Genomic DNA, 144,179 nt, shown 5'->3' with positions numbered 1-144,179 from the left:
GTGGTGTTTCAGGGTTTAGGGCAGTGCAGTGGTTTTCGGGCAGCGTAGGGTGTCTTCCTGGGGTGGTGTTTAAGGGTTTAGGGCAGTGGTGTTCAGGCAGTGTAGGGGGTCTTGCTGGGGGTGGTGTTTCAGCTTTCAGGGCAGTGCAGAGGTGTTCAGGCAGTGTAGGGGTGCTTGCTGGGGTGGTATTTCAGGGTTTAGGGCAGTGCAGTGGTGTTTGGGCAGTGTAGGGGGGTCGTGCAGGGGGGTGGTGTTTCAGGGTTTAGGGCAGTGCAGTGGTTTTCGGGCAGTGTAGGTGGTTTTCGGGCAGTGTAGGTGGTCGTGCTGGGGCTGATGTTTTAGGGTTTAGGGCAGTGAAGTGGTGTTTGAGCAGTGTAGGGGTCGTGCAGGGGGTGGTGTTTCAGGGATTAGGGCAGTGCAGTGTTTTTCAGGCAGTGTAGGTGGTCCTGCTGGGGCTGATGTTTTAGGGTTTAGGGCAGTGAAGTGGTGTTTGGGCAGTGTAGGGGTCGTGCAGTGGGTGGTTTTTCAGGGTTTAGGGCAGTGCAGTGGTGTTTGGGCAGTGTAGGGGTCGTTCTGGGGCTGATGTTTTAGGGTTTAGGGCAGTGAAGTGGTGTTTGGGCAGTGTAGGGGTCGTGCAGGGGGTGGTGTTTCAGGGTTTAGGGCAGTGCAGAGGTGTTTGGGCAGTGTAGGGGGTCTTGCTGGGGGTGGTGTTTCAGCTTTCAGGGCAGTGCAGAGGTGTTCGGGCAGTGTAGGGGGGCTTCCTGGGGTGGTGTTTCAGGGTTTAGGGCAGTGCAGTGGTGTTCGGGCAGTGAAGGGGGGTCGTGCAGGGGGGTGCTGTTTCAGGGTTTAGGGCAGTGCAGTGGTTTTCGGGCAGTGTCGGTGACCGTGCTGGGGGTGGTGTTTCAGGGTTTAGGGCAGTGCAGTGGTGTTCAGGTAGTGTAGGGGGTCGTGCTGCGGCTGGTGTTTCAGGGTTTAGGGCCATGCAGTGGTGTTCGAGCAGTGTGAGGGGTCATGCTGGGGCTGATGTTTTAGGGTTTAGGGTAGTGCAGTGCTGTTCAGGCAGTGTAGGGTGTCGTGCTGGGGGTAGTGTTTTAGGGTTTAGGGCAGTGAAGTGGTGTTTGGGCGGCATAGGGGGTCATGCTGGGGTGGTGTTTCAGGGTTTAAGGCAGTGGTGTTCAGGCAGTGTAGAGGGTCTTGCTGGGGGTGGTGTTTCAGTGTTTAGGGCAGTGCAGTGGTGTTCGGGCAGTGTAGGGGTCGTGCTGGGGCTGATGTTTTAGGGTTTAGGGCAGTGAAGTGGTGTTTGGGCAGTGTAGGGGTCGTGCAGGGGGTGGTGTTTCAGGGTTTAGGGCAGTGCAGAGGTGTTCGGGCTGTGTGGGGGGTCTTGCTGGGGGTGGTGTTTCAGCTTTCAGGGCAGTGCAGAGGTGTTCGGGCAGTGTAGGGGGGCTTGCTGGGGTGGTGTTTCAGGGTTTAGGGCAGTGCAGTGGTGTTCGGGCAGTGAAGGGGGGTCGTGCAGGGGGGTGGTGTTTCAGGGTTTAGGGCAGTGCAGTGGTTTTCGGGCAGTGTAGGTGGCCGTGCTGGGGGTTGTGTTTCAGGGTTTAGGGCAGTGTAGTGGTGTTCAGGCAGTGTAAGGGGTCGTGCTGCGGATGGTATTTCAGGGTTTAGGGCCATGCAGTGGTGTTCAAGCAGTGTGAGGGGTCATGCTGGGGTTGATGTTTTAGGGTTTAGGGTAGTGCAGTGCTGTTCAGGCAGTGTAGAGTGTCATGCTGGGGGTAGTGTTTTAGGGTTTAGGGCAGTGAAGTGGTGTTCGGGCGGTGTAGGGGGTCATGCTGGGGTGGTGTTTCAGGGTTTAGGGCAGTGGTGTTAAGGCAGTGTAGAGGGTCTTGCTGGGGGTGGTGTTTCAGGGTTCAGGGCAGTGCAGAGGTGTTTGGTCAATGTAGGGGGTCTTGCTGGGGGTGGTGTTTCAGGGTTTAGTGCAGTGCAGTGGTGTTCGGGCAGTGTAGGGGGTCGTACAGGGGGGTGGTGTTTCAGGGTTTAGGGCAGTTCAGTGGTGTTCGGGCAGTGTAGGGGGTCATGCTGTGGCTGGTGTTTGAGGGTTTAGGACAGTGCAGTGGTGTTCGAGCAGTGTGAGGGGTCGTGCTGGGGCTGGTGTTTGAGGGTTAGGGCAGTGGAGTGGTGTTCGGCAGTGTAGGGGGTCGTGCTGGGGCTGGTGTTTTATGGTTTAGGGTAGTGCAGTGGTGTTCGGGCAGTGTAGGGTGTCGTGATGGGGTGGTATTTTAGGGTTTAGGGCAGTGCAGTGGTGTTCGGGTAGTGTGGGGGGGTCGTGATGGGGGTGGTGTTTTAGGATTTAGGGCAGTGCAGTAGTGTTCGGGCAGTGTAGGGGGTCATGCTGGGGGTGGTATTTCAGTGTTTAGGGCAGTGCAGTGGTGTTCGGGCAGTGTAGGGGGTCGTGCTGGGGGTGATGTTTCAGGGTTAGGGCAGTGCAGTGGTGTTCGGGCAGTGTAGGGGTTCGTGCTGGGGCTGGTGTTTTAGGGTAGTGCAGTGGAGTTAAAGGTAGTATAGGGTGTTGTGCAGGGGGTGGTGTTTTAGGGTTTAGGGCGTGTTGGACCTGGCCGTTTTTTCAGGGTCATCCCTAAACTTGTTGCCTTCCTCCTATATTTTTTCTGACCTGTTGTTGGCTGTTTTATGACTCTGGGCACCTTACCACTGCTGATCAGTGCTAAGGTGCATATGCTCTCCCTATGGTAAAATGTATACATTGATTGGTGTCCATGTTTGGCTTATTTGGTTTACTATCAGCCCCTAGTAAAGTGCACCAGGAGTGCTAGGGCTTTTAAATACAAATGCTGCTGGTGGGCTTGCAGCACTGGTTGTGCCACCCACAGAAGCGGCCTAGTAAAATGTGTCTAAGGTCTGCCACTGCAGAAACTGCGTGCAGTCTGGTACTGTCGCGCTGACTGCGCAAGTGCACCCACTTGCCAGTCCCCAAACCTTCCTTTAACTACATATTAGTCACCCCTCTGGTAGGCCCAAGGGCAGAGTGCATTGTAAGCATAAGGTAGGACATGCCCTGATGTGTGTGGCATGTCCTAATAGTGAATTACAGCCATTTTCGTTTTTCACTATTGCAGGCTACCTGCTCTCCATAGGCCAGAATGGGCTGCTGGAATTATTACACGCTATAATCCCAGCGGACTCAGAGAGCATGGTAGAAAGTCAAGTTTAGTATGCCTGAACTCAGAATAATAAAATACTTCTTTTAGTAAAGTTTATTTTAATATCCTGTGTTTGTAAATACTACTTTTAGAAAGTTAGTATTTACTTGCTTAGCCATTTCAGTCCGCCTCTGCTGTGTGTGTGTGTGCTGCCTAGTTTCAGTGAGGAGCAGGGCTGGGGAATTCCAGGAGACAGGCTGGCTGCCAGGTGGTGGGTAGAGAGATTACACCAGGATGGGTGGGAGGAGTACACCTTTGACTCTGAATGGACCTGTGCTCTGCCACCACAATGCCGGCTCCGCCCCCTGTGGAGCGGCTGATGTCTCTGCCCTGCTGCTGAAAGGAAAGAGCAGAGTCACCATAACAAAGTGCTCCAAAACTGGACTGAGCCAGGCCCTGGCCCCCTGGCGACAAAGAACAAAAAAATGGTGCTATAAAAGAAGGAGCCCTGCTCCTAAGAAATCAGATCCTGTTTGCGCCAAGAAGAAACTCTGCCCGAAGAGAAGGACCTGGGAAAGCTGCATGGAGGAATACTGTCTCTGACCTGTGAGACTGGCCTGTGGTGGGTGCCTTGCTGCAAGAAGGAGAGGAAGAAAAGACTTGAGAAGAAAAGACTTTGTGCTTACAAACAATCTCCAAGGGCTTGCTTGTGAACTTGCCCCCTGAACTGCGCCCCAGGAACAGTGGGCGCTACCTTTCCCCAAGAAGAGGAGAAGCTGCTGGAGGCGATCCTGTAACGCTGACCCCAGAAGACCTGTGCGCCCCTCATCTGAGCACCGGGACATCTGCCACCGGGGCTACTGCGAGCACCGCAAAGACCTGTCCACCTGGTCCAAGCACCGCAAGCAACTGCCCCCCGAGCCGTAGCTCGCACCGCAAAGAAGAGACTGACTAGGCTCAGAGCGCCGAGCCTCTGCGACCCCCCTGGCCGTGGAAGCCCTGTAAGGACCTTCGAATCACTGTGCGTCCTCTGAGTGAAACCGGCAGCGCGATGCGCTGAAGAAATTGCCCCCGAGCTTCCCCTCCTGCTTCTGACCTCTGGTGCGAGTCCGGAAGCCTAGACGTGCCCCATGAAGCATCGCCATCCCCTAACCTCAAGGGACAGCAGCGCGATGTGGGACACCCCTCACAGACTTCTGGTGCCGCCAGGAACTTTGCCCTTCAAGAATTTAAGGTACTGTGTGCAGCGCGCTGAAGTACGACCCGTCCGTTGCTTGGTCCAGGCCGTACTGGCGCTTTAGACCCGCTACGCTGTTCACGCGTGAAGCGTGAAGTTTTGCAACCTTCGTAGCAGCTGTGCGAGGCGACCCGGAAAGGTACGAACCGTACTCCATTTAAAGTATAGGACGTTGCTCACGCAAGAAGCGTGAGGTTTTGAAAGAGGCGTACCGAACGTGTACGACACGTACCTACGAGGGTATGGTCCGTACGGTTCACGTCCCGAGTACGCGTGCTCACGCGAGAAGCGTGGGAAACGGCAAGGCACGTCCAAAACTTGGTACGGAGCGTACTAGAGGCGCTACGAAGTGCACAGACACCCCAAGAGAGCTATTTGAAGTAGAACATTGCCATTTTTACATCTGTGGACTGCCTAAAAGCATTGAAAGTAACAGGAACCTTATTTAAAGAGAAAAGACTGTATTTGAAGCCTGCATAAGAGATTTATATAAATAACTATATTTCCATAAATACAGCCTTGTATCTCTGTGTGGTGGGGTGGTGATTATTGTGTGGGATATCTTGATCGCTTAACCTAATGCCCTCTGGAAATCTAGCCTGACTGCTCGCGCCACGTTACCTAGAGGGTGAGCAGGGGTTATTTTTAAAGAGGTAATCCTACGCCCTGACTTAGATGAAAAGGGTCCCTGCTTGTCGCAAGTGTATACCTGCGCCAACCAGAGACCCCGGATTCTAACATTGGTGGCAGCGGTGTGGATTTACGGATTTGCGTTCTTGGTGTCTACGCAGTAGTTACTAGCCATTGCACTGTGAGGACAGTCCAGTAGCTTGAGCCACAGAACTTTTAAAAATTAAATTTTGCTTGCCAAGAAAAAAGATCCCTTGTGTTTGGAGTCATGCCTGGCCCAAACAGCATTGAGAAAACGACCTCTGAAACCTCTGAAGGAGGAGAGATGGAATGGGATGAGTCAAAACTGGATAGCTACAAGAAAACTGAACTCAAGCACTTCTGCAGGAAGCTCAAGGTTCCACATGCAGGATGCAAGAACAAATCAGATCTTTACAAGGCGCTCAAAGCCTGGATTGAATCAAGGGGTGCAACTAAGGAAGTTACACCATTGAAACCAGCGGAAAGCGGTCGCAGTTTTGGCAGAGGCCTGTCGCCAGAGGAGCTGGCAGACAGACAGGCCACCAGGGATCATGAATTGAAGTTGGCAGAGCTGGAAGTAAAAAGCCAATTGGAGCTAGAAAGCAAGAAGCTGGCTCTGGAAGAAAAGAAAATGCAAATGGAGCATGACTTTATAATGAGGAAATATGATATGGAGCTCCAGAGGCTTGAGGCCATGAGTGTCTCAGCCCAGCAACAAGAAATGAGCGTAGCTCAGAGATTGAGCTTTTCTGAGTGGGAAGAGGAATCCAGCTCAGATGGTGGCAGCAATATTGAATTTTCTAGTGCTGAGAGAGTAGTACGCACACCCAGAGATATGGCGCCTGACTTGAAGGAGGGGGTTAACATACACCAGGAGGTTCAAGGGCATGAGGTAGCTCCAGTAGTGCGCAGTATGCCTGAAGGGAATAGGATAACTGGCGCAGGGGTTCATGGTCCTAGTGGAGGGAGGGACACTCTACTGACTCTAGCTGAGAGGTGCAGGGAGAGGGGTTCCCCCAAAATTGAAGTCCTGGTGGGTGAGTGTGAAGACCGCCCAGAAGAGTGTGGGTTGTGTGACAGAGACAGTCAGATACTGTCTTGCCAGTCTCAGGAGAGTGGTGTGGAGTACGTGTGTGAGGCACTGGATGGTAAGGTGAAGGATAGTTTGGTTAACCCTGCTAGGGGGCTGTGTGATCCAATTGTGGAAGAGCATATTGTAAGTCCCTGTTTTCCAGAGCTATGACAACACCTGTGTGAGGGTGAGTTCTCTGACCACAGAGAGCTCACATTGGAGCTCCATGGGAGTGCCAAGATCTACCAAGTAGGTGACCTCTCCCTTCTTTTCAACAATTGTATGGGGGCCACTCCATTTGTCCTGGAGAGCTGCTGGGGTCACAGGCTCCAACACCCACACTTTCTGGCCTGGCTGGTAAACAGTCAAGACAGCCTTTTGGTCATGCCAAGCTTTTTGGAGTTCTTGGCTTGCCTCAAGGTTTTTACTGGCCTTCTTCATGTACTCAGCCATCCTGGAGCGGAGACCAAGTACATAGTCCACTACATCTTGCTTGGGAGGTTTGAGAGGTAACTCCCATCCCTCCTTCACCAGACATAATGGTCCTCTAACAGGGTGCCCAAACAGAAGTTCAAAAGGGCTGTAGCCAACCCCCTTCTGAGGAACCTCCCTGTATGCAAACAGAAGGCAGGGAAGTAAAAGGTCCCATTTTCACCTAAGCTTCTCTCGGAGTCCTTTAATCATTCCCTTTAGGGTTTTGTTGAATCTCTCAACTAACCCATTGCATTGTGGGTGATAGGGAGTAGTGAATTTGTAGTTTACACCACACTCCTTCCACATTGCAGTTAGATATCCTGATATAAAGTTAGAACCTCTGTCAGAGATGACCTCCTTTGGAAAACCCACCCTGGAGAAGACTCCAATGAGGGCTCTTGCTACCACAGGAGCTGTGGTAGTCCTTAGGGGTATAGCTTCTGGATACCTGGTGGCATGGTCCACTACCACCAGTATACATCTGTGCCCAGATGCTGTTGGTGGGTCAAGGGGACCAACAATGTCAATCCCTACCCTTTCAAAGGGAACCCCCACCACAGGTAGTGGTATCAGGGGGCCTTTGTGGTGCCACCTGTCTTGCCACTGGCTTGACAAGTGACACAGGAGCGACACAACTCCTTTGTGTCTTCAGACATGTGTGGCCAATGAAAATGTGGTACAAGCCTGTCCCAGGTCTTGTTTTGGCCCAAGTGACCTGCCAATGGGATATCATGTGCTAGGGTCAAGAGGAACCCCCTAAACTTCTGAGGAATTACCAGCCTCCTGGTGGCTCCAGGGGTAGGATCTCTAGCCTCAGAATATAGGAGCCCCTCATCCCAATAAACCTTATGGGACCCACTAGCACTCCCAGCAGCCTCAGCAGCAGCCAGCAGTCTGAGGGGTTCAAGAGTGGAGCAGCACTGTTGCTCTTTGCTCAGATCTTCCCTGGAAGGGCCCCCTGCCCCCAAGAACTCAACCTGACCAGGCTCAAGTTCCTCTGGGGCAGTTCCTTCTACAGGCTCTGCTGCTCCTCCCTCAGGGGGGGAATCTGAGATCTGAGACAGAGGGGAAGGCCCAGCCTTAACCCTACTGCTCTTCCTCTTGGGTAGCACCTGGTCCATAGTTTCAGGATCCAGAGCTGGTTCAGCTTTATGCATTTTGGCTTGTGACCTGGTCACAGCAAATACCTCTGCAGTTATGCCCAACATCTCAGCATGAGTCCATAATTCTACTTCAGACCAGGCTGAAGTCTCTAGATCATTGCCCAACAAACATTCGACAGGGAGGTCTGCACTGACTACTACCTTTTTGAGGCCAGTTACCCCTCCCCAGGAGAAATTCACAACAGCCAGGCTATGGTTGGCCCTGGTGTTGCTTGCGTTGGTTACCTGGTACATTTCACCCAGGATGATCTGTGTAGGGTCCACTAGGTCCTCTGCCACCATGGTGACACTAGCACCTGTGTCCCTAAATGCCAAAGCCTGTTTGCCATTTATGATAGGCTGCTGTTTGTATTGGCCCAGATTACTGGGGCTCACTAGGAAGGACATATCAAGGTCTCCCTCACAAACTAGCATTGCCTGTGTTGGTACTCTGACTAGGCCAGAGTCCACATCAGAACCCAGGGTCAACCCTACTACACCCTTATTCTGAGTATTACCTCCACCACTTGCTGTACTAGGGGGAACAGTTGCCTTAGGGGCTGGAGTGGTGGTGGTTTGGTCTTTGGACTTTGTACAGTCAGAAGTCCAGTGCCCTTTCTGTTTACAGAATTTGCACCAGGGCTTCTTTTGGCCTTTCCCTTTGCAGATTGTGACTCCCCACCAGATGCAGATTTTTGGGGCCCTTGTGAAGACTTCTGATCTTTAGATTTATCCCCACCCTTATCTGAGCCTTTAGGATCTTGCTTCTTAGTGTCCTCACCCTGGTTCTGACCCATTTGTCTGCCTTCTTTCCCAATTCTTGGGGAGAGGTCAGATCAGAGTCGTCCACCAGGTACTGATGCAACAACTGGTTCTGGCAATTATTAAGGATCTGTTCTCTCATTATAAGATTATACAATCCCTTAAAATCAGTTACTCTACTACCCACCAGCCAACCTTTTAGAGCCTTGGTTGCACAATCAACAAAGTCAGTCCAATCCTGAGTCTGTGCTTTCTGAGTGTCTCTGAACTTCAACCTGTACTGTTCAGTGGTTAAGCCAAACCCATCTATCAAAGCACTCTTCAGGGCTTCATAATCATTAGCATCCTCTTCTCTAACAGTGAGGAGCTTGTCTCTCCCTTTGTCTGAAAAGGAGAGCCACAAGATTGCTGCCCACTGTTTCTGAGGGACCTGTTGAACTTTACAGGCCCTCTCCATAGCAGTTATCCATTTGTGGATATCATCCCCACTCTGGTAGGGAGGAACAACCTTGGACAGGTTCCTATGATCTGGCATGTAATCTCTGCCTCTAGGGACACTGTTGCTGCCACCAAGGGCATCTAACCCCTCCTTCTTTGAAGCTCTTTGGAGCTCGAAGGCTTCCCTATCTAAGGCCAATTGCTTGGTTCTGAGGGCAAGCCTAGCTTCCTCATACTGGAGCATCTTGAACCTTCTTTCAGAGGAGGTCTCCCTGGGAAAGTTGGAGTTCCTCTGTGGAATAGATTCTCTTCCAGAGTGATATGACCTGTCAGAGTCCCTTGAGAGGGACCTAGGCCTGTCTCCAACTCTTTCAGCTCTCTTAGGGAGATTTCCTCTATTCTCTTCAGACCCTTCTGGGTCTGGCCCTTCACCCACAGAGTCCAGGTCATCTTGATTGTCATCATCAGACCCAGAGACTATGTGTGACCCACCCCCTGATGCAGACCCACTAGCTCCTAGAGCTTGTCTCAGGTCATCTGCTACTAACAGATCTATCAGGTGTTGTGATGAGGGACTCCTGCCCACCCTCAGATTTCTTTCAAAGCATAAAGCCATCAGTTCAGTGTAGGCTATATCTTTGTACTGAGATGGGGTGGACCCACTGGCTCCACCCTGGTGAGACATACTAGTGTTGTGCAGTGTTGTACTACCTACACTAGTTGAGGCCTACTGGACCTAGCTTGAGCTGTAGCAAGGGTGTGCTTGTCCCTTCACAAACAGCTCTAAGTTCAGTAGAACTTATTGATACTAGCTTGACTTTATATGTACCTTGAGTACCTTAAGTGGTTTTCAGTTTGTAATTCAAATAGAGATTTTCTGGTAAAGCAATGGCAAGCTGGAATCCCACACGCTGCCCACCAATGTGAGAAGTTGGCCTGGCATATGCTGGTCACTAGTTATAGTGGCCACCTTGCACCAGTCCAATTCGACTCTTGGTAGATAGGTTTAACCCCTTCAGCGCGGCGCGGATTTCCGCGCCACGCTGAAGGTTCCGTGTGCGGGCGTGGCCATGACGGAGCGGTTCCGTCATGCGCACAGCGCGACAGTCGCGCATGACGGAACCGCTCTGTCACAAGCACGGAAAGGGTTAAAGACAACCTTTTAAAGAAAGCTATCCTAGTGGTAGCTGTGGAGAGCAGTCTTCAGGCTAAGTCTCTGAGGAATGTAAAGCAGCTTGTTTTACCTTATAATCTCTTGAATTACCAAATGAAAAGACACCACACAGGTATATATATCAAATATATATGTATTTATTTCTAAATATACTCTACTAATCTCTTTATGAGATTAGAGTCAGGTAAACATTCAAAAGACCAACAGTTCTCAATAAATTGAGCACAAATATGGCTGTAGCCCTAGGGGCGTACCAGACCATATACTAAAATAGTGGGTTAACAAACTCGACTTGCAAAAGTAAGAGGCCTAGGGCCTTGGGAATCACTGGGGCTTCACTTCTGCAGTGTTAGCAGGTAAGTAATCAGCCCACAAGAGAAGCGTGCAGTGTCTAAACACACACGCGGGATTCTCATACGTTTCAATGGCAAATGTCGCGGTTTGTATTTTATAGTTCTAGGGCACTTCGGAGTGGACAACAAGCAAACAACTTACAGGGTAAGTATTTCGATAGCCAATGCACACTTGGACACCTTCATGCAAGAGTTACCTCACCCAGGGAAGCCGGGTGCATAGGTGTCCTTAGGTGTCGGGTCGCGATGCTGTTTTCAATGGGAATCACTGAAGACTTGCTGCTTGTGTCGTCGAGAGAAGTGTCCGCTGGAATCCAAAGATGGATTGGAGTTGTAGAAGACCTAGAAATTGAGGGGACAGAGTTCAAAGTCACTTGCCAGTGACCGGTGGCCAGCGAGATGGATGACCACAGCTGTCGTGTCGCTTCAGGTTGCTGATGTTGTTTTGTATCTTCACTCACGAGGTCCAGGAGGGATTGAGGATGACCAGCAGCTGGATTCGGAGGGTCCTACATCGTCTGCAGCTGTTGACGGTGTCGGCACTCAGTTTGGAGCCAACAAGCCTTGGCAACTGCAATTCTTGTGTGGATAGAAGATTGTCAATGGATCAGACCAGCAAGGTCCGATGGACTTACCCAGTGAGGGTAAGTGAGGGCAGGCCCAGAGCAACTAGGCGAGCCCTTGAAGTTGAAGCAGAAGTCTTCTGGAGAGTTACTAGCCAACAGGCAAGCAACCGCAAAGATGCCTTTGCAGGAAAAGTTGACCAGTAGCCCACGGTCACTCGGGACGAGGTAGGCAGCTGATTTTCGGGACTAGACCTGCTAGGGACTTGGACATCAAGTGGCCAAAAGCACAAAGTTGTAGCACATAGATTAGGGCTTGCACTCGAATTCAGTGCATGGTTCCCTGGTATTGCTGTTCCTCGTCACTCGTGGGGTCCAGATGCCACAGCTTCACTGGGGACTCAAAATGGCCATCGAGAGGTCAGGAAATCTGCTTCAGGGGACGCAGGGACTTCGGGCTCCGGCGGGAGCGGTAAAGTTTGCAACCGTAGTTCAGTAGTTTTGGTGCCTGCCAAGCAGGGGAGTCACTCCTTGACTCCAAGGGAGATCCTTCGGTTTTCTAGAGATAGTAGAAAGTTGAAGGGCCAGGATTCTTCTTCGTAGAGCGTCGTCCAGGTGTAATCTAAATTGCATTGGCAATGTGTGGTATCTTATAGTGAAAAGATGGGAGGGACTAGCTCTATGACCACTCCTCTAGGAGGGTCAGGGTAGTGGGTGGTTACACCCACTTCCCTTTGTTCAGTTTCGTGCCAGAGCAGGGGCAGGTAGACCCTGAACCGGTTTGAGCTGGCATATGCACAGAGGAGCCTACTGCTCCCCCAGTGCAGGACTTCAAAGCACTCTAAGAGTGCACCCACCCAGCTCCAATACACTAAATCCTGTCTGGGAGGTGGTGACACCTCCCTGTGACAGGAAACCCTTTGTTGAGCTCCCTCCACTGCGAGTTTCGGTCAGCAGCAGGAGGGCAGCCCGGTGTCTGTGCTGGTGGCATCCATTTTGTGATGCCAGGGCTCTAGATGATTTCTACCGTGTAGTACAGTGTACACATGTCGCCCCTCTAGAAGGGTGGGATCCTACTCCCACACCAGTTACTGGTGTGGGGGTAGGATTCCAAGTTGTTTGACACCAAACACGACATGTTTTGATGCAGTCATTCCAAAGTTAGCATTTACCGCGAGGTTATAATGCACTTAAGAGTATATGGTTTAACCGCATCCACAAACAGCAGCAGAGAATAGACTCTGCCAGCTGCAGAGGGGTCCTGCTCAGGCAGAAGCACCCCCTCACATAGTAAACCATGCACCCTGCCCTTGGGATTGATAGGGCCTACCATAGGGGTGACTGATAGGTTTATATGTGTGTGTATGGTGAGATATAGGAACCTATACCTCAGTGAGGAGTGCTAACACTACCTCACACAGGCTGCAGTAGCAGGCCTGTGGTGTCAGATTGTGAGTGCTTCCCAGGGGTGGCATAATACATGCTGCAGCCCCTGGTAGGCCTGTGAAGTACCAATGCCCTAGGTACCTAAGGTACCATATACTAGGGGCTCATAAGGTACCACAGTATCCAATCACTAGTGCATCTAATATGCACACCAAGTTGTTTAGAGAGATCAGTTAGACTGGGGCCCTGATTAGCAGGGACCCAGCCAGACTACAGCCAGAAACCAGTGTATACATCAGAAAAAAAGTGGGGGCAACACAAGTGCAGATCCTACACTCCTAAAATCAGCCCCAGCATGACACCAAACACTGCTCAAACACCACTGCACGGCCCTAAACCCTGAAACACCAGCTGCAGCATGACCCCCTACACTGCCTGAACACCACTGCACTGCCCTAAACCCTGAAACACCACCCCCAGCACGACCACCTACACTGCCCGAAAACCACTGCACTGCCCTAAACACTGAAACACCACCCCCCTGCATGACCCACCTACACTGCCCGAACACCACTGCACTACCCTAAACCCTGAAACGCCACCCCCTGCAAGACCTTCTACACTGCCCGAACACCACTGCACCACTGTCCTAAACCTTGAAATGCCACCCCCTAAAAGACCCCCTACATTGCCCGAACATGACTGCACTGCCTTAAACCCTGAAGCACCACCCACAGCATGACCCACTACACTACCCGCAAACCACTGCACTGCCCTAAACCCTGAAACACCACCCCAGCACGACCCCTTACACTGCCTGAACACCACTGCACTGCCTTAAACCCTGAAACACCACCCCCAGCACGACACCCTACACTGCCCGAACACCACTGCACTGCCATAAACTCTGAAACACCACCCCCAGTAAGACCCCCTACACTGCCCGAACACCTCTGCACTGCCCTGAACCCTGAAACACCACTTCCAGCAGGACCACCTACACTGCCTGAACACCACTGCACTGCCCTAAACCCTAAAACACCACCCCCTGCACGATCCCCTACACTGCCCGAACACCACTGCACTGCCCTAAAACCTGAAACACCACTCCCAGGACGAACCCCTACACTGCCCAAACACCACTGCTCTGCCCTAAACCCTAAAACACCACCCCCAGCACAATCCCTACACTGCCCGAACACCACTGCACTGCCCTAAACCCTGAAACACCACTCCCAGGACGAACCCCTACACTTCCCAAACACCACTGCTCTGCCCTAAACCCTAAAACACCACCCCCAGCAGGTCCCCCTACACTGCCAGAACACCACTGCTCTGCCCTAAACCCTGAAACACCATCCCCAGCATGACCCCCTACACTGCCCGCACCCCACTGCGCTGCCCTATACCCTGAAACACCACCCCCACCAAGACCCCCTACACTGCCCGAAAACCACTGCACCACTGCCCTGAACCCTAAAACGCCACCCCCTGCAAGACCCCCTACACTGCCCGAACACCACTGCACTGCCCTACACCCTGAAACACCATCCCCAGTAAGACCCCCTACACTGCCCGAACACCTCTGCACTGCCCTGAACCCTGAAACACCACCCCCAGCAGGACCACCTACACTGCCTGAACACCACTGCACTGCCCTAAACCCTGAAACACCACCCACAGCACGACCACCTACACTGCCCGAAAACCACTGCACTGCCCTAAACACTGAAACACCACCCCCCTGCATGACCCACCTACACTGCCCGAACACCACTGCACTACCCTAAACCCTGAAACGCCACCCCCTGCAAGACCTTCTACACTGCCCGAACACCACTGCACCACTGTCCTAAACCTTGAAATGCCACCCCCTAAAAGACCCCCTACATTGCCCGAACATGACTGCACTGCCTTAAACCCTGAAGCACCACCCACAGCATGACCCACTACACTACCCGCACACCACTGCACTGCCCTAAACCCTGAAACACCACCCCAGCACGACCCCCTACACTGCCTGAACACCACTGCACTGCCTTAAACCCTGAAACACCACCCCCAGCACGACACCCTACACTGCCCGAACACCACTGCACTTCCATAAACTCTGAAACACCACCCCCAGTAAGACCCCCTACACTGCCCGAACACCTCTGCACTGCCCTGAACCCTGAAACACCACTTCCAGCAGGACCACCTACACTGCCTGAACACCACTGCACTGCCCTAAACCCTAAAACACCACCCCCTGCACGATCCCCTACACTGCCCGAACACCACTGCACTGCCCTAAAACCTGAAACACCACTCCCAGGACGAACCCCTACACTGCCCAAACACCACTGCTCTGCCCTAAACCCTAAAACACCACCCCCAGCACAATCCCTACACTGCCCGAACACCACTGCACTGCCCTAAACCCTGAAACACCACTCCCAGGACGAACCCCTACACTGCCCAAACACCACTGCTCTGCCCTAAACCCTAAAACACCACCCCCAGCAGGTCCCCCTACACTGCCAGAACACCACTGCTCTGCCCTAAACCCTGAAACACCTTCCCCAGCATGACCCCCTACACTGCCCGCACCCCACTGCGCTGCCCTATACCCTGAAACACCACCCCCACCAAGACCCCCTACACTGCCCGAAAACCACTGCACCAATGCCCTGAACCCTAAAACGCCACCCCCTGCAAGACCCCCTACACTGCCCGAACACCACTGCACTGCCCTACACCCTGAAACACCATCCCCAGTAAGACCCCCTACACTGCCCGAACACCTCTGCACTGCCCTGAACCCTGAAACACCACCCCCAGCAGGACCACCTACACTGCCTGAACACCACTGCACTGCCCTAAACCCTAAAACACCACCCCCTGCATGATCCCCTACACTGCCCGAACACCACTGCACTGCCCTAAAACCTGAAACACCACTCCCAGGACGAACCCCTACACTGCCCAAACACCACTGCTCTGCCCTAAACCCTAAAACACCACCCCCAGCACAATCCCTACACTGCCCGAACACCACTGCACTGCCCTAAACCCTGAAACACCACTCCCAGGACGAACCCCTACACTTCCCAAACACCACTGCTCTGCCCTAAACCCTAAAACACCACCCCCAGCAGGTCCCCCTACACTGCCAGAACACCACTGCTCTGCCCTAAACCCTGAAACACCATCCCCAGCATGACCCCCTACACTGCCCGCACCCCACTGCGCTGCCCTATACCCTGAAACACCACCCCCACCAAGACCCCCTACACTGCCCGAAAACCACTGCACCACTGCCCTGAACCCTAAAACGCCACCCCCTGCAAGACCCCCTACACTGCCCGAACACCACTGCACTGCCCTACACCCTGAAACACCATCCCCAGTAAGACCCCCTACACTGCCCGAACACCTCTGCACTGCCCTGAACCCTGAAACACCACCCCCAGCAGGACCACCTACACTGCCTGAACACCACTGCACTGCCCTAAACCCTGAAACACCACCCACAGCACGACCACCTACACTGCCCGAAAACCACTGCACTGCCCTAAACACTGAAACACCACCCCCCTGCATGACCCACCTACACTGCCCGAACACCACTGCACTACCCTAAACCCTGAAACGCCACCCCCTGCAAGACCTTCTACACTGCCCGAACACCACTGCACCACTGTCCTAAACCTTGAAATGCCACCCCCTAAAAGACCCCCTACATTGCCCGAACATGACTGCACTGCCTTAAACCCTGAAGCACCACCCACAGCATGACCCACTACACTACCCGCACACCACTGCACTGCCCTAAACCCTGAAACACCACCCCAGCACGACCCCCTACACTGCCTGAACACCACTGCACTGCCTTAAACCCTGAAACACCACCCCCAGCACGACACCCTACACTGCCCGAACACCACTGCACTTCCATAAACTCTGAAACACCACCCCCAGTAAGACCCCCTACACTGCCCGAACACCTCTGCACTGCCCTGAACCCTGAAACACCACTTCCAGCAGGACCACCTACACTGCCTGAACACCACTGCACTGCCCTAAACCCTAAAACACCACCCCCTGCACGATCCCCTACACTGCCCGAACACCACTGCACTGCCCTAAAACCTGAAACACCACTCCCAGGACGAACCCCTACACTGCCCAAACACCACTGCTCTGCCCTAAACCCTAAAACACCACCCCCAGCACAATCCCTACACTGCCCGAACACCACTGCACTGCCCTAAACCCTGAAACACCACTCCCAGGACGAACCCCTACACTGCCCAAACACCACTGCTCTGCCCTAAACCCTAAAACACCACCCCCAGCAGGTCCCCCTACACTGCCAGAACACCACTGCTCTGCCCTAAACCCTGAAACACCTTCCCCAGCATGACCCCCTACACTGCCCGCACCCCACTGCGCTGCCCTATACCCTGAAACACCACCCCCACCAAGACCCCCTACACTGCCCGAAAACCACTGCACCAATGCCCTGAACCCTAAAACGCCACCCCCTGCAAGACCCCCTACACTGCCCGAACACCACTGCACTGCCCTACACCCTGAAACACCATCCCCAGTAAGACCCCCTACACTGCCCGAACACCTCTGCACTGCCCTGAACCCTGAAACACCACCCCCAGCAGGACCACCTACACTGCCTGAACACCACTGCACTGCCCTAAACCCTAAAACACCACCCCCTGCATGATCCCCTACACTGCCCGAACACCACTGCACTGCCCTAAAACCTGAAACACCACTCCCAGGACGAACCCCTACACTGCCCAAACACCACTGCTCTGCCCTAAACCCTAAAACACCACCCCCAGCACAATCCCCTACACTGCCCGAACACCACTGCACTGTCCTAAACCCTGAAACACCACTCCCAGGACGAACCCCTCCACTGCCCAAACACCACTGCTCTGCCCTAAACCCTAAAACACCACCCCCAGCAGGTCCCCCTACACTGCCAGAACACCACTGCTCTGCCCTAAACCCTGAAACACCATCCCCAGCATGACCCCCTACACTGCCCGCACCCCGCTGCGCTGCCCTATACCCTGAAACACCACCCCCACCAAGACCCCCTACACTGCCCGAACACCACTGCACCACTGCCCTGAACCCTAAAACGCCACCCCGTGCAAGACCCCCTACACTGCCCGAACACCACTGCACTGCCCTAAACCCTGAAATACCACCCCCAGCATGACCCCCTACACTGACCGAACACTACTGCACTGCCCTAAACCCTAAAACACCACCCCCAGCACGACCCCCCACACTGCCCTAACACCACTGCACTGCCCTAAACCCTAAAACACCACCCCATCACGACACCCTACACTGCTCGAACACCACTGCACTGCCCTAAACCCTGAAACACTACCCCCAGCATGACCCCCCACACTGCCCGAACACCACTTCACTGCCCTAAACCCTAAAACACCACCCCCTGCACAACACCCTACACTACCGGAACACCACTGCACTACCCTAAAACACCACCCCAGCATGACCCTCAACACTGCCCGAACACCACTGCCCTAAACCCTGAAATACCACCCCAGCAAAACCCCCTACACCGCCCGAAAACCAATGCACTGCCCTAAACCCTGAAACACCACCCCTTGCACGACCACCTACACTGCCCAAACACAACTTCACTGCCCTAAACCCTAAAACACTACCCCCAGCACAACACCCTACACTACCTGAACACCACTGCACTACCCTAAAACACCACCCCCAGCATGACCCCCAACACTGCCCGAACACCACTGCACTACCCTAAACCATAAAACACCAGCCCCAGCACAACCCCCTACACTGCCCGAACACCACTGCACAGCCGTTAGCCCTGAAACACCAGCCGCAGCATGACCCCCTACACTGCCTGAACACCACTGCACTGCCCTAAACCCTAAAAAACTACCCCCAGCACGACACCCTACACTCCCTGAACACCACTGCACTACCCTAAAACACCACCCCCAGCATGACCCCCAATACTGCCCGAACACCACTGCACTACCCTAAACCATAAAACACCAGCCCCAGCACAACCCCCTACACTGCCCAAACACCACTGCCCTGCCTTAAACCCTAAAACACTACCCCCAGCACGATCCCCCACACTGCCCGAACACCACTTCACTGCCCTAACCCTAAAACACCACCCCCTGCACGACACCCTACACTACCGGAACACCACTGCACTACCCTAAAACACCACCCCCAATATTACCCTCAACACTGCCCAAACACCCAAGCACTACCCTAAACCATAAAACACCAGCCCCAGCACGAGCCCCTACACTGCCCGAACACCACTGCACTGCCCTAACCCTAAAACACCAGCCCCAGCACGACCCCCTACACTGCCCGAACACCACTGCACTGCCCTAAACCCTGAAACGCCACCCCTAGCAAGACCCCCTACACTGCCTGAACACCACTGCCCTAAACCCTGAAACGCCACCTCTAGCAAGACCCCCTACACTGCCCGAACACCACTGCCCTAAACTCTAAAACACCACTCCCTGCACGACACCCTACTCTACCGGAACACCACTGCACTACCCTAAAACACCACCCCCAGCATGACCCTCAACACTGCCCGAACACCACTGCACTACCCTAAACCATAAAACACCAGCCCCAGCACGACCCCCTACACTACCCGAACACCACTGCACTGCCCTAACCCTAAAACACCAGCCCCAGCATGACCCCTCACACTGCCCGAACACCACTGCATGGCCCTAAACCCTGAAACACCAGCCCCAGCACGACCCCCTACACTGCCCGAACACCCCTGCACTGCCCTAAACCCTGAAACACCACCCCCCTGTACGACCCCCTACACTGCCCGAACACCACTGCACTGCCCTAAACCCTGAAACACCAGCCCCGGCATGAACCCCTACACTGCCCGAACACCACTGCACTGCCCTAAACCCTGAAACGCCACCCCCAGCAAGACCTCCTACACTTCCTGAACACCACTGCCCTAAACCCTGAAACGCCACCTCTAGCAAGACCCCCTACACTGCCCGAACACCACTGCCCTAAACCCTGAAACGCCACCCCCTGCAAGACCCTCTACACTGCCCGAACACCACTGCACCACTGCCCTAAACCCTGAAACGCCACTCCTTAAAGACCCCCTATATTGCCTGAACACCACTGCACTGCCCTAAACCCTGAAACACCACACCCAGCATGACCCCCTACACTGCCCGAACACCACTGCACTGCCCTAAACCCTAAAACACCACCCCCAGCACGACCCCCCACACTGCCCGAACACCACTGCACTGCCCTAAACCCTAAAAACACCACCCCATCACGACACCCTACACTGCTCGAACACCACTGCACTGCCCTAAACCCTGGAATACCTCCCCAGCATGACCCCTTACACTGCCCGAACACCACTTCACTGCCCTAAACCCTAAAACACCACCCCCTGCACGACACCCTACACTACCGGAACACCACTGCACTACCCTAAAACACCACCCCCAATATGACCCTCAACACTGCCCGAACACCACTGCACTACCCTAAACCATAAAACACCAGCCCCAGCACGACCCCCTACACTGCCCGAACACCACTGCACTGCCCTAACCCTAAAACACCAGCCCCAGCATGACCCCGCTCACTGCCCGAACACCACTGCACTGCCCTAAAGCCTGAAACACCAGCCCCAGCACGACACCCTACACTGCCCGAACACCACTGCACTGCCATAAACTCTGAAACACCACCCCCAGTAAGACCCCCTACACTGCCCGAACACCTCTGCACTGCCCTGAACCCTGAAACACCACCCCCAGCAGGACCACCTACACTGCCTGAACACCACTGCACTGCCCTAAACCCTAAAACACCACCCCCTGCACGATCCCCTACACTGCCCGAACACCACTGCACTGCCCTAAAACCTGAAACACCACTCCCAGGACGAACCCCTACACTGCCCAAACACCACTGCTCTGCCCTAAACCCTAAAACACCACCCCCAGCACAATCCCCTACACTGCCCGAACACCACTGCACTGCCCTAAACCCTGAAACACCACTCCCAGGACGAACCCCTACACTGCCCAAACACCACTGCTCTGCCCTAAACCCTAAAACACCACCCCCAGCAGGTCCCCCTACACTGCCAGAACACCACTGCTCTGCCCTAAACCCTGAAACACCATCCCCAGCATGACCCCCTACACTGCCCGCACCCCACTGCGCTGCCCTATACCCTGAAACACCACCCCCACCAAGACCCCCTACACTGCCCGAACACCACTGCACCACTGCCCTGAACCCTAAAACGCCACCCCCTGCAAGACCCCCTACACTGCCCGAACACCACTGCACTGCCCTACACCCTGAAACACCATCCCCAGTAAGACCCCCTACACTGCCCGAACACCTCTGCACTGCCCTGAACCCTGAAACACCACCCCCAGCAGGACCACCTACACTGCCTGAACACCACTGCACTGCCCTAAACCCTAAAACACCACCCCCTGCACGATCCCCTACACTGCCCGAACACCACTGCACTGCCCTAAAACCTGAAACACCACTCCCAGGACGAACCCCTACACTGCCCAAACACCACTGCTCTGCCCTAAACCCTAAAACACCACCCCCAGCACGACCCCCCACACTGCCCGAACACCACTGCACTGCCCTAAACCCTAAAACACCACCCCATCACGACACCCTACACTGCTCGAACACCACTGCACTGCCCTAAACCCTGGAATACCTCCCCAGCATGACCCCTTACACTGCCCGAACACCACTTCACTGCCCTAAACCCTAAAACACCACCCCCTGCACGACACCCTACACTACCGGAACACCACTGCACTACCCTAAAACACCACCCCCAATATGACCCTCAACACTGCCCGAACACCACTGCACTACCCTAAACCATAAAACACCAGCCCCAGCACGACCCCCTACACTGCCCGAACACCACTGCACTGCCCTAACCCTAAAACACCAGCCCCAGCATGACCCCGCTCACTGCCCGAACACCACTGCACTGCCCTAAAGCCTGAAACACCAGCCCCAGCACGACACCCTACACTGCCCGAACACCACTGCACTGCCATAAACTCTGAAACACCACCCCCAGTAAGACCCCCTACACTGCCCGAACACCTCTGCACTGCCCTGAACCCTGAAACACCACCCCCAGCAGGACCACCTACACTGCCTGAACACCACTGCACTGCCCTAAACCCTAAAACACCACCCCCTGCACGATCCCCTACACTGCCCGAACACCACTGCACTGCCCTAAAACCTGAAACACCACTCCCAGGACGAACCCCTACACTGCCCAAACACCACTGCTCTGCCCTAAACCCTAAAACACCACCCCCAGCACAATCCCCTACACTGCCCGAACACCACTGCACTGCCCTAAACCCTGAAACACCACTCCCAGGACGAACCCCTACACTGCCCAAACACCACTGCTCTGCCCTAAACCCTAAAACACCACCCCCAGCAGGTCCCCCTACACTGCCAGAACACCACTGCTCTGCCCTAAACCCTGAAACACCATCCCCAGCATGACCCCCTACACTGCCCGCACCCCACTGCGCTGCCCTATACCCTGAAACACCACCCCCACCAAGACCCCCTACACTGCCCGAACACCACTGCACCACTGCCCTGAACCCTAAAACGCCACCCCCTGCAAGACCCCCTACACTGCCCGAACACCACTGCACTGCCCTACACCCTGAAACACCATCCCCAGTAAGACCCCCTACACTGCCCGAACACCTCTGCACTGCCCTGAACCCTGAAACACCACCCCCAGCAGGACCACCTACACTGCCTGAACACCACTGCACTGCCCTAAACCCTAAAACACCACCCCCTGCACGATCCCCTACACTGCCCGAACACCACTGCACTGCCCTAAAACCTGAAACACCACTCCCAGGACGAACCCCTACACTGCCCAAACACCACTGCTCTGCCCTAAACCCTAAAACACCACCCCCAGCACAATCCCCTACACTGCCCGAACACCACTGCACTGCCCTAAACCCTGAAACACCACTCCCAGGACGAACCCCTACACTGCCCAAACACCACTGCTCTGCCCTAAACCCTAAAACACCACCCCCAGCAGGTCCCCCTACACTGCCAGAACACCACTGCTCTGCCCTAAACCCTGAAACACCATCCCCAGCATGACCCCCTACACTGCCCGCACCCCGCTGCGCTGCCCTATACCCTGAAACACCACCCCACCAAGACCCCCTACACTGCCCGAACACCACTGCACCACTGCCCTGAACCCTAAAACGCCACCCCGTGCAAGACCCCCTACACTGCCCGAAAACCACTGCACTGCCCTAAACCCTGAAATACCACCCCCAGCATGACCCCCTACACTGACCGAACACTACTGCACTGAGATTGGGCTCATTGACGAGAAAGAGTGTAGATATCTGACGGTCATGGAACCCACCTTTCCATGTATATACATCCTACCCAAGGTCCACAAGGGTGGCCCCTTCCCCCCGGGGCGCCCAATAATCTCAGGTATCAATTCCCCCACGGAAAGATTATCTGAGTACGTGGATGGCTTTCTCCAACCACTGGTACAACAACTGCCTGCATATATAAAGGACAGTAAGGATATCCTTTCGAAATTTGAGGGCCTGGAGTGGTTGGATTCAATGATTTTTGTGACCTTTGATGTCACTAGCCTCTACACCAGCATCAAAAAGGAGTTTGGCGTTAGGGCCATGGAGTTCTTTCTGGGACAAAGAACGGCCGACCACCTGGGCCACAATGAGATGTTGATGGAGATGACGGACATAATTCTCTCTAAAAACTATTTCATGCATGACAATGGGTGGTACCAACAGATACAGGGCACTGCAATGGGCTCTAGGTTTGCACCCGCTTATGCCGGCCTTTTTATGGGCTGGTATGAGCGGGTGCATGCCTGGGGCAGACACTCTTCTGCATGGACGGATTATGTATTATTCTGGGGCAGGTACATCGACGATATTATCATCATCTGGAATGGACCTGTCCCAGAACTCATGGAATACTATAACTATCTAAATGATAATCCGTACAATATCCGACTGACCATAAACTGGAACAAAGAGAGGATTGATTTCCTAGACATCCAATTTTTTATTAACAACAATACAATACAAAGTACTATCCATCGCAAATCTACAGCCTGCAACAGTGTTTTACACTATGACAGTGCTCACCCCCGACATGTGGTTAACAACATCCCATTCGGTGAAATGGTGAGAATGAGAAGGGTCTGTAGTACCCATGAGTCATTTGTTCAAAATCTAACAGAAACGAAAAAAAGGTTCTTGGAAAGAGGTTATCCTGCCAGCCTGATGGATAAAACTGAAAAAAGGGCATTGAATATCAAGCGGGAAAGCACACTTGCAGTGAGAACACCAAGTATGACAGGGAGAAGCTCACCTACTGCCCTAGTAACGGGTTACAACAGGGACAGTAGCAGAATTTATAACATCCTACGTAAACATTGGAGATTACTTGAGGAGGTCCCAGGCCTCAGGAATGAGATCACCAAACACCCAAAGGTTACCTACAGACGGGGAAAAAACTTAAGAAATATGCTTTGCCCCAGCTTGGTTCTGTCACCCAAAGCCCCTAATTGGATGAGGGATGGCCAGGGTGGGTTTTTCACATGTACCCAGTGTTCCGTCTGCAAAGTAGGTAAAAACAGAACTCGCACCTTTGAATTTAACACCGGCAGAGTGCATACGATTAAACACATCATTACGTGTAGAACTAAATTCGTGACATATATACTGGGATGCCCATGCAATAAGATATATGTAGGTAGCACGAAGAGAGAATTAAAAGTCAGGATACAGGAACATCTGAGGGCAGTCAAGAATGGGGATCTGAGATACCCTCTAACATTGCACTGCCAGGAACAGCAACATAATTTGGATGAGCTGTGGTTTTTTGGCATTGATCACATACGGATCTCCCCTAGGGGTGGGAATAGGGAACAGGACCTGAGGAGAAATGAAGCAAGTTGGATTTGTAGACTTCGATGCGTAGAGATGGGTCACAACACTGAATCCGAAATGCATTATTTTCTCTGAAATCTACAAGACCACCCAACCGTTTCCCTCTCCAGATGACCTCTGTGTTTCTAATCTGTATTCGAATCAGATATGTTTTCTAATGACGTCACTAATGTCCTTGCTGGACACAATGCTTAACATATTTATGTGATGACATTCCATTCTTTAACCATGCTCTGTTCCCTTAATTGTATTCCCGTCCCGTCCCATTTTGTTCCTCTGGGCACCCCTTGCCATATGACATATGACTCATGGGTACTATAACTTTGGGACTGTTGCCCTGCAATGTACATGACCGGTTTTGGGGATATTTCTTGATTGTCCCCTTACCGTTTCCCCGGTGGGCTTTCTGGTTTCATTCGCCCCCCTGATATTTTGCACCTGGTCTACCTGTGACTGACCGTGTTTCTCAACTTGGTTTCCTTTTTTGTCATGCCTGCTTACTAAGATATATCCAGCTTATTCTCTTCCCTTACGTTGGCAAACTTATGGGCGTCCGCCACCTCTCTAGGGTAGCGCACTCGACGCACTTGAGGCATCAATTATTGGGTTATTGTTAATCATGGATTTACCCCTTCAGGGTAGCGCACTCGACGCTTTTGAGGCATCAATTATACGGAAGCGATCTGTATTCTGGCCACTTAAGATGGCGGCGGACTTAGGACATATGTTGGTGGAGACCGTTGTTTCTCCATACAACCACGCACGCTTCACACATACTCTAGGATGATTAGTAGTTCCAGATATTAACCCGGTTCACACATGGGTATGGACAGCTTATAATGGTCGTGTCTAGAAAAGCAGTTCGTTTTTGTAATAATATATATACTATCTGTATTCTGGCCACTTAAAGATGGCGGCGGACTTAGGACACACGTTTGTGGCGACCGTTTTTTCTCCATACAACCACGTACGCTTCACACATACTTTATGATGATTAGTAGTTTCAGATATTAACCCGGTTCAGACTTGGGTATGGACGGCTTATAATGGTCGTGTCTAGAAAAGCAGTTCGTTTTTGTTATAATATATATACTAATTGAATCAAAGTTTCTTTTATTACTGCACTGCTTACAGGTGACCCTACACTATTCTGGGAACTTACATTAGGTGTAATGGAGAGTGTTTCTGCATACTTATGATTATGATTTTTCCGTTAACGTGACGATACGGGTAACTAGTTTACAGGCTTTGGTCATCGTTCCATCATGGCGACCGGCTGTTCGATACTTTGCCCCTTCGGCTGACGCCAGACCCATGGTTTGGACTCCCGACACATGGGAATTGCTCACAGGTGTTATCTATCTCAGCCTGATACCTTACACTATTTAAACAAGTTTTCCTGACTATATGAACACAAGTGGTTCAGCACTATACACTATACACTTCTCATATAATCAGAGCATGTGACACAAATTGTAGAGTTTTTCTTCTTTATTTATCTTGATCGCAGATATCTTGTAATTCATATATTCTCATAACCGTAGCCAACGCGTTTCGTCTCACACGAGACTTCTTCAGGGCTCATGTATATATTGAATAAGCTCCTTATGTGATGGCGAATTCCTATGATATGGAGTTCTGCGATGAATACTTCTCATGGTCACATGTTATTGCACGGCTGGCTTTGACATGCATGCAGAAGGTATGAGCGTCCGGGCCAGTTGGGTCTCTTCTGCCATTGAACAGGCCTTCTCCAGCCTCCCAGGTGCTCTGTGGACGATACGGGTAACTAGTTTACAGGCTTTGGTCATCGTTCCATCATGGCGACCGGCTGTTCGATACTTTGCCCCTTCGGCTGACGCCAGACCCATGGTTTGGACTCCCGACACATGGGAATTGCTCACAGGTGTTATCTATCTCAGCCTGATACCTTACACTATTTAAACAAGTTTTCCTGACTAGTTGATGTCGCTATTACCGGACGGGGCGGACGCTTCCCTTTGACTTCGTTCTTGGATACTGAATCGGGTAAGAAGCTTTCTATCATGCCTTCATGGAGGGTCATGGTGCATGATGATAATAGCGCGTTACGGATAGTTTTTGAGGTTATGTTTTATTTATTTAAATAACCGTCACCTCTTAGACACTCCCTGTTTGCTAAACGTAGGTTTTACAGAATTCTTGGCACTTTTTATCTTGCTTTGCGCAGGATAGGCTTAATTCATGGCTATCACTGACATTGATGTTATTGTTACACACCTTTTTACCCTTGTTCACGTTCTTGACCTTCAAGGACTCTGGCTAGACTCTCTCTGCCTCGTTTCATTTTAACTGTAAAACGTCCATCCCTCGTGAGAAACATGCCTCAAACATGTCCCCCTTTTTTCATAGGTATCCCACGATAAGACAAATTCGTTCTTATCATTGGAGGAATTTACGTTTATACCGACCATTCGACTATGGCTTGTCACTGATGGTTTAGGAACATCGTTTCTGAACATCCAAATTCTAATTAGTATTATTCATTTCCTTTTTTACACAGTAAGTAGGTTTATACTCTGACCCTTTTACGACAATCGTTCTGGTGAATTTTCTTGTTTCCCCATAGAACCTCTGATGTGACCCTCTTTCCCTTTCAGGGACTGTGATCTTATACCAAGGATATACCATATCCGACTGGATTGTGTTAGACTCTCTATTTGAGCCAATCAGAACCATATGTGCTTATATTTCAAACTACGATCTTAGGTGGGTACAGATTGAGTGTTTATCTGGCTATAGACGCTGTCTTCGTCTCTTTCTTATTTGTTAGTTTTATCACCACTAGCTGGTTTCCCTTCACTTGACTGCTTTCTCCTTATCTCACTTGGGTGATGTCTTTCCTTTTTTCTCGTTCTTTCACCCATATTTTTTCCCCAGTCCTTCGTTCCCCGTAATATGTTTCAAGGGTCATCCTAAACATGTGACATATGCTGAGGAGTGCCCCTATGCCTCACTATAACATTGATTTGATATTTCAATGTATACAGTATTTTACTGTAATGTTGTTGGTTATCGTTGTAGCCTTTTTAGCCGCATTATGATGTGCTCATACGAGCCTGTCACTATTTGATAACAATATGCTCTTGTTTAACATGTTTTTTTAATATTTATAAATGTACTGCATGTGCTATTTGTGCTTCTGTCTTTATGTATGTCACTTACTTTTCGTGTTTTGTGAATAAAAATTTGTTGCAGCCCTGAAGAAGTCCAAAGTTGGACAAAACGCGTCGGCTGCTTTTGCTGTTGTCAAAAAATTCACATTTTAAATTGAACAATAAAGAAGAACCTTTTTGGAATACGTACTACTTTGAAGACTTGGACTTATTTGTATTATATGAATTGAGTGGTGCATTTGGTGCTGTGTTTTTTCATATGTATATTCCAAGTATTGGAACGGCATTGTGCTGGCGGGTGCTAACCAATAGTGCACACCCCTGGTGAATAAGTAAAAAAAATGTTTCACCTTATTACTAGATTGAGTCATTCTTAAATCCGGTGCTGTCTCAGTGGGATTCCGCTAGCCCTGTGATTTTACTTCACTACTGCACTGCCCTAAACCCTAAAACACCACCCCCAGCACGACCCCCCACACTGCCCTAACACCACTGCACTGCCCTAAACCCTAAAACACCACCCCATCACGACACCCTACACTGCTCGAACACCACTGCACTGCCCTAAACCCTGAAACACCACCCCAGCACGACCCCTTACACTGCCCGAACACCACTGCACTGCCCTAAACCCTAAAACACTACCCCCAGCATGACCCCCCACACTGCCCGAACACCACTTCACTGCCCTAAACCCTAAAACACCACCCCCTGCACAACACCCTACACTACCGGAACACCACTGCACTACCCTAAAACACCACCCCAGCATGACCCTCAACACTGCCCGAACACCACTGCCCTAAACCCTGAAACACCACCCCAGCAAGACCCCCTACACCGCCCGAAAACCAATGCACTGCCCTAAACCCTGAAACACCACCCCTTGCACGACCACCTACACTGCCCAAACACAACTTCACTGCCCTAAACCCTAAAACACTACCCCCAGCACAACACCCTACACTACCTGAACACCACTGCACTACCCTAAAACACCACCCCCAGCCTGACCCCCAACACTGCCCGAACACCACTGCACTACCCTAAACCATAAAACACCAGCCCCAGCACAACCCCCTACACTGCCCGAACACCACTGCACTGCCCTAACCCTTAAACACCAGCCCCAGCACGACCCCCTACACTGCCCGAACACCACTGCACTGCCCTAAACCCTAAAACATCAGCCCAAGCATTACCCCTCACACTGCTTGAACATCACTGCACAGCCGTAAGCCCTGAAACACCAGCCGCAGCATGACCCCCTACACTGCCCTAAACCCTGAAACACCACCCCTTGCACGACCACCTACACTGCCCAAACACAACTTCACTGCCCTAAACCCTAAAACACTACCCCCAGCACAACACCCTACACTACCTGAACACCACTGCACTACCCTAAAACACCACCCCCAGCATGACCCCCAACACTGCCCGAACACCACTGCACTACCCTAAACCATAAAACACCAGCCCCAGCACAACCCCCTACACTGCCCAAACACCACTGCACTGCCTTAAACCCTAAAACACTACCCCCAGCACGACCCCCCACACTGCCCGAACACCACTTCACTGCCCTAACCCTAAAACACCACCCCCTGCACGACACCCTACACTACCGGAACACCACTGCACTACCCTAAAACACCACCCCCAATATTACCCTCAACACTGCCCAAACACCCAAGCACTACCCTAAACCATAAAACACCAGCCCCAGCACGAGCCCCTACACTGCCCAAACACCACTGCACTGCCCTAACCCTAAAACACCAGCCCCAGCACGACCCCCTACACTGCCCGAACACCACTGCACTGCCCTAAACCCTGAAACGCCACCCCCAGCAAGACCCCCTACACTGCCTGAACACCACTGCCCTAAACCCTGAAACGCCACCTCTAGCAAGACCCCCTACACTGCCTGAACACCACTGCCCTAAACTCTAAAACACCACTCCCTGCACGACACCCTACTCTACCGGAACACCACTGCACTACCCTAAAACACCACCCCCAGCATGACCCTCAACACTGCCCGAACACCACTGCACTACCCTAAACCATAAAACACTAGCCCCAGCACGACCCCCTACACTACCCGAACACCACTGCACTGCCCTAACCCTAAAACACCAGCCCCAGCATGACCCCTCACACTGCCCGAACACCACTGCATGGCCCTAAACCCTGAAACACCAGCCCCAGCATGACCCCCTACACTGCCCGAACACCCCTGCACTGCCCTAAACCCTGAAACACCACCCCCCTGTACGACCCCCTACACTGCCCGAACACCACTGCACTGCCCTAAACCCTGAAACACCAGCCCCGGCACGACCCCCTACACTGCCCGAACACCACTGCACTGCCCTAAACCCTGAAACGCCACCCCCAGCAAGACCCCCTACACTGCCTGAACACCACTGCCCTAAACCCTGAAACGCCACCTCTAGCAAGACCCCCTACACTGCCCGAACACCACTGCCCTAAACCCTGAAACGCCACCCCCTGCAAGACCCTCTACACTGCCCGAACACCACTGCACCACTGCCCTAAACCCTGAAACGCCACTCCTTAAAGACCCCCTATATTGCCTGAACACCACTGCACTGCCCTAAACCCTGAAACACCACACCCAGCATGACCCCCTACACTGCCCGAACACCACTGCACTGCCCTAAACCCTAAAACACCACCCCCAGCACGACCCCCCACACTGCCCGAACACCACTGCACTGCCCTAAACCCTAAAACACCACCCCATCAAGACACCCTACACTGCTCGAACACCACTGCACTGCCCTTAACCCTGGAATACCTCCCCAGCATGACCCCTTACACTGCCCGAACACCACTTCACTGCCCTAAACCCTAAAACACCACCCCCTGCACGACACCCTACACTACCGGAACACCACTGCACTACCCTAAAACACCACCCCCAATATGACCCTCAATACTGCCCGAACACCACTGCACTACCCTAAACCATAAAACACCAGCCCCAGCACGACCCCCTACACTGCCCGAACACCACTGCACTGCCCTAACCCTAAAACACCAGCCCCAGCATGACCCCGCTCACTGCCCGAACACCACTGCACTGCCCTAAAGCCTGAAACACCAGCCCCAGCATGACCCCCTACACTGCCCGAACACCACTGCACTGCCCTAAACCCTGAAAGGCCACCCCCAGCAAGACCCCCTACACTGCCCGAACACCACTGCCCTAAACCCTGAAACGCCACCCCCTGCAAGACCCTCTACACTGCCTGAACACCACTGCACCACTGCCCTAAACCCTAAAATGCCACCCCCTGCAAGACCCCCTACATTGCCCGAACACCACTGCACTGCCCTAATCCCTGAAACACCACACCCAGCATGACCCCCTACACTGCCCGAACACCACTGCACTGCCTTAAACCCTGAAACACCACCCACAGCACGACCCCTTACACTACCCGCACACCACCGCACTGCCCTAAACCCTGAAACACCACCCCAGCATGACCCCCTACACTGCCCGAACACCACTGCACGGCCCTAAACCCTGAAACAGCACCCCCAGCACGACCCCCTACACTGCCCGAACACCACTGCACTGCCATAAACCCTGAAACACCACCCCCAGCAAGACCCCCTACACTGCCCGAATACCACTTCACTGCCCTAAACCCTAAAACACCACCCCTGCACGACACCCTATACTACCCGAACACCACTGCACTACCCTAAAATACCACCCCCAATATTACCCTCAACACTGCCTGAAAACCCAAGCACTACCCTAAACCATAAAACATCAGCCCCAGCACGAGCCCCTACACTGCCCGAACACCACTCCACTGCCCTAACCCTAAAACACCAGCCCCAGCACGACCCCCTACACTGCCCGAACACCACTGCACTGCCCTAAACCCTGAAACGCCACCCCCAGCAAGACCCCCTACACTGCCTGAACACCACTGCCCTAAACCCTGAAACGCCACCTCTAGCAAGACCCCCTACACTGCCCGAACACCACTGCCCTAAACTCTAAAACACCACTCCCTGCACGACACCTTACACTACCGGAACACCACTGCACTACCCTAAAACACCACCCCCAGCATGACCCTCAACACTGCCCGAACACCACTGCACTACCCTAAACCATAAAACATCAGCCCCAGCACGACCCCCTACACTACCCGAACAACACTGCACTGCCCTAACCCTAAAACACCAGCCACAGCATGACCCCTCACACTGCCCGAACACAACTGCACGGCCCTAAACCCTGAAACACCAGCCCCAGCACGACCCCCTACACTGCCCGAACACCCCTGCACTGCCCTAAACCCTGAAACACCACCCCATCAAGACACCCTACACTGCTCGAACACCACTGCACTGCCCTTAACCCTGGAATACCTCCCCAGCATGACCCCTTACACTGCCCGAACACCACTTCACTGCCCTAAACCCTAAAACACCACCCCCTGCACGACACCCTACACTACCGGAACACCACTGCACTACCCTAAAACACCACCCCCAATATGACCCTCAATACTGCCCGAACACCACTGCACTACCCTAAACCATAAAACACCAGCCCCAGCACTACCCCCTACACTGCCCGAACACCACTGCACTGCCCTAACCCTAAAACACCAGCCCCAGCATGACCCCGCTCACTGCCCGAACACCACTGCACTGCCCTAAAGCCTGAAACACCAGCCCCAGCATGACCCCCTACACTGCCCGAACACCACTGCACTGCCCTAAACCCTGAAAGGCCACCCCCAGCAAGACCCCCTACACTGCCCGAACACCACTGCCCTAAACCCTGAAACGCCACCCCCTGCAAGACCCTCTACACTGCCTGAACACCACTGCACCACTGCCCTAAACCCTAAAATGCCACCCCCTGCAAGACCCCCTACATTGCCCGAACACCACTGCACTGCCCTAAACCCTGAAACACCACACCCAGCATGACCCCCTACACTGCCCGAACACCACTGCACTGCCTTAAACCCTGAAACACCACCCACAGCACGACCCCTTACACTACCCGCACACCACCGCACTGCCCTAAACCCTGAAACACCACCCCAGCATGACCCCCTACACTGCCCGAACACCACTGCACGGCCCTAAACCCTGAAACAGCACCCCCAGCACGACCCCCTACACTGCCCGAACACCACTGCACTGCCATAAACCCTGAAACACCACCCCCAGCAAGACCCCCTACACTGCCCGAATACCACTTCACTGCCCTAAACCCTAAAACACCACCCCTGCACGACACCCTACACTACCCGAACACCACTGCACTACCCTAAAATACCACCCCCAATATTACCCTCAACACTGCCTGAAAACCCAAGCACTACCCTAAACCATAAAACATCAGCCCCAGCACGAGACCCTACACTGCCCGAACACCACTCCACTGCCCTAACCCTAAAACACCAGCCCCAGCACGACCCCCTACACTGCCCGAACACCACTGCACTGCCCTAAACCCTGAAACGCCACCCCCAGCAAGACCCCCTACACTGCCTGAACACCACTGCCCTAAACCCTGAAACGCCACCTCTAGCAAGACCCCCTACACTGCCCGAACACCACTGCCCTAAACTCTAAAACACCACTCCCTGCACGACACCTTACACTACCGGAACACCACTGCACTACCCTAAAACACCACCCCCAGCATGACCCTCAACACTGCCCAAACACCACTGCACTACCCTAAACCATAAAACATCAGCCCCAGCACGACCCCCTACACTACCCGAACAACACTGCACTGCCCTAACCCTAAAACACCAGCCACAGCATGACCCCTCACACTGCCCGAACACAACTGCACGGCCCTAAACCCTGAAACACCAGCCCCAGCACGACCCCCTACACTGCCCGAACACCCCTGCACTGCCCTAAACCCTGAAACACCACCCCCCTGTACGACCCCCTACACTGCCCGAACACCACTGCACTGCCCTAAACCATGAACACCAGCCCCGGCATGACCCCCTACACTGCCCGAACACCACTGCACTGCCCTAAACCCTGAAACTCCACCCCCAGCAAGACCCCCTACACTGCCTGAACACCACTGCCCTAAACCCTGAAACGCCACCTCTAGCAAGACCCCTTACACTGCCCGAACACCACTGCCCTAAACCCTGAAACGCCACCCCCTGCAAGACCCTCTACACTGCCCGAACACCACTGCACCACTGCCCTAAACCCTGAAACGCCACCCCTCAAAGACCCCCTACATTGCCCGAACACCACTACACTGCCCTAAACCCTGAAACACCACACCCAGCATGACCCCCTACACTGCCCGAACACCACTGCACTGCCCTAATCCCTAAAACACCACCCCCAGCACGACCCCCTACACTGCCCGAACACCACTGCACTGCTCTAAACCCTAAAACACCACCCCATCACGACAACCTACACTGATCGAACACCACTGCACTGCCCTAAACCCTGGAATACCTCCCCAGCACGACCCTTTACACTGCCCGAACACCACTGCACTGCCCTAAACCCTAAAACACTACCCCATCCACGACACCCTACACTATCGGAACACCACTGCACTACCCTAAAACACCACCCCCAATATGACCCTCAACACTGCCCGAACACCACTGCACTACCCTAAACCATAAAACACCAGCCCCAGCACGACCCCCTACACTGCCCGAACACCACTGCACTGCCCTAACCCTAAAACACCAGCCCCAGCATGACCCCTCTCACTGCCCAAACACCACTGCACTGCCCTAAACCCTGAAACATCAGCCCCAGCACGACCCCCAACACTGCCCGAACACCACTGCACTGCCCTAAACCCTGAAACACCACCCCCAGTAAGACCCCCTACACTGCCCGAACACCACTGCCCTAAACCCTGAAACACCACCCCCTGCAAGACCCTCTACACTGCCCGAACACCACTGCACCACGGCCCTAAACCCTAAAACACCACCCCCACCACGTCCCCCTACACATCCAGAACACCACTGCACTGCCCTAATTCCTGAAATACCACCCCCAGCACAACCCTCTACACTGCCTGAACACCACTGTTCTGCCCTAAACCCTGAAACACCACCCCCAGCAAGTCCCCATACACTGCCTGAACACCACTGCTCTGCCCTGAACCCTGAAACACCAGAACGACCCCTACACTGCCCGAAAACCACTGCACTGCCCTAAACCCTAAAACACCATCCCCAGCACGACCCCCTACACTGCCCGCACGCCACTGCGCTGCTCTATTCCCTGAAACACCACACCCAGCAAGACCCCCTACACTGCTCGAACACCACTGCTCTAAACCCTGAAACGCCACCCCTTGCAAGACGCTCTACACTGCCCGAACACCACTGCACCACTGCCCTGAACCCTAAAACGCCACCCCCTGCAAGACCCCCTACACTGCCCGAACACCACTGCACTGCCCTAAACCCTGAAAGACCAGCCCCAGCACGACCCCCTCCACTGCCCGAACACCACTGCCCTAAAACCTGAAACGCCTTCTCCTGCAAGACCCTCTACACTGCCCGAACACCACTGCACCACTGCCCTAAACCCTGAAATGCCACCCCCTGCAAGACCCCCTATATTCTCCGAACACCACTGCACTGCCCTAAACCCTGAAACACCACCCCCAGCATGACCCCCTAAACTGCCCGAACACCACTGCACCATCCTTAACCCTGAAATATCACCCCAGCATGACCCCCTACACTGCCCGAACACTACTGCACTGCCCTAAACCCTAAAACACCACCCCCAGCATGACCCCCCACACTGCCCGAACACCACTGCACTGCCCTAAACCCTAAAACACCACCCCATCACGACACCCTACACTGCTTGAACACCACTGCACTGCCCTAAACCCTGAAACACCACCCCAGCACAACCCCTTACACTGCCTGAACACCACTGCACTGCCCTAAACCCTAAAAAACTACCCCCAGCACGACCCCCACACTGCCCGAACACCACTTCACTGCCCTAAACCCTAAAACACCACCCCCTGCATGACACCCTACACTACCGGAACACCACTGCACTACCCTAAAACACCACCCCCAGCATGACCCTCAACACTGCCCGAACACCACTGCACTACCCTAAACCATAAAACACCAGCCCCAGCACGACCCCCTACACTACCCGAATACCACTGCACTGCCCTAACCCTAAAACACCAGCCCCAGCACGACAACTCACACTGCCCGAAAACCACTACACGGCCATAAACCCTGAAACACCAGCCCCAGCACGACCCCCTACACTGCCCGAACACCACTGCACTGCCCTAAACCCTGAAACACCACCCCCCTGTATGACCCCCTACACTGCCCGAACACCACTGCACTGCCCTAAACCCTGAAACACCAGCCCCAGCACGACCCCCTACATTCCCTGAACACAACTTCACTGCCCTAAACCCTGAAGCACCACACCCAGCATGACCCCCTACACTGCCCGAACACCACTGCACTGCCCTAAACCCTGAAACACCACACCCAGCATGACCCCCTACACTGCCCGAACACCACTGCACTGCCCTAAACCCTAAAACCCCACCCCATCACGACACCCTACACTGCTCGAACACCACTGCACTGACCTAAACCCTGAAACACCACCCCAGCACGACCCCTTACACTGCCCGAACACCACTGCACTGCCCTAAACCCTAAAACACTACCCCCAGCACGACCCCCCACACTGCCTGAACACCACTTTACTGCCCTAAACCCTAAAACAACCCCCTGCGCGACACCCTACACTACCGGAACACCACTGCACTACCCTAAAACACCACCCCCAGCATGACCCTCAACACTGCCCGAATAACACTGCACTACCCTAAACCATAAAACACCAGCCCCAGCATGACCCCTCACACTGCCCAAACACCACTGCACGGCCCTAAACCCTGAAACACCAGCCCCTGCACGACCCCCCACACTGCCCGAACACCACTTCACTGCCCTAAACCCTAAAACACCACCCCCTGCACGACACCCTACACTATTGGAACACCACTGCACTACCCTAAAACACGACCCCCAATATGACCCTCAACACTGCCTGAACACCTCTGCACTACCCTAAACCATAAAACACCAGCCCCAGCACGACCCCCTACACTGCCCGAACACCATTGCACTGCCCTAACCCTAAAACAGCAGCCCCAGCACGACCCCTCACACTGCCCGAACACCACTGCACTGCCCTAAACCCTGAAACACCAGCCCCCGCACGAACCCCTACACTGCCCGAACACCACTTTACTGCCCTAAACCCTTAAAACCCTCCCCCTGCACGACACCCTACACTACCGGAACACCACTGCACTACCCTAAAACACCACCCCCAGCATGACCCTCAACACTGCCTGAATACCACTGCACTACCCTAAACCATAAAACACCAGCCCCAGCCAACCCCTCACACTGCCCGAACACCACTGCACGGCCCTAAACCCTGAAACACCAGCCCCTGCACGACCCCCCACACTGCCCGAACACCACTTCACTGCCCTAAACCCTAAAACACCACCCCCTGCACGACACCCTACACTACTGGAACACCACTGCACTACCCTAAAACACGACCCCCAATATGACCCTCAACACTGCCTGAACACCTCTGCACTACCCTAAACCATAAAACACCAGCCCCAGCACGACCCCCTACACTGCCCGAACACCATTGCACTGCCCTAACCCTAAAACAGCAGCCCCAGCACGACCCCTCACACTGCCCGAACACCACTGCACTGCCCTAAACCCTGAAACACCAGCCCCAGCACGAACCCCTACACTGCCCGAACACCACTTTACTGCCCTAAACCCTTAAAACCCTCCCCCTGCACGACACCCTACACTACCGGAACACCACTGCACTACCCTAAAACACCACCCCCAGCATGACCCTCAACACTGCCTGAATACCACTGCACTACCCTAAACCATAAAACACCAGCCCCAGCCAACCCCTCACACTGCCCGAACACCACTGCACGGCCCTAAACCCTGAAACACCAGCCCCAGCATGACCCCCTACACTGCCCAAACACCTCTGCACTGCCCTAAACACTGAAACACCACCCCCAGCAAGACCCCCTACACTGCCCGAACACCACTGCCCTAAACCCTGTAATGCCACCCCCTGCAAAGCCCTCTACACTGCCCGAACACCACTGCACCACTGCCCTAAACCCTGAAATCCCACCCCCTGCAAGACCCCCTACATTGCCCGAACACCACTGCACTGCCCTAAACCCTGAAACACCACACCCAGCAGGACACCCTATACTACTCGAACACCACTGCACTGCCTTAAACCCTGAAACACCACCCACAGCTTGACCCCCTACACTACCTGCACACCACCGCACTGCCCTAAACCCTGAAACACCACCCCAGCACGACCCCCTACACTGCCTGAACACCACTGCACTGCCATAAACCCTGAAACACCACCCTCAGCAAGACCCCCTACACTGCCCGAACACCACTGTACTGCCCTAAACCCTAAAACACCACCCCCACCACATCCACCAACACTGCCAGAACACCACTGCACTGCCCTAATTACTGAAATACCACCCCCAGCACAAACTCCTACACTGCCTGAACACCACTGCTCTGCCCTGAACCCTGAAACACCAGCACGACCCCTACACTGCCCGAACACCACTGCACTGCCCTAAACCCTGAAACACCATCCCCAGCACGACCCCCTACACTGCCCGCACGCCACTGCGCTGCTCTATACCCTGAAACACCACCCCCAGCAAGGCCCCCTACACTGCTCGAACACCACTGCTCTAAACCTTGAAACGCCACCCCCTGCAAGATGCTCTACACTGCCCAAACACCACTGCACCACTGCCCTGAACCCTAAAACGCCACCCCCTGCAAGACCCCCTTCACTGCCCGAACACCACTGCACTGCCCTAAATCCTGAAACATCACCCCCAGCACGACTCCTACACTGCTCGAACACCACTGCACTGCCCTAAACCCTGAAATACCACCCCCAGCATGACCCCCTACACGGCCCGAACACTACTGCACTGCCGTAAACCCTAAAACACCACCCCCAGCATGACCCCCCACACTGCCCGAACACCACTGCACTGCCCTAAACCCTAAAACACCACCCCATAACGACACCCTACACTGCTTGAACACCACTGCACTGCCCTAAACCCTGAAACACCACCCCAGCACGACCCCTTACACTGCCCGAACTCCACTGCACTTCCCTAATCCCTAAAACACTACCCCCAGCACGACCCCCACACTGCCCGAACACCACTTCACTGCCCTAAACCCTAAAACACCACCCCCTGCATGACACCCCACACTACCGGAACACCACTGCACTATCCTAAAACACCACCCCCAGCATGACCCTCAACACTGCCCGAACACAACTGCACTACCCTAAACCATAAAACACCAGCCCCAGCACGACCCCCTACACTACCCGAATACCACAGCACTGCCCTAACCCTAAAACACCAGCCCCAGCACGACCCCTCACACTGCCCGAACACCACTGCACAGCCCTAAACACTGAAACACGAGCCCCAGCACGACCCCCTACACTGCTCGAACACCACTGCACTGCCCTAAACCCTGAAACACCACCCCCCTGTTCGACCCCCTACACTGCCCGAACACCACTGCACTGCCCTAAACCCTGAAACACCAGCCCCAGCACTACCCCCTACACTGCCCGAACACCACTGCACTGCCCTAAACCCTGAAACGTCACCCCCAGCAAGACCCCCTACACTGACTGAACACCACTGCCCTAAACCCTGAAACGCCACCTCTAGCAAGACCCCCTACACTGCCTGAACACCACTGCCCTAAACCCTGAAACACCACCCCCTGCAAGACCCTCTACACTGCCCGAACATCACTGCACCACTGCCCTAAACCCTGAAATGCCACCCCTGAAAGACCCCCTACATTCACCGAACACCACTGCACTGCCCTAAACCCTGAAACACCACACCCAGCATGACCCCCTACACTGCCCGAACACCACTGCACTGCCCTAAACCCTGAAACACCACACCCAGCATGACCCCCTACACTGCCCGAACGCCACTGCACAGCCCTAAACCGTAAAACACCACCCCATCGCGACACCCTACACTGCTCGAACACCACTGCACTGCCCTAAACCCTGAAACGCCACCCCAGCACGACCCCTTACACTGCCCGAACACCACTGCACTGCCCAAAACACTAAAACACTACCCCCAGCACGACCCCCCACACTGCCTGAACACCACTTTACTGCCCTAAACCCTAAAACACCCCTCCTGCACGACACCCTACACTACCGGAACACCACTGCACTACCCTAAAACACCACCCCCAGCATGACCCTCAACACTGCCCGAATACCACTGCACTACCCTAAACCATAAATCACCAGCCCCAGCACGACCCCTCACACTGCCCAAACACCACTGCACGGCCCTAAACCCTGAAACACCAGCCCCAGCACGACCCCCTACACTGCCCAAACACCACTGCACTGCCCTAAACCCTAAAACATTACCCCCAGCACGACCCCCTACACTGCCAGAACACCACTGCACTGCCCTAATTCCTGAAATACCACCCCTAGCACAACCCCCTACACTGCCTGAACACCACTGCTCTGCTCTAAACCCTGAAACACCACCCCAGCACGTCCCCCTACACTGCCTGAACACCACTGCTCTGCCCTGAACCCTGAAACACCAGCACGACCCCTACACTGCCCGAACACCACTGCACTGCCGTAAACCCTGAAACACCATCCCCAGCACGACCCCCTACACTGCCCGCACGCCACTGCGCTGCTCTATACCCTGAAACACCACCCCCAGCAATACCCCCTACACTGCTCGAACACCACTGCTCTAAACCCTTAAACGCCACCCCCTGCAAGACCCTCTACACTGCCCAAACACCACTGCACCACTGCCCTGAACCCTAAAACGCCACCCCTTGCAAGACCCCCTTCACTGCCCGAACACCACTGCACTGCTCTAAACCCTGACACATCACCCCCAGCACGACTCCTACACTGCCCGAACACCACTGCACTGCCCTAAACCCTGAAATACCACCCCCAGCATGATCCCCTACACTGCCCAAACACTACTGCACAACCCTATACCCTAAAACACCACCCCCAGCATGACCCCCACACTGCCCAAACACCACTGCACTGCCCTAAACCCTAAAACACCACCCCATCACGATTCACGACACCCTACACTGCTCGAACACCACTGCACTGCCCTAAACCCTGAAACACCACCCCAGCACGACCCCATACACTGCCTTAACAACACTGCACTGCCCTAAACCCTAAAACACTACCCCCAGCACGACCCCCCACACTGCCCGAACACCGCTTCACTGCCCTAAACCCTAAAACACGACCCCCTGCACGACACCCTACACTACCGGAACACCACTGCACTAACCTAAAACACCACCCCCAGCATGACCCTCAACACTGCCCGAACACCACTGCACTACCCTAAACCATAAAACACCAGCCCCAGCGCGACCCCCTACACTACCCGAATACCACTGCACTGCCCTAACCCTAAAACACCAGCCCCAGCACGACCCCTCACACTGCCCGAACACCACTGCACTGCTCTAAACACTGAAACACCAGCCCCAGCATGACCCCCTACACTGCCCGAACACCACTGCACTGCCCTAAACCCTGAAACACCACCCCCCTGTACGACCCCCTACACTGCCCGAACACCACTGCACTGCCCTAAACCCTGAAACACCAGCCCCAGCATGACCCCCTACACTGTCCGAACACCACTGCACTGCCCTAAACCCTGAAATGCCACCCCCAGCAAGACCCCCTACACTGCCCGAACACCACTGCCCTAAACCCTGAAACGCCACCCCCTGCAAGACCCTCTTCACTGCCCGAACACCACTGCACCACTGCCCTAAACCCTGAAATGCCACTCCCTGAAAGACCCCCTACATTGCCCGAACACCACTGCACTGCCCTAAACCCTGAAACACCACACCCAGCATGACCCCCTACACTGCCCGAACACCACTGCACTGCCTTAAACCCTGAAACACCACCCCAGCATGACCCCCTACACTGCCCAAACACCACTGCACTGCCCCAAACCCTCAAACACCACCCCCAGCACGACCCCCTACACTGCCCGAACATCACTGCACTGCCATAAACCCTGAAACGTCACCCCCAGCATGACCCCCTATACTGCCCGAACACCTCTGCAATGCCCTGAACCCTGAAACACCACCCCCAGCAGGACCCGCTACACTGCCCAAACACCACTGCACTGCCCTAACCCTAAAACACCAGCCCCAGCACGACCCCTCACACTGCCCGAACACCACTGCACTGCCCTAAACCCTGAAACACCAGCCCCAGCACGAACCCCTACACTGCCCGAACACCACTGCACTGCCCTAAACCCTGAAAGGCCACCCCCAGCAAGACCCCCTACACTGCCCGAACACCACTGCCCTAAACCCTGAAACGCCACCCCCTGCAAGACCCCCTACATTGCCCGAACACCACTGCACTGCCCTAAACCCTGAAACACCACACCCAACATGACCCCCTACACTGCCCGAACACCACTGCACTGCCTTAAACCCTGAAACACCACCCACAATACAACCCCCTACACTACCCGCACACCACCGCACTGCCCTAAACCCTGAAACACCACCCCAGCACGACCCCCTACACTGTCTAAACACCACTGCACTGCCCTAAACCCTGAAACACCACCCACAGCATGACCCCCTACACTGCCCGAACACCACTGCACTGCCATAAACCCTGAAACACCAACCCCAGCAAGACGCCCTACACTGCCCGAACACCACTGCACTGCCCTAAACCCTAAAACACCACCCCCACCACGTCCCCCTACACTGCCAGAACACCACTGCACTGCCCTAATTCCTGAAATACCACCCCCAGCGCAACCCCCTACACTGCCTGAACACCACTGCTCTGCTCTAAACCCTGTAACACCACCCCCAGCACGTCCCCCTACACTCCCTGAACACCACTGCTCTGCCCTGAACCCTGAAACACCAGCACGACCCCTACACTGCCCGAACACCACTGCACTGCCCTATACCCTGAAACACCATCCCCAGCACGACCCCCTACACTGCCCGCATGCCACTGCGCTGCTCTATACCCTGAAACACCACCCCCAGCAATACCCCCTACACTGCTCGAACACCACTGCTCTAAACCCTGAAACGCCACCCCCTGCAAGACCCTCTACACTGCCCGAACACCACTGCACCACTGCCCTGAACCCTAAAACGCCACCTCCTGCAAGACCCCCTACACTGCCCGAACACCACTGCACTGCCCTAAACCCTGAAACATCAACCCCAGCACGACTCCTACACTGCCCGAACACCACTGCACTGCCCTAAACCCTGAAATACCACCCCCAGCATGATCCCCTACACTGCCCGAACACTACTGCACTGCCCTATACCCTAAAACACCACCCCCAGCACGACCCCCACACTGCCCAAACACCACTGCACTGCCCTAAACCCTAAAACCCCACCCCATCACGACACCTTACACTGCTCGAACACCACTGCACTGCCCTAAACCCTGAAACACCACCCCAGCACGACCCCGTACACTGCCCGAACACCACTGCACTGCCCAAAACCCTAAAACACAACCCCCAGCACGACCCTCCCACACTGCCCGAACACCACTTCACTGCCCTACACCCTAAAACACCACCCCCTGCACGACACCCTACACTACCGGAACACCACTGCACTAACCTAAAACACCACCCCCAGCATGACCCTCAACACTGCCCGAACACCACTGCACTACCCTAAACCATAAAACACCACCCCCAGCACGACTCCTACACTGCCCGAACACCACTGCACTGCCCTAAACCCTGAAATACCACCCCCAGCATGATCCCCTACACTGCCCGAACACTACTGCAAAACCCTATACCCTAAAACACCACCCACAGCACGACCCCCACACTGCCCAAACACCACTGCACTGCCCTAAACCCTAAAACACCACCCCATCACGATTCACGACACCCTACACTGCTCAAACACCACTGCACTGCCCTAAACCATAAAACACCAGCCCCAGCACGACCCCCTACACTACCCGAATACCACTGTACTGCCATAACCCTAAAACACCAGCTCCAGCACGACCACTCACACTGCCCGAACACCACTGCACGGCTCTAAACCCTGAAACACCAGCCCCACCATGACCCCCTACACTGCCCGAACACCACTGCACTGCCCAAAACCCTGAAACACCACCCCCCTTTACGACCCCCTACACTGCCCGAACACCACTGCACTGCCCTAAACCCTGAAACACCAGCCCCAGCATGACCCCCTACACTGCCCGAACACCACTGTACTGCCCTAAACCCTGAAACACCACCCCCAGCACGACCTCCTACAATGCCCGAACACCACTGCACTGCCCTAAACCCTGAAACACCAGCCCCAGCACGACCCCCTACACTGCCCGAACACCACTGCACTGCCCTAAACCCTAAAACACCACCCCCAGCACGACCCCCTACACTGCCCGAACACCACTGTACTGCCCTAGACCCTGAAACACCACCCCCAGCACGACCTCCTACACTGCCCGAACACCACTGCACTGTCCTAAACCCTGAAACACCACTCCCAGGACGAACCCCTACACTGCCCAAACACCACTGCTCTGCCCTAAACCCTAAAACACCACCCCCACCACGTCCCCCTACACTGCCATAACACCACGGCACTGCCCTAATTCCTGAAACACCACCCCATCACGACCCCCTACACTGCCTGAACACCACTGCTCTGCCCTAAACCCCGAAACACCACCCCCAGCACGTCCCCCTACACTGCCTGAACACCACTGCTCTGCCCTAAACCCTGAAACACCAGCACGACCCCCTACACTGCCCGGACACCACTGCACTGCCCTAAACCCTGAAACACAGTGCCCAGCACGAAGCCCTACACTGCCCGCACGCCACTACGCTGCTCTATACCCTGAAGACCACCCCCAGCAAGACCTCCTACACTGCTCGAACACCACTGCTCTAAACCCTGAAACGCCACCCCCTGCAAGACACTCTACACTGCCCGAACACCACTGCACCATTGCCCTGAACCCTAAATCGCCACCCCCTGCAAGACCCCCTACACTGCCCGAACACCACAGCACTGCCCTAAACCCTAAAACACCTCCCCATCACGACACCCTACACTGCCCGAACACCACTGCACTACCCTAAACCATAAAACACCAGCCCCAGCACGACCCCCTACACTGCCCGAACACCACTGCACTGCCCTAACCCTAAAACACCAGCCCCAGTACTACCCCTCACACTGCCCGAACACCACTGCACGGCCCTAAACCCTGAAACACCAGCCCCAGCACGACCCCCTACACTTCCCGAACACCACTGCACAGCCCTAAACCCTAAAACACCAGCCCCAGCATGGCCCCCTACACTGCCCGAACACCACTGCACTGTGCTAAACCCTGAAACACCATCCCCAGCACGACCCCCTACACTGCCCGAACACCACTGCACTGCCCTAAACCCTGAAACACCACCCCCCTGTACGACCCCCTACACTGCCCGAACACCACTGCTCTGCCCTAAACCCTGAAACACCAGCACAACCCCCCACACTGCCCGGACACCACTGCACTGCCCTAAACCCTGAAACACCATGCCCAGCAAGACCCCCTAAACTGCCCGCACGCCACTACGCTGCTCTATACTCTGAAACACCACCCCCAACAAGACCCCCTAAACTGCTCGAACACCACTGCTCTAAACCCTGAAACGCCACCCCCTGCAAGACCCTCTACACTGCCCAAACACCACTGCACTGCCCTAAACCCTGAAACATCACCCCCAGCAGGACTCCTACACTGCCCGAACACCACTGCACTGCCCTAAACCCTGAAATTCCACACCCAGCACGACCCCTCACACTGCCCGAACACCACTGCACTGCCCTAAACTCTAAAACACCAGCCCCAGCACGGCCCCCTACACTGCCCGAACACCACTGCACTGTCCTAAACCCTGAAACACCACCGCCAGCACGACCCCCTACACTGCCCGAACACCACTGCACTGCCCTAAACCCTGAAACACCACCCCCTGTACGACCCTCTACACTGCCCGAACACTACTGCACTGCCCTAAACCCTGAAACACCACCCCCAGCAAGACACCCTACATTGCCCGAACACCTCTGCACTGCCCTGAACCCTGAAACACCACCCCCAGCAAGACCCTCTACACTGCCTGAACACCACTGCCCTAAACCCTGAAACACCACCTCAGCAAGACCCCCTACACCGCCCAAAAACCAATGCACTGCCCTAAACCCTGAAATACCACCCCCTGCACGACCCTCTACACTGCCGGAACACCACTTCACTGCCCTAAACCCTAAAACACTACCCCAAGCACGACCCCCTACACTACCTGAACACCACTGCACTACCCTAAAACACCACCCCAGCATGAACCCCAACACTGCCCGAACACCACTGCACTACCCTAAACCATAAAACACCAGCCCCAGCACAACCCCCTACACTGCCCGAACACTACTGCACTGCCCTAACCCTTAAACACCAGCCCCAGCATGAGCCCCTACACTGCCCGAACACCACTGCACTGCCCTAAACCCTAAAACATCAGCCCCAGCATGACCCCTACACTGCTCGAAAACCACTGCACGGCCCTAAACCCTGAAACACCAGCCGCAGCATGACCCCCTATACTGCCTGAACACCACTGCACTGCCCTAAACCCTGAAACACCACCCCCAGCACGACCACCTACACTGCCCGAAAACCACTGCACTGCCCGAAACACTGAAACACCACCCCCCTGCACGACCCCCCTAAACTGCCCGAACGCCACTGCACTGCCCTAAACCGTGAAACACCACCCCAGCAAGACCTCCTACACTGCCCGAACACCTCTGCACTGCCCTGAAATTTAAAACACCACCCCCAGCAAGACCCCCTACACTGCCTGAACAACACTGCCCTAAACCCTTAAACACCACCCCAGCAAGACACCCTACGCTCCCCGAAAATCACTGCACTACCCTAAACCCTGAAACACCACCCCCTGCATGACCCCCTACACTGCCAGAACACCACTGCACTGCCCTAAACCCTGAAACACCACTCCCTGCACGACCCCCTACACTGCCCGAACACCACTGCACTGCTCTAAACCCTGAAACACCACCGCCAGCACGACCACTACACTGCCTGAACACCACTGCTCTGCCCTAAACCCTGAAACACCACCCCCAGCACGACCCCCTACACTGCCAGAACACCACTGCACTGCCCTAAACCCTGAAACACCAGCCCCAGCACGACCCCCTCCACTGCCCGAACACCAATGCCCTAAACCCTGAAACGCTTTCCCCTGCAAGACTCTCTACACTGCCCGAACACCACTGCACCACTGCCCTAAACCCTGAAATGCAACCCCTGCAAGACCCCTATATTGCCCGAACACCACTGCACTGCCCTAAACCCTGAAACACCACCCCCAGCACGACCCCCTACACTGCCCGAACACCACTGCACTGCCCTAAAACACCACCCCCAATATGACCCTCAACACTGCCTGAACACCCCTTCACTACCCTAAAACCTGAAACACCAGCCCCAGCACTACAACCGACACTGCCCGAACACCACTGTACTGCCCTAAACCCTGAAACACCACCCACAGCATGACCCCCTACACTGCCCGAACACCACTGCACTGCCCTAAACCCTGAATCACCACCCCCCTACACGACCCCCCACACTGCCCGAACACCACTGCACTGCCCTAAACCCTGAAACACCACCCCCAGCAAGACCCCCTACATTGCCCAAACACCTCTGCACAGCCCTGAACCCTGAAACACCACCCCCAACAAGACCCTCTACATTGCCTGAACACCACTGCCCTAAACCCTGAAACACCACCCCAGCAAGACCCCCTACACTGCCCGAAAACCAGTGAACTGCCATAAACCCTGAAACACCACCCCCTGCACGACCCCCTACACTGTCCGAACACCACTGCACTGCCCTAAACCCTGAAACACCACCACAAGCAAGACCCCCTACATTTCCCGAACACCTCTGCACAGCCCTGAACCCTGAAACACCACCCCCAGCAAGACCCTCTACATTGCCTGAACACCACTGCCCTAAACCCTGAAACACCAACCCAGCAAGATCCCCTACACCGCCCAAAAACCAATGCACTGCCATAAACCCTGAAACACCACCCCCTGCACGACCCCCTACACTGCCTGAACACCACTGCACTGCCCTAAACCCTGAAACACCATTCCCAGGATGACCCCCTACACTGCTCAAACACCACTGCTCTGCCCTAAACCCTAAAACACCACCCCCAGCATGTCCCCCTACTCTGCCAGAACACCACTGCACTGCCCTAATTCCTGAAATACCTCCCCCAGCATGACCCCCTACACTGCCCGAAAACAACTGCACTGCCCTAAACCCTAAAACACCACCCCCTGCACGGCCCCCTGCACTGCCCGAACACCACTGCACTGCCCTAAATCCTGAAACACCACCCCCTGCACGATCCCAATACACTGCCAGAACACCACTGCACTGCCCTAAACCCTGAAACACCACTACCAGGACGAACCCCTACACTGCCCAAACACCACTGCTCTGCCCTAAACCCTAAAACACCACCCCCACCACGTCTCCCTACACTGCCATAACACCACTGCACTGCCCTAATTCCTGAAACACCACCCCCAGCACGACCCCCTACACTGCCTGAACACCACTGCTCTGCCCTAAACCCTGAAACACCACCCCCAGCACGTCCCACTACACTGCCTGAACACCACTGCTCTGCCCTAAACCCTGAAACACCAGCACAACCCCCTACACTGCCCGGACACCACTGCACTGCCCTAAACCCTGAAACACCATGCCCAGCACGACCCCCTAAACTGCCCGCACGCCACTACGCTGCTCTATACTCTGAAACACCACCCCCAACAAGACCCCCTCCACTGCTCGAACACCACTGCTCTAAACCCTGAAACGCCACCCCCTGCAAGACCCTCTACACTGCCCTAACACCACTGCACCACTGCCCTGAACCCTAAAACGCCACCCCCTGCAAGACCCCCTACACTGCCCAAACACCACTGCACTGCCCTAAAACCTGAAACATCACCACCAGCAGGACTCCTACACTGCCCGAACACCACTGCACTGCCCTAAACCCTGAAATACCACCCCCAGCATGACCCCCTACATGCCCCGAACACTACTGCACTGCCTTAACCCTAAAACACTACCCCAGCACAACCCCCCACACTGCCCGAACACCACTGCACTGCCCTAAACCCTAAAACACCACCCCATCACGACACCCTACACTGCCCGAACACCACTGCACTACCCTAAACCATAAAACACCAGCCCCAGCACGACCCCCTACACTGCCCGAACACCACTGAACAGCCCTAACCCTAAAACACCAGCCCCAGCACGACCCCTCACACTGCCCGAACACCACTGCACGGCCCTAAACCCTGAAAAATCAGACCCAGCACGACCCCATACACTGCCAGAACACCACTGCACTTTGCTAAACCCTGAAACGCCACCCCCAGCACAACCCCCTACACTGCCCGAACACCACTGCACTGCCCTAAACCCTGAAACACCACCCCCCTAAACGACCCCCTACATTGCCCGAACACTACTGCACTGCCCTAAACCCTGAAACACCACCCCCAGCAAGACCCCCTACATTGCCCGAACACCTCTGCACTGCCCTGAACACTGAAACACCACTCCCAGTAAGACCCTCTACACTGCCTGAACACCAATGCACTGCCCGAAACCCTAAAACATAAGCCCCAGCATGACCCCTCACTCTGCTCGAACACCACTGCACGGCCCTAAACCCTGAAACACCAGCCGCAGCATGACCCCCTACACTGGCTGAACACCACTGCACTGCCCTAAACACTGAAACATAACCCCCAGCAGGACTCCTTCACTGCCCGAACACCACTGCACTGCCCTAAACCCTGAAATACCTCCCCCAGCATGACCCCCTACACTGCCCGAACACTACTGCACTGCCCTAAACCCTAAAACACCACCCCATCACGACACCCTACACTGCCCGAACATGACTGCACTACCCCAAACCATAAAACACCAGCCCCAGCATGACCCCCTACACTGCCCGAACAACACTGCACTGCCCTAACCCTAAAACACCAGCCCCAGTACGACCCCTCACACTGCCCGAACACCACTGCACGGCCCTAAACCCTGAAACACCAGCCCCAGCACGACCCCCTACACTTCCCGAACACCACTGCACAGCCCTAAACCCTAAAACACCAGCCCCAGCACGGCCCCCTACACTGCCCGAACACCACTGCACTGTGCTAAACCCTGAAACACCATCCCCAGCACGACCCCCTACACTGCCCGAACACTACTGCACTGCCCTAAACCCTGAAACACCATCCCCAGCACGACCCCCTACACTGCCCGAACCCTACTGCACTGCCCTAAACGCTGAAACACCACACCCAGCATGACCCCCTACACTGCCCGAACATGACTGCACTACCCTAAACCATAAAACACCAGCCCCAGCACGACCCCCTACACTGCCCGAACACCACTGCACTGACCTAACCCTAAAACACCAGCCCCAGCACCACCCCTCACACTGCCCGAACACCACTGCACGGCCCTAAACCCTGAAACACCAGCCCCAGCACGACCCCCTACACTGCCCGAACACCACTGCACTGCCCTAAACCCTAAAACACCACCCCCAGCACGACCCCCTACACTGCCCCAACACCACTGCACTGCCCTAAACCCTGAAACACCACCCCCAGCACGACCCTCTACACTGCCCGAACACCACTGCACTGCCATAAACCCTGAAACACCACCCCCAGCAAGACCCCCTACACTGCCCGAACACCTCTGCAATGCCCTGAACCCTGAAACTCCACCCCCAGCAGTACCCCCTACACTGCCTGAATACCACTGCCCTAATCCCTGAAACACCACCCCAGCAAGAACCCCTAGAATGCCCGAAAACCACTGCACTGCCCTAAACCCTGAAACACCACCCCCTGCACGGCCCCCTGCACTGCCCGAACACCACTGCACTGCCCTAAACCCTGAAACACCACCCCCTGCACGATCCCCTACACTGCCCGAACACCACTGCACTGACCTAAACCCTGAAACACCACTCCCAGGACGAACCCCTACACTGCCCAAACACCACTGCTCTGCCCTAAACCCTGAAACACCAGCACGACCCCCTACACTGCCCGGACACCACTGCACTGCCCTAAACCCTGAAACACCATCCCCAGCACGACCCCCTACACTGCCCGCACGCCACTGCGCTGCTCTATACCCTGAAACACCACCCCCAGCAAGACCCCCTACACTGCTCGAACACCACTGTTCTAAAACCCTGAAACGCCACCCCCTGCAAGACCCTCTACACTGCCCAAATACAACTGCACTGCCCTAAACCCTGAAACATCACCCCCAGCAGGACTCCTACACTGCCCGAACACCACTGCACTGCCCTAAACCCTGAAATTCCACACCCAGCACGACCCCTCACACTGCCCGAACACCACTACACTGCCCTAAACCCTAAAACACCAGCCCCAGCACGGCCCCCTACACTGCCCGAACACCACTGCACTGTCCTGAACCCTGAAACACCACCACCAGCACGACCCCCTACACTGCCCGAACACCACTGCACTGCCCTAAACCCTGAAACACCACCCCCCTGTACGACCCTCTACACTGCCCGAACGCTACTGCACTGCCCTAAACCCTGAAACACCACCCCCAGCAAGACCCCCTACATTGCCCGAACACCTCTGCACTGCCCTGAACCGTGAAACACCACCCCCAGCAAGACCCTCTACACTGCCTGAACACCACTGCCCTAAACCCTGAAACACCACCCCATCAAGACCCCCTACACCGCCCAAAAACCAATGCACTGCCCTAAACCCTGAAACACCACCCCCTGCACGACCCCCTACACTGCCGGAACACCACTTCACTGCCCTAAACCCTAAAACACTACCCCAAGCACGACCCCCTACACTACCTGAACACCACTGCACTACCCTAAAACACCACCCCAGCATGAACCCCAACAATGCCCGAACACCACTGCACTACCCTAAACCATAAAACACCAGCCCCAGCACAACCCCTACACTGCCCGAACACCACTGCACTGCCCTAACCCTTAAACACCAGCCCCAGCATGAGCCCCTACACTGCCTGAACACCACTGCACTGCCCTAAACCCTAAAACATCAGCCCCAGCATGACCCCTCACACTGCTCGAAAGCCACTGCACGGCCCTAAACCCTGAAACACCAGCCGCAGCATGACCCCCTACACTGCCTGAACACCACTGCACTGCCCTAAACCCTGAAACACCACCCCCAGCAAGACCACCTACACTGCCCGAAAACCACTGCACTGCCCTAAACACTGAAACACCATCCCCTGCACGACCCCCCTAAACTGCCCGAACGCCACTGCACTGCCCTAAACCCTGAAACACCACCCCAGCAAGACCCCCTGCACTGCCCGAACACCTCTGCACTGCCCTGAAAGATAAAACACCACCCCCAGCAAGACCCCCTACACTGCCTGAACAACACTGCCCTAAACCCTTAAACACCACCCCAGCAAGACACCCTACGCTCCCCGAAAATCACTGCACTACCCTAAACCCTGAAACACCACCCCCTGCATGACCCCCTACACTGCCAGAACACCACTGCACTGCCCTAAACCCTGAAACACCACTCCCTGCATGACCCCCTACACTGCCCGAACACCACTGCACTGCTCTAAACCCTGAAACACCACCGCCAGCACGACCACTACACTGCCTGAACACCACTGCTCTGCCCTAAGACCTGAAACACCACCCCCATCACGACCCCCTACACTGCCCGAACACCACTGCACTGCTCTAAATCCTGAAACACCAGCCTCAGAACGACCCCCTCCACTGCCCGAAAACCACTGCCCTAAACCCTGAAACGCTTTCTCCTGCAAGACCCTCTACACTGCCCGAACACCACTGCACCACTGCCCTAAACCCTGAAATGCAACCCCTGCAAGACCCCTATATTGCCCGAACACCACTGCACTGCCCTAAACCCTGAAACACCACCCCCAGCACGACACCCTACACTGCCCGAACACCACTGCACTGCCCTAAAACACCACCCCCAATATGGCCCTCAACACTGCCCGAACACCCCTTCACTCCCCTAAAACCTGAAACACCAGCCCCAGCACTACCACCGACACTGCCCGAACACCACTGTACTGCCCTAAACCCTGAAACACCACCCCCAGCATGACCCCCTACACTGCCCGAACAACACTGCACTGCCCTAAACCCTGAATCACCACCCCCTACACGACCCCCCACACTGCCCGAATACCACTGCATTGCCCTAAACCCTGAAACACCACCCCCAGCAAGACCCCCTACATTGCCCAAACACCTCTGCACTGCCCTAAACCCTGAAACACCACCCCAGCAAGACCCCCTACACTGCCCGAAAACCAGTGCACTGCCATAAACCCTGAAACACCACCCCCTGCACGACCCCTACACTGTCCGAACACCACTGCACTGCCCTAAACCCTGAAACACCACCCCAAGCAAGACCCCCTACATTTTCTGAACACCTCTGCACAGCCCTGAACCCTGAAACACCACCCCCAGCAAGACCATCTACATTGCCTGAACACCACTGCCCTAAACCCTGAAACACCACCCCAGCAAGACCCCCTACACCGCCCAAAAACCAATGCACTGCCCTAAACCCTGAAACACCACCCCCTGCACGACCCCCTACACTGCCGGAACACAACTTCACTGCCCTAAACCCTAAAACACTACCCCAAGCACGACCCCCTACACTACCTGAACACCACTGCACTACCCTAAAACACCACCCCAGCATGAACCCCAACAATGCCCGAACACCACTGCCCTACCCTAAACCATAAAACACCAGCCCCAGCACAACCCCTACACTGCCCGAACACCACTGCACTGCCCTAACCCTTAAACACCAGCCCCAGCATGAGCCCCTACACTGCCCGAACACCACTGCACTGCCCTAAACCCTAAAACATCAGCCCCAGCATGACCCCTCACACTGCTCGAAAACCACTGCACGGCCCTAAACCCTGAAACACCAGCCGCAGCATGACCCCCTACACTGCCTGAACACCACTGCACTGCCCTAAACCCTGAAACACCACCCCCAGCAAGACCACCTACACTGCCCGAAAACCAGTGCACTGCCCTAAACACTGAAACACCACCACCTGCACGACCCCCCTAAACTGCCCGAACGCCACTGCACTGCCCTAAACCCTGAAACACCACCCCAGCAAGACCCCCTACACTGCCCGAACACCTCTGCACTGCCCTGAAAGATAAAACACCACCCCCAGCAAGACCCCCTACACTGCCTGAACAACACTGCCCTAAACCCTTAAACACCACCCCAGCAAGACACCCTACGCTCCCCGAAAATCACTGCACTACCCTAAACCCTGAAACACCACCCCCTGCATGACCCCCTACACTGCCAGAACACCACTGCACTGCCCTAAACCCTGAAACACCACTCCCTGCATGACCCCCTACACTGCCCGAACACCACTGCACTGCTCTAAACCCTGAAACACCACCGCCAGCACGACCACTACACTGCCTGAACACCACTGCTCTGCCCTAAGACCTGAAACACCACCCCCATCACGACCCCCTACACTGCCCGAACACCACTGCACTGCCCTAAATCCTGAAACACCAGCCCCAGAACGACCCCCTCCACTGCCCGAAAACCACTGCCCTAAACCCTGAAACGCGTTCCCCTGCAAGACCCTCTACACTGCCCGAACACCACTGCACCACTGCCCTAAACCCTGAAATGCAACCCCTGCAAGACCCCTATATTGCCCGAACACCACTGCACTGCCCTAAACCCTGAAACACCACCCCCAGCACGACCCCCTACACTGCCCGAACACCACTGCACTGCCCTAAAACACCACCCCCAATATGACCTTCAACACTGCCCGAACACCCCTTCACTCCCCTAAAACCTGAAACACCAGCCCCAGCACTACCACCGACACTGCCCGAACACCACTGTACTGCCCTAAACCCTGAAACACCACCCCCAGCATGACCCCCTACACTGCCCGAACAACACTGCACTGCCCTAAACCCTGAATCACCACCCCCCTAGACGACCCCCCACACTGCCCGAACACCACTGCACTGCCCTAAACCCTGAAACACCAGCCCCAGCACGACCCCCTCCACTGCCCGAACACCACTGCCCTAAACCCTAAAACGCTTTCCCCTGCAAGACCCTCTACACTGCCCGAACACCACTGCACCACTGCCCTAAACCCTGAAATGCAACCCCTGCAAGACCCCTATATTGCCCGAACACCACTGCACTGCCCTAAACCCTGAAACACCACCCCCAGCACGACCCCCTACACTGCCCGAACACCACTGCACTGCCCTAAAACACCACCCCCAATATGACCCTCAACACTGCCTGAACACCCCTTCACTACCCTAAAACCTGAAACACCAGCCCCAGCACTACAACCGACACTGCCCGAACACCACTGTACTGCCCTAAACCCTGAAACACCACCCACAGCATGACCCCCTACACTGCCCGAACACCACTGCACTGCCCTAAACCCTGAATCACCACCCCCCTACACGACCCCCCACACTGCCCGAACACCACTGCACTGCCCTAAACCCTGAAACACCACCCCCAGCAAGACCCCCTACATTGCCCAAACACCTCTGCACAGCCCTGAACCCTGAAACACCACCCCCAACAAGACCCTCTACATTGCCTGAACACCACTGCCCTAAACCCTGAAACACCACCCCCGCAAGACCCCCTACACTGCCCGAAAACCAGTGAACTGCCATAAACCCTGAAACACCACCCCCTGCACGACCCCCTACACTGTCCGAACACCACTGCACTGCCCTAAACCCTGAAACACCACCACAAGCAAGACCCCCTACATTTCCCGAACACCTCTGCACAGCCCTAAACCCTGAAACACCACCCCCAGCAAGACCCTCTACATTGCCTGAACACCACTGCCCTAAACCCTGAAACACCAACCCAGCAAGATCCCCTACACCGCCCAAAAACCAATGCACTGCCATAAACCCTGAAACACCACCCCCTGCACGACCCCCTACACTGCCTGAACACCACTGCACTGCCCTAAACCCTGAAACACCATTCCCAGGATGACCCCCTACACTGCTCAAACACCACTGCTCTGCCCTAAACCCTAAAACACCACCCCCAGCATGTCCCCCTACACTGCCAGAACACCACTGCACTGCCCTAATTCCTGAAATACCTCCCCCAGCATGACCCCCTACACTGCCCGAAAACAACTGCACTGCCCTAAACCCTAAAACACCACCCCCTGCACGGCCCCCTGCACTGCCCGAACACCACTGCACTGCCCTAAATCCTGAAACACCACCCCCTGCACGATCCCCCTACACTGCCAGAACACCACTGCACTGCCCTAAACCCTGAAACACCACTCCCAGGACGAACCCCTACACTGCCCAAACACCACTGCTCTGCCCTAAACCCTAAAACACCACCCCCACCACGTCTCCCTACACTGCCATAACACCACTGCACTGCCCTAATTCCTGAAACACCACCCCCAGCACGACCTCCTACACTGCCTGAACACCACTGCTCTGCCCTAAACCCTGAAACACCACCCCCAGCACGTCCCACTACACTGCCTGAACACCACTGCTCTGCCCTAAACCCTGAAACACCAGCACAACCCCCTACACTGCCCGGACACCACTGCACTGCCCTAAACCCTGAAACACCATGCCCAGCATGACCCCCTAAACTGCCTGCACGCCACTACGCTGCTCTATACTCTGAAACACAACCCCCAACAAGACCCCCTCCACTGCTCAAACACCACTGCTCTAAACCCTGAAACGCCACCCCCTGCAAGACCCTCTACACTGCCCTAACACCACTGCACCACTGCCCTGAACCCTAAAACGCCACCCCCTGCAAGACCCCCTACACTGCCCAAACACCACTGCACTGCCCTAAAACTTGAAACATCACCCCCAGCAGGACTCCTACACTGCCCGAACACCACTGCACTGCCCTAAACCCTGAAATACCACCCCCAGCATGACCCCCTACATGCCCCGAACACTACTGCACTGCCTTAACCCTAAAACACTACCCCCAGCACGACCCCCCACACTGCCCGAACACCACTGCACTGCCCTAAACCCTAAAACACCACCCCATCACGACACCCTACACTGCCCGAACACCACTGCACTACCCTAAACCATAAAACACCAGCCCCAGCACGACCCCCTACACTGCCCGAACACCACTGAACTGCCCTAACCCTAAAACACCAGCCCCAGCACGACCCCTCACACTGCCCGAACACCACTGCACGGCCCTAAACCCTGAAAAATCAGCCCCAGCACGACCCCCTACACTGCCAGAACACCACTGCACTGCCCTAAACCCTAAAACACCAGCCCCAGCGCAGCCCCCTACACTGCCCGAACACCACTGCACTGTGCTAAACCCTGAAACGCCACCCCCAGCACAACCCCCTACACTGCCCGAACACCACTGCACTGCCCTAAACCCTGAAACACCACCCCCAGCAAGACCCCCTACATTGCCCGAACACCTCTGCACTGCCCTGAACCCTGAAACACCACTCCCAGTAAGACCCTCTACACTGCCTGAACACCAATGCACTGCCCTAAACCCTAAAACATCAGCCCCAGCATGACCCCTCACTCTGCTCGAACACCACTGCACGGCCCTAAACCCTGAAACACCAGCCGCAGCATGACCCCCTACACTGGCTGAACACCACTGCACTGCCCTAAACCCTGAAACATAACCCCCAGCAGGACTCCTTCACTGCCCGAACACCACTGCACTGCCCTAAACCCTGAAATACCTTCCCCAGCATGACCCCCTACACTGCCCGAACACTACTGCACTGCCCTAAACCCTAAAACACCACCCCATCACGACACCCTACACTGCCCGAACATGACTGCACTACCCCAAACCATAAAACACCAGCCCCAGCATGACCCCCTACACTGCCCGAACACCACTGCACTGCCCTAAACCCTAAAACACCAGCCCCAGCACGGCCCCCTACACTGCCCGAACACCACTGCACTGTCCTAAACCCTGAAACACCACCCCCAGCACGACCCCCTACACTGCCCGAACACCACTGCACTGCCCTAAACCCTGAAACACCACCCCCCTGTACGACCCTCTACACTGCCCGAACGCTACTGCACTGCCCTAAACCCTGAAACACCACCCCCAGCAAGACCCCCTACATTGCCCGAACACCTCTGCACTGCCCTGAACCCTGAAACACCACCCCCAGCAAGACCCTCTACACTGCCTGAACACCACTGCCCTAAACCCTGAAACACCACCCCAGCAAGACCCCCTACACCGCCCAAAAACCAATGCACTGCCCTAAACCCTGAAACACCACCCCCTGCACGACCCCCTACACTGCCGGAACACCACTTCACTGCCCTAAACCCTAAAACACTACCCCAAGCACGACCCCCTACACTACCTGAACACCACTGCACTACCCTAAACCCTAAAACATCAGCCCCAGCATGACCCCTCACACTGCTCGAAAACCACTGCACGGCCCTAAACCCTGAAACACCAGCCGCAGCATGACCCCCTACACTGCCTGAACACTACTGCACTGCCCTAAACCCTGAAACACCACCCCCAGCAAGACCACCTACACTGCCCGAAAACCACTGCACTGCCCTAAACACTGAAACACCACCCCCTGCACGACCCCCCTAAACTGCCTGAACGCCACTGCACTGCCCTAAACCCTGAAACACCACCCCAGCAAGACCCCCTACACTGCCCGAACACCTCTGCACTGCCCTGAAAGATAAAACACCACCCCCAGCAAGACCTCCTACACTGCCTGAACAACACTGCCCTAAACCCTTAAACACCACCCCAGCAAGACACCCTACGCTCCCCGAAAATCACTGCACTACCCTAAACCCTGAAACACCACCCCCTGCATGACCCCCTACACTGCCAGAACACCACTGCACTGCCCTAAACCCTGAAACACCACTCCCTGCATGACCCCCTACACTGCCCAAACACCACTGCACTGCTCTAAACCCTGAAACACCACCGCCAGCACGACCACTACACTGCCTGAACACCACTGCTCTGCCCTAAGACCTGAAACACCACCCCCATCACGACCCCCTACACTGCCCGAACACCACTGCACTGAACTAAATCCTGAAACACCAGCCCCAGAACGACCCCCTCCACTGCCCGAAAACCACTGCCCTAAACCCTGAAACGCTTTCCCCTGCAAGACCCTCTACACAGCCCGAACACCACTGCACCACTGCCCTAAACCCTGAAATGCAACCCCTGCAAGACCCCTATATTGCCCGAACACCACTGCACTGCCCTAAACCCTGAAACACCACCCCCACCACGACCCCCTACACTGCCCGAACACCACTGCACTGCCCTAAAACACCACCCACAATATGACCCTCAACACTGCCCGAACACCCCTTCACTCCCCTAAAACCTGAAACACCAGCCCCAGCACTACCACCGACACTGCCCGAACACCACTGTACTGCCCTAAACCCTGAAACACCACCCCCAGCATGACCCCCTACACTGCCCGAACAACACTGCACTGCCCTAAACCCTGAATCACCACCCCCCTACACGACCCCCCACACTGCCCGAACACTACTGCACTGCCCTAAACCCTGAAACACCACCCCCAGCAAGACCCCCTACATTGCCAAAACACCTCTGCACAGCCCTGAACCCTGAAACACCACCCCCAACAAGACCCTCTACCTTGCCTGAACACCACTGCCCTAAACCCTGAAACACCACCCCAGCAAGACCCCATACACTGCCCGAAAACCAGTGCACTGCCATAAACCCTGAAACACCACCCCCTGCACGACCCCCTACACTGTCCAAACACCACTGCTCTGCCCTAAACCCTGAAACACCACCCCAAGCAAGACCGCCTACATTTTCCGAACACCTCTGCACAGCCCTGAACCCTGAAACACCACCCCCAGCAAGACCCTCTACATTGCCTGAACACCACTGCCCTAAACCCTGAAACACCACCCCAGCAAGACCCCCTACACTGCCCAAAAACCAATGCACTGCCCTAAACCCTGAAACACCACCCCCTGCACGACCCCCTACACTGCCGGAACACCACTTCACTGCCCTAAACCCTAAAACACTACCCCAAGCACGACCCCCTACACTACCTGAACACCACTGCACTACCCTAAAACACCACCCCAGCATGAACCCCAACAATGCCCGAACACCACTGCACTACCCTAAACCATAAAACACCAGCCCCAGCACAACCCCTACACTGCCCGAACACCACTGCACTGCCCTAACCCTTAAACACCAGCCCCAGCATGAGCCCCTACACTGCCCGAACACCACTGCACTGCCCTAAACCCTAAAACATCAGCCCCAGCATGACCCCTCACACTGCTCGAAAACCACTGCACGGCCCTAAACCCTGAAACACCAGCCGCAGCATGACCCCCTACACTGCCTGAACACCACTGCACTGCCCTAAACCCTGAAACACCACCCCCAGCAAGACCACCTACACTGCCCGAAAACCAGTGCACTGCCCTAAACACTGAAACACCACCCCCTGCACGACCCCCCTAAACTGCCCGAACGCCACTGCACTGCCCTAAACCCTGAAACACCACCCCAGCAAGACCCCCTACACTGCCCGAACACCTCTGCACTGCCCTGAAAGATAAAACACCACCCCCAGCAAGACCCCCTACACTGCCTGAACAACACTGCCCTAAACCCTTAAACACCACCCCAGCAAGACACCCTACGCTCCCCGAAAATCACTGCACTACCCTAAACCCTGAAACACCACCCCCTGCATGACCCCCTACACTGCCAGAACACCACTGCACTGCCCTAAACCCTGAAACACCACTCCCTGCATGACCCCCTACACTGCCCGAACACCACTGCACTGCTCTAAACCCTGAAACACCACCGCCAGCACGACCACTACACTGCCTGAACACCACTGCTCTGCCCTAAGACCTGAAACACCACCCCCATCACGACCCCCTACACTGCCCGAACACCACTGCACTGCTCTAAATCCTGAAACACCAGCCTCAGAACGACCCCCTCCACTGCCCGAAAACCACTGCCCTAAACCCTGAAACGCTTTCCCCTGCAAGACCCTCTACACTGCCTGAACACCACTGCACCACTGCCCTAAACCCTGAAATGCAACCCCTGCAAGACCCCTATATTGCCCGAACACCACTGCACTGCCCTAAACCCTGAAACACCACCCCCAGCACGACCCCCTACACTGCCCGAACACCACTGCACTGCCCTAAAACACCACCCCCAATATGACCCTCAACACTGCCCGAACACCCCTTCACTCCCCTAAAACCTGAAACACCAGCCCCAGCACTACCACCGACACTGCCCGAACACCACTGTACTGCCCTAAACCCTGAAACACCACCCCCAGCATGACCCCCTACACTGCCCGAACAACACTGCACTGCCCTAAACCCTGAATCACCACCCCCCTACACGACCCCCCACACTGCCCGAACACCACTGCACTGCCCTAAACCCTGAAACACCACCCCCAGCAAGACCCCCTACATTGCCCAAACACCTCTGCACAGCCCTGAACCCTGAAACACCACCCCCAACAAGACCCTCTACCTTGCCTGAACACCACTGCCATAAACCCTGAAACACCACCCCAGCAAGACCCCCTACACTGCCCGAAAACCAGTGCACTGCCATAAACCCTGAAACACCACCCCCTGCACGACCCCCTACACTGTCCGAACACCACTGCACTGCCCTAAACCCTGAGACACCACCCCAAGCAAGACCCCCTACATTTTCCGAACACCTCTGCACAGCCCTGAACCCTGAAACACCACCCCCAGCAAGACCCTCTACATTGCCTGAACACCACTGCCCTAAACCCTGAAACACCACCCCAGCAAGATCCCCTACACCGCCCAAAAACCAATGCACTGCCATAAACCCTGAAACACCACCCCCTGCACGACCCCCTACACTGCCTGAACACCACTGCACTGCCCTAAACCCTGAAACACCATTCCCAGGATGACCCCCTACACTGCTCAAACACCACTGCTCTGCCCTAAACCCTAAAACACCACCCCCAGCACGTCCCCCTACACTGCCAGAACACCACTGCACTGCCCTAATTCCTGAAACACCACTGCCAGCACAATCCCCTACACTGCCTGAACACCACTGCACTGCCCTAAACCCTGAAACACCATTCCCAGGATGACCCCCTACACTGCTCAAATACCACTGCTCTGCCCTAATCCCTAAAACACCACCCCCAGCATGTCCCCCTACAATGCCAGAACAGCACTGCACTGCCCTAAACCTTGCAACACCACCCACAGCACGACCCCCTACACTACCCGCACACCACTGCACTGCCCTAAACCCTGAAACACCACCCCAGCATGACCCCCTACACTGCCCGAACACCACTGCACTGTCTAAACCTTGAAACACCAAACCAAGCACCACCCCCTAAACTGCCCGAACACCACTGCACTGCCCTAAACACTGAAACACCACCCCCTGCAAGACCCCCTACACTGCCTGAACACCACTGCCCTAAACTAACTCGTATGACTCTGATCTAGAGGGACACAGTACAGGAGAAGACCCTCATTATAATGATAGGAACCAAAGAGGCCATATCACAGAACAATACCACAGAGGCCAACAATCCTCGCCTTTTTTATCGAGAGGCAGAGGCAGAATGAGGGTAAGATTCTTGAGACCAGAGAGAAATTACTACCAACCAACAGACCCTCCACATCAGCAGCCACATATGAGGACAAGGAACCAGCAGTATTGGAAATGATAAAATCCTCCACAAATGAGCAAATACCAATCTTCAATCTATCCAAACATGAGCTTTCTTCAGAAGAAATCAAACTTCTTAGTAAAGGCCTGTCAATTGTACCCAGTACACCACTTAAATCGTTTTTTCGAAAAATAAGGTAAAAAAAATACTTTTCTATTGCAGACTTAGAAGAACAAGATACAAACTACTCAGGCTTTAAACCTCCATCGAATTTTACACCGACCCTTGACATGGTAGGCCCCGAAGTCAGCATTTTTGAAAAGACAGTCATTAAAGAAATACAGAGAATTACGAGATTCATTCCCAAACCTTTGAAGGAAGAGGCAGAGATAGACTCCTCACAGTTAGGGAGGAGGATGTCAGAAATTACAGAGTCCTGAAGAGTGTCCTAGTTGATGGGTTAGGCTTAACCACTGAACAGTACAGGTTAATGTTCAGAGACACCCAGAAGACACAGACTCAGGACTGGTCTGAATACATTGAATGTGCCACTAAGGCTTTGGAGGGTTGGTTGCTGGGAAGTAAGGTATCTGATTATACAGGATTGTACAATTTGATGATGAGAGAACAGATTTTAATTAACTGTCAGAACCAGCAACTGCATCAACACTTGGTTGACTCAGATCTGACCTCTCCCCAAGAATTGGGAAAGAAGGCAGACAAATGGGTCAGAACCAGGGTTAAGCAAAAGAACCAGAACCAGGGCCAAGGGGGTGATCAGAAGAAAACAGACCAGAAGGGTGGAGATCAGAAATCTAAAGACCAGAAGTCTTCAACAGGGCCCCAAACTAGTACTAACGAGGGTGGGTCCCAGCCTAAAGGGAAGAAGAAAGAAGGTCCAAAGAAACCCTGGTGCAAACATTGCAAGAATACAACTCACTGGACTAGTGATTGTAGGAAGGGTGGAGCCCCCGAACACTGTTGCCCCTAAGGCACCTGCTCCCAGTACTACTGTTAGCAGTGTTGGTCCCCAAACAAAGGGTGTAGTGGGAATCACTATGGGAACTGAAGGAGATTCTGACTTAGACAGAACCCTGACACAGGCAGTCTTGATCTGTGATGGAGACATGGATTTGTCCCTGACTGTGAGCCCCAGTAACCTGGGCAAGTACAGACAGACTCCTTTAATTAATGAAAAAGTGGCTCAAGCCTACAGGGACACATGTGCCAGTGTCACTATGGTGACACCAGGCTTTGTGGATCCTGGACAGTACATACCAGGTGAGAATTACCTGGTGACCAATGCCAGCAATGCCACTACTTCACATAGTGTGGCAGTTGTTAACTTCTCATGGGGAGGGGTAACTGGCCTCAAAAGGGTTGTGGTTAGTGCAGACCTCCCAGTAGAATGTTTGTTGGGCAATGACCTAGAGAGTTCTCTATGGTCAGAAGTGGAGTACAGGACACATGCAGAGATGTTAGGTATATCACCACATGTCCTTGCTGTGACCAGGTCACAGGCCAAAAAGTGCCTTACTGAACCACAGGTCTTGGATCCTGGAACAATGGACCAAGCACCTACCAAGAAGAAGAACAGGAGGGTTAAGGCTGTGCCTTCCCCCCTGCCTCAAGGTGATGATCAGCCTTCCCAGGAAGATGATCTAGAGGATCCTGAAGGAACTGTCCCTGAAGAGCTTGAACCTGATCAGGTTGAGTTTCTGGGGACAGGGGGACCTTCCAGGGCTGACTTGGGGCAGGCTCAGTTAACCTGTCCATCTCTTGAACCCCTCAGACAGCTGGCTGCTGCTGAGGCTGCTGGGAATGCTCAAGGTACCCATAAAGTGTATTGGGATGAAGGGCTCCTTTATTCAGAGGCTAGAGACCCAAAACCTGGTGCAACCAGGAGGTTGGTTATACCTCTGCAATTTAGGGGCTTCCTTCTTACCTTGGCCCATGATATTCCTCTAGCAGGACACTTAGGCCAGAACAAGACTTGGGACAGGCTTGTCCCTCACTTTCACTGGCCTCACATGAATGAAGATACCAAGGAGTTTTGTCGCTCCTGTGTGACCTGCCAAGCCAGTGGCAAATCAGGTGGCACAACAAAGGCCCCCCTAATACCACTACCTGTGGTGGGGGTCCCCTTTGAAAGAGTGGGAATAGATATAGTGGGTCCCATGGATCCTCCCACTGCATCTGGGCACAGGTTTATACTGGTGGTAGTGGATCATGCCACCAGGTATCCAGAGGCAATTCCCCTTAGGACCACTACAGCTCCTGTTGTGGCCAGGGCCCTGCTGGGAGTATTCTCCAGAGTGGGGTTTCCTAAGGAGGTGGTTTCTGACAGAGGTACCAACTTCAAGTCAGGATACTTGACAGCTATGTGGAAGGAATGTGGTGTCAACTACAAGTTCACCACTCCTTATCACCCACAATGCAATGGGCTTGTTGAGAGATTCAACAAGACCCTAAAGGGTATGATCAAAGGATTACCTGAAAAGCTCAGGCGAAGATGGGACATCCTTCTACCCTGCCTTCTGTTTGCTTACAGAGAGGTCCCACAAAAAGGAGTTGGCTACAGCCCCTTTGAATTGTTGTTTGGGCACCCTGTAAGAGGCCTACTGTGTTTAGTGAAGGAAGGATGGGAGTTACCTCTCAAAAAGCCTAAACAAGACATAGTGGACTATGTACTTGGTCTCCGCTCCAGGATGGCTGAGCATATGGAGAAGGCATCCAAAAACCTTGAGGCAAGCCAGGCCTTACAGAAAGCTTGGCATGACCAAAAGGCTGTCTTGGTTGAGTTTCAGCCAGGACAGAAGGTATGGGTGTTGGAGCCAGTGGCCCCAGCAGCACTCCAAGACAAATGGTCTGGACCCCATACAATCCTGGAAAAGAAGGGAGAGGTCACCTACTTGGTGGACCTAGGAACTCCCAGGAGTCCCCACAGGGTGCTCCATGTTAAAAGGTTAAAAGCATATGTTGACAGGGCAGACATGGGCTTGCTCATGGCTACAGATGAGGGACAGGAGGAAGAGAGCGACTCTCTCCCAGACTTGTTGTCTCAGAACCCTGAAGATGGCTCAGTTGAAGGAGTGACCCTTGGAGGCAACCTCACTGATCATCAGCAGATGGAATGTAGACAGGTTCTACAATCATTTCAACACATGTTTTCCTTGATACCTAGTCAAACTGACTGGTGTACCCATGTGGTGGACACTGATGACAGTCTGCCTGTAAAGAACAAACTTTACAGACAACCTGACCACGTCAGGGACTGTATAAAGGCTGAGGTACACAAAATGCTGGAACTGGGTGTCATTGAACCCTCAGAGAGCCCCTGGGCTAGCCCAGTGGTTCTGGTCCCCAAACCTCACACCAAAGATGGCAAGAGAGAGATGAGGTTCTGTGTGGATTACAGAGGACTCAATGCTGTCACTAGGACAGATGCACATCCTATTCCAAGGGCAGATGAGCTCATGGACAAACTAGCTTCTGCTAAGTTTTTGAGCACATTTGACTTGACAGCTGGCTATTGGCAAATCAGATTAGCTGAGGAGTCTAAGGCCAAAACAGCATTCTCAACCCCAGGTGGGCATTATCAATTTTTGGTGATGCCCTTTGGTCTGAAGAATGCACCTGCCACCTTCCAAAGGTTGGTGAATCAAGTCCTTACTGGGTTGGATGACTTTTGTGCAGCATATCTTGATGACATTGCTGTCTTTAGCTCCACCTGGGAGGATCACCTGATCCACCTGAAGAAGGTACTTGAGGCTCTGCAAAAGGCAGGCCTCACTATCAAGGCTACTAAGTGCCAGATAGGGCAGAGTAAGGTTGTGTACTTGGGCCACCTTGTAGGTGGAGGCCAAGTTCAACCACTGGAGAGTAAGATACAATCCATCAAGGACTGGTCCCCTCCAACCACCCAGACTCAAGTTCGAGCTTTCTTGGGCTTGACTGGGTACTACAGGAAGTTTGTTAAGAACTATGGGTCCATTGTGACTCCTCTTAATGATCTGACATCCAAGAAGATGCCCAAAAAGGTTCAGTGGACAGTAAGCTGTCAAAAGGCATTTGATGACCTGAAGAAGGCCATGTGCTCTGCACCTATCCTGAAATGTCCTGACTACTCCAAAGAGTTTATTGTCCAAACACATGCTTCTGAGTTGGGTGTGGGAGCTGTGCTGTCACAACTTAATGTAGATGGTCAAGACCAACCCATTGCTTTTATTAGCAGAAGGTTGACCCCCAGAGAGAAGAATTGGTCAGCTATTGAGAGGGAGGCCTTTGCTGTGGTGTGGGCCCTGAAGAAGCTGAGGCCATACTTGTTTGGCACTCACTTCAAGATTCAGACCGACCATAAGCCCCTCTTGTGGCTAAATCAGATGAAGGGTGAAAACCCCAAACTGCTTAGGTGGTCCATTTCCCTACAGGGTATGGACTTTACAGTGGAGCACCGGCCAGGTACAGACCATGGGAATGCAGATGGTCTCTCCAGGTACTTCCACTTAGGACATGAAGACGAGACTGGTCAAGGCTAGTTTAATGTCCCTGCGTTTGGGGGGGGGGTTGTGTAGGAGAGTAGGGTCTGCTATCCTATGGTCACCCCAAATTTTTGCTTTTTGCTTCACTGGTTTTTGACATATTGAGGCTGTGGGCCTGCTAATCAGACCCCCAGCCTGCTGTTCTCTCTAACTAAATTGACACTATGCACCCTAGGTGCATAACCAATTGGAAGTGGATCACCCTGTGAGCCCCTGTACCAGTGTACACTAGGTACATAGGGCATTGGTGTATCTAAGGCCTACCAGGGGCTGAAGCATGTATTATGCCACCCCTGGCCTGGCCTAACAAATTTGACACAACTGGCTGATCACTCAGCTGGGGTAAGTTGGTGTAACCACCTCTTACTTAGGTGTAGTATACCTATACCTAACCTTAAATGGGACACCTGGTAACCTATAAGTCACTCCTATGGCAGGCCTTGACAATCCTGAAGGCAGAGTGCTTGGTTCCATGTGAGATAGTGCTCTGGCATGAGCTGAGCCTGTCTGCAGTGGTCGGAACCACTTCCTACTACTGTTTTCAGATATCGTCATACCATATACTCTTAAGTGCATTATGAATCTCGCGGTTAAATGCTATCTTTGGTTTGGCTTTATCAAAACATGTCGAGTAAGGTGTCATACGAATTGGAATACTAACCCCTCGCCAATTCTGGCGACGGGGTTAGCATTCCACCCTTCTAGAGGGACACGACATGTACAGTACCTGAAACCCGGGTAACATCAGACATGGCCTCAGCTCCACAAAATGGATGCTGCCACCACAGACACAAGTCTGCCCTCCTGCTGCTGGGAGTCCTTCCAGCTTGGGAGACGTGGACAAAGGGTTTCCTGCCAGGGGAGGTGCGAGCACCACCCCAGACAGGATTTTGTGTATTGGTCAGGTAGGGCTTGAAAGAAACCAGACATGCCTGAGGCTCACAAGGAGCCTCGGTGCATATGCCAGTTCAATCCGGTCCTGGGGCACACCAGCCCTGGACCTGGGGCGAGCTGGACAAAGGATTGGGGGTGTAACCACCCCCCTTCCTGGTCCCACCCTTAGGGAGGGACCTAGCAGGTAGTCCGGCCCCTAGAATCCGCTTAAATGTAGGAGCTGTGTCCTAAGACTTCAGACATCCTGGAATCAACTTAACCACAAGAAGAAGACGGGAACTTTGACGCTCTGCTGCACAGAGGACTGAAGGAAATCTCCCCTATGGTCAGGGAGTGACCATCTTGCTAACGCAAGCACCAACCAGCTATTGAACGTCTGCTTTGCCGCCGCCTCCTGCCGGAGCCCGAGCCCAGGGCCCGACAAGACCTGGACCTCCAGACCTCTCACCGCCCGATCCACAGTCCCTGCAAAGAAGGAACCCGTGGAGGCACCGAGACACGTGGAGCCAGCCATCTTGGAAGACCGACGACAAGCTGCAAGCGCAACAACAGATGCTCCCTCCAAGTTGTGCTTTGGGTCCTGAGAAGCCCAACCATCGAGCAGCATCTGCACCAAAGGTGAGCCCTCCAGCATCTCCACGATCTGCGTGGGGCCCCTCTGCACTTTGCACCTCGACGCGCCTGCCCGGTCCCTGGCCCGTTGGCTAGTGGCCATTTTGGCGACGAAACTTGAAACTAACAATGCTGGTCTGGTTGCTCCAGACTGGCCCTAGCTGCTCTCCAAAAGAGCAGCCCCTCTGACCTTGCTGGTCAGAACAATCAGCTTTCCTCTCTTTCCACGACTCCTGCCGTTGCCAAGGCTTGTTTGCTTCTTTCGAGTCGCCGACACCGCCGACAGCGAGAGCCTGCGTGGGACAGCTCGTGACTCGACTCCTGGACGTCGTCGACCTTCAGGGACCACGTGGCTGCGGAGACAAGCTACACCTAACCACCTGTTTGCACCCAACATCGCCTGGTACCTACCTGGTGCCACGCCGGTCACTGGCTAGTGACTGTGAACACTGTCCCCTCTGCTTTCAGGTCTTCTACAACTCCGATCCACCCTTGGATCCAACGCATCTCTTCTGGACCGACCGCCTGCAGCATCTTTGTCATCAGGCTCCATTGAATCGATAGAAGAAACCCGACGCACTTCGAGACCTATGCACCCGCTTCCTGTGGGTGAGGTAAAGCTGGCACTCCGGTGCCCAAGTGTAGAGAATCATCTCTAGTGTCTGTGTTTCGAATCTTGAGATCGTAGTCCAACCAGAAGACCCTTTCTGCAGTAACTTTATAACTTTTACGCACCCATTGAAAACCTATGGGAGCACGCGTGTGACTTTCCTCACTGCACACGCAACCCGTGGACCTCCTGGTCACTAACTAAAGTTAGCTCCTTGTAGGCCCAGCGATTCTAGAGGCCCTAGGCCTTTTCCCTTTCCTGTTCATGGTACTTATACCACTATTTTAGTATATGGTTTGAGTGGCCACCAGGGCCCATCCATATAAAGTGCAACTTCTGTGTATTATAATATTGTCTTGTTTAACGATTTGTGCTCCTGTGCTCATAAAGAGTCTAGGGGTTACTTTGAGAAATAAATACATATATATTTTGAATATATCTGTGTGGTGTCCTTTCATTGGTATAAAAGGGGGTTACATTTGGTAAAACAGCCTGCTTAACACGCTTTAACGAGTTTAGCCTCAAAGACTGCTTAGCCTACGCTGCCACTAGGGCAGCTAGTCCGAAAAGGTTGACTTACAACCACACCATAAGGGTTGCTTGGCATGGTACAAGGTGGTCACTTTAACTAGTGAACATCATATACCAGGCCAACTTATCACATTGGTGAGCAGCGGTTGGATTTGAGCTTGCTGTGTTTTACCATTGTAATCTCTTGGTTACCAATTGAAAGATCACATAGGTACCTGTAGGTACATATAAAACAAGATAGATATACTTAAGTTCTACTGAACTTAGTTGTTGTAGAGCAAAGGGAGTAGCACACCCTGACTACAACTACTAGATAGGTTTAGTAGGTAAACCCAAGTGTAGGTAGATTGCAACACATCCACCTACACTTAAGAGCAATGGAGGGGGCAGAGGGGTCCAAGGTACCCATCTCTGTCGAGAGTGACCCCCAGAGGGCACCAACTCTCTTTGCTACCCTAAATCAAAATGAGCTCAGGCAGTTGGCAAATATCAGGGGCCTTAAACAGCCCAAGAATCCTACTTCTGCTGAACTCAGGGAGCTTTTACAAGCTGATGAAGATCAAAAAGCTCTCAAGAAAGCCTCCCAGTTAGGCCCCTTAGGGACTAGAACAGGAGGCCCCCCTTCTGAAGATGCTACTGAGGTACCCCTTTCCAATAGTCACCCCTTAGATGAGATTCATACTACAGAGGATGAAAGTGAGAAGGGTACTGATACAGAAGGTGGTGAGGATGAAGGGAGAACTAGCCCAGTGCCAAGTGTTATACGTGGCCCAGCTAACCTAAGGCTATTGGGGGCTGACAATGGGATCATCCCATTGGATCTCCCCAGTGGACTTAACCAGGGGCTGGGGAGGCAAAGGAATCACTCAGGTGAATCTAATGCTTCTCATACCTCTAGAGGCTCTCAAGGTCACTCCAGGAGAAGGATGACCACCCCTCAGAGGAGGGAGCATGAGGCCAGAATGCAGGAAGCTCAGCTGAGAATCAGGAAACAGGAGCTAGAAGTAGCTCTCATGGAGGAGAAACTGAGTAAGGCTAGGCAACCTAAAGAGAGTGGGTCTATACCCACTGGTGGCAGCATTGTCCCTAAGGACAAGGATAGGGTCTTTGACAATAGGAACCTGTCCAAGGTTGTGCCCCCCTACAAAAGTGGGGATGACATCCACAAATAGATGACTGCTCTTGAGAGAGCCTGCAAAGTGCAGCAGGTTCCTGAAGACCAGTGGGCAGCAATCCTCTGGCTCTCCTTTGAAGGAAGAGGCAGAGATAGACTCCTAACTGTTAGGGAGGAGGATGTCAGAAACTACAGAGTCCTGAAGAGTGTCCTAGTTGATGGGTTAGGCTTAACCACTGAAAAGTACATGTTAATGTTCAGAGACACCCAGAAGACACAGACTCAGGACTGGTCTGAATACATTGAATGTGCCACTAAGGCTTTGGAAGGTTGGTTGCTGGGAAGTAAGGTATCTGATTATACAGGATTGTACAATTTGATGATGAGAGAACAGATTTTAATTAACTGTCAGAACCAGCAACTGCATCAACACTTGGTTGACTCAGATCTGACCTCTCCCCAAGAATTGGGAAAGAAGGCAGACAAATGGGTCAGAACCAGGGTTAAGCAAAAGAACCAGAACCAGGGCCAAGGGGGTGATCAGAAGAAAACAGACCAGAAGGGTGGAGATCAGAAATCTAAAGACCAGAAGTCTTCAACAGGGCCCCAAACTAGTACTAACGAGGGTGGGTCCCAGCCTAAAGGGAAGAAGAAAGAAGGTCCAAAGAAACCCTGGTGCAAACATTGCAAGAATACAACTCACTGGACTAGTGATTGTAGGAAGGGTGGAGCCCCCGAACACTGTTGCCCCTAAGGCACCTGCTCCCAGTACTACTGTTAGCAGTGTTGGTCCCCAAACAAAGGGTGTAGTGGGAATCACTATGGGAACTGAAGGAGATTCTGACTTAGACAGAACCCTGACACAGGCAGTCTTGATCTGTGATGGAGACATGGATTTGTCCCTGACTGTGAGCCCCAGTAACCTGGGCAAGTACAGACAGACTCCTTTAATTAATGAAAAAGTGGCTCAAGCCTACAGGGACACATGTGCCAGTGTCACTATGGTGACACCAGGCTTTGTGGATCCTGGACAGTACATACCAGGTGAGAATTACCTGGTGACCAATGCCAGCAATGCCACTACTTCACATAGTGTGGCAGTTGTTAACTTCTCATGGGGAGGGGTAACTGGCCTCAAAAGGGTTGTGGTTAGTGCAGACCTCCCAGTAGAATGTTTGTTGGGCAATGACCTAGAGAGTTCTCTATGGTCAGAAGTGGAGTACAGGACACATGCAGAGATGTTAGGTATATCACCACATGTCCTTGCTGTGACCAGGTCACAGGCCAAAAAGTGCCTTACTGAACCACAGGTCTTGGATCCTGGAACAATGGACCAAGCACCTACCAAGAAGAAGAACAGGAGGGTTAAGGCTGTGCCTTCCCCCCTGCCTCAAGGTGATGATCAGCCTTCCCAGGAAGATGATCTAGAGGATCCTGAAGGAACTGTCCCTGAAGAGCTTGAACCTGATCAGGTTGAGTTTCTGGGGACAGGGGGACCTTCCAGGGCTGACTTGGGGCAGGCTCAGTTAACCTGTCCATCTCTTGAACCCCTCAGACAGCTGGCTGCTGCTGAGGCTGCTGGGAATGCTCAAGGTACCCATAAAGTGTATTGGGATGAAGGGCTCCTTTATTCAGAGGCTAGAGACCCAAAACCTGGTGCAACCAGGAGGTTGGTTATACCTCTGCAATTTAGGGGCTTCCTTCTTACCTTGGCCCATGATATTCCTCTAGCAGGACACTTAGGCCAGAACAAGACTTGGGACAGGCTTGTCCCTCACTTTCACTGGCCTCACATGAATGAAGATACCAAGGAGTTTTGTCGCTCCTGTGTGACCTGCCAAGCCAGTGGCAAATCAGGTGGCACAACAAAGGCCCCCCTAATACCACTACCTGTGGTGGGGGTCCCCTTTGAAAGAGTGGGAATAGATATAGTGGGTCCCATGGATCCTCCCACTGCATCTGGGCACAGGTTTATACTGGTGGTAGTGGATCATGCCACCAGGTATCCAGAGGCAATTCCCCTTAGGACCACTACAGCTCCTGTTGTGGCCAGGGCCCTGCTGGGAGTATTCTCCAGAGTGGGGTTTCCTAAGGAGGTGGTTTCTGACAGAGGTACCAACTTCAAGTCAGGATACTTGACAGCTATGTGGAAGGAATGTGGTGTCAACTACAAGTTCACCACTCCTTATCACCCACAATGCAATGGGCTTGTTGAGAGATTCAACAAGACCCTAAAGGGTATGATCAAAGGATTACCTGAAAAGCTCAGGCGAAGATGGGACATCCTTCTACCCTGCCTTCTGTTTGCTTACAGAGAGGTCCCACAAAAAGGAGTTGGCTACAGCCCCTTTGAATTGTTGTTTGGGCACCCTGTAAGAGGCCTACTGTGTTTAGTGAAGGAAGGATGGGAGTTACCTCTCAAAAAGCCTAAACAAGACATAGTGGACTATGTACTTGGTCTCCGCTCCAGGATGGCTGAGCATATGGAGAAGGCATCCAAAAACCTTGAGGCAAGCCAGGCCTTACAGAAAGCTTGGCATGACCAAAAGGCTGTCTTGGTTGAGTTTCAGCCAGGACAGAAGGTATGGGTGTTGGAGCCAGTGGCCCCAGCAGCACTCCAAGACAAATGGTCTGGACCCCATACAATCCTGGAAAAGAAGGGAGAGGTCACCTACTTGGTGGACCTAGGAACTCCCAGGAGTCCCCACAGGGTGCTCCATGTTAAAAGGTTAAAAGCATATGTTGACAGGGCAGACATGGGCTTGCTCATGGCTACAGATGAGGGACAGGAGGAAGAGAGCGACTCTCTCCCAGACTTGTTGTCTCAGAACCCTGAAGATGGCTCAGTTGAAGGAGTGACCCTTGGAGGCAACCTCACTGATCATCAGCAGATGGAATGTAGACAGGTTCTACAATCATTTCAACACATGTTTTCCTTGATACCTAGTCAAACTGACTGGTGTACCCATGTGGTGGACACTGATGACAGTCTGCCTGTAAAGAACAAACTTTACAGACAACCTGACCACGTCAGGGACTGTATAAAGGCTGAGGTACACAAAATGCTGGAACTGGGTGTCATTGAACCCTCAGAGAGCCCCTGGGCTAGCCCAGTGGTTCTGGTCCCCAAACCTCACACCAAAGATGGCAAGAGAGAGATGAGGTTCTGTGTGGATTACAGAGGACTCAATGCTGTCACTAGGACAGATGCACATCCTATTCCAAGGGCAGATGAGCTCATGGACAAACTAGCTTCTGCTAAGTTTTTGAGCACATTTGACTTGACAGCTGGCTATTGGCAAATCAGATTAGCTGAGGAGTCTAAGGCCAAAACAGCATTCTCAACCCCAGGTGGGCATTATCAATTTTTGGTGATGCCCTTTGGTCTGAAGAATGCACCTGCCACCTTCCAAAGGTTGGTGAATCAAGTCCTTACTGGGTTGGATGACTTTTGTGCAGCATATCTTGATGACATTGCTGTCTTTAGCTCCACCTGGGAGGATCACCTGATCCACCTGAAGAAGGTACTTGAGGCTCTGCAAAAGGCAGGCCTCACTATCAAGGCTACTAAGTGCCAGATAGGGCAGAGTAAGGTTGTGTACTTGGGCCACCTTGTAGGTGGAGGCCAAGTTCAACCACTGGAGAGTAAGATACAATCCATCAAGGACTGGTCCCCTCCAACCACCCAGACTCAAGTTCGAGCTTTCTTGGGCTTGACTGGGTACTACAGGAAGTTTGTTAAGAACTATGGGTCCATTGTGACTCCTCTTAATGATCTGACATCCAAGAAGATGCCCAAAAAGGTTCAGTGGACAGTAAGCTGTCAAAAGGCATTTGATGACCTGAAGAAGGCCATGTGCTCTGCACCTATCCTGAAATGTCCTGACTACTCCAAAGAGTTTATTGTCCAAACACATGCTTCTGAGTTGGGTGTGGGAGCTGTGCTGTCACAACTTAATGTAGATGGTCAAGACCAACCCATTGCTTTTATTAGCAGAAGGTTGACCCCCAGAGAGAAGAATTGGTCAGCTATTGAGAGGGAGGCCTTTGCTGTGGTGTGGGCCCTGAAGAAGCTGAGGCCATACTTGTTTGGCACTCACTTCAAGATTCAGACCGACCATAAGCCCCTCTTGTGGCTAAATCAGATGAAGGGTGAAAACCCCAAACTGCTTAGGTGGTCCATTTCCCTACAGGGTATGGACTTTACAGTGGAGCACCGGCCAGGTACAGACCATGGGAATGCAGATGGTCTCTCCAGGTACTTCCACTTAGGACATGAAGACGAGACTGGTCAAGGCTAGTTTAATGTCCCTGCGTTTGGGGGGGGGGTTGTGTAGGAGAGTAGGGTCTGCTATCCTATGGTCACCCCAAATTTTTGCTTTTTGCTTCACTGGTTTTTGACATATTGAGGCTGTGGGCCTGCTAATCAGACCCCCAGCCTGCTGTTCTCTCTAACTAAATTGACACTATGCACCCTAGGTGCATAACCAATTGGAAGTGGATCACCCTGTGAGCCCCTGTACCAGTGTACACTAGGTACATAGGGCATTGGTGTATCTAAGGCCTACCAGGGGCTGAAGCATGTATTATGCCACCCCTGGCCTGGCCTAACAAATTTGACACAACTGGCTGATCACTCAGCTGGGGTAAGTTGGTGTAACCACCTCTTACTTAGGTGTAGTATACCTATACCTAACCTTAAATGGGACACCTGGTAACCTATAAGTCACTCCTATGGCAGGCCTTGACAATCCTGAAGGCAGAGTGCTTGGTTCCATGTGAGATAGTGCTCTGGCATGAGCTGAGCCTGTCTGCAGTGGTCGGAACCACTTCCTACTACTGTTTTCAGATATCGTCATACCATATACTCTTAAGTGCATTATGAATCTCGCGGTTAAATGCTATCTTTGGTTTGGCTTTATCAAAACATGTCGAGTAAGGTGTCATACGAATTGGAATACTAACCCCTCGCCAATTCTGGCGACGGGGTTAGCATTCCACCCTTCTAGAGGGACACGACATGTACAGTACCTGAAACCCGGGTAACATCAGACATGGCCTCAGCTCCACAAAATGGATGCTGCCACCACAGACACAAGTCTGCCCTCCTGCTGCTGGGAGTCCTTCCAGCTTGGGAGACGTGGACAAAGGGTTTCCTGCCAGGGGAGGTGCGAGCACCACCCCAGACAGGATTTTGTGTATTGGTCAGGTAGGGCTTGAAAGAAACCAGACATGCCTGAGGCTCACAAGGAGCCTCGGTGCATATGCCAGTTCAATCCGGTCCTGGGGCACACCAGCCCTGGACCTGGGGCGAGCTGGACAAAGGATTGGGGGTGTAACCACCCCCCTTCCTGGTCCCACCCTTAGGGAGGGACCTAGCAGGTAGTCCGGCCCCTAGAATCCGCTTAAATGTAGGAGCTGTGTCCTAAGACTTCAGACATCCTGGAATCAACTTAACCACAAGAAGAAGACGGGAACTTTGACGCTCTGCTGCACAGAGGACTGAAGGAAATCTCCCCTATGGTCAGGGAGTGACCATCTTGCTAACGCAAGCACCAACCAGCTATTGAACGTCTGCTTTGCCGCCGCCTCCTGCCGGAGCCCGAGCCCAGGGCCCGACAAGACCTGGACCTCCAGACCTCTCACCGCCCGATCCACAGTCCCTGCAAAGAAGGAACCCGTGGAGGCACCGAGACACGTGGAGCCAGCCATCTTGGAAGACCGACGACAAGCTGCAAGCGCAACAACAGATGCTCCCTCCAAGTTGTGCTTTGGGTCCTGAGAAGCCCAACCATCGAGCAGCATCTGCACCAAAGGTGAGCCCTCCAGCATCTCCACGATCTGCGTGGGGCCCCTCTGCACTTTGCACCTCGACGCGCCTGCCCGGTCCCTGGCCCGTTGGCTAGTGGCCATTTTGGCGACGAAACTTGAAACTAACAATGCTGGTCTGGTTGCTCCAGACTGGCCCTAGCTGCTCTCCAAAAGAGCAGCCCCTCTGACCTTGCTGGTCAGAACAATCAGCTTTCCTCTCTTTCCACGACTCCTGCCGTTGCCAAGGCTTGTTTGCTTCTTTCGAGTCGCCGACACCGCCGACAGCGAGAGCCTGCGTGGGACAGCTCGTGACTCGACTCCTGGACGTCGTCGACCTTCAGGGACCACGTGGCTGCGGAGACAAGCTACACCTAACCACCTGTTTGCACCCAACATCGCCTGGTACCTACCTGGTGCCACGCCGGTCACTGGCTAGTGACTGTGAACACTGTCCCCTCTGCTTTCAGGTCTTCTACAACTCCGATCCACCCTTGGATCCAACGCATCTCTTCTGGACCGACCGCCTGCAGCATCTTTGTCATCAGGCTCCATTGAATCGATAGAAGAAACCCGACGCACTTCGAGACCTATGCACCCGCTTCCTGTGGGTGAGGTAAAGCTGGCACTCCGGTGCCCAAGTGTAGAGAATCATCTCTAGTGTCTGTGTTTCGAATCTTGAGATCGTAGTCCAACCAGAAGACCCTTTCTGCAGTAACTTTATAACTTTTACGCACCCATTGAAAACCTATGGGAGCACGCGTGTGACTTTCCTCACTGCACACGCAACCCGTGGACCTCCTGGTCACTAACTAAAGTTAGCTCCTTGTAGGCCCAGCGATTCTAGAGGCCCTAGGCCTTTTCCCTTTCCTGTTCATGGTACTTATACCACTATTTTAGTATATGGTTTGAGTGGCCACCAGGGCCCATCCATATAAAGTGCAACTTCTGTGTATTATAATATTGTCTTGTTTAACGATTTGTGCTCCTGTGCTCATAAAGAGTCTAGGGGTTACTTTGAGAAATAAATACATATATATTTTGAATATATCTGTGTGGTGTCCTTTCATTGGTATAAAAGGGGGTTACATTTGGTAAAACAGCCTGCTTAACACGCTTTAACGAGTTTAGCCTCAAAGACTGCTTAGCCTACGCTGCCACTAGGGCAGCTAGTCCGAAAAGGTTGACTTACAACCACACCATAAGGGTTGCTTGGCATGGTACAAGGTGGTCACTTTAACTAGTGAACATCATATACCAGGCCAACTTATCACATTGGTGAGCAGCGGTTGGATTTGAGCTTGCTGTGTTTTACCATTGTAATCTCTTGGTTACCAATTGAAAGATCACATAGGTACCTGTAGGTACATATAAAACAAGATAGATATACTTAAGTTCTACTGAACTTAGTTGTTGTAGAGCAAAGGGAGTAGCACACCCTGACTACAACTACTAGATAGGTTTAGTAGGTAAACCCAAGTGTAGGTAGATTGCAACACATCCACCTACACTTAAGAGCAATGGAGGGGGCAGAGGGGTCCAAGGTACCCATCTCTGTCGAGAGTGACCCCCAGAGGGCACCAACTCTCTTTGCTACCCTAAATCAAAATGAGCTCAGGCAGTTGGCAAATATCAGGGGCCTTAAACAGCCCAAGAATCCTACTTCTGCTGAACTCAGGGAGCTTTTACAAGCTGATGAAGATCAAAAAGCTCTCAAGAAAGCCTCCCAGTTAGGCCCCTTAGGGACTAGAACAGGAGGCCCCCCTTCTGAAGATGCTACTGAGGTACCCCTTTCCAATAGTCACCCCTTAGATGAGATTCATACTACAGAGGATGAAAGTGAGAAGGGTACTGATACAGAAGGTGGTGAGGATGAAGGGAGAACTAGCCCAGTGCCAAGTGTTATACGTGGCCCAGCTAACCTAAGGCTATTGGGGGCTGACAATGGGATCATCCCATTGGATCTCCCCAGTGGACTTAACCAGGGGCTGGGGAGGCAAAGGAATCACTCAGGTGAATCTAATGCTTCTCATACCTCTAGAGGCTCTCAAGGTCACTCCAGGAGAAGGATGACCACCCCTCAGAGGAGGGAGCATGAGGCCAGAATGCAGGAAGCTCAGCTGAGAATCAGGAAACAGGAGCTAGAAGTAGCTCTCATGGAGGAGAAACTGAGTAAGGCTAGGCAACCTAAAGAGAGTGGGTCTATACCCACTGGTGGCAGCATTGTCCCTAAGGACAAGGATAGGGTCTTTGACAATAGGAACCTGTCCAAGGTTGTGCCCCCCTACAAAAGTGGGGATGACATCCACAAATAGATGACTGCTCTTGAGAGAGCCTGCAAAGTGCAGCAGGTTCCTGAAGACCAGTGGGCAGCAATCCTCTGGCTCTCCTTTGAAGGAAGAGGCAGAGATAGACTCCTAACTGTTAGGGAGGAGGATGTCAGAAACTACAGAGTCCTGAAGAGTGTCCTAGTTGATGGGTTAGGCTTAACCACTGAAAAGTACATGTTAATGTTCAGAGACACCCAGAAGACACAGACTCAGGACTGGTCTGAATACATTGAATGTGCCACTAAGGCTTTGGAAGGTTGGTTGCTGGGAAGTAAGGTATCTGATTATACAGGATTGTACAATTTGATGATGAGAGAACAGATTTTAAATAACTGTCAGAACCAGCAACTGCATCAACACTTGGTTGACTCAGATCTGACCTCTCCCCAAGAATTGGGAAAGAAGGCAGACAAATGGGTCAGAACCAGGGTTAAGCAAAAGAACCAGAACCAGGGCCAAGGGGGTGATCAGAAGAAAACAGACCAGAAGGGTGGAGATCAGAAATCTAAAGACCAGAAGTCTTCAACAGGGCCCCAAACTAGTACTAACGAGGGTGGGTCCCAGCCTAAAGGGAAGAAGAAAGAAGGTCCAAAGAAACCCTGGTGCAAACATTGCAAGAATACAACTCACTGGACTAGTGATTGTAGGAAGGGTGGAGCCCCCGAACACTGTTGCCCCTAAGGCACCTGCTCCCAGTACTACTGTTAGCAGTGTTGGTCCCCAAACAAAGGGTGTAGTGGGAATCACTATGGGAACTGAAGGAGATTCTGACTTAGACAGAACCCTGACACAGGCAGTCTTGATCTGTGATGGAGACATGGATTTGTCCCTGACTGTGAGCCCCAGTAACCTGGGCAAGTACAGACAGACTCCTTTAATTAATGAAAAAGTGGCTCAAGCCTACAGGGACACATGTGCCAGTGTCACTATGGTGACACCAGGCTTTGTGGATCCTGGACAGTACATACCAGGTGAAAATTACCTGGTGACCAATGCCAGCAATGCCACTACTTCACATAGTGTGGCAGTTGTTAACTTCTCATGGGGAGGGGTAACTGGCCTCAAAAGGGTTGTGGTTAGTGCAGACCTCCCAGTAGAATGTTTGTTGGGCAATGACCTAGAGAGTTCTCTATGGTCAGAAGTGGAGTACAGGACACATGCAGAGATGTTAGGTATATCACCACTGTCCTTGCTGTGACCAGGTCACAGGCCAAAAAGTGCCTTACTGAACCACAGGTCTTGGATCCTGGAACAATGGACCAAGCACCTACCAAGAAGAAGAACAGGAGGGTTAAGGCTGTGCCGTCCCCCCTGCCTCAAGGTGATGATCAGCCTTCCCAGGAAGATGATCTAGAGGACCCTGAAGGAACTGTCCCTGAAGAGCTTGAACCTGATTAGGTTGAGTTTCTGGGGACAGGGGGACCTTCCAGGGATGACTTGGGGCAGGCTCAGTTAACCTGTCCATCTCTTGAACCCCTCAGACAGCTGGCTGCTGCTGAGGCTGCTGGGAATGCTCAAGGTACCCATAAAGTGTATTGGGATGAAGGGCTCCTTTATTCAGAGGCTAGAGACCCAAAACCTGGTGCAACCAGGAGGTTGGTTATACCTCTGCAATTTAGGGGCTTCCTTCTTACCTTGGCCCATGATATTCCTCTAGCAGGACACTTAGGCCAGAACAAGACTTGGGACAGGCTTTTCCCTCACTTTCACTGGCCTCACATGAATGAAGATACCAAGGAGTTTTGTCGCTCCTGTGTGACCTGCCAAGCCAGTGGCAAATCAGGTGGCACAACAAAGGCCCCCCTAATACCACTACCTGTGGTGGGGGTCCCCTTTGAAAGAGTGGGAATAGATATAGTGGGTCCCATGGATCCTCCCACTGCATCTGGGCACAGGTTTATACTGGTGGTAGTGGATCATGCCACCAAGTATCCAGAGGCAATTCCCCTTAGGACCACTACAGCTCCTGTTGTGGCCAGGGCCCTGCTGGGAGTATTCTCCAGAGTGGGGTTTCCTAAGGAGGTGGTTTCTGACAGAGGTACCAACTTCATGTCAGGATACTTGACAGCTATGTGGAAGGAATGTGGTGTCAAGTACAAGTTCACCACTCCTTATCACCCACAATGCAATGGGCTTGTTGAGAGATTCAACAAGACCCTAAAGGGTATGATCAAAGGATTACCTGAAAAGCTCAGGCGAAGATGGGACATCCTTCTACCCTGCCTTCTGTTTGCTTACAGAGAGGTCCCACAAAAAGGAGTTGGCTACAGCCCCTTTGAATTGTTGTTTGGGCACCCTGTAAGAGGCCCACTGTGTTTAGTGAAGGAAGGATGGGAGTTACCTCTCAAAAAGCCTAAACAAGACAGAGTGGACTATGTACTTGGTCTCCGCTCCAGGATGGCTGAGCATATGGAGAAGGCATCCAAAAACCTTGAGGCAAGCCAGGCCTTACAGAAAGCTTGGCATGGCCAAAAGGCTGTCTTGGTTGAGTTTCAGCCAGGACAGAAGGTATGGGTGTTGGAGCCAGTGGCCCCAGCAGCACTCCAAGACAAATGGTCTGGACCCCATACAATCCTGGAAAAGAAGGGAGAGGTCAACTACTTGGTGGACCTAGGAACTCCCAGGAGTCCCCACAGGGTACTCCATGTTAACAGGTTAAAAGCATATGTTGACAGGGCAGACATGGGCTTGCTCATGGCTACAGATGAGGGACAGGAGGAAGAGAGCGACCCTCTCCCAGACTTGTTGTCTCAGAACCCTGAAGATGGCTCAGTTGAAGGAGTGACCCTTGGAGGCAACCTCACTGATCATCAGCAGATGGAATGTAGACAGGTTCTACAATCATTTCAACACATGTTTTCCTTGATACCTAGTCAAACTGACTGGTGTATCCATGTGGTGGACACTGGTGACAGTCTACCTGTAAAGAACAAACTTTACAGACAACCTGACCACGTCAGGGACTGTATAAAGGCTGAGGTACACAAAATGCTGGAACTGGGTGTCATTGAACCCTCAGAGAGCCCCTGGGCTAGCCCAGTGGTTCTGGTCCCCAAACCTCACACCAAAGATGGCAAGAGAGAGATGAGGTTCTGTGTGGATTACAGAGGACTCAATGCTGTCACTAGGACAGATGCACATCCTATTCCAAGGGCAGATGAGCTCATAGACAAACTAGCTTCTGCTAAGTTTTTGAGCACATTTGACTTGACAGCTGGCTATTGGCAAATCAGATTAGCTGAGGAGTCTAAGGCCAAAACAGCATTCTCAACCCCAGGTGGGCATTATCAATTTTTGGTGATGCCCTTTGGTCTGAAGAATGCACCTGCCACCTTCCAAAGGTTGGTGAATCAAGTCCTTACTGGGTTGGATGACTTTTGTGCAGCATATCTTGATGACATTGCTGTCTTTAGCTCCACCTGGGAGGATCACCTGATCCACCTGAAGAAGGTACTTGAGGCTCTGCAAAAGGCAGGCCTCACTATCAAGGCTACTAAGTGCCAGATAGGGCAGAGTAAGGTTGTGTACTTGGGCCACCTTGTAGGTGGAGGCCAAGTTCAACCACTGGAGAGTAAGATACAATCCATCGAGGACTGGTCCCCTCCAACCACCCAGACTCATGTTCGAGCTTTCTTGGGCTTGACTGGGTACTACAGGAAGTTTGTTAAGAACTATGGGTCCATTGTGACTCCTCTTAATGATCTGACATCCAAGAAGATGCCCAAAAAGGTTCAGTGGACAGTAAGCTGTCAAAAGGTATTTGATGACCTGAAGAAGGCCATGTGCTCTGCACCTATCCTGAAAAGTCCTGACTACTCCAAAGAGTTTATTGTCCAAACAGATGCTTCTGAGTTGGGTGTGGGAGCTGTGCTGTCACAACTTAATGTAGATGGTCAAGACCAACCCATTGCTTTTATTAGCAGAAGGTTGACCCCCAGAGAGAAGAATTGGTCAGCTATTGAGAGGGAGGCCTTTGCTGTGGTGTGGGCCCTGAAGAAGCTGAGGCCATACTTGTTTGGCACTCACTTCAAGATTCAGACCGACCATAAGCCCCTCTTGTGGCTAAATCAGATGAAGGGTGAAAACCCCAAACTGCTTAGGTGGTCCATTTCCCTACAGGGTATGGACTTTACAGTGGAGCACCGGCCAGGTACAGACCATGGGAATGCAGATGGTCTCTCCAGGTACTTCCACTTAGGACATGAAGACGAGACTGGTCAAGGCTAGTTTAATGTCCCTGCGTTTGGGGGGGGGGGGTTGTGTAGGAGAGTAGGGTCTGCTATCCTATGGTCACCCCAAATTTTTGCTTTTTGCTTCACTGGTTTTTGACATATTGAGGCTGTGGGCCTGCTAATCAGACCCCCAGCCTGCTGTTCTCTCTAACTAAATTGACACTATGCACCCTAGGTGCATAACCAATTGGAAGTGGATCACCCTGTGAGCCCCTGTACCAGTGTACACTAGGTACCCAGGGCATTGGTGTATCTAAGGCCTACCAGGGGCTGAAGCATGTATTATGCCACCCCTGGCCTGTCCTAACAAATTTGACACAACTGGCTGATCACTCAGCTGGGGTAAGTTGGTGTAACCACCTCTTACTTAGGTGTAGTATACCTATACCTAACCTTAAATGGGACACCTGGTAACCTATAAGTCACTCCTATGGCAGGACTTGACAATCCTGAAGGCAGAGTGCTTGGTTCCATGTGAGATAGTTCTCTGGCATGAGCTGAGCCTGTCTGCAGTGGTCGGAACCACTTCCTACTACTGTTTCCAGATATCGTCATACCATATACTCTTAAGTGCATTATGAACCTCGCGGTTAAATGCTATCTTTGGTTTGGCTTTATCAAAACATGTCGAGTAAGGTGTCATACGAATTGGAATACTAACCCCTCGCCAATTCTGGTGACGGGGTTAGCATTCCACCCTTCTAGAGGGACACAACATGTACAGTACCTGAAACCCGAGTAAAATCAGACATAGCCTCAGCTCCACAAAATGGATGCTGCCACCACAGACACAAGTCTGCCCTCCTGCTGCTGGGAGTCCTTCCAGCTTGGGAGACGTGGACAAAGGGTTTCCTGCCAGGGGAGGTGCGAGCACCACCCCAGACAGGATTTTGTGTATTGGTCAGGTAGGGCTTGAAAGAAACCAGACATGCCTGAGGCTCACAAGGAGCCTCGGTGCATATGCCAGTTCAATCCGGTCCTGGGGCACACCAGCCCTGGACCTGGGGTGAGCTGGACAAAGGATTTGGGGTGTAACCACCCCCCTTCCTGGTCCCACCCTTAGGGAGGGACCTAGCAGGTAGTCCAGCCCCTATAATCCGCTTAAAGGTAGGAGCTGTGTCCTAAAACTTCAGACATCCTGGAATCAACTTAACCACAAGAAGAAGACGGGAACTTTGACGCTCTGCTGCACAGAGGACTGAAGGAAATCTCCCCTATGGTCAGGGAGTGACCATCTTGCTAACGCAAGCACCAACCAGCTATTGAACGTCTGCTTTGCCGCCGCCTCCTGCCGGAGCCTGAGCCCAGGGCCCGACAAGACCTGGACCTCCAGACCTCTCACCGCCCGATCCACAGTCCCTGCAAAGAAGGAACCCGTGGAGGCACCGAGACACGTGGAGCCAGCCATCTTGGAAGACCGACGACAAGCTGCAAGCGCAACAACAGATGCTCCCTCCAAGTTGTGCTTTGGGTCCTGAGAAGCCCAACCATCGAGCAGCATCTGCACCAAAGGTGAGCCCTCCAGCATCTCCACGATCTGCGTGGGGCCCCTCTGCACTTTGCACCTCGACGCGCCTGCCCGGTCACTGGCCCGTTGGCTAGTGGCCATTTTGGCGACGAAACTTGAAACTAACAATGCTGTTCTGGTTGCTCCAGACTGGCCCTAGCTGCTCTCCAAAAGAGCAGCCCCTCTGACCTTGCTGGTCAGAACAATCAGCTTTCCTCTCTTTCCACGACTCCTGCCTTTGCCAAGGCTTGTTTGCTTCTTTCAAGTCGCTGACACCGCCGACAGCGAGAGCCTGCGTGGGACAGCTTGTGACTCGACTCCTGGACGTCGTCGACCTTCAGGGACCACGTGGCTGCGGAGACAAGCTACACCTAACCACCTGTTTGCACCCGACATCGCCTGGTACCTACCTGGTGCCACGCCGGTCACTGGCTAGTGACTGTGAACACTGTCCCCTCTGCTTTCAGGTCTTCTACAACTCCGATCCACCCTTGGATCCAACGCATCTCTTCTGGACCGACCGCCTGCAGCATCTTTGTCATCAGGCTCCATTGAATCGATAGAAGAAACCCGACGCACTTCGAGACCTATTTACCCGCTTCCTGTGGGTGAGGTAAAGCTGGCACTCCGGTGCCCAAGTGTAGAGAATCATCTCTAGTGTCTGTGTTTCGAATCTTGAGATCGTAGTCCAACCAGAAGACCCTTTCTGCAGTAACTTTATAACTTTTACGCACCCATTGAAAACCTATGGGAGCACGCGTGTGACTTTCCTCACTGCACACGCAACCCGTGGACCTCCTGGTCACTAACTAAAGTTAGCTCCTTGTAGGCCCAGCGATTCTAGAGGCCCTAGGCCTTTTCCCTTTCCTGTTCATGGTACTTATACCACTATTTTAGTATATGGTTTGAGTGGCCACCAGGGCCCATCCATATAAAGTGCAACTTCTGTGTATTATAATATTGTCTTGTTTAACGATTTGTGCTCCTGTGCTCATAAAGAGTCTAGGGGTTACTTTGAGAAATAAATACATATATATTTTGAATATATCTGTGTGGTGTCCTTTCATTGGTATAAAAGGGGGTTACATTTGGTAAAACAGCCTGCTTAACACGCTTTAACGAGTTTAGCCTCAAAGACTGCTTAGCCTACTCTACCACTAGGGCAGCTAGTCCGAAAAGGTTGATTTACAACCACACCATAAGGGTTGCTTGGCATGGTACAAGGTGGTCACTTTAACTAGTGAACATCATATACCAGGCCAACTTCTTACATTGGTGAGCAGCGGTTGGATTTGAGCTTGCTGTGTTTTACCATTGTAATCTCTTGGTTACCAATTGAAAGATCACATAGGTACCTGTAGGTACATATAAAACAAGATAGATATACTTAAGTTCTACTGAACTTAGTTGTTGTAGAGCAAAGGGAGTAGCACACCCTGACTACAACTACTAGGTAGGTTTAGTAGGTAAACCCAAGTGTAGGTAGATTGCAACACATCCACCCACACTTAAGAGCAATGGAGGGGGCAGAGGGGTCCAAGGTACCCATCTCTGTCGAGAGTGACCCCCAGAGGGCACCAACTCTCTTTGCTACCCTAAATCAAAATGAGCTCAGGCAGTTGGCAAATATCAGGGGCCTTAAACAGCCCAAGAATCCTACTTCTGCTGAACTCAGGGAGCTTTTACAAGCTGATGAAGATCAAAAAGCTCTCAAGAAAGCCTCCCAGTTAGGCCCCTTAGGGACTAGAACAGGAGCCCCCCCTTCTGAAGATGCTACTGAGGTACCCCTTTCCAATAGTCACCCCTTAGATGAGATTCATACTACAGAGGATGAAAGTCAGAAGGGTACTGATACAGAAGGTAGTGAGGATGAAGGGAGAACTAGCCCAGTGCCAAGTGTTATACGTGGCCCAGCTAACCTAAGGCTATTGGGGGCTGACAATGGGATCATCCCATTGGATCTCCCCAGTGGACTTAACCAGGGGCTTGGGAGGCAAAGGAATCACTCAGGTGAATCTAATGCTTCTCATACCTCTAGAGGCTCTCAAGGTCACCCCAGGAGAAGGATGACCACCCCTCAGAGGAGGGAGCATGAGGCCAGAATGCAGGAAGCTCAGCTGAGAATCAGGAAACAGGAGCTAGAAGTAGCTCTCATGGAGGAGAAACTGAGTAAGGCTAGGCAACCTAAAGAGAGTGGGTCTATACCCACTGGTGGCAGCATTGTCCCTAAGGACAAGGATAGGGTCTTTGACAATAGGAACCTGTCCAAGGTTGTGCCCCCCTACAAAAGTAGGGATGACATCCACAAATGGATGACTGCTCTTGAGAGAGCCTGCAAAGTGCAGCAGGTTCCTGAAGACCAGTGGGCAGCAATCCTCTGGCTCTCCTTTGAAGGAAGAGGCAGAGATAGACTCCTCACTGTTAGGGAGGAGGATGTCAGAAACTACAGAGTCCTGAAGAGTGTCCTAGTTGATGGGTTAGGCTTAACCACTCAAAAGTACATGTTAATGTTCAGAGACACCCAGAAGACACAGACTCAGGACTGGTCTGAATACATTGAATGTGCCACTAAGGCTTTGGAGGGTTGGTTGCTGGGAAGTAAGGTATCTGATTATACAGGATTGTACAATTTGATGATGAGAGAACAGATTTTAAATAACTGTCAGAACCAGCAACTGCATCAACACTTGGTTGACTCAGATCTGACCTCTCCCCAAGAATTGGGAAAGAAGGCAGACAAATGGGTCAGAACCAGGGTTAAGCAAAAGAACCAGAACCAGGGCCAAGGGGGTGATCAGAAGAAAACAGACCAGAAGGGTGGAGATCAGAAATCTAAAGGCCAGAAGTCTTCAACAGGGCCCCAAACTAGTACTAACGAGGGTGGGTCCCAGCCTAAAGGGAAGAAGAAAGAAGGTCCAAAGAAACCCTGGTGCAAACATTGCAAGAATACAACTCACTGGACTAGTGATTGTAGGAAGGGTGGAGCCCCCGAACACTGTTGCCCCTAAGACACCTGCTCCCAGTACTACTGTTAGCAGTGTTGGTACCCAAACAAAGGGTGTAGTGGGAATCACTATGGGAACTGAAGGAGATTCTGACTTAGACAGAACCCTGACACAGGCAGTCTTGATCTGTGATGGAGACATGGATTTGTCCCTGACTGTGAGCCCCAGTAACCTGGGCAAGTACAGACAGACTCCTTTAATTAATGAAAAAGTGGCTCAAGCCTACAGGGACACATGTGCCAGTGTCACTATGGTGACACCAGGATTTGTGGATCCTGGACAGTACATACCAGGTGAGAATTACCTGGTGACCAATGCCAGCAATGCCACTACTTCACATAGTGTGGCAGTTGTTAACTTCTCATGGGGAGGGGTAACTGGCCTCAAAAGGGTTGTGGTTAGTGCAGACCTCCCAGTAGAATGTTTGTTGGGCAATGACCTAGAGAGTTCTCTATGGTCAGAAGTGGAGTACAGGACACATGCAGAGATGTTAGGTATATCATCACATGTCCTTGCTGTGACCAGGTCACAGGCCAAAAAGTGCCTTACTGAACCACAGGTCTTGGATCCTGGAACAATGGACCAAGCACCTACCAAGAAGAAGAACAGGAGGGTTAAGGCTGTGCCTTCCCCCCTGCCTCAAGGTGATGATCAGCCTTCCCAGGAAGATGATCTAGAGGACCCTGAAGGAACTGTCCCTGAAGAGCTTGAACCTGATCAGGTTGTGTTTCTGGGGACAGGGGGACCTTCCAGTGCTGACTTGGGGCAGGCTCAGTTAACCTGTCCATCTCTTGAACCCCTCAGACAGCTGGCTGCTGCTGAGGCTGCTGGGAATGCTCAAGGTACCCATAAAGTGTATTGGGATGAAGGGCTCCTTTATTCAGAGGCTAGAGACCCAAAACCTGGTGCAACCAGGAGGTTGGTTATACCTCTGCAATTTAGGGGCTTCCTTCTTACCTTGGCCCATGATATTCCTCTAGCAGGACACTTAGGCCAGAACAAGACTTGGGACAGGCTTGTCCCTCACTTTCACTGGCCTCACATGAATGAAGATACCAAGGAGTTTTGTCGCTCCTGTGAGACCTGCCAAGCCAGTGGCAAATCAGGTGGCACAACAAAGGCCCCCCTAATACCACTACCTGTGGTGGGGGTCCCCTTTGAAAGAGTGGGAATAGATATAGTGGGTCCCATGGATCCTCCCACTGCATCTGGGCACAGGTTTATACTGGTGGTAGTGGATCATGCCACCAGGTATCCAGAGGCAAATCCCCTTAGGACCACTACAGCTCCTGTTGTGGCCAGGGCCCTGCTGGGAGTATTCTCCAGAGTGGGGTTTCCTAAGGAGGTGGTTTCTGACAGAGGTACCAACTTCATGTCAGGATACTTGACAGCTATGTGGAAGGAATGTGGTGTCAACTACAAGTTCACCACTCCTTATCACCCACAATGCAATGGGCTTGTTGAGAGATTCAACAAGACCCTAAAGGGTATGATCAAAGGATTACCTGAAAAGCTCAGGCGAAGATGGGACATCCTTCTACCCTGCCTTCTGTTTGCTTACAGAGAGGTCCCACAAAAAGGAGTTGGCTACAGCCCCTTTGAATTGTTGTTTGGGCACCCTGTAAGAGGCCCACTGTGTTTAGTGAAGGAAGGATGGGAGTTACCTCTCAAAAAGCCTAAACAAGACATAGTGGACTATGCACTTGGTCTCCGCTCCAGGATGGATGAGTATATGGAGAAGGCATACAAAAACCTTGATGCAAGCCAGGCCTTACAGAAAGCTTGGCATGACCAAAAGGCTGTCTTGGTTGAGTTTCAGCCAGGACAGAAGGTATGGGTGTTGGAGCCAGTGGCCCCAGCAGCACTCCAAGACAAATGGTCTGGACCCCATACAATCCTGGAAAAGAAGGGAGAGGTCACCTTCTTGGTGGACCTAGGAACTCCCAGGAGTCCCCACAGGGTACTCCATGTTAACAGGTTAAAAGCATATGTTGACAGGGCAGACATGGGCTTGCTCATGTCTACAGATGAGGGACAGGAGGAAGAGAGCGACCCTCTCCCAGACTTGTTGTCTCAGAACCCTGAAGATGGCTCAGTTGAAGGAGTGACCCTTGGAGGCAACCTCACTGATCATCAGCAGATGGAATGTAGACAGGTTCTACAATCATTTCAACACATGTTTTCCTTGATACCTAGTCAAACTGACTGGTGTACCCATGTGGTGGACACTGGTGACAGTCTGCCTGTAAAGAACAAACTTTACAGACAACCTGACCACGTCAGGGACTGTATAAAGGCTGAGGTACAAAGATGCTGGAACTGGGTGTCATTGAACCCTCAGAGAGCCCCTGGGCTAGCCCAGTGGTTCTGGTCCCCAAACCTCACACCAAAGATGGCAAGAGAGATATGAGGTTCTGTGTGGATTACAGAGGACTCAATGCTGTCACTAGGACAGATGCACATCCTATTCCAAGGGCAGATGAGCTCATAGACAAACTAGCTTCTGCTAAGTTTTTGAGCACATTTGACTTGACAGCTGGCTATTGGCAAATCAGATTAGCTGAGGAGTCTAAGGCCAAAACAGCATTCTCAACTCCAGGTGGGCATTATCAATTTTTGGTGATGCCCTTTGGTCTGAACAATGCACCTGCCACCTTCCAAAGGTTGGTGAATTAAGTCCTTACTGGGTTGGATGACTTTTGTGCAGCATATCTTGATGACATTGCTGTCTTTAGCTCCACCTGGGAGGATCACCTGATCCACCTGAAGAAGGTACTTGAGGCTCTGCAAAAGGCAGGCCTCACTATCAAGGCTACTAAGTGCCAGATAGGGCAGAGTAAGGTTGTGTACTTGGGCCACCTTGTAGGTCGAGGCCAAGTTCAACCACTGGAGAGTAAGATACAATCCATCAATGACTGGTCCCCTCCAACCACCCAGACTCAAGTTAGAGCTTTCTTGGGCTTGACTGGGTACTACAGGAAGTTTGTTAAGAACTATGGGTCCATTGTGACTCCTCTTAATAATCTGACATCCAAGAAGATGCCCAAAAAGGTTCAGTGGACAGTAAGCTGTCAAAAGGTATTTGATGACCTGAAGAAGGCCATGTGCTCTGCACCTATCCTGAAAAGTCCTGACTACTCCAAAGAGTTTATTGTCCAAACAGATGCTTCTGAGTTGGGTGTGGGAGCTGTGCTGTCACAACTTAATGTAGATGGTCAAGACCAACCCATTGCTTTTATTAGCAGAAGGTTGACCCCCAGAGAGAAGAATTGGTCAGCTATTGAGAGGGAGGCCTTTGCTGTGGTGTGGGCCCTGAAGAAGCTGAGGCCATACTTGTTTGGCACTCACTTCAAGATTCAGACCGACCATAAGCCCCTCTTGTGGCTAAATCAGATGAAGGGTGAAAACCCCAAACTGCTTAGGTGGTCCATTTCCCTACATGGTATGGACTTTACAGTGGAGCACCGGCCAGGTACAGACCATGGGAATGCAGATGGTCTCTCCAGGTACTTCCACTTAGGACATGAAGACGAGACTGGTCAAGGCTAGTTTAATGTCCCTGCGTTTGGGGGGGGGGTTGTGTAGGAGAGTAGGGTCTGCTATCCTATGGTCACCCCAAATTTTTGCTTTTTGCTTCACTGGTTTTTGACATATTAAGGCTGTGGGCCTGCTAATCAGACCCCCAGCCTGCTGTTCTCTCTAACTAAATTGACACTATGCACCCTAGGTGCATAACCAATTGGAAGTGGATCACCCTGTGAGCCCCTGTACCAGTGTACACTAGGTACCCAGGGCATTGGTGTATCTAAGGCCTACCAGGGGCTGAAGCATGTATTATGCCACCCCTGGCCTGGCCTAACAAATTTGACACAACTGGCTGATCACTCAGCTGGGGTAAGTTGGTGTAACCACCTCTTACTTAGGTGTAGTATACCTATACCTAACCTTAAATGGGACACCTGGTAACCTATAAGTCACTGATGGCAGGCCTTGACAATCCTGAAGGCAGAGTGCTTGGTTCCATGTGAGATAGTGCTCTGGCATGAGCTGAGCCTGTCTGCAGTGGTCGGAACCACTTCCTTCTACTGTTTCCAGATATCGTCATACCATATACTCTTAAGTGCATTATGAACCTCGCGGTTAAATGCTATATTTGGTTTGGCTTTATCAAAACATGTCGAGTAAGGTGTCATACGAATTGGAATACTAACCCCTCGCCAATTCTGGCGACGGGGTTAGCATTCCACCCTTCTAGAGGGACACGACATGTACAGTACCTGAAACCCGGGTAACATCAGACATGGCCTCAGCTCCACAAAATGGATGCTGCCACCACAGACACAAGTCTGCCCTCCTGCTGCTGGGAGTCCTTCCAGCTTGGGAGACGTGGACAAAGGGTTTCCTGCCAGGGGAGGTGCGAGCACCACCCCAGACAGGATTTTGTGTATTGGTCAGGTAGGGCTTGAAAGAAACCAGACATGCCTGAGGCTCACAAGAGCCTCGGTGCATATGCCAGTTCAATCCGGTCCTGGGGTACACCAGCCCTCTACACTGCCCGAACACCACTGCACTGTCCTAAACCCTGAAACACCACCCCCAGCATGACCCCCTACACTGCCCGAACCCCACTGCACTTCCCTAAACCTTGAAACACCAGCCCCAGGATGACCCCTACACTGCCCGAACACCACTGCACTGCCCTAAAGCCTGAAACACCAGCCCCACCACGACCCCCTACACTGCCCGAACACCACTGCCCTAAAGCCTGAAACGCCACCTCCAGCAAGACCCCCTACACTGCCTGAACACCACTGCCCTAAACCCTGAAACGCCACCCCCTGCAAGACCCTCTACACTGCCCGAACACCACTAAACCACTGCCCTAAACCCTGAAATGCCACCCCCTACATTGCCCGAATACCACTGCACTGCCCTAAACCCTGAAACACCACCCCCAGCATGACCCCCAACACTGCCCAAACACTACTGCACTACCCTAAACCATAAAACACCAGCCCCAGCACAACCCCCTACACTGACCGAACACACTGCACTGCCCTAACCCTAAAACACCAGCCCCAGATTTGACCCCCTACACTGCCCGAACACCACTGCACTGCCCTAAACCCTAAAACATCAGACCCAGCATGACCCCTCACACTGCTCGAACACCACTGCACGGCCCTAAACCCTGAAACACCAGCTGCAGCACGACCCCCTACACTGCCCGTACACCACTACACTGCCCTAAACCCCGAAACACCACCCCCAGCATGACCCCCTACACTGCCAGAAAACCACTGCACTGCCCTAAACCCTGAAACACCACCCCCCTGCACTGCCCGAACACCCCTGCACTGCCCTAAACCCTGAAACACCACTCCCAGCAAGAACCCCTACACTGCCCGAACACCTCTGCACTTCCCTGAACCCTGAAACACCACCCCCGGCAAGACACCCTATGCTGCCCGAAAACCACTGCACTGCCCTAAACCCTGAAACACCACCCCCTGCATGACCCCCTACACTGCCCAAACACCACTGCACTGCCCTAAACCCTGAAACACCACCCCCTGCATGACCCCCTACACTGCCCGAACACCACTGCACTGCCCTAAACCCTGAAATACCACTCCCAGGATGACCCCCTACACTGCCCAAACAGCACTGCTCTGCCCTAAACCCTTAAACACCACCTACAGCACGACCCCCTACACTGCACAAACAGCACTGCAATGCCCTAAACGCTGAAACACCACCCACAGCACGACCCCCTACACTACCCGCACACCACTGCACTGCCCTAAACCCTGAAACACCACCCCCAGCATGACCCCCTACACTGCCCGAACACCACTGCACTGCCCTAAACCCTGAAACACCACCCCCAGCATGACCCCCTACACTGCCCGAATACCACTGCACTGACCTAAACCGTAAAACACCAGCCCCAGCACGACCCCCTACACTGCCCGAACACCACTGCACTGCCCTAAACCCTGAAAGACCAGCCCCAGCACGACCCCCTCCACTGCCCGAACACCACTGCCCTAAAACCTGAAACGCCTTCTCCTGCAAGACCCTCTACACTGCCCGAACACCACTGCACGACTGCCCTAAACCCTGAAATGCCACCCCCTGCAAGACCCCCTATATTCTCTGAACACCACTGCACTGCCCTAAACCCTGAAACATCACCACCAGCCTGACCCCCTAAACTGCCCAAACACCACTGCACCATCCTAAACCCTGAAACACCACCCCCAGCAAGACCCCCTACACTGCCTGAACACCACTGCCCTAAACTCTGAAAAGCCACCCCTTGCAAGACCCCCTACACTGCCCGAACACCACTGCACTGCCATAAACCCTGAAACACCACCCCCAGCATGACCCCCTACACTGCCCGAACACCACTGCACTGCCCTAAACCCTGTAATACCACCCCCAGCATGACCCCCTATACTGCCCGAACACCACTGCACTGCACTGCCCTAAACCCTAAAACACCACCCCCAGCATGACCCTCAACACTGCCCGAACACCACTGCACTACCCTAAACCATAAAACACCAGCCCCAGCACGACCCCCTACACTGCCCGAACACCACTGCATTACCCTAACCCTAAAACACCAGCCCCAGCATGACCCCTCACACTGCCCGATCACCACTGCACGGCCATAAACCCTGAAACACCAGCCCCACCTCGACACCCTACACTGCCGGAACACCACTGCACTGCCCTAAACCCTGAAACACCAGCCCCAGCATGACCACCTACACTGCCCGAACACCACTGCACTGCCCTAAACCCTGAAACACCACCCCCAACACGACCCACTACACTGCCTGAACACCACTGCACTGTCCAAACCCTGAAACACCACCCCCCTGCATGACCCCCTACACTGACCAAACCCCACTGCACTGCCCTAAACCCTGAAACGCCACCCCCTGCACGATCCCCTACACTGCCCGAACACCACTGCACTACCCTAAATCCTGAAACACCATTCCCAGCAAGATCCCCTACACTGCCCGAACACCTCTGCACTGCCCTGAACCCTGAAACACCACCCCCAGCGAAACCCCTTACACTGCCTGAACACCACTGCCCTAAACCCTTAAACACCACACCAGCAAGACACCCTACGCTGCCCGAAAACCACTGCGCTGCCCTAAACCCTGAAACACCACCCCATGCATGACCCCCTACACTGCCCGAACACCACTGCACTGCCCTAAACCCTGAAACACCACTCCCAGTAAGACCCCCTACACTGCCCGAACACCTCTGCACTGCCCTGAACCCTGAAACACCACCCCCAGCAAGACCCCCTACACTGCCTGAACACCATTACCCTAAACCCTTAAACACCACCCCAGCAAGACACCCTACGCTGCCTGAAAACCACTGCACTGCCCTAAACCCTGAAACACCACCCCCTGCACGACCCCCTACACCGCCCGAACACCACTGCACTGCCCTAAACCCTGAAACACCACCCCCTGCATGACCCCCCACACTGCCCGAACACCACTGCACTGCCCTAAACCCTGAAACACCACTCCCAGGATGACCCCCTACACTGCCCAAACAGCCCTGCTCTGCCCTAAACCCTAAAACACCAGCACGACCCCCTACACTGCCCAAACACCACTACACTGCCCTAAACCCTGAAACAGCAGCCCCAGCACGACCCCCTAAACTGCCTGCACACCACTGCACTGCCCTAAACCCTTAAACACCACCCCCAGCACGACCCCCTACACTGCACGAACACAACTGCACTGCCCTAAACCATAAAACACCAGCCCCAGCACGACCCCCTACACTGCCCGAACACCACTGCACTGCCCTAAACCCTGAAACACTAGCCCCAGCACGACCCCATCCACTGCCCGAACACCACTGCCCTAAACCCTGAAATGCCTTCCCCTGCAAGACCCTCTACACTGCCCGAACACCACTGCACCACTCCCCTAAACCCTGAAATGCCACCCCCTGCAAAACCCCCTATATTGCCCGAACACCACTGAACTGCCCTAAACCCTGAAACACCACCCCCAGCACGACCCCCTACACTGCCCGAACACCACTACACTGCCCTAAACCCTGAAACACCACCCCAGCATGACCTCATACAGTACCTGAACACCACTGCACTGCCGTAAACCCTAAAACACTAGCCCCAGCACGACCCCCCACACTGCCTGAACACCACTTCACTGCCCTAAACCCTAAAACACCACCCTCAGCACGACCCCCTACACTACCTGCACACCACTGCACTGACCTAAACCCTGAAACACCACCCCCAGCATGACCCCCTACACTGCCTGAACACCACTGCACTGCCCTAAACTTTGAAACACCACCCCCAGCATGACCTCCTAAACTGCCCGAACACCACTGCACTGCCCTAAACCCTGAAACACCACCCCCTGCAAGACCCCCTACACTGCCCGAACACCACTGCCCTAAACCCTGAAACACAACCCCCAGCACGACCCCCTACTCTGCCCGAACACCACTGCTCTGCCCTAAACACTAAAACACCACCCCAGCACGTCCCCCTACACTCCCCGAACACAACTGCTTTGCCCTAAACTCTGAAACACCAGCACCAGCACAACACCCTACACTGCCCGAACACCACACCTCTGCCCTAAACCTTGAAACACCAACCCCAGCATGACACCCTACACTGCCCGAACACCACTGCACTGCCCTAAACCCTGAAACACCACCCCCAGCATGACCCCCTACACTGCCGGAACCCCACTGCACTGCCCTAAACCCTGAAACACCATCCCCACCACGACCCCCTACACTGCCCGAACACCACTGCCCTAAACCCTGAAACGCCACCTCCAGCAAGACCCCCTACACTGCCTGAACACCACTGCCCTAAACCCTGAAACGCCACCCCCTTCAAGACCCTCTACACTGCCCAAACACCACTGAACCACTGCCCTAAACCCTGAAATGCCACCCCCTGCAAGACCCCCTACATTGCCCGAATACCACTGCACTGCCCTAAACCCTGAAACACCACCCCCAGCATGACGCCCAACACTGCCCAAACACCACTGCACTACCCTAAACCATAAAACACCAGCCCCAGCACAACCCCCTACACTGCCCGAACACCACTGCACTGCCCTAACCCTAAAACACCAGCCCCAGATTTGACCCCCTACACTGCCCGAACACCACTGCACTGCCCTAAACCCTAAAACATGAGACCCAGTGTTAGAAATGGGATTTCTGGTTGGCTAGGGCTTGCGCCAAAGCCAGGCAGAAACCACCACTCTAGTCAGGGCAAGGAAGTTACACGCCAAAGATAACCCCTGCTCACCCCCTTGGTAGCTTGGCACGAGCAGTCAGGCTTATCCCGGAGGCGATGTGTAAAGCGTTTGCGCGCGCACCCAGCAACAACACCCAAGGCCCACCACAAAGGAAACTCCACACAAGGTATTATATAAAAATAACCTTTGTATTATACCACAATACATTAGATAAAAAACACACACTCTACAATGTGCCAACAGGCACAGGCAGAATTTACAAGGGATTATATGTACAGGGGACAGGGCCACAGGGACCGCTGTCAGGAATTAGCACTCTTAGAACTTAGCATAGAAAACAACTGTAGCACCAAATAACATGTAGCACACAACCAGTAACTACTGGTATCAGGCAAGTACCACCTACGCAACTCTAACCACCTTCGGAAAATATTACGCAGGGAATCAGGACCTCACTAGCACCACCTGTACTAGGGAGAAAACAACCACCTAAGTATCACAATACCTATAGGGGTAAACGCACATTACACATGATGCATCACATTCAGAGGTGTAGGAAAGGAAAACACATGATGCATAAAATACATTCAGAGGTGCAGGACAAGAAAAGTGCCAAACTCACATTAGCCACCACTGTGGCAGTCCCTAGGCCAACTGGCCGTGAAGGGGCAAGGACGCCCTGTGTCCAGCAGAGTCAGGGCGCGCCTGCGCAGGCTGCGCAAACCAGGGCGCACAACCTAAACGTTGCAGCTGCCCACTAAGTGGTGGGCAGCTGGGAAAAGGAGCGTGGGCACCACTGTGCCCTTTGAACACAAATCACAGTCACGTGGGGCCTCTCGGGACTCTCTAATCCAAACAGTGCGCCTTTTTGGAGCCTCGGGTCTCTAAACAACAACACAAGCCCCCTAAGCCTCTGTGGCTCTGTAACTAATGTGGGGCAAGGTGGGAGTGGCCCGCTGCCATCTGGGGCCACTCAAACACGTAAGAAATGCCCCGGTAACGTTGGAGCCCTCTAGGCTCTGAACAAATATCTGCCGTTTGTTGGAGCCTTCACGGCTCTGAACAAATATCTGCCGTTCGTTGGTGGAGACTTCCTGGGGCTCGAGAAACAAATGACAGGCCCCCTAGACGTCGGAGTCCCACACGGGGGACTCTTTGGGATGCGGGCCTCGTCTTTGGAGCGCACTAGCGCTCCCAGCCAGTGCACACACGGAGTCCCCCCCCCCCAGCCCTTCCGCACTCACCGGGCTGTCGCTCTGGGGACTCCCGCGTCGCCTCTGTTTTCTCCACTCCCGGGCCGGCAGCACTCACCGTCACTTCTCTCGCGGCGGGGCTGGGGCAGTCACGGCGCTGCTTCCTCTTCTAGGCAGAGTGCCCCGGGGCGCAGGGTAGGCTCCTGCCGGCTCCGGGGCTCAGGGCAGCCGCGATGCTTTGGAAGGAGGCGGGGTAGGCTCCCGCCCTCCTAGATCCGTTTCCGGTTGTCCCGGAGTCCTGCCTTCGGCCTGCCTGACTTCCTGCAAGCCCGGCCGCGGCGGTGATCTCCAAACTCGGTCCACAGAGGGGTAGGCTCCCTCGTTAGATGTGATATCCGGCGGTGTGGGCACCCGCCGTAAGTATAATCAAATAGGCGGGGTGGGCACCCGCAAGCACACCACAATGCGGGGTGGGCACCCGCCAATTAAATAATTAAATGAGCGGGGTGGCTCCCGCTCGGTCGGTAAAGACGGGGCAAATGCCGGGTGGGCACCGGCTGGCAGTAATAAAGCGCTCCTGAGCGCTAAGGGCGAATAAAAGCGCTTCCAGGCGCTTTGGGGACACAAATAAAGCGCTCCCAGCGCTTTAGGGACAAAAGAACCACAAAGTCCGGCAAAGTTCTTCCCTGCATACAGCAGGGCAGGGGTGGGGGGCAAAGCTGGACCCAGAGCCAGCTCACTGGGCCTCCAGGCAGGGAGGTAGTCCAAGTCGCGGTCCTCTGATCCAGCAGCAGCCCCCCTCAGGTAAGATCCTGGCAGAGAACAACTTCTGTGGGGACACAGCCCCATTTTTATACAGTAAAACCCTTTGTTCTTGGTTCAGGGTGAGGGGGAAAACCAGTCGCAGCTGGTTGGGGAGCACCCTTGATGTGCTCAGCCCCTCACTCTATTCACTGGCAGGGCTAGGGTCGTCAGTCGCACCACAGGGGGCGGAGCCAGCATTGTGTGGGGAAAGCCCTGCCCTATTCAGGTCCAGGGTGCACTCCTCCCCAGCCATCAGCATGCTAATCTCCCTATTCACCACCGGGTGACTCCTCCTGACTCTGGGGAATCCCTAGCCCGTCACCTGACCTCAGCCAGCCAATCACGCGACAAGGCACACATTTTACACTGCACACCGAAGTGCCCACTTCTAGAAGTGGCACTTCCACACTAGGTACATGCACGCCGCACACATCATCGCGCAGCATTCAATCACACGAGTCCGCACATACCAAACTCGAGCCTGCACACCCCACGCATCAGGAACTACCAGGGACACATACATTCCCCATGCATTCCTATGGGAGTGCAGGCCTATCTCACCACATGCACTCAGAATGCGCACGCACTTTCCTCTGGGACACAGGGAAAGTGCGCAGAAACCAAAAATCACCACACCAAGTCACCAATAAAAAGCAAAAGGTTCAGGGGTGAACCTGCCAGAAGGACCAAGTCCAACACAACCCCCTTCCAGCCAAAACGCAGGGCAGACCAATCACCACCGTGATGGACTTCCCTGCTTGGGGCGATAGAACACGGACGCGGGCCCGCAACTGCAGGGACACCCTCCGGTTCTACGCCACGGTGAACCCATGGAATTCTTTCAAACACCACTGTCTGGACCAACTGGGCTACCCTACTGGTACTCCCAAGCTGTCCGCGGCCAAGACCAGGCCCTAGGCCACCCAGGTGCCACCGGTCTTTGCCTAACCATAGAGTGGGGGGTAGGAACCCCTGGCACATAGCGTCCATTCTCCACTCTTCCTGTCTGCAAGACAGGACTAGACTGCCACTGGTTCTCCAGCCTAGGGTCTGCACCCTCAGGCGGACCAGGAATCTCAGGGAAGGCTCTCCTCCCCCTACCTCTTCTCCTACGGTTCCTCCTCCTCTGGCGAGGGGTACACCTAGAACGCCATTCCAACCCAGGGTTTAACCCCTCAGGTTGTACCTGGGCCAGAGGTGGGCTCTCCCACCCTCTGCACCCCCTTCCAGAGCCCTGCTCCCTACCAACTGGGGCGGTACCTATGGAAGAAGAACCGGTCGGGACGCTGGTTACAGACGTCCCACTCTTCAGGTCAGGCTAATCCTGAACCTGGCCTTCCAACCTCCGGCCTAGAACCTTTGGTGGAATAATCGCCTGGCACTCCAGGACTTTGGGGGATTTACACTCCATCCCCCTGAGGCTATCAAATGACACATATGTCGAGCGACTGTCTGTCTGGCGCTGATCTCCCGTCCCCTGTCCACCTGACAGTGCGCGGAGATCCCCCAGAACAGAAGTGGTGTCCCCATGGTCACTACACGGGATCCTAGCTCAACTGGGAAGTCCCTGACCCACTGGTTCTTCCACTGGCGAACTCATCCCCCAATCACTCCTCACACTGGACTCCTGTACCCTCCCTACCGGAGCTGTACTGCCAGCCTCTAGAACCACAGGAGCCCTGGTTACAGGTGCTCCAGGTCCTCTACTCACTAAGAGATCTTCCTCAAGTGGAGTAACAGGACAGCCTAGGTCCCCAACTTGGTGTTCCCTCATGAAACCATCCAAGTCCTGAGGCAGGGTTTCGTACGTCTGGGGACCCTCGGTCACCCACTTACTCCCGCTCCACTGAGCCAGGCCATAAGCCCCTACACCCTCCTCGCTATCCTGGGACCTAGCTGGGCTACACTGAGCCTCTTCCACCACGCTGGGCTGGAAGATACCTGACCCACTACTTTTGGAGTCACTCCCTAATGACTCTAGAGAACCTCTAGCACTTTCCCAGCGCTCTGCTTCCTCTGCAAGCTCCCAAGGACAAAAAGAGTCGTACCTCTGCAGGTGTTGGCGCAACCCTGGAGAACAACTACTGAGCATCTGTTCTTTGATAATCATTTTGACCACTGCCTTCAAATCCTCTTCCGGGTTAACCATCAGCCACTCCACCAGTGCATCCTGACAGTCATCCACAAACTCCTCCCAAGACTGGTGAGAAAGCTTCCTACTGCCCCTGAATTTCAACCTTAACTCCTCCTCCTGGGAAACAGGTACCAGACTGGGGGGACTGGGATTGGGATTTCCTACACTGGAATCTATATTGCTACCACCACTGGACTCAACCCTCCCTGGGGAGCCCAGAAAATTAAAACTGCGCGCAGGGGATAGTCTACCCTCCAGAGCTACTTTGCCTCTGGTGGAGGCCCTCTCAGCCTCCTCTATCCTCTCCTGCGCCAAGACCCTCTCGGTCTCTAGCTGTTGCTTCTTGACCTCCAGCTGCGCCATAGCCTGAGCATGCTCTAACCTGAGCTTTTCTAACGCCAGCTGGTGTTCCCTTTCTTTCCTCCTATCTTCCCACTCCTTTGGGGACAGGGAAAGGGATGAGGCGCTGCCTCCTACGCTGGACCCAGCAAGGGACGCCCTACCTATGAGGTCTTCACTCTCTACTGGCGTCCAGGTACTGTCATCTTCTTCCTCCTCTGAATCTTCAGGGCTCCCCACAGACCCACCACCCTCCAGGTGTGAGGCCCGGGCCCTTTCTTCCTCACTGAGCTCAAGAACCCATTGACCCTCTGGGCCTAGGAACAGGTGGTCCCTAAGTTCGTACAGGGTTTCTGACTCTCTCACCCTAATACCTCTCTCTCTACAGGCCCTTTCCAACTCCTGCCTACTGTACCCAAACACATCACAGGGCTCAAAAGCAGGCTCCATTCTGGCGGACGTTCTGGTGAAAAGATTATACAGGGAACCTAGGGGTCTGAGCTTCAACACAGGGTACACAATTCACAAAAAGGATTCAGCAAGCTCTCTAACCCAGAGAACTCACACTCACTTGCCTAGTGCCACACACCCTTCATCCACACACAACCCTCCCCTCGGACTGGTAAGGCAGTTTCTACCACCCCTGATTCCTCAACCTGACCACAAGTGACACAGGTACCAAACTCTGGGCGCAGGGCGGGGGACAAATGTACAGGACACTATTATGCTGCCAGCACTGGATCCCACCCTTACTGGGGAATCCAGAAACACATTTCCACAGAAATGACACTTAAAAGCAAACTTAGAACAATAATCCCTATACCATGTAATTATCTAAATGCAGAGTTTTGTAGTGCGGCCAGTTGCTGCTGCGGTACAGCGCAAACGCAAGTCCAAATCCCACCGCTGATCACCAATGTTAGAAATGGGATTTCTGGTTGGCTAGGGCTTGCGCCAAAGCCAGGCAGAAACCACCACTCTAGTCAGGGCAAGGAAGTTACACGCCAAATATAACCCCTGCTCACCCCCTTGGTAGCTTGGCACGAGCAGTCAGGCTTATCCCGGAGGCGATGTGTAAAGCGTTTGTGCGCGCACCCAGCAACAACACCCAAGGGCCACCACAAAGGAAACTCCACACAAGGTATTATATAAAAATAACCTTTGTATTATACCACAATACATTAGATAAAAAACACACACTCTACAATGTGCCAACAGGCACAGGCAGAATTTACAAGGGATTATATGTACAGGGGACAGGGCCACAGGGACCGCTGTCAGGAATTAGCACTCTTAGAACTTAGCATAGAAAACTACTGTAGCACCAAATAACATGTAGCACACAACCAGTAACTACTGGTATCAGGCAAGTACCACCTACGCAACTCTAACCACCTTAGGAAAATATTACGCAGGGAATCAGGACCTCACTAGCACCACCTGTACTAGGGAGAAAACAACCACCTAAGTATCACAATACCTATAGGGGTAAACGCACATTACACATGATGCATCACATTCAGAGGTGTAGGAAAGGAAAACACATGATGCATAAAATACATTCAGAGGTGCAGGACAAGAAAAGTGCCAAACTCACATTAGCCACCACTGTGGCAGTCCCTAGGCCAACTGGCCGTGAAGGGGCAAGGACGCCCTGTGTCCAGCAGAGTCAGGGCGCGCCTGCGCAGGCTGCGCAAACCAGGGCGCACAACCTAAACGTTGCAGCTGCCCACTAAGTGCTGGGCAGCTGGGAAAAGGAGCGTGGGCACCACTGTGCCCTTTGAACACAAATCACAGTCACGTGGGGCCTCTCGGGACTCTCTAATCCAAACAGTGCGCCTTTTTGGAGCCTCGGGGCTCTAAACAACAACACAAGCCCCCTAAGCCTCTGTGGCTCTGTAACTAATGTGGGGCAAGGTGGGAGTGGCCCGCTGCCATCTGGGGCCACTCAAACACGTAAGAAATGCCCCGGTAACGTTGGAGCCCTCTAGGCTCTGAACAAATATCTGCCGTTCGTTGGAGACTTCACGGCTCTGAACAAATATCTGCCGTTCGTTGGTGGAGACTTCCTGGTGCTCGAGAAACAAATGACAGGCCCCCTAGACGTCGGAGTCCCACACGGGGGACTCTTTGGGATGCGGGCCTCGTCTTTGGAGCGCACTAGCGCTCCCAGCCAGTGCGCACACGGAGTCCCCCCCCCAGACCTTCCGCATCTCACCGGGCTGTTGTTCTGGGGACTCCCGCGTCGCCTCTGTTGTCTCCGCTCCGGGGCCGGCAGCACTCACCGTCACTTCTCTCGCGGCGGGGCTGGGGCAGTCACGGCGCTGCTTCCTCTTCTAGGCAGAGTGCCCCGGGGTGCAGGGTAGGCTCCTGCCGGCTCCGGGGCTCAGGGCAGCCGCGATGCTTTGGAAGGAGGCGGGGTAGGCTCCCGCCCTCCTAGATCCGTTTCCGGTTGTCCCGGAGTCCCGCCCTCGGCCTGCCTGACTTCCTGCAAGCCCGGCCGCGGCGGTGATCTCCAAACTCGGTCCACAGAGGGGTAGGCTCCCTCGTTAGATGAGATATCCGGCGGGGTGGGCACCCGCCGTAAGTATAATCAAATAAGCGGGGTGGGCACCCGCAAGCACACCCCAATGCGGGGTGGGCACCCGCCAATTAAATAATTAAATGAGTGGGGTGGCTCCCGCTCGGTCGGTAAAGACGGGGCAAATGCCGGGTGGGCACCGGCTGGCAGTAATAAAGCGCTCCTGAGCGCTAAGGGCGAATAAAAGCGCTTCCAGGCGCTTTGGGGACACAAATAAAGCTCTCCCAGCGCTTTAGGGACAAAAGAACCACAAAGTCCGGCAAAGTTCTTCCCTGCATACAGCAGGGCAGGGGTGGGGGGCAAGGCTGGACCCAGAGCCAGCTCACTGGGCCTCCAGGCAGGGAGGTAGTCCAAGTGGCGGTCCTCTGGTCCAGCAGCAGCAGCAGCCCCCCTCAGGTAAGATCCTGGCAGAGAACAACTTCTGTGGGGACACAGCCCCATTTTTATACAGTAAAACCCTTTGTTCTTGGTTCAGGGTGAGGGGGAAAACCAGCCGCAGCTGGTTGGGGAGCACCCTTAATGTGCTCAGCCCCTCACTCTATTCACTGGCAGGGCTAGGGTCGTCAGTCGCACCACAGGATTGTGTGGGGAAAGCCCTGCCCTATTCAGGTCCAGGGTGCACACCTCCCCAGCCATCAGCATGCTAATCTCCCTATTCACCACCGGGTGACTCCTCCTGACTCTGGGGAATCCCTAGCCCGTCACATGACCTCAGCCAGCCAATCACGCGACAAGGCACACATTTTACACTGCACACCGAAGTGCCCACTTCTAGAAGTGGCACTTCCACACTAGGTACATGCACGCCGCACACATGATCGCGCAGCATTCAATCACACGAGTCCGCACATACCAAACTCGAGCCTCCACACCCCACGCATCAGGAACTACCAGGGACACATACATTCCCCATGCATTCCTATGGGAGGGCAGGCCTATCTCACCACATGCACTCAGAATGTGCACGCACTTTCCTCTGGGACACAGGGAAAGTGCGCAGAAACCAAAAATCACCACACCAAGTCACCAATAAAAAGAAAAAAGTTCAGGGGTGAACCTGCCAGAAGGGCCAAGTCCAACACCCAGCATGACCCCTCACACTGCTCGAACACCACTGCACGGCCCTAAACCCTGAAACACCAGCTGCAGCACAACCCCCTACACTGCCCGAACACCACTGCACTGCCCTAAACCCCAAAACACCACCCCCAGCACGACCCCCTACACTGCCAGAAAACCACTGCACTGCCCTAAACCCTGAAACACCACCCTCCTGCACTGCCCGAACACCCCTGCACTGCCCTAAACCCTGAAACACCACTCCCAGCAAGACCCCCTACACTGCCCGAACACCTCTGCACTTCCCTGAACCCTGAAACACCACCCCCAGCAAGACACCCTACACTGCCCGAAAACCACTGCACTGCCCTAAACCCTGAAACACCACCCCCTGCACGACCCCCAACACCGCCCAAACACCACTGCAATGCCCTAAAACACCAGCACAACCCCCTACACTGCCCGAACACCACTGCACTGCCCTAAACCCTGAAACACCAGCCCCAGTACGTCCCCTACACTGCCCGCACACCACTGCATTGCCCTAAACCCTTAAACACCACCTCCAGCACGACCCCCTACACTGCACGAACAGCACTGCAATGCCCTAAACGCTGAAACACCACCCACAGCACGACCCCGTACACTACCCGCACACCACTGCACTGCCCTAAACCCTGAAACACCACCCCCAGCATGACCCCCTACACTGCCCGAACACCACTGCACTGCCCTACACCCTGAAACACCACCCCCAGCATGACCCCCTACACTGCCCGAACACCACTGCACTGACCTAAACCGTAAAACACCAGCCCCAGCACGACCCCCTACACTGCCCGAATACCACTGCACTGCCCTAAACCCTGAAAGACCAGCCCCAGTACGACCCCCTCCACTGCCCGAACACCACTGCCCTAAACCCTGAAACACCACCCCCAGCATGACCCCCTACACTGCCCGAACACCACTGCACTGACCTAAACCGTAAAACACCAGCCCCAGCACGACCCCCTACACTGCCCGAATACCACTGCACTGCCCTAAACCCTGAAAGACCAGCCCCAGCACGACCCCCTCCACTGCCCGAACACCACTGCACCACTGCCCTAAACCCTGAAATGCCACCCTCTGCAAGACCCCCTATATTCCCCGAACACCACTGCACTGCCCTAAACCCTGAAACACCACCACCAGCATGACCCCCTAAACTGCCCAAACACCACTGCACCGTCCTAAATCCTGAAACACCACCCCTTGCAAGACCCCTACACTGCCCGAACACCACTGCACTGCCATAAACCCTGAAACACCACCCCCAGCATGACCCCCTACACTGCCCGAACACCACTGCACTGCCCTAAACCCTGTAATACAACCACCAGCATGACCCCCTATACTGCCCGAACACCACTGCACTGCACTGCCCTAAACCCTAAAACACCACCTCCAGCATGACCCTCAACACTGCCCGAACACCACTGCACTACCCTAAACCATAAAACACCAGCCCCAGCACGAACCCTACACTGCCCGAACACCACTGCATTGCCCTAACCCTAAAACACCAGCCCCAGCATGACCCCTCACACTGCCCGATCACCACTGCACGGCCATAAACCCTGAAACACCAGCCCCACCTCGACCCCCTACACTGCCGGAACACCACTGCACTGCCCTAAACCCTGAAACACCAGCCCCAGCATGACCACCTACACTGCCCGAACACCACTGCACTGCCCTAAACCCTGAAACACCACCCCCAACACGACCCACTACACTGCCCGAACACCACTGCACTGCCCTAAACCCTGAAACACCACCCCCCTGCATGACCCCCTACACTGACCAAACCCCACTGCACTGCCCTAAACCCTGAAACACCAACCCCTGCACGAACCCCTAAACTGCCCGAACACCACTGCACTGCCCTAAACCCTGAAACACCACTCCCAGTAAGACCCCCTACACTGCCCGAACACCTCTGCACTGCCCTGAACCCTGAAACACCACCCCTAGCAAGACCCCCTACACTGCCTGAACACCACTGCCCTGAACCCTTAAACACCACCCCCTGCATGACCCCCCACACTGCCCGAACACCACTGCACTGCCCTAAACCCTGAAACACCACTCCCAGGATGACCCCCTACACTGCCCAAACAGCCCTGCTCTGTCCTAAACCCTAAAACACCAGCACGACCCCCTACACTGCCCGAACACCACTACACTGCCCTAAACCCTGAAACAGCAGCCCCAGCACGACCCCCTACACTGCCCGCACACCACTGCACTGCCCTAAACCCTTAAACACCACCCCAGCACGACCCCCTACACTGCACGAACACAACTGCACTGCCCTAAACCATAAAACACCAGCCCCAGCACGACCCCCTACACTGCCCAAACACCACTGCACTGCCCTAAACCCTGAAACACCAGCCCCAGCACGACCCCATCCACTGCCCGAACACCACTGCCCTAAACCCTGAAACCCTGAAATGCCTTCCCCTGCAAGACCCTCCACACTGCCCGAACATCACTGCACCACTCCCCTAAACCCTGAAATGCCACCCCCTGCAAAACCCCCTATATTGCCCGAACACCACTGCACTGCCCTAAACCCTGAAACACCACCCCCAGCATGACCCCCTATACTGCCTGAACACCACTGCACTGCCCTAAACTTTGAAACACCACCCCCAGCATGACCCCCTAAACTGCCCGAACACCACTGCACTGCCCTAAACCCTGAAACACCACCCCCTGCAAGACCCCCTACACTGCCCGAACACCACTGCCCTAAACCCTGAAACACAACACCCAGCACGACCCCCTACTCTGCCCGAACACCACTGCTCTGCCCTAAACCCTAAAACACCACCCCAGCACGTCCCCTACACTCCCCGAACACTACTGTTTTGCCCTAAACTCTGAAACACCAGCACCAGCACAACACCCTACACTGCCAGAACACCACTCCTCTGCCCTAAACCTTGAAACACCAACACCAGCATGACACCCTACACTGCCCGAACACCACTGCACTGCTCTAAACCCTGAAACACTACCCCCAGCATGACCCCCTACACTGCCCGAACCTTACTGCACTTCCCTAAACCCTGAAACACCAGCCCCAGGATGACCCCCTACACTGCCCGAACACCACTGCACTGCCCTAAACCCTGAAACACCAGCCCCACCACGACCCCCTACACTGCCCGAACACCACTGCCCTAAACGCTGAAACGCCACCTCCAGCAAGACCCCCTACACTGCCTGAACACCACTGCCCTAAACCCTGAAACGCCACCCCTTGCAAGACCCTCTACACTGCCCGAACACCCCTGAACCACTGCCCTAACACCTGAAATGCCACCCCCTGCAAGACCCCCTACATTGCCAGAATACCACTGCACTGCCCTAAACCCTGAAACACCACCCCCAGCATGACCCCCAACACTGCCCGAACACCACTGCACTACCCTAAACCATAAAACACCAGCCCCAGCACAACCCCCTACACTGCCCGAACACACTGCACTGCCCTAACCCTAAAACACCAGCCCCAGATTTGACCCCTCACACTGCTCGAACACCACTGCACGGCCCTAAACCCTATAACACCAGCTGCAGCACGACCCCCTACACTGCCCGTACACCACTGCACTGCCCTAAACCCCGAAACACCAACCCCAGCACGACCCCCTACACTGTCAGAAAACCACTGCACTGCCCTAAACCCTGAATCACCACCCCCCTGCACTGCCCGAACACCCCTGCACTGCCCTAAACCCTGAAACACCACTCCCAGCAAGACCCCCTACACTGCCCGAACACCTCTGCACTTCCCTGAACCCTAAAACACCACCCGCAGCAAAACACCCTATGCTGCCCGAAAACCACTGCACTACCCTTACCCTGAAACACCACCCCCTGCACGACCCCCTACACCGCCCAAACACCACTGCACTGCCCTAAACCCTGAAACACCACCCCCTGCATGACCCCCTACACTGCCCGAACACCACTGCACTGCCCTAAACCCTGAAATACCACTCCCAGGATGACCCCCTACACTGCCCAAACAGCACTGCTCTGCCCTAAACCCTTAAACACCACCTACAGCACGACCCCCTACACTGCACGAACAGCACTGCAATGCCCTAAACGCTGAAACACCACCCACAAAACGACCCCCTACACTACCCGCACACCACTGCACTGCCCTAAACCCTGAAACACCACCCCCAGCATGACCCCCTACACTGCCCAAACACCACTGCACTGCCCTAAACCCTGAAACACCACCCCCAGCATGACCCCCTACACTGCCCGAACACCACTGCACTGACCTAAACCGTAAAACACCAGCCCCAGCACGACCCCCTACACTGCCCGAACACCACTGCACTGCCCTAAACCCTGAAAGACCAGCCCCAGCACGACCCCCTCCACTGCCCGAACACCACTGCCCTAAAACCTGAAACGCCTTCTCCTGCAAGACCCTCTACACTGCCCGAACACCACTGCACCACTGCCCTAAACCCTGAAATGCCACCCCCTGCAAAACCCCCTATATTCTCCGAACACCACTGCACTGCCCTAAACCCTGAAACACCACCACCAGCATGACCCCCTAAACTGCCCGAACACCACTGCACCATCATAAACCCTGAAACACCACCCCCAGCAAGACCCCCTACACTGCCCGAACACCACTGCCCTAAACCCTGAAAAGCCACCCCTTGCAAGACCCCCTACACTGCCCGAACACCACTGCACTGCCATAAACCCTGAAACACCACCCCCAGCATGACCCCCTACACTGTCCGAGCACCACTGCACTGCCCTAAACCCTTTAATACCACCCCCAGCATGACCCCCTATACTGCCCGAACACCACTGCACTGCACTGCCCTAAACCCTAAAACACCACCCCCAGCATGACCCTCAACACTGCCTGAACACCACTGCACTACCCTAAACCATAAAACACCAGCCCCAGCATGACCCCTCACACTGCCCGATCACCACTGCACGGCCATAAACCCTGAAACACCAGCCCTACCTCGACACCCTACACTGCCGGAACACCACTGCACTGCCCTAAAACCTAAAACACCACCCCCTGCACGATCCCCTACACTCCCCGAACACCACTGCACTGCCCTAAACCCTGAAACACTATTCCCAGCAAGATCCCCTACACTGCCCGAACACCTCTGCACTGCCCTGAACCCTGAAACACCACCCCCACCGAAACCCCTTACACTGCCTGAATACCACTGCCCTAAACCCTTAAACACCACCCCAGCAAGACACCCTACGCTGCCCGAAAACCACTGCGCTGCCCTGAACCCTGAAACGCCAACCCCTGCACGAACCCCTAAACTGCCCGAACACCACTGCACTGCCCTAAACCCTGAAACACCACTCCCAGTTAGACCCCCTACACTGCCCGAACACCTCTGCACTGCCCTGAACCCTGAAACACCACCCCTAGCAAGACCCCCTACACTGCCTGAACACCACTGCCCTGAACCCTTAAACACCACCCCAGCAAGACACCCTACGCTACCTGAAAACCACTGCACTGCCCTAAACCCTGAAACACCACCCCCTGCACGACCCCCTACACTGCCCGAACACCACTGCACTGCCCTAAACCCTGAAACACCACCCCCTGCATGACCCCCCCACACTGCCCGAACACCACTGCACTGCCCTAAACCCTGAAACACCACTCCCAGGATGACCCCCTACACTGCCCAAACAGCCCTGCTCTGCCCTAAACCCTAAAACACCAGCACGACCCCCTACACTGCCCGAACACCACTACACTGCCCTAAACCCTGAAACAGCAGCCCCAGCACGACCCCCTACACTGCCCGCACACCACTGCACTGCCCTAAACCCTTAAACACCACCCCAGCACGACCCCCTACACTGCACGAACACAACTGCACTGCCCTAAACCATAAAACACCAGCCCCAGCACGACCCCCTACACTGCCCAAACACCACTGCACTGCCCTAAACCCTGAAACACCAGCCCCAGCACGACCCCATTCACTGCCCGAACACCACTGCCCTAAACCCTGAAACCCTGAAATGCCTTCCCCTGCAAGACCCTCCACACTGCCCGAACACCACTGCACCACTCCCCTAAACCCTGAATTGCCACCCCCTGCAAAACCCCCTATATTGCCCGAACACCACTGCACTGCCCTAAACCCTGAAACACCACCCCCAGCATGACCCCCTATACTGCCTGAACACCACTGCACTGCCCTAAACTTTGAAACACCACCCCCAGCATGACCCCCTAAACTGCCCGAACACCACTGCACTGCCCTAAACCCTGAAACACCACCCCCTGCAAGACCCCCTACACTGCCCGAACACCACTGCCCTAAACCCTGAAACACAACACCCAGCACGACCCCCTACTCTGCCCGAACACCACTGCTCTGCCCTAAACCCTAAAACACCACCCCAGCACATCCCCCTACACTCCCCGAACACTACTGCTTTGCCCTAAACTCTGAAACACCAGCACAAGCACAACACCCTACACTGCCCGAACACCACTCCTCTGCCCTAAACCTTGAAACACCAACCCCAGCATGACACCCTACACTGCCCGAACACCACTGCACTGCCCTAAACCCTGAAACACCACCCCCAGCATGACCCCCTACACTGCCCGAACCCCACTGCACTTCCCTAAACCCTGAAACACCAGCCCCAGGATGACCCCCTACACTGCCCGAACACCACTGCACTGCCCTAAACCCTGAAACACCAGCCCCACCACGACCCCCTACACTGCCCGAACACCACTGCCCTAAACCCTGAAACGCCACCTCCAGCAAGACCCCCTACACTGCCTGAACACCACTGCCCTAAACCCTGAAACGCCACCCCTTGCAAGACCCTCTACACTGCCCGAACACCACTGAACCACTGCCCTAACGCCTGAAATGCCACCCCCTGCAAGAACCCCTACATTGCCCAAATACCACTGCACTGCCCTAAACCCTGAAACACCACCCCCAGCATGACCCCCAACACTGCCCGAACACCACTGCACTACCCTAAAGCATAAAACACCAGCCCCAGCACAACCCCCTACACTGCCCGAACACAGTGCACTGCCCTAACCCTAAAACACCAGCCCCAGATTTGACCCCTCACACTGCTCGAACACCACTGCACGGCCCTAAACCCTATAACACCAACTGCAGCACGACCCCCTACACTGCCCGTACACCACTGCACTGCCCTAAACCCCGAAACACCAACCCCAGCACGACCCCCTACACTGTCAGAAAACCACTGCACTGCCCTAAACCCTGAAACACCACCCCCCTGCACTGCCCGAACACCCCTGCACTGCCCTAAACCCTGAAACACCACTCCCAGCAAGACCCCCTACACTGCCCGAACACCTCTGCACTTCCCTGAACCCTGAAACACCACCCGCAGCAAGACACCCTATGCTGCCCGAAAACCACTGCACTACCCTTAACCCTGAAACACCAACCCCTGCACGACCCCCTACACCGCCCAAACACCACTGCACTGCCCTAAACCCTGAAACACCACCCCCTGCATGACCCCCTACACTGCCCGAACACCACTGCACTGCCCTAAACCCTGAAATACTACTCCCAGGATGACCCCCTACACTGCCCAAACAGCACTGCTCTGCCCTAAACCCTTAAACACCACCTACAGCACGAACCCCTACACTGCACGAACAGCACTGCAATGCCCTAAACGCTGAAACACCACCCACAGAACGACCCCCTACACTACCCGCACACCACTGCACTGCCCTAAACCCTGAAACACCACCTCCAGCATGACCCCCTACACTGCCCAAACACCACTGCACTGCCCTAAACCCTGAAACACCATCCCCAGCATGACCCCCTACACTGCCCGAACACCACTGCACTGACCTAAACCGTAAAACACCAGCCCCAGCACGACCCCCTCCACTGCCCGAACACCACTGCCCTAAAACCTGAAACGCCTTCTCCTGCAAGACCCTCTACACTGCCCGAACACCACTGCACCACTGCCCTAAACCCTGAAATGCCACCCCCTGCAAGACCCCCTATATTCTCCGAACACCATTGCACTGCCCTAAACCCTGAAACACCACCACCAGCATGACCCCCTAAACTGCCCGAACACCACTGCACCATCCTAAACCCTGAAACACCACCCCCAGCAAGACCCCCTACACTGCCCGAACACCACTGCCCTAAACCCTGAAAAGCCACCCCTTGCAAGACCCCCTACACTGCCCGAACACCACTGCACTGCCATAAACCCTGAAACACCACCCCCAGCATGACCCCCTACACTGTCCGAGCACCACTGCACTGCCCTAAACCCTTTAATACCACCCCCAGCATGACCCCCTATACTGCCCGAACACCACTGCACTGCACTGCCCTAAACCCTAAAACACCACCCCCAGCATGACCCTCAACACTGCCTGAACACCACTGCACTACCCTAAACCATAAAACACCAGCCCCAGCATGACCCCTCACACTGCCCGATCACCACTGCACGGCCATAAACCCTGAAACACCAGCCCTACCTCGACACCCTACACTGCCGGAACACCACTGCACTGCCCTAAACCCTGAAACACCAGCCCCAGCATGACCACCTACACTGCCCGAACACCACTGCACTTCCCTAAACCCGGAAACACCACCCCCAACACAACCCACTACACTGCCCGAACACCACTGCACTGCCCTAAACCCTGAAACACCATTCCCAGCAAGATCCCCTACACTGCCCGAACACCTCTGCACTGCCCTGAACCCTGAAACACCACCCCCAGCGAAACCCCTTACACTGCCTGAACACCACTGCCCTAAACCCTTAAACACCACACCAGCAAGACACCCTACGCTGCCCGAAAACCACTGCGCTGCCCTAAACCCTGACACACCACCCCCTGCACGACCCCCTACACTGCCCGAACACCACTGCACTGCCCTAAACCCTGAAACACCACTCCCAGTAAGACCCCCTACACTGCCCGAACACCTCTGCACTGCCCTGAACCCTGAAACACCACCCCCAGCAAGACCCCCTACACTGCCTGAACACCATTGCCCTAAACCCTTAAACACCACCCCAGCAAGACACCCCACGCTGCCTGAAAACCACTGCACTGCCCTAAACCCTGAAACACCACCCCCTGCACGACCCCCTACACTGCCCAAATACCACTACACTGCCCTAAACCCTGAAAAAGCAGCCCCAGCACGACCCCTTACACTGCCCACACACCACTGCACTGCCCTAAACCCTTAAACACCACCCCCAGCACGACCCCCTACACTGCACGAACACAACTGCACTGCCCTAAACCATAAAACACCAGCCCCAGCACGAACCCCTACACTGCCTGAACACCACTGCACTGCCCTAAACCCTGAAACACTAGCCCCAGCACGACCCCATCCACTGCCCGAACACCACTGCCCTAAACCCTGAAACGCCTTCCCCTGCAAGACCCTCTACACTGCCCGAACACCACTGCACCACTCCCCTAAACCCTGAAATGCCACCCCCTGCAAAACCCCCTATATTGCCCGAACACCACTGCACTGCCCTAAACCCTGAAACACCACCCCCAGCACGACCCCCTACACTGCCCGAACACCACTACACTGCCCTAAACCCTGAAACACCACCCCAGCATGACCTCATACACTACCTGAACACACTGCACTGCCGTAAACCCTAAAACACTAGCCCCAGCATGACCCCCCACACTGCCTGAACACCACTTCACTGCCCTAAACCCTAAAACACCACCCCCTGCACAACACCGTACACTACCGGAACACCACTGCACTACCCTAAAACACCACCCCCAGCATGACCCGCAACACTGCCCGAACACCACTGCACTACCCTAAACCATAAAACACCAGCCCCAGCATGACCCCCTACACTGCCCGAACACCACTGCATTGCCCTAACCCTAAAACACCAGCCGAAGCACGACCCCTCACACTTCCTGAACACCACTGCACAGCCATAAACCCTGAAACAATAGCCCCACCACAACCCCCTACACTGCCGGAACACCACTGCACTGCCCTAAACCCTGAAACACCAGCCCCAGCATGACCACCTACACTGCCCGAACACCACTGCACTGCCCTATACCCTGAAACACCACCCCCAACACGTCCCACTACACTGCCCGAACACCACTGCACTGCCCTAAATCCTGACACACCACCCTCCTGCACGACCCCCTACACTGCCCGAACCCCACTGCACTGCCCTAAACCCTGAACCACCACCCCCCTGCACGATCCTCTACTCTGCCCGAACACCACTGCACTGCCCTAAACCCTGAAACACCATCCCCAGCAAGATCCCCTGCACTGCCCCAACACCTCTGCACTGCCCTGAACCCTGAAACACCACCCCCAGCAAAACCCCTTACACTGCCTGAACACCACTGCCCTAAACTCTTAAACACCACCCCAGCAAGACACCCTACGCTGCCCGAAAACCACTGCACTGCCCTAAACCCTGAAACACCACCCCTGCGCGAACCCCTACACTGCCCGAACACCGCTGCACTGCCCTAAACCCTGAAACACTACCCCCAGCAAGACACCCTACACTACCTGAACACCACTGCACTACCCTAAAACGCCACCTCCAGCAAGACCCCCAACACTGCCCGAACACCACTGCACTGCCATAAACCCTGCAACACCACCCCCAGCACGACCCCCTACACTGCCCGAACACCACTGCTCTACCCTAAACCCAAAACACCAGCCGCAGCACGACCCCCTACACTGCCAGAACACCACTGCACTGCCCTAACCCTAAAACACCACCCCCAGCACGACCCCCTACACTGCCCGAACACCACTGCTCCACCCTAAACCCTAAAACACTACCCCCAGCAAGACACCCTACACTACCTGAACACCTCTGCACTACCCTAAAACGCCACCTCCAGGATGACCCCCTACACTGCCCAAACACCACTGCTCTGCCCTAAACCCTGAAACACTAGCATGACCCCCTACACTGTCTGAACACCACTGCACTGCCCTAAACCCTGAAACACCAGCCCCAGCACGAACCCCTACACTGCACGAACACCACTGCAATGCCCTAAACCCTGAAACACCACCCACAGCATGACCCCCTACACTACCCGCACACCACTGCACTGCCCTAAACCCTGAAACACCACACCCAGCACGAGCCACTACACTGCCCGAACACTACTGCACTGCCCTAAGCCCTGAAACACCACCCCCAACATTAGCCCCTACACTGCCCGCACACCACTGCACTGCCCTAAACCCTGAACCACCACCCCCTACTCGACCCCTACACTGCACGAACACCACTGCACTGCCCTAAACCCTGAAACACCACCCCCTGCAAGACCCCCTACACTGCCCTAAACCCTGAAACGCCACTGTCTGCAAGACCCCTTACCCCGCCCGAACACCATTACACTGCCCTAAACCATGAAATGCCACCCCAGCAAGACCCCCTACACTGCCCGAACACCACTGCCCTAAACCCTGAAACACCACTCCCTGCAAGACCCTCTACACTGCCCGAACACCACTGCACCACTGCCCTAAACCCTGAAATGCCACAATCTGCAAGACCCCCAACACTGCCCGAACACCACTGCACTGCCATAAACCCTGAAACACCACCCCCAGCACGACCCCCTACAATGCCCGAACACCACTGCTCTACCCTAAACCCAAAATACCAGCCCCAGCACGACCCCCTACACTGCCAGAACACCACTGCACTGCCATAAACCCTGAAACACCAACCCCCAGCAAGATCCCCTACACTGCCCGAACACCTCTGCACTGCCCTGAACCCTGAAACACCACTCCCTGTAAGTCCCCCTACACTGCCCGAACACCACTCCCCTAAACCCTGAAACGCCACCCCAGCAAGAACCCCTAGAATGCCGGAAAAAAACAGCACTGCCCTAAACCCTGAAACACCACCCCCAGCACGACCCCCTACACTGCCCGAAAACCACTGCACTGCCCTAAACCCTGAAACACCACCCCCAGCATGACCCCCTAAACTGCCCGAACACCACTGCACTGCCCTAAACCCTGAAACACTATCCCCAGCACGACCCCCTACACTGCCCGAACACACCTGCACTGCCCTAAACCGTGAAACACCAGACCCAGCACGACCCCCTACACTGCCCGAACACCACTGCACTGCCCTAAACCCTGAAACACCAGCCCCAGAACGACCCCCTCCACTGCCAGAACGCAACTGCTCTAAACCCTGTAACGCCTTCCCCTGCAAGACCCTCCACACTGCCCAAACACCACTGCAGCACTGCCCTAAACCCTTAAACACCACCCCCAGCATGACCCCCTACACTGCACGAACACAACTGCACTACCCTAAACCATAAAACACCAGCCCCAGCACGACCCCCTACACTGCCTGAACACCACTGCACTGCCCTAAACCCTGAAACACTAGCCCCAGCACGACCCCATCCACTGCCCGAACACCACTGCCCTAAACCCTGAAACGCCTTCCCCTGCAAGACCCTCTACACTGCCCGAACACCACTGCACCACTCCCCTAAACCCTGAAATGCCACCCCCTGCAAAACCCCCTATATTGCCCGAACACCACTGCACTGCCCTAAACCCTGAAACACCACCTCCAGCACGACCCCCTACACTGCCCGAACACCACTACACTGCCCTAAACCCTGAAACACCACCCCAGCATGACCTCATACACTACCTGAACACCACTGCACTGCCGTAAACCCTAAAACACTAGCCACAGCACGACCCCCCACACTGCCTGAACACCACTTCACTGCCCTAAACCCTAAAACACCACCCGCTGCACGACAACGTACACTACCGGAACACCACTGCACTACCCTAAAACACCACCCCCAGCATGACCCACAACACTGCCCGAACACCACTGCACTTCCCTAAACCATAAAACACCAGCCCCAGCATGACCCCCTACACTGCCCGAACACCACTGCATTGCCCTAACCCTAAAACACCAGCCGAAGCACGACCCCTCACACTTCCTGAACACCACTGCATGGCCATAAACCCTGAAACAATAGCCCCACCACGACCCCCTACACTGCCGGAACACCACTGCACTGCCCTAAACCCTGAAACACCAGCCCCAGCATGACCACCTACACTGCCCGAACACCACTGCACTGCCCTATACCCTGAAACACCACCCCAACACGTCCCACTACACTGCACGAACACCACTGCACTGCCCTAAACCCTGACACACCACCCTCCTGCACGACCCCCTATACTGCCCGAACCCCACTGCAATGCCCTAAACCCTGAACCACCACCCCCCTGCACGATCCTCTACTCTGCCCGAACACCACTGCACTGCCCTAAACCCTGAAACACCATCCCCAGCTAGATCCCCTGCACTGCCCCAACACCTCTGCACTGCCCTGAACCCTGAAACACCACCCCCAGCAAAACCCCTTACACTGCCTGAACACCACAGCCCTAAACTCTTAAACACCACCCCAGCAAGTCACCCTACGCTGCCCGAAAACCACTGCACTGCCCTAAACCCTGAAACACCACCCCTGCGCGACCCCCTACACTGCCCGAACACCACTGCTCTGCCCTAAACCCTGAAACACCACCCCCTGCACGACCCCCTACACTGCCCGAACACCACTGCACTGCCCTAAACCCTGAAACACCACTCCCAGGATGACCCCCTACACTGCCCAAACAACACTGCACTGCCCTAAACCCTGAAACACCACCCCCTGCACGACCCCCTACACTGCCCGAACACCACTGCACTGCCCTAAACCCTGAAACACCACTCCCAGGATGACCCCCTACAGTGCCCGAACACCAATGCTCTACCCTAAACCCAAAACACCAGCCCCAGCACGACCCCCCACACTGCCAGAACACCACTGCACTTCCCTAACCCTAAAACACCACCCCCAGCACGACCCCCTTCACTGCCCGAACACCACTGCTCCACCCTAAACCCTAAAACACTACCCCCAGCAAGACACCCTACACTACCTGAACACCACTGCACTACCCTAAAACGCCACCTCCAGCAAGACCCCAACACTGCCCGAACACCACTGCACTGCCATAAACCCTGCAACACCACCCCCAGCACGACCCCCTACACTGCCCGAACACCACTGCTCTACCCTAAACCCAAAACACCAGCCCCAGCACGACCCCCTACACTGCCAGAACACCACTGCACTGCCCTAACCCTAAAACACCACCCCCAGCACGACCCCCTACACTGCCCGAACACCACTGCTCCACCCTAAACCCTAAAACACTACCCCCAGCAAGACACCCTACACTACCTGAACACCACTGCACTACCCTAAAACGCCACCTCCAGGAAGACCCCCTACACTGCCCAAACACCACTGCTCTGCCCTAAACCCTGAAACACTAGCATGACCCCCTACACTGCCTGAACACCACTGCACTGCCCTAAACCCTGAAACACCAGCCCCAGCACGACCCCCTACACTGCACGATCACCACTGCAATGCCCTAAACCCTGAAACACCACCCACAGCATGACCCCCTACACTACCCGCACACCACTGCACTGCCCTAAACCCTGAAACACCACACCCAGCACGAGCCCCTACACTGCCCGAACACTACTGCACTGCCCTAAGCCCTGAAACCCCACCCCCAGCATTAGCCCCTACACTGCCCGCACACCACTGCACTGCCCTAAACCCTGAACCACCACCCCCTACTCGACCCCCTACACTGCACGAACACCACTGCACTGCCCTAAACCCTGAAACACTACCCACAGCACAACCCCCTACACTACCCGCACACCACTACACTGCCCTAAACCCTGAAACACCACCCCCAGCACGACCCCCTACACTGCCCAAACACCAATGCACTGCCCTAAACCTTGAAACACCACCCCCAGCACGACCCCCTAAACTGCCCGAACACCACTGCACTGCCCTAAACCCTGAAACACCACCCCCTGCAAGACCCCCTACACTGCCCGAACACCACTGCCCTAAACCCTGAAACGCCACTGTCTGCAAGACCCCTTACCCCACCCGAACACCATTACACTGCCCTAAACCATGAAACGCCACAATCTGCAAGACCCCCAACACTGCCCGAACACCACTGCACTGCCATAAACCCTGAAACACCACCCCCAGCACGACCCCCTACACTGCCCGAACACCACTGCTCTACCCTAAACCCAAAATACCAGCCCCAGAACGACCCCCTACACTGCCAGAACACCACTGCACTGCCCTAACCCTAAAACACCACCCCCAGCACGACCCCATACACTGCCCGAACACCACTGCTCCACCCTAAACCCTAAAACACTACCCCCAGCAAGACACCCTACACTACCTGAACACCACTGCACTGCCCTAAACCCTGAAACACCACCCACAGCACGACCCCCTACACTACCCGCACACCACTGCACTGCCCTAAACCCTGAAACACCACCCCCAGCACGACCCCCTACACTGCCCGAACACCAATGCACTGCCCTAAACCTTGAAACACCACCCCCAGCACGACCCCCTGAACTGCCCAAACACCACTGCACTGCTGTAAACCCTGAAACACCACCCCCTGCACGACCCCCTACACTGCCCGAACACCACTGCACTGCCCTAAACCCTGAAACACCACTCCCAGGATCCCCCCCTACACTGCCCAAACACCACTGCACTGCCCTAAACCCTGAAACACTACCCCCTGAACGACCCCCTACACTGCCCGAACACCACTGCACTGCCCTAAACCCTGAAACACCACTCCCAGGATGACCCCCTACACTGCCCGAACACCAATGCTCTACCCTAAACCCAAAACACCAGCCCCAGCACGACCCCCCACACTGCCAGAACCCCACTGCACTTCCCTAACCCTAAAACACCAACCCCAGCACGACCCCCTTCACTGCCCGAACACCACTGCTCCACCCTAAACCCTAAAACACTACCCCCAGCAAGACACCCTACACTACCTGAACACCACTGCACTACCCTAAAACGCCACCTCCAGCAAGACCCCCAACACTGCCCGAACACCACTGCACTGCCATAAACCCTGCAACACCACCCCCAGCACGACCCCCTACACTGCCCGAACACCACTGCTCTACCCTAAACCCAAAACACCAGCCGCAGCACGACCCCCTACACTGCCAGAACACCACTGCACTGCCCTAACCCTAAAACACCACCCCCAGCACGACCCCCTACACTGCCCGAACACCACTGCTCCACCCTAAACCCTAAAACACTACCCCCAGCAAGACACCCTACACTACCTGAACACCTCTGCACTACCCTAAAACGCCACCTCCAGGATGACCCCCTACACTGCCCAAACACCACTGCTCTGCCCTAAACCCTGAAACACTAGCATGACCCCCTACACTGTCTGAACACCACTGCACTGCCCTAAACCCTGAAACACCAGCCCCAGCACGACCCCCTACACTGCACGAACACCACTGCAATGCCCTAAACCCTGAAACACCACCCACAGCATGACCCCCTACACTACCCGCACACCACTGCACTGCCCTAAACCCTGAAACACCACACCCAGCACGAGCCACTACACTGCCCGAACACTACTGCACTGCCCTAAGCCCTGAAACACCACCCCCAACATTAGCCCCTACACTGCCCGCACACCACTGCACTGCCCTAAACCCTGAACCACCACCCCCTACTCGACCCCTACACTGCACGAACACCACTGCACTGCCCTAAACCCTGAAACACCACCCCCTGCAAGACCCCCTACACTGCCCTAAACCCTGAAACGCCACTGTCTGCAAGACCCCTTACCCCGCCCGAACACCATTACACTGCCCTAAACCATGAAATGCCACCCCAGCAAGACCCCCTACACTGCCCGAACACCACTGCCCTAAACCCTGAAACACCACTCCCTGCAAGACCCTCTACACTGCCCGAACACCACTGCACCACTGCCCTAAACCCTGAAATGCCACAATCTGCAAGACCCCCAACACTGCCCGAACACCACTACACTGCCATAAACCCTGAAACACCACCCCCAGCACGACCCCCTACACTGCCCGAACACCACTGCTCTACCCTAAACCCAAAATACCAGCCCCAGCACGACCCCCTACACTGCCAGAACACCACTGCACTGCCCTAAACCCTGAAACACCAACCCCCAGCAAGATCCCCTACACTGCCCGAACACCTCTGCACTGCCCTGAACCCTGAAACACCACTCCCTGTAAGTCCCCCTACACTGCCCGAACACCACTCCCCTAAACCCTGAAACGCCACCCCAGCAAGAACCCCTAGAATGCCGAAAAAAAACAGCACTGCCCTAAACCCTGAAACACCACCCCCAGCACGACCCCCTACACTGCCCGAAAACCACTGCACTGCCCTAAACCCTGAAACACCACCCCCAGCATGACCCCCTAAACTGCCCGAACACCACTGCACTGCCCTAAACCCTGAAACACTATCCCCAGCACGACCCCCTACACTGCCCGAACACACCTGCACTGCCCTAAACTGTGAAACACCAGACCCAGCACGACCCCCTACACTGCCCGAACACCACTGCACTGCCCTAAACCCTGAAACACCAGCCCCAGAACGACCCCCTCCACTGCCAGAACGCAACTGCTCTAAACCCTGTAACGCATTCCCCTGCAAGACCCTCCACACTGCCCAAACACCACTGCAGCACTGCCCTAAACCCTTAAACACCACCCCCAGCACGACCCCCTACACTGCACGAACACAACTGCACTACCCTAAACCATAAAACACCAGCCCCAGCACGACCCCCTACACTGCCTGAACACCACTGCACTGCCCTAAACCCTGAAACGCCACCCCAGCATGACCTCATACACTACCTGAACACCACTGCACTGCCGTAAACCCTAAAACACTAGCCACAGCACGACCCCCCACACTGCCTGAACACCACTTCACTGCCCTAAACCCTAAAACACCACCCGCTGCATGACAACGTACACTACCGGAACACCACTGCACTACCCTAAAACACCACCCCCAGCATGACCCACAACACTGCCCGAACACCACTGCACTTCCCTAAACCATAAAACACCAGCCCCAGCATGACCCCCTACACTGCCCGAACACCACTGCATTGCCCTAACCCTAAAACACCAGCCGAAGCACGACCCCTCACACTTCCTGAACACCACTGCATGGCCATAAACCCTGAAACAATAGCCCCACCACGACCCCCTACACTGCCGGAACACCACTGCACTGCCCTAAACCCTGAAACACCAGCCCCAGCATGACCACCTACACTGCCCGAACACCACTGCACTGCCCTATACCCTGAAACACCACCCCAACACGTCCCACTACACTGCACGAACACCACTGCACTGCCCTAAACCCTGACACACCACCCTCCTGCACGACCCCCTATACTGCCCGAACCCCACTGCAATGCCCTAAACCCTGAACCACCACCCCCCTGCACGATCCTCTACTCTGCCCGAACACCACTGCACTGCCCTAAACCCTGAAACACCATCCCCAGCTAGATCCCCTGCACTGCCCCAACACCTCTGCACTGCCCTGAACCCTGAAACACCACCCCCAGCAAAACCCCTTACACTGCCTGAACACCACAGCCCTAAACTCTTAAACACCACCCCAGCAAGTCACCCTACGCTGCCCGAAAACCACTGCACTGCCCTAAACCCTGAAACACCACCCCTGCGCGACCCCCTACACTGCCCGAACACCACTGCTCTGCCCTAAACCGTGAAACACCACCCCCTGCACGACCCCCTACACTGCCCGAACACCACTGCACTGCCCTAAACCCTGAAACACCACTCCCAGGATGACCCCCTACACTGCCCAAACAACACTGCACTGCCCTAAACCCTGAAACACCACCCCCTGCACGACCCCCTACACTGCCCGAACACCACTGCACTGCCCTAAACCCTGAAACACCACTCCCAGGATGACCCCCTACAGTGCCCGAACACCAATGCTCTACCCTAAACCCAAAACACCAGCCCCAGCACGACCCCCCACACTGCCAGAACACCACTGCACTTCCCTAACCCTAAAACACCACCCCCAGCACGACCCCCTTCACTGCCCGAACACCACTGCTCCACCCTAAACCCTAAAACACTACCCCCAGCAAGACACCCTACACTACCTGAACACCACTGCACTACCCTAAAACGCCACCTCCAGCAAGACCCCAACACTGCCCGAACACCACTGCACTGCCATAAACCCTGCAACACCACCCCCAGCACGACCCCCTACACTGCCCGAACACCACTGCTCTACCCTAAACCCAAAACACCAGCCCCAGCACGACCCCCTACACTGCCAGAACACCACTGCACTGCCCTAACCCTAAAACACCACCCCCAGCACGACCCCCTACACTGCCCGAACACCACTGCTCCACCCTAAACCCTAAAACACTACCCCCAGCAAGACACCCTACACTACCTGAACACCACTGCACTACCCTAAAACGCCACCTCCAGGAAGACCCCCTACACTGCCCAAACACCACTGCTCTGCCCTAAACCCTGAAACACTAGCATGACCCCCTACACTGCCTGAACACCACTGCACTGCCCTAAACCCTGAAACACCAGCCCCAGCACGACCCCCTACACTGCACGATCACCACTGCAATGCCCTAAACCCTGAAACACCACCCACAGCATGACCCCCTACACTACCCGCACACCACTGCACTGCCCTAAACCCTGAAACACCACACCCAGCACGAGCCCCTACACTGCCCGAACACTACTGCACTGCCCTAAGCCCTGAAACCCCACCCCCAGCATTAGCCCCTACACTGCCCGCACACCACTGCACTGCCCTAAACCCTGAACCACCACCCCCTACTCGACCCCCTACACTGCACGAACACCACTGCACTGCCCTAAACCCTGAAACACTACCCACAGCACAACCCCCTACACTACCCGCACACCACTACACTGCCCTAAACCCTGAAACACCACCCCCAGCACGACCCCCTACACTGCCCAAACACCAATGCACTGCCCTAAACCTTGAAACACCACCCCCAGCACGACCCCCTAAACTGCCCGAACACCACTGCACTGCCCTAAACCCTGAAACACCACCCCCTGCAAGACCCCCTACACTGCCCGAACACCACTGCCCTAAACCCTGAAACGCCACTGTCTGCAAGACCCCTTACCCCACCCGAACACCATTACACTGCCCTAAACCATGAAACGCCACAATCTGCAAGACCCCCAACACTGCCCGAACACCACTGCACTGCCATAAACCCTGAAACACCACCCCCAGCACGACCCCCTACACTGCCCGAACACCACTGCTCTACCCTAAACCCAAAATACCAGCCCCAGAACGACCCCCTACACTGCCAGAACACCACTGCACTGCCCTAACCCTAAAACACCACCCCCAGCACGACCCCCTACACTGCCCGAACACCACTGCTCCACCCTAAACCCTAAAACACTACCCCCAGCAAGACACCCTACACTACCTGAACACCACTGCACTGCCCTAAACCCTGAAACACCACCCACAGCACGACCCCCTACACTACCCGCACACCACTGCACTGCCCTAAACCCTGAAACACCACCCCCAGCACGACCCCCTACACTGCCCGAACACCAATGCACTGCCCTAAACCTTGAAACACCACCCCCAGCACGACCCCCTGAACTGCCCAAACACCACTGCACTGCTGTAAACCCTGAAACACCACCCCCTGCACGACCCCCTACACTGCCCGAACACCACTGCACTGCCCTAAACCCTGAAACACCACTCCCAGGATCCCCCCCTACACTGCCCAAACACCACTGCACTGCCCTAAACCCTGAAACACTACCCCCTGAACGACCCCCTACACTGCCCGAACACCACTGCACTGCCCTAAACCCTGAAACACCACTCCCAGGATGACCCCCTACACTGCCCGAACACCAATGCTCTACCCTAAACCCAAAACACCAGCCCCAGCACGACCCCCCACACTGCCAGAACCCCACTGCACTTCCCTAACCCTAAAACACCACCCCCAGCACGACCCCCTTCACTGCCCGAACACCACTGCTCCACCCTAAACCCTAAAACACTACCCCCAGCAAGACACCCTACACTACCTGAACACCACTGCACTACCCTAAAACGCCACCTCCAGCAAGACCCCCAACACTGCCCGAACACCACTGCACTGCCATAAACCCTGCAACACCACCCCCAGCACGACCCCCTACACTGCCCGAACACCACTGCTCTACCCTAAACCCAAAACACCAGCCGCAGCACGACCCCCTACACTGCCAGAACACCACTGCACTGCCCTAACCCTAAAACACCACCCCCAGCACGACCCCCTACACTGCCCGAACACCACTGCTCCACCCTAAACCCTAAAACACTACCCCCAGCAAGACACCCTACACTACCTGAACACCTCTGCACTACCCTAAAACGCCACCTCCAGGATGACCCCCTACACTGCCCAAACACCACTGCTCTGCCCTAAACCCTGAAACACTAGCATGACCCCCTACACTGTCTGAACACCACTGCACTGCCCTAAACCCTGAAACACCAGCCCCAGCACGACCCCCTACACTGCACGAACACCACTGCAATGCCCTAAACCCTGAAACACCACCCACAGCATGACCCCCTACACTACCCGCACACCACTGCACTGCCCTAAACCCTGAAACACCACACCCAGCACGAGCCACTACACTGCCCGAACACTACTGCACTGCCCTAAGCCCTGAAACACCACCCCCAACATTAGCCCCTACTCTGCCCGCACACCACTGCACTGCCCTAAACCCTGAACCACCACCCCCTACTCGACCCCTACACTGCACGAACACCACTGCACTGCCCTAAACCCTGAAACACCACCCCCTGCAAGACCCCCTACACTGCCCTAAACCCTGAAACGCCACTGTCTGCAAGACCCCTTACCCCGCCCGAACACCATTACACTGCCCTAAACCATGAAATGCCACCCCAGCAAGACCCCCTACACTGCCCGAACACCACTGCCCTAAACCCTGAAACACCACTCCCTGCAAGACCCTCTACACTGCCCGAACACCACTGCACCACTGCCCTAAACCCTGAAATGCCACAATCTGCAAGACCCCCAACACTGCCCGAACACCACTACACTGCCATAAACCCTGAAACACCACCCCCAGCACGACCCCCTACACTGCCCGAACACCACTGCTCTACCCTAAACCCAAAATACCAGCCCCAGCACGACCCCCTACACTGCCAGAACACCACTGCACTGCCCTAAACCCTGAAACACCAACCCCCAGCAAGATCCCCTACACTGCCCGAACACCTCTGCACTGCCCTGAACCCTGAAACACCACTCCCTGTAAGTCCCCCTACACTGCCCGAACACCACTCCCCTAAACCCTGAAACGCCACCCCAGCAAGAACCCCTAGAATGCCGAAAAAAAACAGCACTGCCCTAAACCCTGAAACACCACCCCCAGCACGACCCCCTACACTGCCCGAAAACCACTGCACTGCCCTAAACCCTGAAACACCACCCCCAGCATGACCCCCTAAACTGCCCGAACACCACTGCACTGCCCTAAACCCTGAAACACTATCCCCAGCACGACCCCCTACACTGCCCGAACACACCTGCACTGCCCTAAACTGTGAAACACCAGACCCAGCACGACCCCCTACACTGCCCGAACACCACTGCACTGCCCTAAACCCTGAAACACCAGCCCCAGAACGACCCCCTCCACTGCCAGAACGCAACTGCTCTAAACCCTGTAACGCATTCCCCTGCAAGACCCTCCACACTGCCCAAACACCACTGCAGCACTGCCCTAAACCCTTAAACACCACCCCCAGCACGACCCCCTACACTGCACGAACACAACTGCACTACCCTAAACCATAAAACACCAGCCCCAGCACGACCCCCTACACTGCCTGAACACCACTGCACTGCCCTAAACCCTGAAACGCCTTCCCCTGCAAGACCCTCTACACTGCCCGAACACCACTGCACCACTCCCCTAAACCCTGAAATGCCACCCCCTGCAAAACCCCCTATATTGCCCGAACACCACTGCACTGCCCTAAAACCTGAAACACCACCTCCAGCACGACCCCCTACACTGCCCGAACACCACTACACTGCCCTAAACCCTGAAACACCACCCCAGCATGACCTCATACACTACCTGAACACCACTGCACTGCCGTAAACCCTAAAACACTAGCCACAGCACGACCCCCCACACTGCCTGAACACCACTTCACTGCCCTAAACCCTAAAACACCACCCCCTGCACGACAACGTACACTACCGGAACACCACTGCACTACCCTAAAACACCACCCCCAGCATGACCCACAACACTGCCCGAACACCACTGCACTTCCCTAAACCATAAAACACCAGCCCCAGCATGATCCCCTACACTGCCCGAACACCACTGCATTGCCCTAACCCTAAAACACCAGCCGAAGCACGACCCCTCACACTTCCTGAACACCACTGCATGGCCATAAACCCTGAAACAATAGCCCCACCACGACCCCCTACACTGCCGGAACACCACTGCACTGCCCTAAACCCTGAAACACCAGCCCCAGCATGACCACCTACACTGCCCGAACACCACTGCACTGCCCTATACCCTGAAACACCACCCCAACACGTCCCACTACACTGCACGAACACCACTGCACTGCCCTAAACCCTGACACACCACCCTCCTGCACGACCCCCTATACTGCCCGAACCCCACTGCAATGCCCTAAACCCTGAACCACCACCCCCCTGCACGATCCTCTACTCTGCCCGAACACCACTGCACTGCCCTAAACCCTGAAACACCATCCCCAGCTAGATCCCCTGCACTGCCCCAACACCTCTGCACTGCCCTGAACCCTGAAACACCACCCCCAGCAAAACCCCTTACACTGCCTGAACACCACAGCCCTAAACTCTTAAACACCACCCCAGCAAGTCACCCTACGCTGCCCGAAAACCACTGCACTGCCCTAAACCCTGAAACACCACCCCTGCGCGACCCCCTACACTGCCCGAACACCACTGCACTGCCCTAAACCCTGAAACACCACCCCCTGCACGACCCCCTACACTGCCCGAACACCCCTGCACTGCCCTAAACCCTGAAACACCACTCCCAGGATGACCCCCTACACTGCCCAAACACCACTGCACTGCCCTAAACCCTGAAACACCACCCCCTGCACGACCCCCTACACTGCCCGAACACCACTGCACTGCCCTAAACCCTGAAACACCACTCCCAGGATGACCCCCTACAGTGCCCGAACACCAATGCTCTACCCTAAACCCAAAACACCAGCCCCAGCACGACCCCCCACACTGCCAGAACACCACTGCACTTCCCTAACCCTAAAACACCACCCCCAGCACGACCCCCTTCACTGCCCGAACACCACTGCTCCACCCTAAACCCTAAAACACTACCCCCAGCAAGACACCCTACACTACCTGAACACCACTGCACTACCCTAAAACGCCACCTCCAGCAAGACCCCAACACTGCCCGAACACCACTGCACTGCCATAAACCCTGCAACACCACCCCCAGCACAACCCCCTACACTGCCCGAACACCACTGCTCTACCCTAAACCCAAAACACCAGCCCCAGCACGACCCCCTACACTGCCAGAACACCACTGCACTGCCCTAACCCTAAAACACCACCCCCAGCACGACCCCCTACACTGCCCGAACACCACTGCTCCACCCTAAACCCTAAAACACTACCCCCAGCAAGACACCCTACACTACCTGAACACCACTGCACTACCTTAAAACGCCACCTCCAGGAAGACCCCCTACACTGCCCAAACACCACTGCTCTGCCCTAAACCCTGAAACACTAGCATGACCCCCTACACTGCCTGAACACCACTGCACTGCCCTAAACCCTGAAACACCAGCCCCAGCACGACCCCCTACACTGCACGAACACCACTGCAATGCCCTAAACCCTGAAACACCACCCACAGCATGACCCCCTACACTACCCGCACACCACTGCACTGCCCTAAACCCTGAAACACCACACCCAGCACGAGCCCCTACACTGCCCGAACACTACTGCACTGCCCTAAGCCCTGAAACCCCACCCCCAGCATTAGCCCCTACACTGCCCGCACACCACTGCACTGCCCTAAACCCTGAACCACCACCCCCTACTCGACCCCCTACACTGCACGAACACCACTGCACTGCCCTAAACCCTGAAACACTACCCACAGCACAACCCCCTACACTACCCGCACACCACTACACTGCCCTAAACCCTGAAACACCACCCCCAGCACGACCCCCTACACTGCCCGAACACCAATGCACTGCCCTAAACCTTGAAACACCACCCCCAGCACGACCCCCTAAACTGCCCGAACACCACTGCACTGCCCTAAACCCTGAAACACCACCCCCTGCAAGACCCCCTACACTGCCCGAACACCACTGCCCTAAACCCTGAAACGCCACTGTCTGTAAGACCCCTTACCCCGCCCGAACACCATTACACTGCCCTAAACCATGAAACGCCACAATCTGCAAGACCCCCAACACTGCCCGAACACCACTGCATTGCCATAAACCCTGAAACACCACCCCCAGCACGACCCCCTACACTGCCCGAACACCACTGCTCTACCCTAAACCCAAAATACCAGCCCCAGCACGACCCCCTACACTGCCAGAACACCACTGCACTGCCCTAACCCTAAAACACCACCCCCAGCACGACCCCCTACACTGCCCGAACACCACTGCTCCACCCTAAACCCTAAAACACTACCCCCAGCAAGACACCCTACACTACCTGAACACCACTGCACTGCCCTAAACCCTGAAACACCACCCACAGCACGACCCCCTACACTACCCGCACACCACTGCACTGCCCTAAACCCTGAAACACCACCCCCTGCAAGACCCCCTACACTGCCCGAACACCACTGCCCTAAACCCTGAAACGCCACTGTCTGCAAGACCCCTTACCCTGCCCGAACACCATTACACAGCCCAAAACCATGAAACGCCACCCCAGCACGACCCCCTACACTGCCCAAACACCACTTCTTTGCCCTAAACCCTGAAACACCAGTCCCGCACGACCCCCTACACTGACCGAACTGCACTGCACTGCCCTAAACCCTGAAACACTAGCCCCAGCACGACCCCCTACACTGCCCGAACACCACAGCACTGCCCTAAACCCTGAAACACCAGCCCCAGCATGACCCCCTAAATTGCCCGAACACCACTGCACTGCCCTAAAGCCTGAAACACCAGCCCCATCACGACCCCCTACACTGCCTCAACACCACTGCACTGCCCTAAACCCTGAAACACCACCCCAGCACGACCCCCTACACTGCCCAAACACCACTGCACTGCCCTAACCCTAAAACACCACCCCCAACACGACCCCCTACACTGCCAGAACACCACTGCACTGCCCTAACCCTAAAACATCACCCCCAGCACGACCCCCTACACTGCCCGGACACCACTGCTCCACCCTAAACCCTAAAACACTACCCCCAGCAAGACACCCTACACTACCTGAACACCACTGCACTACCCTAAAACGCCACCTCCAGCAAGACCCCCTACAATGCCTGAACACCACTGCCCTAAACCCTGAAACGCCACCTCCAGCAAGACCCCCTACACTGCCTGAACACCACTGCCCTAAACCCTGAAACGCCACCCCCTGCAAAACCCTCTACACTGCGTGAACACCACTGCACCACTGCCCTAAACCCTGAAATGCCACCCCCTGCAAGACCCCCTACATTGCCCGAACACTACTGCACTGCCTTAAACCCTGAAACGCCACTCCCAGCATGACCCCCTACACTGCCCAAACACCACTGCACTGCCATAAACCCTGAAACACCACCCCCAGCATGACCCCCTACACTGCCCGAACACCACTGCACTGCCCTAAACCACCACCCCCAGCACGACCCCCCAAACTGCCTGAACACCACTTCACTGCCCTAAACCCTAAAACACTACCCCCAGCAAGACACCCTACACTACCTGAACACCACTGCACTACCCTAAAACGCAACCTCCAGCAAGACCCCCTAAACTGCCCGAACACCACTGCCCTAAACCCTGAAACGCCACTCCCTGCAAGACCCTCTACCCTGCCCGAACACCACTGCACCACTGCCCTAAACCCTGAAATGCCACCCTCTGCAAGACCCCCAACACTGCCCGAACACCACTGCACTGCCATAAACCCTGAAACACCACCCCCAGCACGACCCCCTACACTGCCCGAACACCACTGCTCTACCCTAAACCCAAAACACCAGCCCGAGCATGACCCCCTACACTGCCAGAACACCACTGCACTGCCCTAACCCTAAAACACCACCCCCAGCACGACCCCCTACACTGCCCGGACACCACTGCTCCACCCTAAACCCTAAAACACTACCCCCAGCAAGACACCCTACACTACCTGAACACCACTGCACTACCCTAAAACACCACCTCTAGCAAGACCCTCTACACTGCCCGAACACCACTGCACCACTGCCCTAAACCCTGAAATGCCACCCTCTGCAAGACCCCCAACATGGCCCGAACACCACTGCACTGCCATAAACCCTGAAACACCACCCCTAGCATGACCCCCTACTCTGCCCGAACACCACTGCTCTACCCTAAACCCTAAAACACCAGCCCCAGCACGACCCACTACACTGCCAGAACACCACTGCACTGCCCTAACCCTAAAGCACCACCCCCAGCACGACACCCTCCACTGCCCGAACACCACTGCTCCACCCTAAACCCTAAAACACCAGCCCCAGCACGACCCCCTACACTGCCCGTAAACCACTGCACTGCCCTAACCCTAAAACATCAGCCCCAGTACGACCCCCTACACTGCCCAAACACCACTGCACTGCCCTAAACCCTAGAACACCATCCCCAGAATGACCCCCTACACTGTCCGAACACCACTGCACTGCCCTAAACCCTGAAACACCAGCCCCAGCACGACCCCCTCCACTGCCCAAACACCACTGCCCTAAACCCTGAAACGCCTTCCCCTGCAAGACCCTCTACACTGCCCGAACACCACTGCACCACTGCCCTAAACCCTGAAATGCCACCCCCTGCAAGACCCCCTATATTGCCCGAACACCACTGCACTGGCCTAAACCCTGAAACACCACCCCAGCACGACCCCCTACACTGCCTGAACACCACGGCACTGCCCTAAACCCTAAAACACTACCACCAGCACGACCCGACCCCCCACACTGCCCGAACACTAGGGGTGGGCGGAATTTGCGGAATTAACCTTCGCAAATTATCGCGAGAATGTTTAAAATTATCGCAAACAAGCAGAAATATCGCGAAGATGCGGAAGTTTTTTTCCGGCATGTTCGCGAGATTTTCTGCATGGTTGCGGGTCGCCAACTTACCCATGTGGTTGCTTGCGGGCGCGGCCATCTTGTTTTGAGTTGTTCTCGCGGTGCATGATCGCGAGAAGAAAGACGTGATCGCGCGACGCATGACGTCACTGCGGGCGCGAACTGTCGCGAGACAGCGCAAATGGCTAAAAACAATACAACATCTCATGGAGAACGCGACCGGATCAAGAAAACTTGTCGGCGAACGCAGGGATTCAGGTAAGGCGATCGCGCGCGCGTGAGAATGTATCATTTTACAGCGCGAGCAAGAAACAAATTATCGCCAAGCTGCGGAAACCGGAATTTTTGACATTTTCGCGCTCTCCGCGGAACGCAAAAATGTCAAATTATCGCAATTTCCGCGAACGGAACGAAATTTTTGCCCAGGCCTACCGAACACCACTTCACTGCCCTAAACCCTAAAACAGCACCCCCTGCATGACACCCTACACTACCAGAACACCACTGCACTAACCTAAAACACCACCCCAGCATGACCCTCAACACTGCCCGAACACCACTGCACTACCCTAAACCATAAAACACCAGCCCCAGCACGACGCCCTACACTGCCCGAACACCACTGCACTGCCCTAACCCTAAAGCACCAGCCCCAGCACGACCCCTTACACTGCCAGAACACCACTACACGGCCCTAAACCCTGAAACACCAGCCCCACCACGACCCCTACACTGCCCAAACACCACTGCACTGCCCTAAACCCTGAAACACCATCCCCAGCATGACCCCCTACACTGCCCGAACACCACTGCACTGCCCTAAACCCTGAAACATCACCCCCAACATGACCCAATACACTGCCCGAACACCACTGCACTGCCCTAAACCCTGAAACACCACCCCAGCACGACCCCCTACACTGCCTGAACACCACGGCACTGCCCTAAACCCTAAAACACTACCACTAGCACGACCCGACTCCCCACACTGCCCAAACACCACCTCACTGCCCTAAACCCTAAAACAGCACCCCCTGCATGACACCCTACACTACCAGAACACCACTGCACTAACCTAAAACACAACCCCCAGAATGACCCTAAACACTGCCCGAACACCACTGCACTACCCTAAACCATAAAACACCAGCCCCAGCACGACGCCCCACACTGCCCGAACACCACTGCACTGCACTGCCCTAACCCTAAAGCACCAGCCCCAGCACGACCCCTCACACTGCCAGAACACCACTACACGGCCCTAAACCCTGAAACACCAGCCCCACCACGACCTCCTACACTGCCCAAACACCACTGCACTGCCCTAAACCCTGAAACACCATCCCCAGCATGACCCCCTACACTGCCCGAACACCACTGCACTGCCCTAAACCCTGAAACACCACCCCCCTGCATGACCCCCTACACTGCCCGAACACCACTGCACTGCCCTAAAACCAGAAACACCACCCCCAGCAACACCCCCTACACTGCCCGAACACCTCTGCACTGCCCTGAACCCCTAAACACCAGCCCCAGCATGACCCCCTCCACTGCCCAAACACCACTGCCCTAAACCCTGAAACGCCTTCCCCTGCAAGACCCTCTACACTGCCCGAACACCACTGCACCACTGCCCTAAACCCTGAAATGCCACCCCCTGCAAGACCCCCTATATTGCCCGAACACCACTGCACTGGCCTAAACCCTCAAACACCACCCCAGCACGACCCCCTACACTGCCTGAACACCACGGCACTGCCCTAAACCCTAAAACACTACCACCAGCACGACCCAACCCCCCACACTGCCCGACCACCACTTCACTGCCCTAAACCCTAAAACAGCACCCCCTGCACGACACCCTACACTACCAGAACACCACTGCACTAACCTAAAACACCACCCCCAGCATGACCGTCAACACTGCCTGAACACCACTGCACTGCCCTAAACCCTAAAACACTACCACCAGCATGACCCCCCACACTGCCCGAACACCACTTCACTGCCTTAAACCCTAAAACACCACCACCTGCACGACACCCTTCTCTACCACAACACCACTGCACTACCCTAAAACGACCCCCCTGCATGACCCTCAACACTGCCCGAACACCACTGCACTACCATAAACCCTGAAACACCACCCCCAGCATGACCCCCTACACTGCCCGAACACCACTGCACTGCCCTAAACCACCACCCCCAGCACGACCCCCCACACTGCCTGAACACCACTTCACTGCCCTAAACCCTCAAACACTACCCCCAGCAAGACACCCTACACTACCTGAACACCACTGCACTACCCTAAAACGCAACCTCCAGCAAGACCCCCTAAACTGCCCGAACACCACTGCCCTAAACCCTGAAACGCCACTCCCTGCAAGACCCTCTACACTGCCCGAACACCACTGCACCACTGCCCTAAACCCTGAAATGCCACCCTCTGCAAGACCCCCAACACTGCCCGAACACCACTGCACTGCCATAAACCCAAAACACCAGCCCCAGCATGACCCCCTACACTGCCAGAACACCACTGCACTGCCCTAACCCTAAAACAGCACCCCCAGCACGACCCCCTACACTGCCGGACACCACAGCTCCACCCTAATCCCTAAAACACTACCCCCAGCAAGACACCCTACACTACCTGAACACCACTGCACTACCCTAAAACGCCACCTCCAGCAAGACCCTCTACACTGCCCGAACACCACTGCACCACTGCCCTAAACCCTGAAATGCCACCCTCTGCAAGACCCCCAACACGGCCCGAACACCACTGCACTGCCATAAACCCTGAAACACCACCCCTAGCATGACCCCCTACTCTGCCCGAACACCACTGCTCTACCCTAAACCCTAAAACACCAGCCCCAGCACGACCCCCTACACTGCCAGAACACCACTGCACTGCCCTAACCCTAAAGCACCACCCCCAGCACGACCCCCTACACTGCCCGAACACCACTGCTCCACCCTAAACCCTAAAACACTACCCCCAGCAAGACACCCTACACTACCTGAACACCACTGCACTACCCTAAAACGCCACCTCCAGGATGACCCCCTACACTGCCCAAACAGCACTGCTCTGCCCTAAACCCTGAAACATTAGCATGACCCCCTACACTGTCTGAACACCACTGCACTGCCCTAAACCCTGAAACACCAGCCCCAGCACGACCCCCCACACTGCCCGCACACAACTGCACTGCCCTAAACCCTGAACCACCACCCCCTACTTGACCCCCTACACTGCACGAACACCACTGCACTGCCCTAAACCCTGAAACACCACCCACAGCACGACCCCCTACACTACCCGCACACCACTGCACTGCCCTAAACCCTGAAACACCACCCCCAGCACGACCCCCTACACTGCCCGAACACCAATGCACTGCCCTAAACCTTGAAACACCACCCCCAGCACGACCCCCTAAACTGCCCGAACACCACTGCACTGCCCTAAACCCTGAAACACCACCCCCTGCAAGACCCCCTACACTGCCCGAACACCACTGCCCTTAAACCCTAAAACGCCACTGTCTGCAAGACTCCTTACCCCGCCCGAACACCATTACACTGCCCTAAACCATGAAACACCACCTCCAGCAAGAACCCCAACACTGCCCGAACACCACTGCACTGCCATAAACCCTGAAACACCACCCCCAGCACGACCCCCTACACTGCCTGAACACCACTGCTCTAACCTAAACCCAAAACACCAGCCCCAGCACGACCCCCTACACTGCCCGAACACAACTGCTCCACCCTAAACCCTAAAACACTGCCCCCAGTAAGACACCCTACACTACCTGAACACCACTGCACTACCCTAAAATGCCACCTCCAGGATGACCCCCTACACTGCCCAAACACCACTTCTCTGCCCTAAACCCTGAAACACTAGCATAACCCCCTACACTGCCTGAACACCACTGCACTGCCCTAAACCCTGAACCACCACCCCCTACTCGACCCCCTACACTGCACGAACACCACTGCACTGCCCTAAACCCTGAAACCCCACCCACAGCACGACCCCCTACACTACCCGCACACCACTGCACTGCCCTAAACCCTGAAACACCACCCCCAGCACGACCCCCTGCACTGCCCGAACACCAATGCACTGCCCTAAACCTTGAAACACCACTCCCAGCACGACCCCCTGAACTGCCCAAACACCACTGCACTGCCGTAAACCCTGAAACACCACCCCCTGCAAGACCCCCTACACTGCCCGAACACCACTGCCCTAAACCCTGAAACGCCACTGTCTGCAAGACCCCTTACCCTGCCCGAACACCATTACACAGCCCAAAACCATGAAACGCCACCCCAGCACGACCCCCTACACTGCCCGAACACCACTTCTTTGCCCTAAACCCTGAAACACCAGTCCCGCACGACCCCCTACACTGACCGAACTCCACTGCACTGCCCTAAACCCTGAAACACTAGCTCCAGCACGACCCCCTACACTGCCCGAACACCACAGCACTGCCCTAAACCCTGAAACACCAGCCCCAGCATGACCCCCTAAATTGCCCGAACACCACTGCAGTGCCCTAAAGCCTGTAACACCAGCCCCATCACGACCCCCTACACTGCCTCAACACCACTGCACTGCCCTAAACCCTGAAACACCACCCCAGCACGACCCCCTACACTGCCCAAACACCACTGCACCACTGCCCTAAACCCTGCAATGCCACCCTCTGCAAGACCCCCTACACTGCCTAAACACCACTGCACTGCCCTAAACCCTAAAACACCACCCCAGCACGACCCCCTACACTGCCCAAACACCACTGCACTGCCCTAAACCCAGAAACACCACCTCCAGCAAGACCCCCTACAATGCCTGAACACCACTGCCCTAAACCCTGAAACGCCACCTCCAGCAAGACCCCCTACACTGCCCGAACACCACTGCCCTAAACCCTGAAACGCCACCCCCTGCAAAACCCTCTACACTGCGCGAACACCACTGCACCACTGCCCTAAACCCTGAAATGCCACCCCCTGCAAGACCCCCTACATTGCCCGAACACCACTGCACTGCCTTAAACCCTGAAACACCACTCCCAGCATGACCCCCTACACTGCCCGAACACCACTGCACTGCCATAAACCCTGAAACACCACCCCCAGCATGACCCCCTACACTGCCCGAACACCACTGCACTGCCCTAAACCACCACCCCCAGCACGACCCCCCACACTGCCTGAACACCACTTCACTGCCCTAAACCCTAAAACACTACCCCCAGCAAGACACCCTACACTACCTGAACACCACTGCACTACCCTAAAACGCAATCTCCAGCAAGACCCCCTAAACTGCCTGAACACCACTGCCCTAAACCCTGAAACGCCACTCCCTGCAAGACCCTCTACACTGCCCGAACACCACTGCACCACTGCCCTAAACCCTGAAATGCCACCCTCTGCAAGACCCCCAACACTGCCCGAACATCACTGCACTGCCATAAACCCTGAAACACCACCCCCAGCACGACCCCCTACACTGCCCGAACAACAATGCTCTACCCTAAACCCAAAACAACAGCCCCAGCATGACCCCCTACACTGCCAGAACACCACTGCACTGCCCTAACCCTAAAACACCACCCCCAGCACGACCCCCTACACTGCCCGGACACCACTGCTCCACCCTAAACCCTAAAACACTACCCCCAGCAAGACACCCTACACTACCTGAACACCACTGCACTACCCTAAAAACGCCAGCTCCAGCAAGACCCTCTACACTGCCCGAACACCACTGCACCACTGCCCTAAACCCTGAAATGCCACCCTCTGCAAGACCCCCAACACGGCCCGAACACCACTGCACTGCCATAAACCCTGAAACACCACCCCTAGCATGACCCCCCTACTCTGCCCGAACACCACTGCTCTACCCTAAACCCTAAAACACCAGCCCCAGCACGACCCCCTACACTGCCAGAACACCACTGCACTGCCCTAACCCTAAAGCACCACCCCCAGCACGACCCCCTACACTGCCCGAACACCACTGCTCCACCCTAAACCCTAAAACACCAGCCCCAGCACGACCCCCTACACTGCCCGAACACCACTGCACTGCCCTAACCCTAAAACACCAGCCATTGTACGACCCCCTACACTGCCCAAACACCACTGCACTGCCCTAAACCCTAGAACACCAGCCCCAGAATGACCCCCTACACTGTCCGAACACCACTGCACTGCCCTAAACCCTGAAACACCAGCCCCAGCATGACCCCCTCCACTGCCCAAACACCACTGCCCTAAACCCTGAAACGCCTTCCCCTGCAAGACCCTCTACACTGCCCGAACACCACTGCACCACTGCCCTAAACCCTGAAATGCCACCCTCTGCAAGACCCCCAACACGGCCCGAACACCACTGCACTGCCATAAACCCTGAAACACCACCCCCAGCATGACCCTCAACACTGCCCGAACACCACTGCACTACCCTAAACCATAAAACACCAGCCCCACCACGACCCCCTACACTGCCTGAACACCACTGCACTGCCCTAACCCTAAAGCACCAGCCCCAGCACGACCCCTCACACTGCCAGAACATCACTACACGGCCCTAAACCCTAAAACACCAGCCCCACCACAACCCCCTACACTGCCCAAACACCACTGCACTGCCCTAAACCCTGAAACACCATCCCCAGCATGACCCCCTACACTGCCCGAACACCACTGCACTGCCCTAAACCCTGAAACATCACCCCCAACACGACCCAATACACTGCCCGAACACCACTGCACTGCCCTAAACCCTGAAACACCACCCCCCTGCATGACCCCCTACACTGCCCGAACACCACTGCACTGCCCTAAAACCAGAAACACCACCCCCAGCAACACCCCCTACACTGCCCGAACACCTCTGCACTGCCCTGAACCCCTAAACACCAGCCCCAGCATGACCCCCTCCACTGCCCAAACACCACTGCCCTAAACCCTGAAACGCCTTCCCCTGCAAGACCCTCTACACTGTCCGAACACCACTGCACCACTGCCCTAAACCCTGAAATGCCACCCCCTGCAAGACCCCCTATATTGCCCGAACACCACTGCACTGGCCTAAACCCTGAAACACCACCCCAACATGACCCCCTGCACTGCCTGAACACCACTGCTCTGCCCTAAACCCTAAAACACTACCACCAGCATGACCCCCCACACTGCCCGAACACCACTTCACTGCCTTAAACCCTAAAACACCACCACCTGCACGACACCCTACTCTACCACAACACCACTGCACTACCCTAAAACACCACCCCAGCATGACCCTCAACACTGCCCGAACACCACTGCACTACCCTAAACCATAAAACACCAGCCCCAGCACGACCCCCTACACTGCCCGAACACCACTGCACTGCCCTAACCCTAAAGCACCAGCCCCAGCACGACCCCTCACACTGCCAGAACATCACTACACGGCCCTAAACCCTAAAACCCCAGCCCCACCACAACCCCCTACACTGCCCAAACACCACTGCACTGCCCTAAACCCTGAAACACCATCCCCAGCATGACCCCCTACACTGCCCGAACACCACTGCACTGCCCTAAACCCTGAAACATCACCCCCAACACGACCCAATACACTGCCCGAACACCACTGCACTGCCCTAAACCCTGAAACACCACCCCCCTGCATGACCCCCTACACTGCCCGAACACCACTGCACTGCCCTAAAACCAGAAACACCACCCCCAGCAACACCCCCTACACTGCCCGAACACCTCTGCACTGCCCTGAACCCCTAAACACCAGCCCCAGCATGACCCCCTCCACTGCCCAAACACCACTGCCCTAAACCCTGAAACGCCTTCCCCTGCAAGACCCTCTACACTGCCCGAACACCACTGCACCACTGCCCTAAACCCTGAAATGCCACCCCCTGCAAGACCCCCTATATTGCCCGAACACCACTGCACTGGCCTAAACCCTGAAACACCACCCCAGCATGACCCCCTGCACTGCCTGAACACCACTGCTCTGCCCTAAACCCTAAAACACTACCACCAGTATGACCCCCCACACTGCCCGAACACCACTTCACTGCCTTAAACCCTAAAACACCACCACCTGCACGACACCCTACTCTACCACAACACCACTGCACTACCCTAAAACACCACCCCCAGCATGACCCTCAACACTGCCCGAACACCACTGCACTACCCTAAACCATAAAACACCAGCCCCAGCACGACCCCCTACACTGCCCGAACACCACTGCACTGCCCTAACCCTAAAGCACCAGCCCCAGCACGACCCCTCACACTGCCAGAACACCACTACACGGCCCTAAACCCTGAAACACCAGCCCCACCACGACCCTCTACACTGCCCAAACACCACTGCACTGCCCTAAACCCTGAAACACCATCCCCAGCATGACCCCCTACACTGCCCGAACACCACTACACTGCCCTAAACCCTGACACACCACCCCCAACACGACCCACTACACTGCCCGAACACCACTGCACTGCCCTAAACCCTGAAACACCACCCCCCTACATGACCCCCTACACTGCCCGAACACCACTGCACTGCCCTAAAACCAGAACACCACCCCCAGCAACACCCCCTACACTGCCCGAACACCTCTGCTCTGCCCTGAACCCCTAAACACCAGCCCTAGCATGACCCCCTCCACTGCCCAAACACCACTGCCCTAAACCCTAAAACGCCTTCCCCTGCAAGACCCTCTACACTGCCCGGACACCACTGCACCACTGCCCTAAACCCTGAAATGCCACCCTCTGCAAGACCCCCAACACTGCCCGAACACCACTGCACTGCCATAAACCCTGAAACACCACCCCCAGCACGACCCCCTACACTGCCCGAACACCACTGCTCTACCCTAAACCCAAAACACCAGCCCCAGCATGACCCCCTACACTGCCAGAACACCACTGCACTGCCCTAACCCTAAAAAAGCACCCCCAGCACGACCCCCTACACTGCCCGAACACCTCTGCACTGCCCTGAACCCCTAAACACCAGCCCTAGCAAGACCCCCTAAACTGCCCGAACACCACTGCCCTAAACCCTGAAACGCCACTCCCTGCAAGACCCTCTACACTGCCCGAACACCACTGCACCACTGCCCTAAACCCTGAAATGCCACCCTCTGCAAGACCCCCAACACTGCCCGAACACCACTGCACTGCCATAAACCCTGAAACACCACCCCCAGCACGACCCCCAACACTGCCCGAACACCACTGCTCTACCCTAAACCCAAAACACCAGCCCCAGCATGACCCCCTACACTGCCAGAACACCACTGCACTGCCCTAACCCTAAAACAGCACCCCCAGCACGACCCCCTACACTGCCCGGACACCACTGCTCCACCCTAAACCCTAAAACACTACCCCCAGCAAGACACCCTACACTACCTGAACACCACTGCACTACCCTAAAACGCCACCTCCAGCAAGACCCTCTACACTGCCCGAACACCACTGCACCACTGCCCTAAACCCTGAAATGCCACCCTCTGCAAGACCCCCAACACGGCCCGAACACCACTGCACTGCCATAAACCCTGAAACACCACCCCTAGCATGACCCCCTACTCTGCCCGAACACCACTGCTCTACCCTAAACCCTAAAACACCAGCCCCAGCACGACCCCCTACACTGCCAGAACACCACTGCACTGCCCTAACGCTAAAGCACCATCCCCAGCACGACCCCCTACACTGCCCGAACACCACTGCTCCACACTAAACCCTAAAACACTACCCCCAGCAAGACACCCTACACTACCTGAACACCACTGCACTACC

This window comes from Triturus cristatus, chromosome 1_1, assembly GCF_964204655.1.
Source record: "Triturus cristatus chromosome 1_1, aTriCri1.1, whole genome shotgun sequence".
Lineage (NCBI taxonomy): Eukaryota > Metazoa > Chordata > Amphibia > Caudata > Salamandridae > Triturus > Triturus cristatus.
Note: the sequence above shows the minus strand (reverse complement) of the source record.